General features: G+C 42.4%; 1 protein-coding gene across 1 annotated transcript; it reads right to left on the minus strand.

The window, feature by feature from the left end:
- Window positions 1-13081: 13081 nt before the first annotated feature.
- On the minus strand, window positions 13082-92176 carry SESN3 (sestrin 3). The gene is made up of 10 exons (XM_087721116.1): window positions 91937-92176; window positions 44631-44696; window positions 40268-40465; window positions 37957-38139; window positions 34553-34789; window positions 29509-29647; window positions 26589-26707; window positions 25544-25734; window positions 23736-23880; window positions 13082-22742 (listed from the first exon to the last, which is right to left on the minus strand). The coding sequence occupies exons 1-10, from the start codon at window positions 92057-92059 to the stop codon at window positions 22656-22658; spliced, it is 1488 nt and encodes a 495-aa protein (XP_087577242.1). The 5' UTR covers window positions 92060-92176; the 3' UTR covers window positions 13082-22655.
- Window positions 92177-144179: the final 52003 nt, after the last annotated feature.

Below are 144179 nucleotides of genomic sequence, written 5' to 3' on the forward strand. Positions count from 1 at the left end.
TTTTAGATGACGGTGGCTGGGCTCACATAAGATGCTTAGCCAAAGCCAGACAAATGACTTAGGACTTGATCATGGCCAAAGCCAATCATTGCTGTGGATCTCTGGCAGAAGCCACCATGATGCCATGCCACTTGCCATGATGTCATCATGCAAATGATACTACTTGCATAATTAATGCAATCGGCATGATGACATCATGGCATGAATAATAGCAATAGCAATAGCAGTTAGACTTATATACCGCTTCATAGGGCTTTCAGCCCTCTCTAAGCGGTTTACAGAGTCAGCATATATTGCCCCCAACAACAATCCGGGTCCTCATTTTACCCACCTCGGAAGGATGGAAGGCTGAGTCAACCCTGAGCCGGTGAGATTTGAACAGCCAAACTGCAGAACTGCAATTAGCTGAAGTAGCCTGCAGTGCTGCATTTAACCACTGCGCCACCTCGGCTCTGAATCATACCACTTGTCTCTTAGGAGGCCCACTACAGCTGTCTGCATCAAGTTCAGCTCTCTCCCCAAAAGTGTAGAGTAGATGAGGAAAGTATTGAGCAAATATGGAGAATGACTTACTATATTGAGCCAAATAATGTATGTAAAGTGCAAGATACTGTTCATGTATTGCTGCTATGTATATTTTGGTCTCCTATGCTGTATTCTTTCTGGCAGTTTGTAGTTTTCTGGTTTTTGGTTTCAAAGTCTGCCTCTGGGTGGGTTACAAATAAAAAGACAGTATATGTTTAAAAAAAACAATCGGAAGAACAAAATGTCAACAATAAACCAATCATAATGCATGGGTGCTTCCACAATCGCCCTCTCTCCAAGGTGTGGGAGAACAAGCAGCTCTTTTAAGCTATTTTCTAGATGACGAGAGAGAGAGAGAGAGAGAGAGAGAGAGAGAGAGAGGAGAGAGAGAGAGGAGAGAGAGAGAGAGAGAGAGAGAGAGAGAGAGAGCGAGCAGTTTGGTGCAGTGGTTACGATACCTGGGTAGAAAGCAGGAGGCCATCAGTTCTAAACTTGCATTAGGCAAAAAGCTAGCTGGGTGACCTTGGGCCAACCCCACGCTCTCAACCCAAGGAAGAAGGCAATGTCAACCTCAAGGACTCGTCCAGCCAATCTTCAGCAGTCAACACTGGCTTGAAAGCTATATCTCAGTCATGGCTAACCTTTTCCGGACCGAGGGCCCAAAGCGTGCACGCCCGAACCCCCCAAATCCAATGCACACGTGCCCCTTAACACGCATGCACCACCTGCATGCACGCAGCCCCCCACACATGCATGTGCACCCCCTGCAAATGTTCTGCCCATGCATGTGTGCCCCGCCCCCATCCATACACATGCGGGGACCCCTGCATGTGCCCCACACCCCTGCACATGCACACACGCCCCGCACATGCACCATGCCCCCTCTGCGCATATACAGCAGAGAACCAGCCGGATGGCGGGAGGCACACACGCATGTGTGGCACAGCTGAACTGGGGCAACAACCCCCGTGCCATCAGAGTGGCCGCTCTGTGTTACCTCTGGCACGCCCTCCCTAGGTTTGCCATCATGGCTATATTGTATCCAGTGGTGGGATCCTGCCGGTTTAAGAACCGGTTTGGTGATCCTGTGCTTTGCGCGCCTGATGTGCGCTCTGTGCATGGTGCACAGTTTTAACAAAACCTACCTTCCATGTTGCTTCTGCGGAGTAACAAAGCTGGGGCGTGGCAATCCACTCTGCCATGCAAATCAGCTGAGAGGATATAGGTCAGTAAAGCGCAGGGGCGGGCAGGCAGGCAGGCGGGCCCAGCTGATCGTCAGGGCAAACCGGTTCGCCCCCAGCTGATCGTCGGAACTAGCGGTTCACTCAAACCAGTCCAAACCGGCTGAATCCCACCCCTGATTACATCTGAAACCTTCCAGAGGTTCAAAGAATCAAGAATGTCTTGAAATGTATTCACACATGGTAGCTTTAAAGATGCCCCTCTTCTCCTGCAGAGACCTTAACAAAACCTTTCTTAGACCCTTTTGTCCGCTGAGATGATTCAGGATCCAAAACAGGGCTATTTTTTTTTTCTTTCGAGATCTTGAATCTTCAGGATGCTCTTCCCAGGCAGCCGAAATTCAGTGTGTGTTCTGTGCAGAAAAGAATGGCCTTTTGCATGTGCCAAGCTTTTGGAGACATCGTATATAGCAGTGGTGGCAAACCAGTGGTGGGATTCAAATAATTTAACAACCGGTTCTCTGTCCTAATGACCAGGTGGGTAGGCGGGGCTTAGTGGTCATGTGACCATGTGGGTGTGGCCAACTCAGGTCGATGGGCGCTTCACCTTAGCTGTGACAATGTAATCAGGGTTAACCGGAGAGGCAGTTTCTGTAAGCAGGGCAATAAAGATTAAGCTAGAAGCAACACCAGAATGTTTCCTTCCTGCCTTCCTTATAGGATTAGCCCTATAAAGCGGAAAAAGAAGATTTCTTCCTACAACCAGTTCTCTGAATCTCTTAGAAAGTTAAGAACCGGTTCTCCCGGATGGGTGCGAACGGGCTGAATCCTACCACTGTGGCAAACCTTTTAGACACCGAGTGCCCAAACTCTGCGTGCCCACATGCCCAAGCTAAAAGGCGTGCACGCACACATGTGCGGACAAGTGGGTGCATGCGTGTGGACATGAGGAGGAGAGACGCAAAGACCAGCTGGCCGCAGGGAGGTGGGGCATCCCAACACCGGCAGCGCAGCAAGAGGTAAGATCTTTTTCTTTCGTGAGCTTCTGTTTCGTCGTTTGCAGGGAAACAGAAGGTCACAAAAGAAACGCCACGGAGATCTGACTGGGGCAGTGGCACGCATGCAGGGGTGGGTTTCAACCGGTTTGCGGCGGTCCCCGCGAACCGGTTGGTCAGCGAACCCGGAAGTAAGTAACTTCCGGGAACAGTGAAGGGCCCACCCGCGCGCCCGCGCTCCTTACCCGGTTTTGACGAGTTCTGCGCTTCCACGCATGCGCAGGACGCATACAGCGCCTGCGCGATCCTCCAGGAGCAGCTGGAGCATCGCACAGACGCTAGTACACATGCGTGCACTGCGCGCGTGCATGAGGACGCCGCCGGCCCCGTTCCAACCGAACCGGTTGGAACGGGGTGAGAAACCCACCCCTGCACGCATGCCAGCAGAGAGGGCTCTGTGTGCCACCTCCGGCACAATGTGCATATATAGGATCCCCATCCCGGATATATAGGAATATATTGCCTCTATTTTCAGAAAGGTGATTATTATGTAGGCAAAATTAGCACCAGCAATGCAAAAAGAGCGCTGTAAGCCACCCCGACTCACCTTGTGGTGAGATGGGTGGCAAATAAATGTAATAAATAAATGTATTAATTGATTGATCATCCAAACTAATAGCTTAGCAGGAGAGGGTTTACCAACAATGTGTGTGCAGGAAGAAATGTATGTATGGAAGCAGCCTTGGGAATTGAGAAGAATTAATTGAATGGAGCATCTTGGATAAAGTGTAGAACAAGGAGCAATGGGTGGAAACTAATCAAGGAGAGAAGCAACTTAGAACTGAGGAGAAATTTCCTTACAGTTAGAACAATTAATCAGTGGAACAACTTGCCTCCAGAAGTTGTGAATTCTCCAACACTGGGAGTTTCTAAGAAGAGGTTGGATAGCCATTTGTCTGAAATGGTATAGGATTTCCTGCCTAGGCAGGGGGTTGGACTAGAAGACCTCGAAGGTCCTTCCAACTCTGCTATTGTATAAAGTTTTGATTGAAGGAATAGGAGCCCAGGTCCTAAAACGGTGTTTCTCAGCCTTGGCAATTTGAAGATGTGTGGACTTCAGCTCCCAGAATTCCCCAGCTAACTGTGCTCGAGAGATGCCTATTCCTGACTGGGGAATTCTGGGAGTTGAAGTCCACAGCTTTTGAAGCTGCCAAGGTTGAGAAACATTGCCATAAACTGTTTTCTTGCAGATTTCTAGAGCTCCGCTATCTTTGGCAGCCCCAACACCCCTTGCTATTTTTATTCTGCATTATATTGGTTTCTTAAAAATATAAGTAAGTTTCGAAGTTGCTGCAGGAGATTTAAAACGAAGACACGCTGAAATACACCTGTTAAGAAAACAAACAGCATTTCCTCTGGGACATCAGCTGTCATATTTTATACCATTACGAAACACTGAAGAAAGATTGGAAAATGCAAGAACCATTCAATCAAATGCCATTCCTTGCTGCCTTTTTCCTCTTGTAAGAATATAAGTTTGATTTTCAGGGGCAGCTAAAGTAATGATTAAGGGATGCAGTGGCTCAATGGCTAAAATGCTGAGTTTGTCAATCAGAAAGTTTGGCGGTTCAAATCCCCAGTGCCATATAATGGAGTGAGCTCCCGTTACTTGTCTTCTGCCAAGCTAGCAGTTCGAAAGCATGTAAAAAGGCTAGAAAAATAGGAACCACCTTTGGTGGGAAGGTGACAATGTTCTGTGTGCCTTCGGCATTGAGTCATGCCGACCACATGACCACGGAGACGTCTTCAGACAGCGCTGGCTCTTCGGCTTTGAAACAGTCCCCTACAGTTGGGAATCGACTAGCGCATATGTGCGAGGGGAACCTTTGCCTTTATCTTAAAGTACTGATTACTGATTTCCCATCCTTTCCATTTTGGAAGGCTATTTTAAACTAAGCTTTGTTTACCAAATGAGCACAGTCCAAAATTAAATTTTCATTTATCACGGGAGTCATTTTACGTACTCTGTGCCTTAAACCTGGCAAGGAATGTTCTTCGGGGGAAAACTTGAGCTTCTTGAAATACCAGGAGCAAGTAGATCTCAGTGAGATCCTCTCTGGGGAATCTCCTCATTGTTCTCCTTTAATGGTACCTCAAAGTTCCCATTTGCATTCAGATGTTTGAGTTCGAGTTGATTATAGTTGCACCCTGCACAACACATGTAAAGCAGAGGTGGTAGTGGTGATGGCGCGAGGCTTCAACCACCCAGACATCATCACGGACCTTCTGGGCATGCCCAGACAGGCGCGTGCGCCAGAGGTAGGTTGCTGCCGGTTCAGCCTGGATTGGCTGAACCGGTAGTAGCGGCAGCAGGAGGCTGTACCCAGGCGCCCAGACACTTCTGCGCATGCAGGAGCGCGCCCAAACCAGTAATTTAAAAATTGGCAACCTACTTCTGGTGCGCGCTCCTGTTACTGAACCCTTAGTGAAGAAGAGATAATACTATTATTGATGTAAAGTCACAATTGGCAATTGCATTGAGACTTTTATTATTATTATTATGGTCTGCTTTCTGAATGTTCGTTTGGAGCATTGCTACTTGGCTTCATTTAAATGGTTTGGTGAACTAGTTTTCAACCGTCGGTCCATTTTGGAAACGTCTGTCAGCCAACCAGGTGGGACCTGAACAGGGGTGGGTTTCTTGCCCCGTTCCAACCGGTTCAATTGGAACGGGGCCGACAGTGTCCTTGTGCACACGCGCAGTGCACGCATGCATACTAGTGCCTGTGCGATGCTCCAGCTGCTCCTGAAGGATCGCGCAGGCGCTGTATGCGTTCTGCACGTGCGTGGAAGCACAGAACTCGTCAAAACCGGGTAAGAAACGCGGGTGGGTGGATCCTTTGGCGTTCCCGGAAGTTACTTACTTCCGGGTTCGCCGACCAACCGGTTCGTGGGGACCTCCGCGAACCGCCTGAAACCCACCCCTGGACCTGAAGTAACAACACTCTTTTTGGCATCGGCTTACATCGATGCTTTTTGATCTTGGCCTCTTGAAGACATATGGACTTCAAGCCCCAGAATTCCCCAACCAGTATGCTGGCTGGGGAATTCTGGGAGTTGAAGTCCGCACATCTTCCAAGCGGCCAAGATTGAGAAACACTGACTTAAGTGGTGAAAATCTACCTGAGGCAACATTTTCTAATCTAGAAATGCAGTGAGTGGGTAAGCTAACCTTTCCTGATGATCTGGTTTGGCAAGAATCTGTAATTTAATTAATGCACTTTGGGAGCAAGGGAAAGGACGTCCCATTTCCGAACTGTGGAACTGATATGTCCTCTCTTCTTTTTGTCACAACTCACTTCAGGGAGAGCCTGGGACACCGTTTCATACGATAGCAGTTCACAACAATGTGTGAATAAAACTGGCTAATTTGAAAAGCTGCCCAAAGGTCCTCAGGTTTGGCTACTGTACAGTGGTGGGATTCAGCCAGTTCGCACCTATTCAGGAGAACCGGTTCTTAACTTTCTAAGCAGTTCGGAGAACCGGTTGTTGGAAGAAATCTCATTTTGTCCCCTCCCCCCCACTTTACAGGGCTAATCTTGTAAGGAAGGCAGGAAGGAAACGTTCTGGTGTTGTTTCTAGCTTAATCTTTATTGCCCTGCTTACAGAAACTGCCTCTTCGGTTAACCCTTGTTACATTGTCACAGCTAAGGCGAAGCGCCCATCGACCTGAGTGACGTTGAGTTGGCCACGCCCACCCAGTCACATGACCACTGATCCCCGCCTACCCAGCTGGTCATCAGGGCAGAGAACCGGTTGTTAAATTATTTGAATCCCACCACTGCCACTGTAGCTAAAACATGTTTGGTCACCCTAAATATGCACACACCCACTTACTTCTAAAATAGTTAACTTCTCTTAGCAGCATACAAAATTAAGAGATTTATGCTGTTTTGACTCAAGTTTTTAGCATCTAAAATTGAGATGCTAGGCCCGAAAGATGTACACGAAAGGAATTTAAACCTCAAAAAGTGACATGAAGAAGTTTCTGCAAAACAATAACTTTTTAGTGCATCCCGTAATTAAAGCTAGGAAATGAACATGTATATTGAATGTAATTATACATATGTGTGCATTATTATTATTATTATTATTATTATTATTATTATTATTATTATTAATTAAATGAATACAGGTAGTTCTTGACTTGTGACCCTGATTAGGTCCAAAATCGTTGTTAATCAAGACAATTGCTGGGTTTTGCCCCATTTTAAAACTTCATGCCACATTTGGTAAGAGAAACATTGTAGTTCTCTGCATTCTAGTTTAGCCCAGATATTAGGCTATCTCTAGGGAGATTGCATATATAAATTGCATATTTCAAGATCTCTAGGGAGATTGCATATTTCAAGCCCCATGCATGTCAGTACAAAGGTTTCTGTTGTCACAGCACCAGGGGCGAGATTCAGCCGGTCCGGTCTGGTTGAAGCGAACTGGTAGCTCCAATGATCAGCTGAGGAGAAAATCGGTTCGCTCAGAAGATTAGGTGGGCCGCCCCGCCCCTGCGCTTTACTTACCTGTTGTGGCCCACCAGGAGCTGTTGGAGCTGCAAACAGACTCTGACAGTGAGGGGCCCTATGAGTCAGCTCTGGAAGATGTGGAGGACCCTGGACAAGGTTCAGACTCTGAGCAGGGACCAGAGAAGCTGGTTGGCCACCAGGAGGCACCTGAGGCATGGAGCAGCATGGAGTTGGTCCCTGACGTCAGGCCCTGGAGCAGTGGGGAGGAGCTAAGGGAGTTGGTCCCGGACGCCAGGCAAAGGCGGGCAGATAAGCGCCGACAGCAACTACGCAGATACAGAAGATAATTGGACCCAGGGGATTGTAATTAGGCTCCTCCCAAGAGAGTATATAAGAAGAGACTTTGGGAGGAGGCTGTTTGCAGGATTCAACTAATATACTAACGCTGGAGAAGCTCTCGTGTGTCTTTCTTATCTTGGAAGTCTGGATTGCTGCCAAAGTCTTGTCGGTGTGTTAATTTACTGTGAATAAATTGTCTAGCAGTAATCTTGTGTCAGCATGCCTTGGCGTACGGAGGGGGGGGTCAGAACACTTACCTATATCCTCTCAGCTGATTTGCGCGGCAGATTGTTGCGCCTCAGCTGTGTTACTCCCCAGAAGTAACATGCAAGGTAAGTTTTGTTAAAACTATGCACGCGGGCAGAGCGAGCATCAGGTGCGGGTGTGCGCAGAGCGCACGCCAGCACAGCACACGATCACCAAACCTGTTGTTAAATGCACCACTGCGCAGCACAGACATGTTTTGTTGCTGTTTTGATACGCAAACAAGGATAGGAATGAGAGTGACGTTGATGCTAAACGGATAGAAAAACAGCAGTGAATGTGATGAAGGGCTAATGCAACTGTGACCCGTCAAAACCGCGGTCCACTAAAGCGCGCCCGATCAAAGCGCGTACGTGACGTCATCAGCAGCGCGACAAATAAAATTAAAAATAAATTAAATTAAAATTAAAATAAAATTAAAGCAAGCCGATTCACATAAAGGTAAGGGTTAGGGTTAGGGTTAGGGTTAGGTTAAGGGTTAGGGTTAGGTTTAGGGTTACGTTAAGCGTTAGGGTTAGGTTTAGGGTTAGGTTAAGAGTTAGCGTTAGGTTTAGCGTTAGGTTAAGGGTTAGGCTTAGGGTTAGGTTTGGGGGGGTTAGGTTTAGATTTATGCGTTAATTTTAAGTTTACCGCTCACAGCGTGCTGTTTTCGTCGCGCTGTGATGACGTCACGTACGCGCTTTCGTCGAGCGCGCTTTAGTCTATCGCGGTTTTGTGGTGGAACCAATGCTACGTCCATATAATGGAAGGACAGTTTGGGATGAATTTATCACCTGGAGGGGAATCATAAGAGTTATGAGTTTGGTGTCATGGTGAAGAACCAGGATAGGAAATGAATTCTAGCCACACCTTAGGCACAAAGCCAGCTACCCTCTCTCAACCCTAGGTAGAAGGCAATGGCAAACTGTTTATGAAATCTTGCCAAGCAAACCACAAAGGACTTGTATAGGCAGCTGCTGGGTGTCAACACTGACTTAAAGATGTGCACACTTAAAGCAGCCCTAGAATAAATTGCACTAGAGCGACAACTGGTGCGGTGCCCCATTCTGTAGAAACATCAAGGTTAAGCCTAAAAAGTCTTAAACTTAATCTGCAGGGAATCCCATATTTTGTGGAAAGTTCCTCGCCCTCAACTCTTTTTGAGTGAAACAAATTCGTTCAAACAGAACAAATCTTAGGTTCCAGGAGAGGCGATCGGCTTCCTAAATCAGACACACAACATTAATATTTACCAGGGAGATTAAATTACTGAAGAAATTGCCCGTGAAAATTCCCTTGCATTTTTATATAGCCGTATTTTACACACACACACGCACACGCGCGCGCACACACACACACGTCTATTTCGGACTATTATATACTATATACATCTACATAGGATGCACAAGATGTGCTAGTTGTTCCTGATTCTAGGGGGCAGTGCTCATCTCCATTTCTAAGCCAAAGAGCCAGCGCTGTCCGAAGACGTCTCCATGGTCATGTGGCCGACATGACTAAAGGTTCCACCACAAAACCACGCTCGACTAAACCGCGTCCGACTAAACCGCGTAGCTGACGTCATCAACAGGGCGACAACAGCGCGGAGACAGAAGCACGCTGTACCTAAAATTAACCCCTAAACCTAAACCTAACCCACCCTAAACCTAATCCTAAACCTAACCCTAAACCTAACCCTTAACCTAACCCTAAACCTAACCCTTAAGCTAACCCTAAACCTAATCCTAACCCTTAACCTAACCCTAACCCTAACCCTAACCCTTAACCTAACCCTAAAGCTAACCCTAAAGCTAACCCTAAAGCTAACCCTAAACCTAACCCTTAACCTAACCCTAAAGCTAACCCTAAAGCTAACCCTAAACCTAACCCTTACCTTAAGTTGAATCGGCTTGCTTTCAAAGCGCTATTTAAAGTGCCCTTCTTTCTCCGCGCTGGCTGTTGTCGCCCTGTTGATGACGTCAGCGACGCGGTTTAATCGGGCGCGGCTTAGTCGAGCGCGGTTTTGACGGGTCTCGATGACTAAATGCCAAAGGTGCACGGAATGCTGTTACCTTTCCAACAAAGGTGGTTCCTATTTTTCTAGCATATTTTACATGCTTTCAAACTGCTAGGTTGGCAGAAGACAAGTAATGGGAGCTCACTCCATTATATGGCACTAGGGATATGAACCGCCGAACTTTCTGATCGACAAGCTCAGCGTCTTAGCCACTGAGCCACCGCATCCCCTATAATACATACTGGTTGCCAAATGCCTGGATTTTGATCACACAACCACAGGGATGCTACAATGGTTGCGAGTGTGAGGATCTTTTCAGAATAATAAATTTTATTGAAAAGACACAAGCTTTCATGAACTGCAGTTCTAGATAAAACTTGGTTCCATTTGTTAGTGTGAAGAGCGCTTCTAGGCTTGGAACAAACATTTTTAATTTAACATCGCCCCCTTGTGTTAAGGAATGGGGACAACATAAGCCTGTTCATTTCAAAAAAAAAAACCAAACCAATCTGAAAGGGTTTAGGGATTCTGCTATAATAAATCAGGGTAGGTTAATTAAAAGCTCACAGATATAACAGTTTAACAGAGTTCGAAGGGACATTATAGGTCGCCTAGTCCAATCCCCCGCTCAAGCAGGAGACTCTACACCATTTCTAATAAATGGCAATCCAATCTCTTCTTGAAAGTCTAAAGTGATGAAGCTCCCACAATTAACGAAGGCAACGTCTGTTCCATTGGTCGATTGTTCTCATTGTCAGAAAGTTCCTCCTTATTTCTAGGTTGAAGCTCTCCTTGGTCAGTTTCCACCCATTGCTTCTTGTTCTACTCTCAGGTCCTTTGGAGAATAGCTTGACTCCCTCTTCTTTGTGGCAACCCCTGAGATATTGGAAGACTGCTATCATGTCTCCCTTAGTCCTTCTTTCTATTAAACTAGACATACCCAGTTCCTGCAACTGTTCTTCATATGTTTTAGTCTCCAGTCCCCTAATCATCCTGGTTGCTCTCCTCTGCACTTTTTCTAGAGTCTCAACGTCTTTTTTATAGTGTGGTGACCAAAACTGGATGCAGTACTCTAGGTGTGGTCTTACTAGGGCTTTATAGAGTGGTATTAGTACCTCGTTTGATCTTGATTGTATCCCTCTGTTAATGCAATTTGGGATTGCATTGGCTTGTTAGGCTGCCGCTGCACACTGCTGGCTCATATTTAGCTGGTTGTCTACTAAGATTCCAAGATCCATCTCACAGTCACTGCTGTTAAGCCTGGTTTCACCCAGTTTATATGTATATTTTTGTTTTTTTATTACCTCAGTGTAGGACTTTACTTTTCTCTACATTGAATTTCATCTTGTTACATAGGGCCCAGTGTTCAGGTCTGCCAAGATCCTTCTTGAAATTTGATTAATATTAATATATGCAAAGGACTGGTGGCACGTGTCAAACAGATTTCATTGATTTTAAAAAGTAAAAAAAAAAAAATAACAGCAAAAGAGAACACCCCCCCCCCCAAATAGCTTCAGGTACCTTGTTGGAATTTGATGGTTGAATCTAATATTTGATTGGATGTGTGAACAGCTTTAAAAAAGCTACAGCAACATGTTGCAGGAAGTGATGAATTCTGGGCTACAATATGTGTGGCTGCTCAGTTTTGCAAACTCCAGGGTACGTCCATCTAGTTCTTTGGGCAATAATGTATACCCCAAAAAATATGGTTTACCACTGACATCATCTGGAATGTTTTTCCAATGTTTTAGGTCAATTTAAGAGACACACACCGTATCGCCATTGTGCGAGACCCCGTGCTTCTGATTCACAAAGTTGAGGACTGTTGGGATGCTACCAAAGGCATAGAATTCATTCTTGCTTGGAAAAGGAATCTTAAAGACTCTGTGAATCAGAAATTGGCATAAAACCCTGCTGGCTGAGGCCACAGGTCTCCCTAATAAACATTTATTTTATACTGATAACCTGGCGTAGCCTGGGTATTTATTTATCCTAATCCTGTATTAGACAGGAAAAGCCCTGATTTTGGCGACAATTAAATTAGTTTCAAATGTTTTCCCTGTGCCCCCAGAAGCGTCAAGGAAAGTGGGAGCCCCCGTGTGGAGTAGTGTGAAGCCGTTACTATGGCAACTCCACAGTGCTGTACAGTAGAAGCCATTTTACAGCGGTGAGGTAGAAGCCATTTGAAGGCACAACAGGCTGTATCTTAACAGAACAACCCCCCCCCCCCCGATGGGTGTTAGTGGTAACACTATCAATGCTGATGAGGTTACCTAGTTTGAGGTAATGAAAGGTCTGCTAGAAAACAACCAAGCTCTGAGACCACCAAGGACCCCCCCTGCTTTTATTATTTTTATAAATAACTCAAGGTGGCCTACATACCCCCTTCCGCTTTCTATTTTCCCCACACTAAACACTGTTGTTGGGCTGCGAGAATGACTGGCCCAAAGTCACCTAGCTGGCTTTCATGTCTAAGGTGGGACTAGAATTCACAGTCTCCTGGCTTTCTAGCCTAGTATCCCGTGACCCGTCAAAACCGCGGTCCACAAAAGCGCGATCGACGAAAGCGCGCATTTGACATCATCACAGCGCGACGAAAAAAATTAAAAATTGAAATAAAAATAAAATTAAAGCAAGCCGATTCACATAAAGGTAAGGGTTAGGTTTAGGGTTAGGGTTAGGTTAAGGGTTAGGGTTAGGTTTAGAGCGTTAGGGTTAGGTTTAGCGTTACGTTAAAGGTTAGTGTTAGGTTTAGCGTTAGGTTAAGGGTTAGGTTTAGGGTTAGATTTAGGCTTAGGTTAAGGGTTAGGTTTAGGGTTAGGTTTAGGGTTAGGTTTGGGGGGGTTAGGGTAAGGTTTTCGCTTTATTTTTACATTTTTCGATCACAGCGCGATGTTTTCGTCGCGCTGTGATGACGTCAAATGTGCGCTTTTGTCGAGCGCGATTTTGTCATCCGCGGTTTTGTGGTGGAACCTAGTATCCTAGCCACTAGACCACACATTCTGTTAAATTAAAAAGCAGGGTTCTTGTCAGAGTCTGGGGATATTCTGTAACCCTGCAGCCAGTGGGGATTTAATTCAATAAACAGTGGTTCAACCTGATACTAGCTGATAATGATATATTTCTTTTTGCCTATCTTGAACTCCTGTTTCACACTGTAGCTTTCACCATCACCAGATACCTTTGCCTGTCAGGTAAAATACACAATAAAAGAGGCGATAGCATTCGCTGAATTGAAAATAAGAAACAGGACAAGGAGTGGGGTGTGTTTTTTTGCCAGTTTTATTGAACCAGTAAAATTCCTGCTGAGAACAATGAAAGAGGTTTCAGCAAGTATAAATGCTATACAGTTTAAACAAACCCCACTCTTCCGTACCTATAAATAGATTTTTTTTTCTTGAAAATCTCATAAAAAGTGCAGATTTTATGAATTGCTTGTTAACAGGTTAATGTGCACACACATATTACTTTATTGAAAAATACGTTTCCATTTCAGCTCACTAATTTTTTTTTCTTCTTCTGGACCTGCTCAAATACAATTCAAAATGAGTAACTAAAAGCTTAAACCAAGAAAGACAGAAGAAAAAAAAGTAAGTCAGACAGATAGATCCAGTCGGATTGGCTTGTCCAATATGCATCTTGGTTAGAAAACTTAAGCTAAAGTCTTGGTTAGATCTTAAATCTGCACATTTTCCAAAAGAATGGGTCTATGTTGCTATTTTCATTTTGCTGGTGTTATTAAGGGTAATCTAAAGTCCGCAAATGCTTCAGTTATTCCTGCGCTATTTGTATTTTTGGAGTGTAGGAAAGAGACACCCCGGTCAACTTTTTGTGGCTCCGGAATAACTTCAAACACATCCTGAGGTAACAGAATCAAAGTTATCCAAGACCATATGAACACTATAAAAATCCATTCCTCCCAATCTCACCCTCTTTACTGGCATTAACCTATAGGTGGAAAAGCCCGTCGATCAGTTACAAGCAACTGTTGGGCCCGTTATGGGTCACTCAGATGATGCCATCTTGGAGCATCATTGTAGTCAATCAAAGGTGTACTTTGATTTTTGTCTACTCCCTTACTTCTGGCTTCAGGGAAATCTGAAAATACCCCCAAACTCCTGCTCTTCTCACACGTCTGACAAATAAAGATAAAACTTTGGACAGTGGGTGAAAAGGGAAGTGGACCATAGACTTCCCTCTGGTGCTCACCCTTCGAGATTTTCTGTCCTGTATTGTGGTTTCTCTTAAATGCTAGCAGAAGCTGAGATTTCAATTCTCATTTTCCCAACGAGCAAGCACGAAGAGGCATTCCTATGTGAAACCTCTACCTGGATTCTTATATTGCTAGCCAACCATCCCCACAGGATTAGAGCAGTATAAAGGATTTCGTTTCTCACACATACATAAGTTCACATTACCCATACTAAACACATGATCTCAAATTAATAGGAAAGGACAGTTTTAAATGGTTACGGGTTATTGAGTCACTTATAAAAAAAAACAACCCCAGAGACACCAAGCCCTAAAAAGCTTAAAACTCACAGACACATTTTCATTCTCTCCCCACGGACCAGAACACACACAAACACAACCCCAAATACACATATAATAATACAGCTGTGGAAATTCTAAATAATATAAGCTTAATCTACGTACAGCCATAACACAGTACACAACTTGAAGGTGGACATAATCCCACCTCACTTCCGGCTGCCGCTCTACGTTTCACAAAATTGTGAAGGGGAAAAAAAACAACACAACCCAAAAAGTTACAGTAACAAAGTCAAGGACCATCAAGGCCTATCACAGCTTCTAGAAATACACTACATTTAATGGGAGGAGAAGACAATGTTTCCCCCAAGAAGCCCATTGGAAAAAAAGTGATTTCTTTTTTTTTTCTTTTTCTTTTGAGCATTCATCAAGTGCAACTAGATGTTTATACATGCAACTTCAATCTCAAGAGTCAGTTGGCTGGGCGCTCGGCATACATTCAGGCAACCATTTTGTTTCCGATCCAGATAACATCAAGGAGGACTACGCCAGCCTTCCAACTTTCTAGACAGGCTTGGAGGTTGCAGTCCCACAACATCTGGAGAGCGGAAATCCGGGAAAGTCCAGATTGTGATGACCTGCTTATTTTGAGAATATTTTTTTTTGGGGGGGTGCATATTTTAATTGGGCCCACATCCATTGGGATTGTAATAAGGCCATGGGAGGGGGAGGATGCGGTGCCAAGGAGCGTAAGGATTTTCTGAAGGATCCTCCTTGATCGTTTCAATCCTTTTGTGAGTGAACAATTCAATGGAATTTATGTACACAGCTGAGCACTCAACGGTTTCTCTGCCTTTGGAGTAAATTTGGAAAGACCCATCTTTACACGGGTTTGAAAGGGTTTTGGCAGGGCTGCTGGAGGAGAAGTCGGGGGGGGGGGTGCGGGAGAAGTAAATTGTGCTTTGGTGAAATCTCGCTCCCCTTGTGCGGTTGACCACTTGCCCTAGGTCTTCATGCAACCACAACTTGATACAAGTCAGGTTTAGAAGAGAGCACCATTCCAAATGCTACGTGTAATTCAGGCAGCTTGTTCAGGAATCATGCATGGTGGGCTTGAAAGAAGAGGGAGAAATTGCTATGAAAAAAATCTTAGGGCTTCCTAACTGAATGATTCAGGAGATCAACCGTGTCCATCGGGGTGGGATTCAAAAATTTTAGCAACCAGTTGCTGGGTGGGCGTGGCCATGGTGGGCGTGGCCTGCTCAGCCTCCCGCAGCACTGCGGGGTGGTGGCGTTTCACTCTTCCCAGGCTCCAGAGACTTTCCTCTAGCCTCCGGGAGAGAGAAAATAACATCCCCCGGGCTCCGGATGCTGGAAATGGGCCCATTTTCCAACTTCCAAAACTTCTCGGAGGCCCTTTTTTTCTCCCTCCCCAGGCTCTGGAGGCTTTCCTCGAGCCTCAAGGAGCCTCAAGGAGGGTAAAAATGGCCTCCCCAGGCTCTGGAGACTTTCTGGAGCCTGGATACAGCTCTGTTTCTGGACTTCCGAAAGACCGGTATTTCACCCTCCCTCCCTTCTATATATATAGAATCACATGTTGCCAATCAGTGTACAAACAAATAAAAGAATATATTATTCTACTTTTGAAGTTCTGTTTCATAGGAATCTAAGCTTTGATTGTTCCCTGGTTAAAATTTTGGAGCAACCCTGAGGCTCAAATCTTGACCTCTTGTTTTCTCCCTGGGAGAGAAAGGGAGCTTTATTTGGAGGCCGCTGAAGCTAGACACCAAAGTGCATTAGATCAAAAGCAATTTAGATCTAACAACCATCTTTTTTCGGGCCTCTCCTGAATCATTTAATCAGGAAGCCTCAAGATCTTTCTTGGCAATTTCTCCTTCTTTCAAGTTCACGCCCTCTGAGGCAAGAGGTACTCTGCAAGAGATTGAGTCAACCTTTCTTTTCCTGGCTCCTTCTGGACTTCAACCACCATCACCACCAGCCAGCATTTCAAAGATCTCGAAGCTTGCATGTATACAAAAAAGAGCTTTTTTTTAAAAAAAAAAGCACAACCTCAGAGAGAAGAATTTTATTACCCAGACTTAAGAATTATGTAGCTTCTGCTCCAAAAAGAAACAATTCCCACGTATGGATTTCTCCATCTGATCAGAAAAATCTTTTGACCGTTCTCCCAAAGGTGCTTTTCCCAAAAGGCAACATTGGACTTTCTTGGGTTTTTCTTTGGAAACGTTTCACTTCTCATCCAAGAAACTTCTTCAGTTAAACGTTTGCAAAGAAGCATCCAAGAAAGTTGAGTTGCGTTTTGGGAAAAGCACCTTTGGGACAACCATGACCTGGATGATTGAGACTATAGACATACGCTCTTCTGACAGTTGCCATGCCTTCTCTTCAAGAGGGAAATTTACGCACCACTGATCTGGCAAGGTGGAAGGTCCGTTGTGCAGTTGTGTGCAAAATTCTTGCCGGGACAATCTGATCTTCTAAGTCATTCCTTGCCATAATCTGCGTCCTTTTAAAGCAAGCCGCAACTTTCATGATCAAAGCACACCTCAACCACAGCACTTCAGAGGAGCGCATGTGCACCGAAAGCTGGCTTTGAAAATTTTCACAGATAGCAGAACAAAGAATTCCTGGGATTCTCCTTTTCAGCTCAATGGATGGATGGATGCAAAAACTAAAAATAAAAAATCCCCCATCCTTGAAAAAAAAAAGGGAAAAGATCTTGAATCAAAAATCCTATCTAGCTAAACCTCTCCTGCAACTTATGCTTCTTAAAAGCAGTCCTACTGGCCTCTCTACATATGTATAGAAAGAAAAAGCACATATACGACATTACATTAAAACAACACCCTCCTTCCCCCCCCCATTCTATTAAAAAAAAGGTTGAAAAATCAAACGGAATTGCAAAGGGAATTTGTTCTTTTTTTTTCTTTTTCTTTTTACAAATTAAAGGGTTCCAACTGGAGGCTGTCTGGTTTAAAGAAATATTTATTATTTGATCGCATTTTATTACAAAGGGTCCCAGTCCAGGGGTGGTATTCAGCAGGTTCTGACCAATTCTAGAGAACCGGTAGTGGAAATTTTGAGTAGTGCGCTGAACCGGTAAATACCTCCTCTGACTGGCCCCGCCCCCATCTATTGTCTGCCTCCCGAGTCCCAGCTGATCGGGAGGAAATGGGGATTTTGCAGTATCTTTCCCCTGCCACACCCACCAAGCCACGCCCACCAAACCACACCCACAGAACAGGTAGTAAAATCTTTTGAATCCCAACACTGGTCCCAATCCAGAAGCTCTTAGACCAGTATTTTTCAACTTTGGGAAATTTAAGATGTATGGACTTCAACTCCCAGAATTCCCCAGCTGGCAGGAGGAACGAGTGGGCCTGATACCCAATGACAACCAGAATTGCACTCCAGCCCTTTCTAAGCGAAAGCTGAATCTAGTCGTGGAATAGAAATAGGTAAGGAATCTGGAAATCTACATGGCTACATTCAGGCCCTCTGAATCGTTCAGCTTGAAACTTGTCATTTCCTCTGATGTGTCAGCTACTCGAAGATTAGAGCATTCCCATGAAGCCAGTGGTGGGACCAGAAAACTGTCTATGCAACAAACAATTGTGTTAAGATTTTAATGCTTCAAAGTTGATTCTTTCTCATGTGTTTCTCCCCTCCCCTCCCTTTTTGCAGACTTATAGTTTGGCACATTTGTGAATTTAAGCAATACATCAAATAAAAAAAAAGAAAGAAGTAAAAATGGATGTCTATTCTGAACATTCACAATGTAAAAACAATGTCACAACGACAACTTATTTCGGTAGATAAATCTAACCGCTCTACTTGATCACACCAGATCATACTGGTCCAAACTTGGAAACGCTTTATAACATTTAGATTTGCCATTCTATTTCTAGGGAAAATCCCCAATTCTCAAAAGAATAGAGTCCCAGACTTAAATGCCAAAAGAAGACCAGGTACCAAGTGAAATTTTGCTTCTGCTGATGAATTTAGAACTGAGATATTTCCCTAAGGAAAGGGGGAGGGAACTAAACACCCTCTTAGAACTATAAAGTCTTATTTGTGTCTTGGTGAGTTTTTGTTATAATAAAAGTAAATTTTTAGAAGAAAAGACATTACTGCTTCTCAATGTGGAACACCGGTTTCCATTAAAAAGGTTTAAAAAAACTGCCATCTCCCTCTGAAAAATTAAAGCTCTTAAAATCTAAAACACGAACCAGATCACATATAGTAATCGTCCCTGTTCAGACAGACTAGATGATCTGCATAACAGTAGGAGAGTGGGCCCCTCTTGAAGGGATCTCAGGAGGAAGGTTGAACTTCCATCACTTGCCGTTCCTCCTGATGTCCCTTCTTATCTAGTGACAAGGAGGAGAGCAGAGGTGGGCTGTTACTGGGTTGCACCAGTTCACATGAACCTGTAGTTAAGATTCTGCGCTGTTCAGCGAACCAGCAAATCCCACCACTGGCTGGCCCCGCCCCTGCTTGTTTTTTGTCCCGTTTTGGCCTGTTTTTTGGGCCAAAAACAATGGCTTGAAAACAGTCCAAAAAACGGCTGAAAAACAGGCTGAAAAATGGGTGGGGTCGGGGCCAGCCAATGGTGGAATTAGCCTCAACCGACTGAATCCTACCTCTGCCTTTGAGGCGAGTGGCCAGAAGATGGCACTGGGTGTGATGAGTGACGTCACCCACCCCGTCTCATAACCAACCGGCCACACCTATCCAGCCAGAGACTGGTGGTTAAGTTATTCAAGTCCCACCACTGGAAGAGAGAATATGATTGAGGATACATAGCAAAGAGAGAGAGAGACAGAAGGAAAGACATCAGTCCTTGCTTCTATTTCTCTTTTCTCTCCACCAGTTGGTCTGCCGCTCTGTGTTGGGAGACCAGTTTTCAGTAATTTTTTCCTCCACTTTCATCATGACTCTCGTTCAAAGCCAGAGCCCCCTCAAAGCTAAAAATTGACCTTCCTAAGGGTGCTCAACTCTTCCACTGATTCAATGTGATTCTGGACACAACAATCCGATGCTGAGAGAAGAACATGGGCCCAACTTCTGCCATAGTAAAGCAACTGGCAGAACTCTTTCATTGCCTAGGAAATTCCTGTGCTATCTCCACCTACAGGGAAGGAGGACTGGACGTTTGTCCAGCAGCAACTAACTTAGCTTAGTTTGGTGGGTGGTTGGTGCCTGCACCAAGTCCCCATTCTTGTCCCAGTTTGATTTAACAGCCGTCTCCATTCAACTGAATGTCTACCCGAGAGGCAGAACTGCAGAAAATATAACAGCAGGAGGGAGAATAATGTTTTAAGGTGGCTGGGGAAAATATTTTTTTTCTTTTTTTAAAAAAAGTTGGTTTTTACAATTTCTAAGTTTCTTGAAGAGAAGTCACATCTGTGCAACGATGCAGCTGATAGAAATCCGTAGTGTACAGTAAACGTATCCCCCAGAGAATGTGGATATCAAAAATAGCTTACGGTTCCACATGCACAGGAGAATGAACACAATCATTTCAACATCTGAAAGGGGGGCGGGGCGGAAGAGGGGGAGGAGAACAACATCCTCTCACAAAGGATGGTAAGTAAAGTTTTGAAAAGTTCAACAAAATAACCTTGGTCTGGTCTATTTTTTTTTTTAAACACTGAAAGTACTATTATAAAACAAGTGATTATGAAAATCTTTCGCTTTTTTTTTTTTTTGGAACGATTCTATTTTGTTTTCTACAGCTCATTTAGAAAACCCATTTCGTTCATTTCCAAAGCACGGGGGGGGGGAGGGGAAACCTGGGGTCAGTCTTAAGCCAGAAAAGGGAAAGGTGAGTGAGTGGGTGGGTGAGGGAAGAATTTACATCAAAACCAGTCAAGCCGAAGTTAGTCACAACTGGCAATCTTGTTGCCAAAATGTTGGTCAGTGCTTAAGATTTATTGGTAGATTACGACCACTCGAAGGCAGTGGGCAAGTTGTCAACTCTGGCAAAAGAGTCACAGTTGGGCCAAAAGCAGCTTAGATTTCAATGGGACTTAGTTATGACTAACGTTCCCTGGATTAAGCCCATCACTGAAAAGTCACTGCTTCTGTGGGTCAGTATTCAGGCACTTCGCTGAAACGCAACGTAACACACTTAAAGCTATTAAAAACACGGGTAACTTGTGCTCTAAAACTGCAAAGAGTGTGTGCTCAAGCACCACAGAGACGGGATCTTTTTAATTTTTTTGGCAATTCACATCTTTTTCTCAAAAAGGACAGGGTCCAATGGTTGCTACCTCTGCGAAGCGAGCGTGGCGCTTTTGCCACAGTCGCTTCTCGGGAAAACTCAACCTGGCGTCTCCATTGGAAGGAACCGAGGCTCCACAGAAAGGAATGGGGATCTGGGCTCTACCCAGAGGTGGCATTCTACCAGTTCCGACAGGTTCCCCTGAACTGGGAGCAGAAATCGTGGGTGGCCCCACCCACCTGCTCCGGCTCTACGGCATCCCGTTAAAGCCCTTTTTTTTCGCTAAAGGGGCACGCGCAGAAGGCTCAGGCGCACTCATGGTAGGGAAGGTAAGCTAATACCACCTCTGGCTCCGCCCCAGTTTTGTTTTAACAGAGGCTTTGGCAATGTGGGAGTAGATGATTGTTCAAGGCAAGCAAGCCAAGGTTAGGAACAACGTTTGGGAAAGAACAAACTGCTGTTCCCCAGATGTTCTGAATAGGACTTTTCAGCAGGAAGCTTGTTGGGTGGGAGAACCTTGCCTTTCTGCTCAAATATTGCACTTCCTTTGTTCACTCATGACAACACACAGAAACATGATTCATAGCTTTAAAATATAGATTATATATATATATGCATATATAAAAACCTGCTCTAACACTATCACTCAGGGAAATACGAGAAGAATGAAACTTCTTAAAAGTTTGAATCAACACCACCATCATTACTCTTCTATATATTTTTTTTCTTTAAAAAAGAAAGAAAGAAACAAACAGCAATGGAAGAAAGATGTAACTTCACGAAAGCACTTTCTCTGCTTGTAGAAGGGGTGGGTGGGCATCTCGAGAGAAACGATCTCAAGTTGTGCAAGGGAATTTAAAGAGGCCCCGCCTGCGATTCTAGTCGAGCAACCGTCAACCAGAACTCACAATAATGGGCGAGACGGAACAGCGATCTCGCCCAACGGAAGGCAGCATAACATGGAACTTTCCGGGAAAAGGCTACAGATCAGCAAAAGAATCCATGCTTCGGGTGAACGAGTTTGGGGAAACTGAAGAGGAGAAGAAATAGGGTCTCGACTCTCCGGCGATACGAGTTAACACAAACTTTCCTATTTGGACCAACCCAACTTAACTTGCGTAGGTCTCCCCCCCCCCCCCTTTTGATCAGGCAGTGCGTGTTGAACTTGTACACGGACTCACTGCTGCCTAATCCGTGCACCAGTTAAAAGTTACAAAGTAACCTGGTTTAAAAATAAAAAAATCCACACACGCCAAGTTAAAACTGAGTTGCTGGCCTGGGTTGCCAAGAACCTCCGCAGAAATGGGAGAGGCAGAAAGCGACACAATCGTAGGGCCAAAGAGGATAGGCCGTCCCTGAAACTGTACAGTTGAAATGGATAGGGGAAGAACCACGGCATTCAGGAAAACAGTCTTCCAATGCCGTGTTGTCAGTAACATGCCGCGGGGGTGTGCCGCAGTTGCTTTCACATTTTTCTTTTTTTTTAAAAAAAAAAAAGGTAAACACAATAGTTGCATTCATTCCACACGACCTCCGACCTACCGCCGAAGAATTAACATTTCTTGGGAGTTTATGCAAGAACAAGCTTAACTGAGCAATTCAGCTTAAAACGTAGCGTACGCGGTATTAAGGGAAACGGCATGTTAATATTCCAGAAAGAAGCTAAAAAGAAAGAAGGGAGAAGAGATGGACAAATCCATCCGGGCAAGATACCGTCTACAGGACAGACCGAATGCGATAGTTGGAACCTCAAGAGAGACATTTTAAATTCTGAGTGCGAGGGGAAAAAAACACACACACACAGCAAAGGATCAGAGATAGCAAACCAGCTGACAGCAATACTTCAACGGGAATCCGCTTCAGGAGAAGCATTCCGCAGTGTTGTTGTTGGCGATTGCTAGTAAATGTAAGCATCGGGAAAGAGATAGACGGACAGAGAAAAGAGCAAGAGATTCATTGCACGGTAAACAGCTGCCAGACACACAGCTTCAGCTTTCAACACTACGGAATCCAATAGGCCTGATGCCACCCCCAAAAGAGGGCAGCCTTTTACTGCTCGTCTTATTTGGAAGTTTGGCTCCTAAGACCGCGTTGGGCCTGTCAGGTCAAGTGACAGGTGATGGCACGAAAGGCGTAGAGCAGCTCCGCCTGCATGCGAGCTTCCATCAGAAGAAGATTCACGTGGACCTAAGGAAATAGGGAAGCAAATTGGTAAATGACTCTGGAGATTCTCAGTCATCTGGGCCATTGTTGTCTCAAAGATGCTTTTTTTAAAAAAAGCAACTAGACTGGTTGGTTGGTTGTTGTTGTTTTGAGGAAAGAGGAGATGTTTCGCTTCTTCCAGAAGCTTCATCAGATGGGGGGATGTAAAGAAGGCTTCTATCCCGCCACCATCAGAACGGATGATGCTTCTTGGAAGAGAAGCGAAACGTCTTCTTTTTCTTCCTCAAAATAAAAATAGTCCAGTTGCCTTTTGGTTTAAAACCACATTTCCACCCAATCTCCTTTCTTTTAAACATAGAAAATTCTACCCACCAGTTTCGAAGAGGAAAGGGGTGGCCATCACTCTTGATCATTGGGAAGAATTTTAAACGCAATGAGAGGGTGTGTTTAGTGTATAGATAAGACAATTTGCTGCCCCTTTCCCAAGGTAGATTCAAAAAGGAGGTGTGTTAATGTGTTTGAGCAGGGGTATCAAACTCAAGTCCCATGGGGCTGGCCTGGAAATATCAAAGGACTGGCCCACAATGCTTCTGCTGGCTTCCATAGCCTCCTGCAGCACTCTGCCGGCTGAAAACGGGTCATGCAGAGGCCCCGCGAAGGCCACCCATGCCTAGTTTTTGGCTTCCATAGTCTCCTGCAGCACTCTGCTGGCCCAAAACGGATCATGTGGACGTCCAAAACAGATCATGCCTTGTTTGTGGCCTCCATGGCCACCTGCAGCGTTCTGTTGGCTGAAAATGGCCAGCAGAGTGCTGCAGGAGGCCAAAAACAACGCACGAATGATCCTCGTGGGGCTTCTGCGGGGCCTGTTTTTGGCCGACAAGGTGCTGCAGGAAGTGTACATCCCGTCTCCCCCCCCCCCACTCTCTGCCCCTCACTACCGGCATGTGGAGAACTATCATGCTGATTTGTCTGTTGAAGAAATACTGTTTGACACCCTGCGTTTGAGGGACCCACCTTTTCTGAGTGCTTGAACTGGCGCCAGTAGCTGTCGTACATGCGCTTGTTAGTTCTCTCTGGGTAGCAGGTCACGGTCTTAATGTAAATCTTCAGATTCCGTTCAAGTAGTTGATTAACTTCGCCGTAATCATAGTCATCATATCTAAATGAGATTAAGATTTTCTTGAGCATGTGATATTTTGAAAAAGCAAATCTTTTTCCTTTATTTTGGAGGTTGGAGGATTTGGAAAACCTCTTCAAACTGCGCATCAGGATAAAAATGCCTGATTGTGACTCTTACTGTTCCAATATCATATAGTTCAATTAGCTTTGTCAAACTTTTAACCTGAAATGCCTTTGAAAAGATCTATCTATCATCTATCTATCTAAACAGGTGTGTGTGTGTGTGTGTGTGTGTGTGTGTGTGTGAGAGAGAGAGAGAGAGAGAGAGAGAGGGAGGGAGAGAGGGAGGGAGGGAGGGAGAGAGAGAGAGAGAGAGAGATTGATTGATTTCACCCACAATTCAATCATGGTCATCCATCTGAAAAGTTCCGTAAAGAATGATGCAGGTGTGGGGGTGGGGTGGAAGAGATATTGCAAAGGAGGGGAGTTTACCGCCAAGGCCAACTGTCTGGTATACCAACCTAATAATGATATTTGAAGATGTCTCCCACCTGACAGCTGTGGAGATATACAATTGGACTATGGACTGGGGTACCAATGTGAGGGGAATGAATCATGTATTGATATCTAATGCTTTTGCGCACTTTTGCTCAGATCCAGCTTTGCTTAGCTTCTCATTACTTATAATCAGTAAAAGTACTCTTAATTCTGCAAAATGGAGTTGAGTGGTTTCTTTCTTGGTTATTAAGTGAAGGAGCCCTGACAGAAGCTAAGTTAAGTGGGCTACCTAACAGAAATAATGAAGTGAGATTTCTTCCAATTATCCCCCCACCCCCAAATAGCAGCATTGTAGAAATTTTCATCAGGACTACAGCAGGGAAAGAAAAATAGGGTTAAATATTAAAAGAACACAGGTAGTCCTCGACTTATAACAATTCATTTAGTGACCGTTCAAAGTTCACGACAACACTGGAAAAAAGTGACTTATGACCCTTTTTCACTTTTACGGCCACTGCAGCATCAAAATTCCGGCGCTTGACAAGTGACATACATTTATGACAGTTGCAGAATCTCGGAGTCATGTGATCAGCTTGTGCGACCTTCTGACAACTTAACAACCGTGTTACTTATTTAACAGATGCAGGGATTCACTTAACAACTGTGGCAATTAAGGATGTAAAATGGGGATGTAGAACTCACTTAACAATGGCCTCAGAGCAATTAGCCACAGAAATCTGGGGTTTAATGGTGGTCATAAATCGTGGACTACCAGTATTAAATAACAAGGCATAGTTAACATCATATTTACTCTGCCCCCAAATGGAAAAAGAAAGCTTCCTGATCCTACAGCCTTTCTTCAGTTCTTGGGAAAACAAACAAATAGTGGCTGGATATTACTATACCTAGAGCAAATGCCATCATATTACTTTTGACTGTGTTTATTTCTGTTCTCTAATTATACATGCATATTCATTTATGCCTTTCTATCTCGCTGTGTTCAGGGAAATGCAAGTTAACATATACTGAGGTTCTCTCACTCAAAAGAGTAATGTTTATGATTATGGTTATAACCGCCTCTATTGCATCATATTTAATTTTTCAAACATAAAGTACTGTTTAACTACAATACATAACACCCGCTGATTATAGAGAGTCCGGAAACTACGGAATGCATCCATTATCCCAACCAGCGTATAACCTACCTGATTCCAAACATACAGTGAACGTAATTAAATAAAGCTCTTCTTAACATGGTGGTGTCAACATCTTCATGGCTGGCCATGGTATTGTAGGTAAGGTTGTAGACCATCCGAAATTTCTCGTCCAGGAGATGGCCAATATCAGAATACAGTCTGTTCACAAGGGAGAAGCCATGATTTTCCCAAGTGTAGTCCTATAAAAAGAAATTAATAATGCCACCAATTTGTTTATGGTTCAGCAGTTCTTTTTCTACACCTAAACAGTTCTGGTACAGCAGGGGTGGGATTCAGCAGGTTTGGACCGGCTTGGGCAAACCGGTAGCTCCGACCATCAGCTGGGAGCAGAACAGTTTGTATCAGTGGTGGGATTCACATAATTGAACAACCTGTTCTCTGCCCTAATGACCAGCTGGGTAGGTGTGGCTCAGTGGTCATGTGACTGGGTGGGTGTGGCCAACCCAACGTCACTCACATTGATGGGCACTTAGCTGTTACAATGTAAGTAAGGGTTAACTGGAGAAGCAGTTTCTGTAAGCAAGGCAATAAAGATTAGGTTAGAAACAACACCAGCCTTCCTGCCTTCCTTACAGGATTAGCCCTGAAAAAGTGGGAAAACCAAAAGAGTTGTTTTGAAGAAAAGCCAAGGATGCTCACTCCAAAAAACTTAGGGCTGACAAGAAGCTATAGCAATAGCAATAGCAGTAGACTTATATACCGCTTCATAGGCCTTTCAGGCCTCTCTAAGCGGTTTACAGAGAGTTAGCATATTGCCCCCAACAATCTGGGTCCTCATTTTACTCACCTCGGAAGGATGGAAGGCTGAGTCAACCCTGAGCCGGTGAGATTTGAACCGCTGACCTGCTGATCTAGCAGTAGCCTGCAGTGCTGCATTTAACCACTGCGCCACCTTGGCTCAGTGGTTAAATGCAGCTGCCTTCTTTACTTCTTATTTTGGTTCTCCATCAGTAAGTTTACACATGTCATGTAAGAGTCGGGAGTGGGCGGCATACAAATCAATAAAACTATAACTATAACTATAACTAGTTACCTGGGCTCGAAATGTTGGAAGATGATCTTCCCCCCGTCTTGCAAAATCTTTGTAACCAAACCCAGGGTCTTCAACGTAGCAGGAAACATCGCCGATGGAAATTAATTCGTCATCAAACTCTGTTAAAGAAAAGGACCGCAGACAGTAAAATATACCTTTCCCCCCGCTGATCAGATTCATCTCAAAACAATTGTATGTTATCAAATGGGTCATGAGCCTGGGGTTGGTTTCCCATTAGCTTCCCCCAACCTAATCTTACTTCCTAATTTAGAAAGGAAATTGAGCCGCGGTGGCACGTTGGTTAGAGTGCAGTACTGTAGGTTACTTCTGCTGAAGACGTCTCCGTGGTCATGTGGCCGGCATGACTAAATGCCAAAGGCGCACGGAACGCTGTTACCTCCTCATTAAAGGTGGTCCATATTTTTCTACTTGCATTTTTAAAAAGTTTTCGAACTGCTAGGTTGGCAAAAGCTGGAACAAGTAACGGGAGCTCACTCCATTACGCGGCACTAGGGATTCGAACTGCTGATATGCCGACTTTTCTGGTCAACAAGCTCAGCATCTTAGCCACTGAGCCATCGTGTCCCTATGGATTACCAGCGCCAACCATTAAAAGCAGGGCATCTCTCTTACCAAGAAACCCTCCATCCATTTTCTCCTCTCTGCCAACTAAATGTTCAAAGGATTTAAGTTTGCTAAATACCCTTTTTGAAGCTTGACTGCTGCAAAGGTGTTTGCAAATTATCTTGATTCCCCATCTGGGCTGACTCCCAGGCATCCCAATGAAATTGGGTGGGGAACCTGCTCTGTGTCTATTAGTAGCCCCATTAAAAAGAAACCCTTGAATTCACCCAACTGTTACAAGGCCACCTTTATTTATTTATTTTTAATTCTGGCTCATTAGCCAATTAAAACATAAGTATGTGGGAAGAAACCTTATTGGCAAGCATCCAAATAGTTTCTTAATGCGGTTTAAGAAATCAGAAGTTGTCAAGCCTTGAATTACTTTTTGTTTTGTGACTGATTCTTGCCATCTCTTTTGAAACAGGCTTTCTGGAAGTTATGTGACAGCACTTTAAAAAACAACAACCTCCAACATGTTATTAAAAACAGAAACTAAGCAGTAAAAGAGTCTCTATCTGCCTTGTCTTTGCAGCCTATATCCTTTTCCTTTTCCATTCTGAGTGGTATAAAAAAACATTTACTGCATGGGATAATTTGCTCCAAAACCTTATTTTTTTTAAAAAAGTCAAGGTTGATTAAAATACTTAAAAAGTTATTTAAAGGCAAAGGAAGTGCTTTCAGGCTGCTAACCAGCCCCATGGCTGCATGTTCCCCTGCGCTCTTCCCCCAAGGCCTCAAAGCAAGGGTGCCAAACCCCAGTGGCCGGATCTGGCCCATGAGGTGCTTAGATCTGGCCCATGGGGTCACCTTGGAAACAGCGAAGGTCTGGCCTGCAGTGCCTTTGTCAGCAAAATGGAGGTTGTGAGGGCTGTGTGCAGCCCGCCCGAGCTCCGTTTTCAGTGGCAGAGGATTGCAGGAGTCCATCACAGCTGAAAACGGAGCTTGGAAGCCTGTTTTCTCTGGCAGAGTGTTCAGGCCAGTGGTGGGATTCAAATTTTTTCACTACTGGTTCTGTGGGTGAAGCTCTGTGGGTGTGGCAGGAGAAGGATACTGCAAAATCCCCATTCCCTCCCCACTCTCAAAATTTCTGCTACCGGTTCTCCAGAACCTGTCAGAACTAGCTGAATACTACCTCTAGTTGAGGCCCATGGGTTGCTTAGATCTGGCCTGCGGGACTATCCTGGAAACAGTGAAGGTCTGGCCTGTAGTGCCTTTGAAAGTGAAAATGGAGCTTGTGAGGGCCGCTTGTGGCCCTCCCGAGCTCCATTTTCACTGGCAGAGGGTTGCAGGAGGCCGTCGCGGCTGAAAACGGAGCTTGGAAGCCCATTTTTTCTGGCAGAGCGCTCGGGCCACCACAGGCGCCCCTGACACAAGTGACATCAAGCTGGCCACGCCCCCTGCCCACGTTCCCCCTGCCCTCCCAAGGTCAAACACAACCCTGATACGCCCCTTAATGAAATCGAGTTTGACACCCCTGCCTTAGAGCCATGTTTCACTCCTTTTTGGAAGGCCAGTAGGGGCCGGCCTCACTTCCAGGAGAATAATAATCCACATGGCAGAGGTGATGGCAAAGGCAGCTTTTTTCTTGGAGCCCGCCAATCAAAATGCTTACACTCAGCAACATCCCTTCCCTGTCTGATCGGGTGGGACAGGCTGATGCAATGGGACGAAGATGGTTCCCTAGGCAGCCAGGCTCCATGACATATATAGGACTTTAAAAGTCATAACCAACACCTCGGATTGGACCTGGGAGCAAACTGGCACCCAAAATGCAGTTTGCAGAGCAAAGGTATTACATGGCTGGCTGAGGAATTCCAGGAATTGAAATTCACACTTCTCAAAATTGCTGAGGTTGGGAAATATATTGCTCTAAAGTCTCCAAGATTTCACCGAGCTACCTGGGGCAAAGCTTTTATTATTATTATTTTTGAATATGTCACTTCATATTCCCAGTGATGAATGAGCTATTTGAACATTCCAAGATTCTTTATACACCTTCTAATCTCATTTTCATTTTCTTTTTGCAAAGTTAGCATGTCAGAGAGCTAAAGCCTTCCAGACTTTTTTTTTTTTTTGATTAAAGATTTATTGCCGGTGTAGGGGAACATACAAAGAGTGTCCCACTTAGAATACTCCGAGTCTGAAGAAAGCAGATTTCTCTGCATGTATAAACTGGCTCAGAAAAACCTCCAGCAAGTGAGAACCGCATCTGTAAGTTTAGCTTGATTTTATTTCATTCAGCGGACGGATCTGAATTATGAAAGCAGCTCCAGTGGAGCACAGAGAGGGCAAATACCTTCAGTAACAACTAGTAGACTCTCTGATTTTTCTTTCTCAAAGCGTGTATCCATTTCTTCTGGGGAAGCATCGTCCTCCTCTTGCAGCCTCTTCATTCTGTCCATCAAGGCCTCCAACTCACTTAACGAATCGGAGAGCTAAGACAGATCACAAGTAGGAAGAATGTTAACAGATATTGATGCTCTTTTGAGATGAAACTAACTTTTGCTTACTATTCTACTCCTACCGTATTTTCCCCAAAATAAGACAGGGTCTTATTTTCTTTTGACCCCCCCGAAATAAGCGCTTGGCCTTATTTTCGGGGAGCCGAGGTGGCGCAGTGGTTAAATGCTGCAGGCTACTTCAGCTGACTGCAGTTCTGAAGTTCGGCTGTTCAAATCTCACCGGCTCAGGGTTGACTCAGCCTTCCATCCTTCCGAGGTGGGTGAAATGAGGACCCGGATTGTTGTTGGGGGCAATATGCTGACTCTGTAAACCGCTTAGAGAGGACTGAAAGCCCTATGAAGCGGTATATAAGTCTAACTGCTATTGCTATTGCTATTGCTATTTTGAGGTGCAGGAAGCAGTGAGCTTGGTCACCTGATGGCTACTGCTGTGTTGCAATATTTTGGGGAGGGCTTATTTTCAGGGGAGGGCTTATTTTAGTGCATGCACTCAAAAGCCCGATTGGGCTTATTATTCAGGGATATCTTATTTTGGGGAAAACAGGGTACTACTACTACTACATTTGTGTGGAGAGCACAGAAGCTCTTCCAGGTTGAAAGGTTTGAACAGTGACACCACTCTTGCCTGGGGGACACCCAGTTTGGGGGGGTCCTTTCATGTGCCCATTAACTTGAGCACTGAAGTGGTGCCCATCTACTTACTCATGGTTGCCCTCTTTCAAACTGCTGAGTCAGCAGGAGCTGGAGAGTATGATGGCAGCTCATCCCTATTTCATATTCTATTCTATACGGCTATTCTGCTTTTTATACTTTATACTCACCAAAGTTTTTTTGGGGGGTGGGGTGGGCAGAGGGATACTCGTGTTCTATTCCTGGCTAAATTAATTGGAGGGGAAGCATTTGTATTCTTTCCTAGCCATGGTAGACAAGTTATTAAGAAAAGAGTCAAAATACACCACAGATTGGTGACCAAATGGGGCTTTTCTGGCTAACCAAGCTTCTGATAAAGGAGAGATTATGGGATCACCCATTTGCACTCCAGACAGCAGCTCCTCATAAGTGGACTGCTCATGATCAGAATGACTGGGAGTCAGGGGATTTCCACCAAATTCACAGCCATCATGTAGCCTTATGGACAGAAAGTTCTGTGGAAACGTATTTCTTAATCACTTTTTGAAATTGCTCACCTGTTATTAGAATATTAAGAGCCTTCCGTACTACAAATTTGATGTTATGCACAAGGGGAATCTAACTTCTTGAAAGAAGTTTCAAAGATAAGTTGATTATAATATTGATTTTAAAAATGTATAATAAATAGATGAAGGGCCCAGATAGATTTATAATAAACATTTCAAATTATCATTACTTCTCATTAGAAAAAGCTGTCTTAAAGGAAATGATAGGATGGCAAGTTGAATCTTGGACACTAGAGGGAATCAGAAGAAACTAAAGATTACAATTATAAGAGAAGAACACTTAAATTTGACTTGTTACTATAGAATGGGGCAAAATATTTGAACACATGGATGTTTTGGAGAATATTTTTAAACAATGGACCCAGCAGTCAATTTTAAGAGTGTCTGTTTTAAGAGTGTAGATAGACCGTGTTTAAAAGATGTTATGGAAGAAAAACAAGTTTTACTGGATACTGAAAGTGGATTTAAAAATGATAAACTACAAGAATGGTATGGAAAAAGATGCTAGACTGGATTTACAAATGAAACCAGCGAACGTCTTAATTATAGGAGATGGTAAACCAAAAGAGCAACTTGGATAACTCTCTTATATTGGATTTACAAAAGAGACTTTTCAAAGTTCTGAAGGATTTTGTGAGAACGGCCAAAGGGGAAAAAAATTGAAAAGAAAACAAGTTCTAGGATTAGAGTTTGAAAGAACTAAAGATCAAGATGGTTACAAATAAAAAGAATGAATTTAAAATATTTTTTAAAAATCAAATTTAAAATGGATGTGTTGATATTTCTGGATAATCTCTTAATAGACTTTTGCTGATGAGGATTGAATGAGGAGTTTGAGAATTTGTTTATAGAGGAAGGAGGAGCCTAGGTCGCTACGAAATGGTCGCCCGATCTCAATGCTCCGAGATCGCCGCCAATACTTTTTTCGCTGGGTGGTCCAATCGGACCTAAACTGTCCCATAGAGACGGTGAACAGGAAGACTACATTCTGCTGATCACAGGGACATCGCAAAGTCCCTGACTGATGCAGGAGAAGGTCTCTCAGCTGGCGTTAAAAGCTCAGGCTGATGAAGTAGGGACGGCTCCAAAATGGAAGGAAACAGAAGAGAAAGTGTTTACAGCTGGTGAGGAATTTTTACCCGTTTTAAAAGAGCCTGCCTATAAAAAACTTAAAGCTAATTTAAATCTAAGAATAAAATAAGCGGCAGAATTAAGCTTTGAATTGTTTTGGTCAGTGTGTTATCTTAATTTTTAAATGTTATTTTCATGGGTTGAATTTATGCAAACAGTTTGAAATGAATGGATCAAGTTTTCTTCTTCTAAAATTTTTACTATTACTTTCACAACCTACGGACTAAACTCCTTATTCATCACTACATGTGTTTTTTACTCTTTCTTCTTTATTTCATGTAAGAATTTGACTTTTTTTTAAACTTGGAAAGATACAAAAAGAACAAAGAGAATTGCAACAATTGTAACAACAAAGGGAGAGATAACTGCTACTCGAAGACTGAAACTTGAGTACTGAAAACAAAATACTTTTACTTTCACTACTAATTATTCTGGTCTGGAACTTTAAAGTCTCACAATTTGTTTATAGAAAGTGATAAGAAGTAAAGCACCATTTGTTTATACAAATGTTCCTTTGAAGTATATCCTTAACCAGAAATCTCATGGTGAACCTAGGTATAACCTTGTAAAAATCTTCCAAGTCAGAGCAGCAGTGTTTTTACAGCTAGAAACAATGGCTTATTTCCAACAACAGAGAGAAACTGTCAGCTTGCAAGAGATAATATTTGCAATACAAAAATTACCAAATATATTTGAGAAAATGTTTGAAAAATTAGAGCGCCTAACAGAAAAATATGATGAAAAGGATGGAGATGCCTATCAAATGGGGAAAATAGAGGGTAGAGTTCCAAGCAATAAAGAGAAAAATGATTACAAAGAAATCAAATCTGCTGACATCTATGGTGAATGGTTTCTGTCTGGAAATGGAAAAAGTGGAATATGGAAAGGGGAACCAGATGGATGGGAACCCTACCCTAGATGGTTAGACACAGAAAAAGAAAAAATAAAAGAACTTATGGATTTAAAGGGAAAATTTTTATTAGTAACACCATCGATAACAACACTGACAATTAAAGACAAGCTGATTAAGGAAAAAGAAGGGCATCGAAATTGCATGAGAGAATCAATAAACAAGGAGTTGTAAAGAAGAGTCCATACAAACTTGATTAAGGAGATGATTAGAGGACTGATGCCACAAATGGCAGAAGACATGAGATTGTTTCACTACTGGAAAGATACAGGCTGATAGATGAAAGTGTTTAATCTAAAACTAGTTGGACTTAGTGAAATTTAGTGACAATAGATATGGTTAAATAAACAATTGAAAATGATAATAATGTATACATATGTATTGGTATAACAAGTAGTAATTGGATATGAATATTGAATGGTACCTATGAAAGGAAGATGAGAAATGGTTTGGTTACATATGAAGATTAATAAAAAAGAACTAAATTATGATAATGGATATAGTCAAATAAAGGAGAGATAATGATAACAATGTATATATAGGTATGGGCACAACATGGGCAAATTGGATGTAAATTGTAAACAGTGATTTGGAAAGGAAGATTAGAAACCTTTGTTACGAAATGTTATTGAAGTTTAGCTAGAATAGGCCATAAGGAATAGTGTTATTGGGATACTAGAAATAGCAAATGAGATGCCAGTATGTGGTTATGTCTTCAGTTTTTGGTATGTTTTATGATGAAGGATGTTTAAACAATTATAGTCAAATGAGAATGGGGTAGGATGATGGTAATATGTACAAATATATTTGATTTAAAATACTAGAATTAATATGAATCATGGGTGACTGTGAAAGAAATGCACGATTTTTTTTTGTAACTAACTGATACACTTTCTACAGTATGTAAAGAAAGAGGATTTTTGTGTTGTGTCTGTTTTGAAATCTAAAAATAAAAAAACTTTTAATAAAAAAAGAATTTATTTATAGATAAGAGATGGGCTACAAGATATTGTTTGTTGCATTTGAAGAGATGGTGATAAGTTACTAAAATTGTTTATACTTGTGAAAGGGAATTCATTTCTTTATATATTTGTTCTTTCTTTTCTTTATTATATTCTTGTTTTTCTTTTCTGTGTCCTTTTTCCCCTTTCTTCACTTTTATTTTTTTCTATTTTGTAGTTTATTAATGTGCGTATATGTATTAATAAATTTTTCTGAAGTTTAGGAAAACTTTTATTTTTCTTTCCAGCTTTGGGATTCAATGACATTTTCTGTGTAAGAAGGAAATCACGATTGCCAAGAAATTTAAAAGGGGAATTGTTGGGAAATGTGGTTCCCTCCCTTCCTATGGGTCAGTCTTCAGAATCTTTACCAACTGCTTGCATCTGAATCCCAGCAATATTTTCTCCTCCAAGAACAGACAGTGCCCTACAACTACCACTTCTGTTGACTTTTTAGCCCCTGCTCTCCATCCAACCCTTGGATCTTAATTCTGCTGGGATTTGCCTCCCACATGCCGAGCACTGATAGACTCCAGAGAAAACCCGCAAACCGAAATGATCTCCCTTTCTAAGCCGGCTTTTATAACATCAACAAAAGTCAGAGGAGAGACAAGAAAGGAACAACCTTCAAACAACTAACCCCAAAGCTGTTACTTTTGAGGGTTGCGTTTTCAATGTTGTTGTCATTGGCGAGATCACAGACGCAGAAGTGGTTAACTGATATGAGTCGGTAGCCGTTGGAGGTCCCAAAATCTCTCTCTGGATTGATGCCACTGCCAAAAACGAAACTTGCCAGGGAGTGATAATGTGCCAAAAGGACCACAGCATGTACCAGTTCAGGAAGAGACCAATTATTTTCCCCTGTCTTCACAAGTTTCTGAAACAAAAGAAGAGGGAAAAAAACACTACATATGTGAATTTATGTTTTTATTTATATATATAGGCAGAAGGAACAGGCAGGATGTGTTTTCCCCGGCTGAGTTTTAATTTCTGAGTTGGAAGCAGCAAAACCAGAGTATGCCAGGAAGCCTTCCAGTCTAATCTCCTTGAATCATTTCAGCACAATTTAGAGATACTGTGTGTTTCCCACCCTTTCAATTGCAAAATATAAATCAAAATGGAAAAAAACAAGACTCTTTAGGGTTTAACCAGGATTGTAATTAACTGGTTTGATATCTCAAGACAGATTGATTTCTTTAAATGGAAAAACTCAGGGGCTCTTAGCTCCAAAATCTTGATGGTTATAAATCTCAAACATTGCATGTTGGCTATTCCTCCTCTGGAATATTTATGGATAATAAGATTCCTCAGCTACATTTCATCCACAAAGCCAAAGTCCTTCCAAAAATGGTAGGGGTTTTTTTCCCCTGTTTTATATGAAAGGGAAGCATCGTGAAAATCATATTAATTTAACTCATTTAGAGAGATAACTTTTAAAAGTAAATTAACTTAAATCAAGATGGATTGTATTCTGGCCTTGCCAAATTACTGGGGTCTTGGCTCTGGGGCGCTATTGAAATGGCAAGGGTTGCCTTAGCCTTGTGCATGCCCACTTTAAGGTATTTTACAGTTTAATTGTACTAACTTAGATAAGAATAATCAAAAGTACACATATAAACTGGGTGAAACCAGGCTTAACAACAGTGACTGTGAGAGGGATCGTGGAGTCTTAGTGGGCAACCAGCTAAATATGAGCCTGCAGTGTGCAGTGGCAGCAAAAAAAGCCAATGCAATCCTAAGTTGCATTAACAGAGGGTTACAATCAAGTGAGGTACTAACACCACTCTATAAAGCCCTAGTAAGACCACACCTAGAGTACTGCATCCAGTTTTGGTCACCACCACATTATAAAAAAGTTGTTGAGACGCTAGAAAAAGTGCAGAGAAGAGCAACCAGGATGATTAGGGGACTGGAGACTAAAAGATATGAAGAACAGTTACAGGCACTGGGCATGGCTAGTCCAGTGAAGAGAAGGACCAGGGGAGACATAAGTATAGTCTTTATTGTCATTGTACTTAAATACAACGAAATTGGTAGCATGATAGCAGTGTTCCAATATTTGAGGGGTTGCCACAGAGAGGAGGGGGGGTCAAGCTATTTTCCAAAGCACCTGAAGGCCACACAAGGAATAATGGATGGAAACTGACTAAGGAGAGATTCAACCTAGAAATAAGGAGGAACTTTCTGACAGTGAGAACAATCAACCAAAGGAACAGAAGTTGCCTTCAGAAGTTATGCATGCTTCATCACTGGAGGCTTTCAAGAAGAGACTGGACTGCCATCTGTCAGAAATGATGTAGAGTCTCCTGCTTGAGAGGGGCTTGGACTAGATGGTCTATAAGGTCTCTTCCAACTCTGTTAATGTGTTTGAAATTTCAAGTGGAGTGGCAGGAAGGCAAGCCATACCTGCTTTTATAACAAACTGTGAAATAAGCCAGTTCTTTTCTGAAAAAAAAAAAAGTCAAAAGCACAAACACTTTTCTCTTTTGGCTCTGTCTCATTACCTCTAGAAGGGGCAAGTTATCACTTCCCAGGTGCTAAACATGACTTAGATATGCAAGGAAGAGTTTCAGTAGGTGCAGTTTTGGATGATAAAACATGCCTGCAAACTTCTTCCTCCTTTGAAACAAATAAACAGACTTCCCCATGGCCTGACAGATCTTTTAATAACAAAGCCCCCAAACCCCTCAACCAAACAGGAAAAACGGCTTTAGGAGGTATCGACAGAGAAGCTACATCTATAAAACGTTCCTTCTGGCTGCTCTTCTACTCCTTGACTCTGTGACGTCCGATTTACAGAAAGTTGACACAGAGCTCAAAGAAAGCTGTAAGGAGAGCTCATTCCCATCAAATCCTAGCAAAAGCTGTAAAGCAGGGGTGTCAAATTCAAAGCCTGGGGGGCCAAATCTGGCTCACAGGTGTTGTGGTCTGCCAATGGCCAGCAGAGCTGGCAACAGAGTCGGACAGTGAGGAGGTTGGTGAGGAGCATGGGCCAGTCCTGGAGGCTGGGGAAGGCTCGGATAAGCCTCTGCGTCGGAGGCAGAGATGGGGCCAAGGCCATCTGGTAGTGATCAGGTGCCTTTTGGTGCTAGAGAGCAGTGAGGCAGAGGAGCAGCTGAAGCCTGTTCCCAGTGTGTGCATGCACAGAGCTGCCAGAAGAAAAGAACAGCTAAGAAATCAGGGTCGACTTGGGAGTAAAGCCACAGGTGGACGATGAATGGCATCTCCCATAGGAAATAAAAGAGGAGTGGAAGGGGAGTGGGGTTTGCAGGAAACAATTTGTTTGTTTGTTTGTTCGTTTCAGGAGTGTGAAGATCTGTCCATGAATCTCAGAGACTCTGTGCCAAGTCTTTCCTTGCACAGCACCTCATTTGGAAAATATTTACATGGCAGCTTTCCAAGATAGATAAGGTTTATGGTCATAACTTCACCTTTGAAAAACTGTTTACCAGGCCTTTGCTGAATTTGAATAAGAGGAATTAACATTCGTTTAATAAAAGGGGCTTTGTCAGGACCAGGAATCTGCTTCGTGCTTTTTGGGGAAGCCTAAGTCAGAACAGCAGAGTGCTTAGATCTGGCCCACAAATTCCTGGAACAATGAAGGACCAGCCCACAGTGCCTCTGCCAGTGAAAACAGAGCTTGGGAGGGATGCGAGCGCTCAGGCCACCCCAAAGGCACCTGACACAAGTGACATTGAGCTGGCCACACCCACCCTGGCCATGACCCCCACCCGGCAGAGGTGGGTTGCTGCTGGTTCAGCCCGGATCAGCCAAACTGGTAGTATTGGTGGTGGGAGGCTCCGCCCATCAACCCGAACTTTGCGCATGTGCAGGAGTGCATGCAGGAGCACCCCTCGAACCAGTAGTAAAAAAATTAGCAACCCACCTCTGCCCCCCAGCCCCCTGAGATCAAACACAACCCTGATGCGGCTCTCAATGCAATTGAGTTTGACACCCCTGCTGTAAAGTTTTGGCACAGGCAAATGTTGAACATCTGGCTTTGCCTTCTCTAGCCGATTCTTTAAAAAAACAAAGTAAATGTACCTGAATGTGCTCTTTGGAAACCAGCCAAGGTCGGTGTGCAAGCAGCTTGTTGATTTCGTTCAGATTTTTCAGCCTTTGAGGAATGTATTCTAAGCCGTTCAGCCATTCTGGTATCCCTCCAGTCTTCAGGAACTCTTCCACATGTATATTTATTAGATAGGAACACTGGTGTCTGGCAGCAGCCTAAAGACGAAACCCAAAGACGCAGATTGGAAAACAGGTAGGCAGATGTAAGAGGGAAAATAAAATCGCTTTACAACAAGGAAGAGAGAACCCGGCATTTAAGTCTTTTAGCAAGAAAAGTTTACAAGAAATTTCGCTGCGATTGTTTTTAACAGAAAACAAGTGGTGTGAAACATATTCAGGTAGACCTCGACTTATAACCAGTGGTGGGATTCAGTCAGTTCGGACCGGTTCGGGCGAACCAGATGTTAATTTTAATCTGGTTCATCGAAGCTGAGGTTACAAGGACTGGTTGACCCCACCTACTCCTCTCTGCCTCTCCCAGGAGTGTCACACAGCCCATTTTGGATGCCAGGTAAGTGCAGGGCCCGCGTGGAGGCTCTGGGAGGGCAAAAAACTGGCCTACTGGAAGTATTGGAAGTCCGGAAATGGGCCCATTTCTGGCCTCCAGAGCCAGAGGAGGCTGTTTTCGCCCTCTCGGAGGTTCGAGCAAAGCATCCAGAGCCTGGGGAGGGGGAAAACGCCTCACTGTCGCCATGGTGCAGGACGCCAACTAGGCCACACCCACCATGGCCATTCCCACCCAGCAACCGGGCAGAGAACCGGTTGCTAAAACTTTTCAATCCTACCCCTGCTTACAACAGTTGGTTTAGTGACTGTTTGAAGTTGCAATGGTATCGGAGGAAAAAAGATTTATGACCATTTTTCACACTCATGACCACTGCAGCACACACACACACACACACACACACCCATGGTCATGTGATCAAAATTCAGATGCTTGGCAACCGGTTCACATTTATGATGTATTGTCCCGGGGTCCTTTTGCAACCTTCTTACAAGCAAAGTCAATGGGGAAACCAGATTCACTTACCAACCTTGTTACTGACTTAAAAACTGCAGTGATTCACTTAACAACTGTGACAAGAAAGGTTCTAAAATGGGGGAAAACTCACTTTTCAAATGTCTCACCTAGTATCGGAAATTATGGGCTCAATTCTGGTTGTTAAGTTGAGGTCTACTTGTATATTGCTGATACAGACTGCGAGTGTAGCCAAGCCTAAAATGGCCAAGGCTAGGTGTACCCATTACATCAACTTTCTGTACAAAAATAAGAACTCTGGTACAACACTTATGACTGTTAAGCTGTTAAGTGTAGAAGCCATTCGCTTAAATTTTGCCTTTCTCAGGAATTCATTGTGGCTTTAAGAAAATGGGTATTATTCAACCATAATTTTCCAATACCACCACGAGAATAACAATGTATTGTATTGCAGTAGAAAGTTTTGACTACTTGAAAAATTATTTACCAATGTTGAATGCTGTATTTTAGCTATTGCAAAATTTTGAAAACTATAGATTATAGTTTTAATTGATTCCAAGCGCAGAATTCAGAGTTCCTTGTTTAAGATGGGTGCTTGGATCTGGCCCTGGAAACAGGGATGGACCAGCACGCGGTGCCTCTGCCAGCAAAAACAGAGCTCGTGACGGCCACGTGCAGCCCTCCTAAGCTCCGATTTTACTGGCGGTTGGTTGCAGGAGGCTGTCGTAACTGAAAACGGAGCTCGGGAGCCCTAGGGCTACCACAGGCGGCCCCAACACAAGTTATATCCAGCTGGCCATGCCCACCCTGAAACTCCGAAGTCAAACACAACCCTGATGCAGCCCTCAATGAAATCAAGATTGACACCCCTGATTTAAAGGATTTTGGCAACATATTATGAATTATTGGCCACATATCTCACACAATGATCGTAGATAGCTCACAACCACCACATTTTGAGTGAACAAGGCATACCGTACCCGTAAAGTGTTAAAAATGAAGAGACTCCATGTATGACTATAGAATAGATAGATAGATAGATAGATAGATAGATAGATAGATAGATAGATAGATAGATAGATAGATAGATAGATAGATAGATAGATGATAGATAGAGTGCATGTGTCTTTGTGTCTTAGGTCCAGCTGCTGGGTATCTTACAGGAAAGATCAACTAGATGTGGGTGATAGGGTTATCTCTTTTCAGTTCAGAAGAAGATGACACTTGCTTTAACTTACAACACCAGTGGAAAACATACTAATGTAATTATGACAGGAGATGAATCAAGACTTTTTCAGGGCTTACCATGATTGCTATGTAGTGTCGGTAGGGCAAAGGAAGAGGACCATCCACACGCAACATATAAAACTGACTGCGGAGAAAAGACTCCAGGTACTGAATGTGTAAACTCATGACCTGAGTGACGTTGTCTAGGCGACCGGATGTAGAATATTCTTCCACCAGCAGATGCATACGTTCATTCAAACTATTGGCTTGCATAACCTTTGGAGAAGGTTCAGAAGAAAAAGGGGGGAAAAAGATATTATTGATCTGGTTCAGTTTTATATGTTCTAAATAATTATTCCAAGACATTATTTAAGAAGAAGCAGGTGTGGAAGTTTAAACGAGGTTAAGTGAAAGAACTAAAACAATAATAATAAAATAATAGCAGTAGCAATAGCACCTAGACTTATATAACGTTTCATAGTGCTTTTATAGCCCTCTCTAAGTTGTTTACAGAGTCAGCATATTGCCCACAACAATCTGGGTCCTCATTTTACCGATGTCAAACGGATGGAAGGCTGAACAATAGATAGATAGATAGATAGATAGATAGATAGATAGATAGATAGATAGATAGATAGATAGATAGATAGATAGATAGATAGATAGAGATAGAGAGAGAGAGAGAGAGAGAGAGAGAGAGAGAGAGATAGATAGAGAGAGAGAGAGAGAGAGAGAGAGAGAGAGAGAGAGAGAGAGAGAGAATGAATATCAGCCATAGTATAACAGAATTTCAGCTGCACTGAAGGCCATCTGAAGAAACCTACCGTATTTTTCGGAGTATAAGACATAACTTTTCCCCTCAAAAAAGAGGCTGAAAATATGGGTGCGTCTTATACACTGAATACAGCATTTTTTTGCCTCCCGAAACCCCACCCCTTTACAAAAATGGCTGTGCAGAGCCTCTAGGAAGCTTTTAGAGTGCTCCTGGGGGGGTGGGGAGGGCAGAAATAAGCAAAAAACAGTCCGTTTTTGCTCAATTTTGCCCCTTCCAGCCCCCAGGAGCACTGTATAAGCCTCCTAAAGGCTATCCATGCTCTTTTTTTAAATCGCTTTTGCCCCCCCCCCACCCCCAGGAGCACTCTACAAGCCTCCTAAAGGCTATTCATGCCCTTTAAAAAAACGGCCTCATTTTTGTGAAAAATGGGCCATTTTTGTGAAAAATGGGCCATTTTTGGGAGATTTACGTAGTGCAAAAACTTTTTTTAAATTTGCCTCTTCAAAACCTGGGTGAGGTTTATACTCCAGTGTGTTTTATACTCCAAAAAATGCGGTAGTAGTTTATCCTAATGCTGAACTAAAATCTGTTGAACAAAGCCTGTGTTAGTCTTCAAGATAGATTGACAGATCTGCCCCAACTTAGGCTTCTAAGTAAAAAATGATCTTTAACACTACTGGGCTGAGAAAGGCATAATTTGTACAATCCCTATGGTAGATTATTTCTCCGGATGGATTGGTAATGCAATCCTGGCTTGATGTCAGACCTGCCTCAGCTTGATCTTCTCACTAAAAACGATCCTTAACTCCATTTGGTGAGAAAGTTATAGTTCAGTTCAGTTTCAGTTTATTATATTTATATGCTGCCCTTTTCCCCCGAAGGGGACTCAGGGCGGCTCACAACTCGAACCGGGGAAGGGGGATACAGACAAAAAATTAAAAAACAGCAAGCATAACAATATATAATTTAAAACTCACAACAGTCATACCATTTGAGACGGGGGCAACAGCTCTTTAGCCCCAGGCCTGTCGGAACAGCCAGGTTTTGAGGGCTTTGCGGAAGGCCTGGAGTGTGGTGAGGGTTCGAATCTCCATGGGGAGTTCGTTCCAGAGGGTCGGAGCAGCCACAGAGAAGGCTCTCCTCCGAGTAGTCGCCAGTCAACACTGGCCGGCGGATGGAATTCGGAGGAGGCCTAATCTGTGGGATCTAATCGGTCTAGTGGAGGTAATTGGCAGCAGGCGGTCTCTCAAGTACCCAGGTCCAATACCATGAAGGGCTTTATAAGTGACGACTAGCGCCTTGAAGCGTATCCGGAGACCAATAGGCAGCCAGTGCAGCTCGCGGAGGATAGGTGTTACGTGGGTGAACCGAGGTACACCCACGATCGCTCGCGCGGCTGCATTCTGGACAAGCTGAAGTCTCTGAATACTCTTCAAGGGCTGCCCCATGTAGAGCACGTTGCAGTAGTCCAGTCTAGAGGTCACAAGGGCGCGAGTGACTGTTGTGAGGGCCTCCCGGTTCAGGTAGGGACGCAACTGGTGCACCAGGCGAACCTGGGCAAATGCCCCCCTGGTCACAGCCGACAAGTGGTGTTCAAAAGTCAGCTGTGGGTCCAGGAGGACTCCCAAATTGCGAACCCTGTCTGAGGGCCGTACTGTTTGACCCCCCAGCCTGAGAGATGGAACACTTGGCCAATTAGTAGGAGGGAAACACACCAGCCACTCGGTCTTATCTGGATTGAGTACAAGCTTGTTAAGCCCCATCCAGTCCCTAACAGCCTCGAGGCACTGGCACATCACGTCAACCACTTCACTGAGTTGGCACGGGGCGGACAGATACAGCTGCGTATCGTCCGCATACTGATGGTATTTTATTTTATCCCGTGCCGTCGAATGATCTCACCCAGCGGCTTCATGTAGATGTAGTGTACTAGAAGTCAAGTGAATGACAGTTACTGCAAAGTCAGAACTGAAATTTGTGCACCAAAACCTCAGGTGAAAACTGTCGAATAAATTTTAAAGAAGAGACTTTGGAAACGGCCACTCTGATTATAGGGTGGCTTGCAGCACCATTCTTCTCATCACGGAGCAACCTTAAGCGCCGTCTCGGGCAGGCAACTTTGCTTTCTTAACTTTCACTTTCCCGCCAAGTGCTCTCCCTCCCGCTCACCCTCCCGCCAAGGTTCCTGGCAGACTGGTACTGAAACAGTTGCAGAGTGCAGGCGTGAGGTGACATAAGCATGCTGTTCTTTTTGTTCTTTGGCCAATACCAGAAAAAGTAGGCAGAGCAATATCCTAAATCCAGATACAGCAAAATAAAATACGACAGGATTTGAAAAACAGAAGACAAAGTCCTTAGTGTCCCACGATTATGTGATTACCTTTTGCAACCTTCCGACGAGCAAAGTCAATGGGGAAACCAGATTCACTTAACTTATTACTAACTTATCAACTGCAGTGATTTATTTAACAACTGAGGCAAGAATGGTTATAAAATAGAGTAAAATCACTTAACAAATATCTCACTAAACAACAGAAATTTTGGGCTCAATTCTGATCATAAGTTGAGGACTACCTGTAGTTAAAGGTAAAGGTTCCCCTCGCACATATATGCTAGTCGTTCCCGACTCTAGGAGGTGGTGCTCATCTCCATTTCAAAGCCAAAGAGCCAGCGCTGTCCGAAGATGTCTCCATGATCATGTGATCAGCATGACTAAACGCTGAAGGCACACGGAACGCTGTTACCTTTCCACCAAAGGCGGTCCCTATTTTTTTACTTGCATTTTTTACGTGCTTTCAAACTGCTAGGTTGGCAGAAGCTGGGACAAGTAACAGGAGCTATATTCCGTTACCTGGCGCTAGGGATTTGAACCACCGAACTGCCAACATTTCTGATCGACAAGCTCAGCATCTTAGCCACTGAGCCACCTGTAGTTAGAGTTGCTCAAACGCAATAGTAAAATGGCCAAACAAGTTTTCCTCAGCCATTCTATCGATTGTTAAGCCATTACCAAGAAAGTACCACTCTGTGCATTATCTCCCCATATTCTGACAATTTAACTACAGTTTTATCCTAACTCTTCCTTAACAAATTCCCTCTCCCAAAACCCTTAATTTTCACAGTGCCATATCCTTGTATTGCACAATTTGGGTACATTACTGCACAATAGGCACAAATAAAGATCTATCACTACTCAGCACCAGATTCAAATTATTTTCAAATCTATCCTAATATTCCTCCTCCTTGACACAGTTTTTTTCTGTCAAAAAGCTAAAGAAGCTTAGACCATTATTAAAAAGCAAAGTTTAATGTGGCATAAATATTCATAACATGCAGCCCACTCTAGCTGATACATTTTTAACAACCAAAAGTATTCAAATCATTTCAAATCAAATACATAAATATCCAGGTTCAAAATAACTATTTTAATTTACAAGAGGGAAATTTTTTTTAGTAAGTTTTGCTACTAAAGATTAAGCTTTTGAATTTCCTGTACATCAAACTAAGCCTCAATAGCTTGATTCAAAGCTTGGGATTTAAAACTGTTGGGACATTCCAGAAATTAAAATGGCCATAGTGGAAATTATTCAATTGGTCCATAATCTTGCACTGCTTTTCTGCTTCATGTTCACTTCTTCAAAGGAAGGAAAAAGAAAAACAACTTACATCCTTCTCTGGTATAAAGGCACTTGGTCCTCTTGTTAAAGGCAGAGATACTCTGATTTTCTTTTCCTGTAAAAGAAAAGATGCAATTTTTAGCATAACTTTATTTGAGTTATCTTTAATATTAATATTCCAGATGGTAATGAATCAATTGATGTTGATTGCAAAGCTTTTATGAAATCAATGGTGATATTTTAATATCGTGTCTCACGACTAACCCAAATAAGAGGTCAGTGTCAGAAGTCAATGGCATGGCCCACAAACCCTCTACAAACTGAAAAAACTATCTATCTATCTATCTATCTATCTATCTATCTATCTATCTATCTATCTATCTATCTATCTATCTATCTATCTATCTATCTATCTATCTATCTATCTATCTATCTAAATAGTGTTTTGTGTGTGTGTGTGTTCCAGCATAACTCTGGAACACATCGAGCAATTTCAATCAAACATTGTACACAGATGACTTACACTATGGAAACAAATACTGTGGGGGTAAGACACCCCTAACACCCCTAGGGGGGTGTTCTGTGACTATACAGCCTGTTGTGCCTTAAAATGGCTTCTACTGTACAGCGCAGTGGAGTTGCCATGGAGACAGCTTCACAGTACTCCACAAGGGGGCTCCCTTGGGTATGGGGGGGGGGAATAGAACATTAGAAATTATGCTTCAGGGAACACAGGGAAAACATTTTTAACTAATTTGTTGCCGAAATCAGGGCTGAGGGAGAAGTTCAGAGGTGGGTTGCTACCGCACTGGTAGTAGAAATTGTGACAGGGTCCCCGAACCGATAGGAACAGCAGGCTTGCCACACCCCCAAACCAGTTCCCTGGTCACTGCGGCATGGTTTTTTTTGACATTTTTAATGTTCTGTGTATGCGTTGACCTGTTTACAGGCAACTGCACAAGTGCCGAACCAGCAGTAATGCCAGCAGAAACCCATTCCTTGCCATTGCCTCTTCAGGAATTGCGGCGACATTCATGGAAAGAGGGAGGACAGCCCATTCCGCACTTAAGTTGCCACTTGACATCACCATTCCTATCTAATACAGGACTGGGATAAGTAAATACCCAGGCAACACCAGGTTATCAGCTAGTATTCTATAAATGCTACTTTCAAACTCAACTTCCATTGTTCCAATCCAATTGCAGAGCTGGATAGAATGGGTGATACAGGTGGGAAAAAATAAAGATAATTTTAAAAAGCAACAAAAGTGGTCTCAAGAATTCATAAAAAGACACCCGATTTAGTCAGCTATCCCATTAAGAAAAAGCATACTACAGCACTGTCAAAACCACAGAAAAGATTTTCATATTTATATATCTCATTTTTACTAAATTCTGACTCCAAGACAGTATTAAAAGCAAAAATGCAATATTATCTTAAAAGCAACTGGAATCCCATCGCCATGAACATTAAGAGCCTGATGACCAATTATTGTGGCAAAACAGCTTTGGGAAGAGTTATTGCAAGAGAGGCATTAGCAAGCAGAATGAATCAACATTATTATCAAATTATTATCAAATTTATTTACCATCTCATACTACAAGGCGACTCTGAACATGCCATTCCTTTGTTACTCCACCCAGCCCAAGTTCCAGATCTGGATTCACTTTTGGTTTATTACACTCACAAATCTCATCTCTAGCCTAGAGTCTCAGATTCCTGGTTGTCAACAATTCTATCAACTCTCCTTTGGTGCTGTAGTACTTATGGTTAAAATTCATTTCCAGGACACATACTACCCGTTCAATCTTTTGCATTCCTTCTTAATATTCACCGCTTTGGCTTACTTCCTTAACCTCCAGCCTCAATTACAATATAATCCCTCAATGTCTCATCAATCATGCTTTCTATCCAATCTTTCATTCCCAATCTTCCCTATGACATTGAAGGGATATGTAGGGTAATGACAGGATACAACCTCCCTCATGGTCTGTATACAGAATTGATTTCTTAAGAACAGATCACTATTAGATACTTATTAGAGATGGGCCTGAGCTCAGTATTAGCCTCTCTAAGCAGAGTTAGAAAGCCCCCAATTCTGAAAAATTGGATGCCAGAAGCCAACCACAATGGCCTAAAATAGTTCAATCCAACAGTATATAATCTAATATAATCCTCCAGACTTGGATAAGATCTCTACACCAATTGTAATTGTTAATATGACAGAAAGGGGAAATCATTTAAAATACAAGGAATAATCACGTTAACGGTATTCAATTAAATTAAAATCCTACTTCTTTTTCCCTTTTTCTGATCAAATCAGAGTTTACAATGTGCTCCCCTCATTCATGCTTCTCAAGGCCAAAAGAGACCTTAAATCTGAAAGAGATTGGGCTACCTAGCCAGGGGTGGCATCCTACAGGTTTAACAACCGCTTTGCGAGCCTGTGCAGTTCGCAGGAAAACAGCTGAGGCGCGGCAATACACTCTGCCGCACTGATCAGCTGGGCTAAAAAACAAGGAAATAGAGGTGAGTATAACCTGGAGATAGGCGGGCGGGCCCATCTGAAGGCTGGAGTGAACTGGTTCACTCTCAACTGAACTTTGCAGATACTGGTTCACCCGAACTGGTATAATCCCACCCCTGTACCTAAGCCAGAGATGGGTTGCTCCTGGTTTGGCCTGGTTCAGCTGAACTGGTAGTGGTAATCTGGCCTGGGTCGCAGAACCGGCAGGGAGCCAGGCTGGCCACGTCCCCAAACCAGTTCCCCGGTCTCCCTTGCTGGCATCTTGCTTTTAATGGTCTTCACACATGGGCACAACCATTAACAGCGACCTGCACATGTGCAATGTGTGGCCGGCGCGCGCAAGGGAAGTGAGCAGTGTGCGCGCGAAACGCGCACGAGAGCAAACTTGTACCGTTTCACGTAGGAACCCATCGTCTAACCATTTCACTCCAAATTAGACATCTTTAAAAGTTCTATGTACATGGTCAGAAATGAGGCAACTGTGACCCTCCAGATATTGCTTAACTATCATTGTTATAACTCTAGTTTGCATGATCAACGACAAAAGTTGTTGGAAACTTAAGTTGAGCAACTCTGGTGGGTGACACCTCCTTTGCCAACAGAATGAACACAGGTCAGAACCTTGGTTTATCCTGCCCTCTTACCTAGCTTTTGTTTAAGAATAGAGAGTCTTATTATGTGCCTAATAAATGGTATCTCTGTTACTACACCCACCTCCCATAAACGCAGAGACAAATGCTGTTTAGTTCTGATGATTGGACAGTGTACTTAGTTATGAGGCTATTATTTTTTTTAAAGCATTCTTTGACAAGAATGCATTCTGGAAGCATCAGCAAGCAGCCTGAACATTCAAAGGGTTCTTAACCAAAGCTTTCTAAACCAGTCAGATTTATTTCACATTGAAATCTACCGCCCATAGATTGCTATGTCAGTAATATGACAAAACAAGATATTTGGAAAGCCTTCTGGTCTGACAGCAATTTCCACTAACCACAGGCAGCCATTTGTAAGACTGCTGTAAGATTAGAATGTTTTATTCCAGGTGGGCACAAAAACGAATCTGACATCTCAGCAATACATGCTCTAAGGCAGTCAAACAATATGTCAGTTCTTGGAAAGTATTAGGAAAATAAGCTGCAGCAAGTTCCAACAAGAAAAAAAATAAAATAAAATGAAGACCTGCCAAGTCAAAACGCATCTGTCAAGCTTGCTGAACAGAAAAGCAGACACATAAAGAATTAATGCAAATTGTTTCCAACTCTTGAAAATGTTGGACTAGAGTTGAAGATATGGCTGTTTATTAATTTTAAATTTCCCATGTTTTGGTACTTTAGACTGTTCTTTTTTTTGTCACTTTAGTCTCAAGTTCAAAAACAATATTTAAATATTCAGAAAAATGTAATATAGCACCTTCTCAATCTTGACTTTCCCTCCATGGAAAATTTTCCTAACATAATGCCTTTCAGATCTGTTGGAACCCCATATCCTTAATCTGCAAAATCATTGGCCATTTTGCCTGTAATTCCTGGACTACTGCATTTATATGAGATGGAGAAATTCATTTTAGTTCTGTTCTCTCTAAACCGGTATCTCTCAACAACTTGAAGATGTATAGATTTCAACTCCCAGAATTCCCTAGCAGCATGTCCACACATCTTGAAATTGTTGAGTATGAGAAACACTGCTCCAAATCAATGTTTAAGTGCCCCCCCCCAGTTTAAATTCATCCTAGCAGGAAGTTGTTTCTAACTTCCCCTAGTGATCTTCAAACCTATATCCCCAGTATAGAATCAAGAGCTTCTACCTGAGCTTTCAAAAACCTAGTATCCTAAAATGGATCTTTTTTTAAAATTTAAATTTAAATTTTTATATAAACAATCCATTTTCCATTAACCAGTGTGTCATCTAGGTATACATATTTTGTGCCAACATTCAAATATACACTCTTATTCATAATTTAATCTCATGTTAGCTTAATTTCCAATATCTTAAGTATCTAATACTATAACAATCCCATTATAATTTATTTCAATCTATTAGTTATATTGACTAATAATACATTTTCTATACTTTAGATAATTTATTTTACTATTAATTCTTATCTATTCTCTAACCACCGGTAAAAGGATCCCCAAATTGTGTAATAATCAGTTTGTTCTTTCTCTTTGATAGCCAATGTCAATCTGTTCATTTCTGCACATTCTAATATTTTCCTAATCACATTCTCCTCTGTAGGGATCTCTTCACTTTTCCAATTTTGTGCAAATACAATCCTAGCTGCTGTTATAACATGAATAATAAAATATGCATTTTCTTTATTATAATTTCCTAGTAAAATCTCCAGCAAAAAATATTTCAGGTTTTAAGTCAATGTGTTGTATCATTTTTTTCCAGCCACGTATGTATTTTAGTCCAATATTTTTTTTGCTTCTGCGCAAGTCCACCACATATACATAGTACACATAGTACGAGCCCAGTGTCTGGTGGCATTTCCAACATTTGGCTGATTTATCTTGGAACATCTTCACCAGTCTTGCTGGTGGCCAATGCCATCTACTAAAAATGATGGATCTGAACCTGCAATTCGTTGAAGTTCCTGACGAGCATCATCATTAAAAAAAGTGGGAGAGATATAAAAATCGTGTGTGTGTGCACGGGCGCGCATCTCACTAATATAAAATAATATATTGTTAATAAACTAATTGCAACATTAGAATGGTCAAGTGTTTACATAGCTATTCATCAGGAACTAGGAACATGGGAGTGAACATAAACGTCTTAAGATGCTGGGATTAATTTATTAAAATATCTTAATGAGGCAGACTTACTGCAACTAGTCGTTTATTAATTTGATTTATGTCTTGCTTCTCATGCAGATGCTTAAGGTTGCACTTAGTCCTCCTACTTTTCCCCACAGCAAAAACATCATTTTGCTGAGTGGTGGTTTTCCAAACACTTTTACTTCTCAAACAGCTGACGTTCAGTGGCACACTGCTTCAGACACTGGCAATACCCTACAGCAGGGGTGTCAAACTCGATTTCCCTGAGGAACGCATCAGGGTTGTGTTTGACCTCGGGTGGGAGGGGGATGTGGCCAAAGGGCGTGGCCAGTTTGATGTCATTCATATTGGGGGCGCCTGTGGTGGCCTGAGTGCTCTGCCAGCAAAAACGGGCTCCCAATCTCCATTTTTGGCCGCGACGGCTTCCTGCAACCCTCTGTCAGTGAAAATGGAGATCTGGCAGAGGGTTGCAGGAGGCCGTCCCAGCCAAAAATGGAGATTGGGAACCTGTTTTCACTGGCAAAGGCAGCGTGGGCTGGTCCTTCGCTGTTTTCAGGATGGCCCCACGGACCAGTTCTAAGCACACTGCGGGCCGGATCCGGCCCATGGATCTTGAGTTCGACACCCCTGCAAGACGTCTTCTTTACACGTGAACTTTTTTTTAAAAAAAAAGTCATCTAAAATACAGTAGTCAGTATTCCATCATTTAGGTTATGGTACTAGCCAGAAGAACTGTAGCTGGGGGTCAGCATCAAGTGGCTGCACATAGACCATAAATCAGTTACAGAAAGAGTATAAATTTATTTCTCCTCTCCTCCTAATACCAACTTGGCAGTAAGACAGCCTCTTTCATGAAGGTCATTTTGGAGATACTACCTTCTCAAAACCCTACTTAAACTTCCAGCAAAAACACCAGCCTGATCAAACAGCAAATATTTGAGTCTGAAGGATGTGTATCTGCATTTGTATGATTTTAAATTATTCCTCATATTACCCACTTTTCCATAAGATATTATTCCACCCAGGAACTAAGCAAGTCCAGACCTGCATACTTTCAGAGATGGAACTATCTGACAGAGCCAACTGTTCCCTGGGCCTGGGCCATTCTTTAATTGCTAATTTAGTTCCAGGAAAACATTAAACTGGTGTGGGTGAAGTGAAAGTTTTGAAGGGGGAAATGGTTTTTCTAATAAAATGCAGCTTTTGATTAAAAAAAGAAAGAAAGAATGCAATGAAGAGCTGTCAGATTTCCAACTTCCTTCAGTACAAAACATAAACACTGATTTACTTTCTAAAAAAAGATACTAGACAATAAATAACTGAAAAGGGGAAGAATCCGAAGTCTCGGATGCTTTACTTTATTCTTGGATAGTGTTCAGAGGTTAACTACTATTCTGAACTTAATTATATGTAAAGGTAAAGGTTTCCCCTGTCTAGTCAAGTCCTACTCTATGGGGTTGTGCTCATCTCCTTTTCTTAGCTGAGGGAGCCAACATTGCCCAAAGACGCTTCTGTGTCCATATGGCCATCATAACTACACGTTGAGGTGCACAGAATGTTGCTACCATTCTATCAAAGTGGTACCTATTTATCTACTTGCACTTGCATGCTTTCAAACTGCTAGGTAGGCAAGAATACTTATTATCTGTATGATTGGATTTGAAACATTTGGGCCTTTCTTCCCCATCGAGAATCGTTTTAGGAGACTTTCCTTGAGGAAATAGGAAGTAGTCCTTGAGGACTTTCCTTGGTGCACTGATATCTGCTTCTTGTCCCATGAACACCAGATAGGACGGGTCAAGAAATGTCTATAGAGAAAACCAATAAAAATATTACATTTCTTGGATAGGTCAGTCGAAAGAGGCTAAGTGTGGTCCCAGGGCTAGCAATTGTGAATCTCTCAACTTTTTTCTCCAAGTTGTTTCCGCCCGCCTATATAAAATATTAAATCCTTTGAGATCATTGTTTCTATTTTGGAGGGAAGAAACAAATAAAAGGGCAAGCATTATGGAACAGCGAATGCCTTCGAACTATTAATCCGGGAAGGGCCAGCTTCCCATATTTTATTGCAGGTTAAAGTCAAGACCAAACATATAACACCATGTCAAGAGCAAACCAGAACCATAAACTTGTTTGTTATATGGCATTTCAGAGTATTAGAACAACATTTATTCCATACAGTACTTCTGAGCAGCTGGGATTACGAGTTTCAATGTTCTACTGGCAAATCAGTCAAAGGGGAACTCATTAGATGGCAGCACGAAGCAAGTTATTGCTTACAACAAAGCAGTTCAGCTGCAGGGAAATTCACCTTAGCAGATGCTGCAAAGATGAGCATAAATACACACACTCATAACACCATGCAAGAATTGGTGCTTTCGGCTGCATTCACATAATTATTTTTAATGTTATTTATGCACGCAGGAGGGTGAACTGGTCTTTTGGGTACAGCCAGTTGCCGGAAATCAAATCGAAATTTTCCTGCCTTGGCCAGTTCGAATGGTAACATGTTTGCCCATCCAGGACATTTATTGGGAGGGGGGCGGTAAAAACCAGAGGAAAATGTATTTCTATTTTAAAAACATACTTCTACCAAATGTTTAGGAAAATAATAGAACAGGAAAAATACAGACCAGAATGAGCATATTTCACATGGCTGACTTTTAATTTTTTTTTACTGGTTGCTAAAGCCCAGAGGTTCTTAAATTGTGGGTAATTATCTCCAAGTGAATAATTTGGGCATATCCAGGAGGTAGTGGAGAATTTGTAATTGCTTGTTTGTGAGTGAAGGATCCAGTTTGGGATTGCTGCTATTGAGACCTGTGTATTAAAAAAAAAAGGTTTATTTTTTTGTGGGGCTAATGGCATTGTTTGATACAAGGAAAGGGGGTAATTGGGTCTCCCTGCTTTAACCTAATTAGATCACAAAGGAAATCTGAGCAAATGGAATATTCAACCATCCCCCCATAATGCTACTGCTTTGATTAAATCCATCTCTTGCAAAGAGATTAGATCCACATAGGAAGACACCTTTATTTCTCCACTCATTTTGCACAAAACACAGCTTTGCAGCTGGGGGTAGATTTTCATGACGTACTGAAGTGTTAAATTCCCTATCCTTATAGCCCAAATGTTGTTGTTGTTGTTATACTTTATTCATTAAACATGAAACTCAGCCAACTGAACATTCAAAAATGTGTCACAAATACCATTGACTGGTGCTAATAGTTGACACGGGTTGATGCCAGCGTCCTAGATATCAACCAAGTACCTTCTTAAAATATACGATGTTCCGAGTAGCACTGGTTTTTTTTATTTTTTTGCAGGTCCACTGGTGTTATTGCAGGAAGCTGCAATTTGTTGATGTATCTTATAAAATTCTTGGACATGGTACCAAGTGCCCCGATGATAATGGGCATCACTGTTACATGTTTCATCCATAATTGTGTAGTTTTGAGGGCCAGGTCGCGGTACTTTGCAATATTTTCCAGGTTTTTTTCTTCGGCTCTGGCATCTCCTGGTACTGCGATGTCAATAAATTGTACGTTTCGGTTTTCAACAACTGTGCTATCTGGCATGTTGTGTTCCAAATGACAATCCGTCTGTATTCAAAAGTCCCACAAGAGCTTTACCTTCTCATTTTCAATAACTTTTTTCTGCTTTATGTTCCCATGACTTTCTGGATACAGGTAAATTGTATTTTTTTACATAATGACCAGTGGATTAATTTAGCAACTCAATCAGGTCTAGCTTTGTAATCCGTGTGCGATTTTACAATACAATACAATAGTAGAGTTGGAAGGGACCTTGGAGGTCTTCTAGTCCAACCCCCTGCCTGGGCAGGAAACCCTATACCGTTTCAGACAAATGGCTATCCAACATCTTCTTAAAGACTTCCAGTGTTGGGGCATTCACAACTTCTGGAGGCAGGTTGTTCCACTGATTAATTGTTCTAACTATCAGGAAATTTCTCCTCAGTTCTAAGTTGCTTCTCTCCTTGATTAGTTTCCACCCATTGCTTCTTGTTCTACCCTCGGGTGCCTTGGAGAATAGTTTCACTCCCTCTTCTTTGTGGCAACCCTTGAGATTTTGCTGCATTCACATATTAAATGTGAAATAGTTTCGACTTTGTCGTTGCAAAGTCAGCAGTTTGGATTGTCGGTGGATTTTTGTATCTTTGCTTTCATGGCATTAGTTTGTAGTGCTTGTTCTTGAGCAGCAAGTATTAAACTTTCTTTCTTGATGGTTTCCATCTTAAGCCATGCCCATGTAAGGTTCTCATCACATTTTCCTTCAATGTTTTTCAAGTATTGTCCATTCAAAACTTTGGTTTTCCATCTATTTAATCTGTCATCCAGCTGTTTTTCCTTATATTCTGCCTTTGTTTCTGTTGTTTTTATAATGTTCTCTGTTTTCACAGCCTGCAGCAAATTTTCTGTACTTTGGTTCATATATTATTATTGTTATTATTGCTATTACTATTATTATTGTTATATTATGGTGTTTTTTTTAAAAGGCAGAGGTAGAAAATGCATTCATGTATTTTACATAGGATCTAATTTGATCTCATCAGGGGGTACAAACCATGTTTCTTTTGAGTGTTTTTAAACCAATCTGTTGCCAGTTGAGGCCATGTATTGGTTTGTCCATCTTGGAGATTATGGGACTTTATAATTGTGCACAGGCTAATAAAAATATGGAGCAAGTAGTGCCTCTACATAAAAAAAAATCCTAGTAAAATTTTATACTATACTACACGGCCAACAAGATAGCTGTGCTGTTGATTTACTCTGCCTTGTCCAAGCCCTGTGTTACGGGTATGGGTAGCAGATCAAATGTAAAGATCAAAGGATGATTACAACCCCAGGCATGTCGGTGGAAGCGCCCTCTTATTCACACTTTCCTCAAAATAGAACAAAAATTGCTGCTTTAGAAGGGCAGGTGGACAGTTACCATTCATAAATGTGAACAGATGAACAAAGAAGAGCTACTAAGGTAGAGCTGAGAAAAAGGTCTCCGTGAGACCTTTTCTTTCTTTCTTTTGTTAAGTGGGGAGAGAAACTGTCTCTCTCTCTCTCTCTCTCTCTCTCTCACACACACACACACACACACACACACACACACACACGATTTTGTTCACATCAACTTTTTATCATTAACCTGTGAAGTTTGCTCCCCCAGGATGAGCGCCTCTTGAGAACTTTCGGTTATGTAGCTTCTGAAAGGATTTATTAAGATTCAGCCTGTCAATAATTTGAAGTCACAACAGCTCAAAATGGAACCTTCAGTCTATCTAATGTTTGGGTGAATGTGGGAGAACTGTTGCCTCCATATCTAGGCTTGTGATAACCACTACCTCTGGAGCAGGGGTGGGTTCCTGCCAGTTCTAACCTCTTCTATAGAAGAGGCTCCACAAATCTACAGTGCCGTTTAGAACCGGTTCCAGCTCCCTCCCCCCACCCGTCCGCACATCATCAAGATGAAGAGCGAGAGGAGGAATTCTGGGAGTTGAAGTCCACAAGTCTTAAAGCTGTCAAGTTTGAACACCCCTGGGGTTTTTTTTCTAAAGGTTTAGGAGTGCAAGGGTCTTGTAACTTAACAGCTGTAAGACTTGTGTGCTTCAAATGCCAGAGTTTCTGAGCCAACATTTTGGTTGCTAAGCAAGAGCGTTGTTAAGTGAGTTTCACCACATTTTACAAGTTGGCCATGCCCACCCTGTCACATGGCTGACAAGCCACTCCCACCCAGTCACATGGCCAGCAAGCCACTCCCACAAAGCAGGCCACACCTACAGAAGAGGTTCTAAAAATTTTTGAAACCCACCACTTCCTTGGAGGCATGTGGTTACTATAGATCAGTGATGGCGAACCTATGCCATACGTGCCTGAAATGGCACTCGGAACCATGGCAAGTGCAGCGTCGCCTGTTCCTCTTCCGGTTACTGCCACACCCGTGCATGTGAAGATCAACTGGCTTTTGTGTGTGCGGCAGTGCCTGAAACTGGAAGTGCTTGTTGGTGTGTGCACATGCGTGCAGTAACCAGAAGACTAGCTGGCCGGCGCACATGCACGCACCGGAAACCGAAAGTTCATTTTCCAGTGCGCGCAAGCCCCCCTGGGCAGTTCCTCTGTTCGCGGCCCAGTTGAGCATGCACGTGTGTGAAGTGCTCCGTTTTTGGAACTCATTGCTATAGGTGGAATACCGTTACCAGTATGGCATATCTAATGCCCTCATTTATGAAATAATGCTGGGGAAGGGGTAGATCACAGGAGATTTTTTTAAATAGATCCGTGTGGCTTATGCCTTTAAGAACCCTATATTTATTTGTTCAAGTGGAATAATCTATAGAAGAGTTCCCCACACGTTTCCGGTTTTGCAGACTGGTGGGAGGGAGCAGGGAGAGGGGATGGTTCTGTGTGAGCGGCCAGCAAACTTATGTGTACGTACGTAGCTCCATTTGCACAAGCAGTGCGCACACACGCCCGCCGCTTACTGAAATGGAGTACATGTGCTCACCTGCTGCTCACACTTGGCCGTTTCTGTGGCTCAGTTACAACCCCCCCATAGCCCACTAGTGAGCCACACCCCACAGGTTGGGGACCGCTGATCTACAGTGTTACCACAAGACTGAGAGGAAGTCTGCATTTGGAGAGTTCTAGCCTTAGGATCCATGGTGGCGCAGTGGTTAGAATGCAGTATTGTGTTTTGCTGCTGACTGCCAACTGCTGACAGTTTGAGTCTCACCGGGTCAACGTTGATTCAGCCTTTCATCCTTCCCAGTCAGTAAAATGAGGACCCACATGGGTGGGGGAAATATACTGACTCTGTGAACTGCTCAGAAAGGGCTATAAAACACTGTGAAGTGGTATATGTCTAGGTTCTATTGCTATAAACCCGGGATGGCAAACCTATGGCACATGGAGCCATTTGTCAGGGCACACGAGGCATTGCCCTGTTCAGACTTTTTTAAAGCCATTTTACACCCTCCCCAGGCTCCAGAGGCTTTATAGGAGCTTAGGGAGGGTGAAAAGAGCTTCCCCCACCACCCCGGAGGCGTCAGGAGCTTCCCTGAAGTCCCCAGAGTGCAAAAAAACGGCCCTATGGGCAAACCAGAAGTTCGGGAACGGACTTCTGGTTTGCTTGTAGGATCGGTTTAAGCCCTCCAGAGGCTTCAGGGACCTCCAGGAGGCTTCCCTGAAGCCTCTGGATGACTAGAAATGACCCTACGAGCAAACCGGAAGTCACTTTGCTCCCCCCCCCCTTTATGGCACGTGAGCCAAAAAAAAGGTTCGCCAACAGTACAGTTTGCGTACAGTTTATAGTACAGTTTACTATAAACTGTACAGAATTGCTATAAATAATTCTAAATAATTTGGCTTCAACTGCCTTTTCTTTTCCTAAATAGCTCCCAGCTGTGCTAATACTCTATGAAGATGTCACGGTTCTCTTTACTTCTGTTCTCGGCTTATCTAGAAATATGTTTCTTATCCTTAAGGTTATTTAATTCTGAGAAAACTAAAAGTATCCTCTTCCTTTTTGATATAAGTGCAAGGTTTTTTTGGAAAAAAAATGCGCGGAAATATTTGGACAAATAAAAATATTGCGGTATCTTTTTATCTACCCTAATAGCAACCACCTGACAAACAAGGCCCAAATGGTTATTGTTGTGGCCCCTCCAGCAACCATTGGAGCTGGTAGCAGATTCAGACAGTGAGGAGGTTTGGGAGGAACATGGGCCAGTTCTGGAGTCTGGGGAAGGCTCTGATGAGGGCTCTGCATCGGAGGCAGAGAGGGGGCCCGGGCCATCTGACCGTTATCAGCTGCCTTCGGAGTCAGACATCAGTGGGGCAGACAAACATCTGGAGCCTGTTCCCAGTGTGCGCATGCGCAGAGTTGCCAGACGAAGGGAACAGCTAAGGAACAAGGGCCGACTTGGGAGTAAGGCCACAGGTGGACGTTGAATGGCCCCTCCCAGAGGAAATAAGAGGGGAGGGGTGTTTGCAGGAGACAATTAGTTTATTCCTGCATTCTTGCCAAGTATTGCAGTGTCTGAAACATATTGGCTTGGCCACTCTCCAATCCTGATAAAGGTTGGTAATTGTGAACTATCTTGAAAGACTGTGGGGCCAGGACTGGAGAAGAATTCACTGTAAATTAAATAAAAGAGGCTTATCGTTGGCTTGGCTTCGTACTGCTAGGGAAGCCTACGTCAGAACAGTTATGTACACGCATGGCCAACCGAAAATTGTCTACCCCCTATCTCTTTTTAACAATCAAGACATCTCCCTGTACCCAAACAAACTCACTAGCTCATAAAAGTGGTGTAATGCCAATTACATATGCTTGGTTTGTATAATAGCTGCATAAACAAAAAAACATTACACATACGCTTACAGCAATAACATGGAATACCTGACCACATGAATTCTGCTGATCTTTGTAGTCAATTTGAAAACCAGTTCTAGTTATATTTTTATACACATGCAGTCCTTGCCTTACAACAGTTCATTTACTGAGCTGGTTCAACGGTTCATTCAAAGTTACTGAAAAAAGTGAGCTATGAGCATTTTTTCACATTTATGACTATTGCCATATCCCCATGATCACGTGATCAAAATTCAGACACTTAGTAACTGGTTCATATTTAAGACAGTTGGGGTCATGTGATCACCTTTTGTGACCTTCTGACCAGGAAAATCAATGAGGAATCCAGATTCATTTAACAACCATCCTATTAACTGCAGCAATTCGTTTAACAACTGTGGCAAGAAAGGTCATAAAACGGGGCAAAACCCATTTAACAATTGTCTCACTGAGCAACTGAAAATTTGGGCTCAGCTGTGGTCTTAAGTTGAGGATTACTTGTGAACATTTTATTGGCAGCATCATGGAAAGAGGCTGTTAGCTATAATAATAGAATGAACAAATGCTGCTGAAAACATGAAACTTTGAAATCTAACTCAATTGTTAGACAAAAGGACTTTGTGTTATCTTAAGTAATGAACCAATTTAGTTACGCATACTTCGCTCCTACAAAACATATTTCCTATTATTTCTATAATAAATAAAACATATTTATTGTTTAGCTTTCAGTAGATATTCCAATGTCACATTTTGCTTCATATAAATAATGTGAAAAGATCTGCTTTAAAAGTAATATAGGGTCCCCCCCCCATGATTTACTTGTTTTTTTTTCTGTTTGGTAAGTAGATATGAATGTATTTAACTTCTCTCGGTTTAGAGATTTTTTGAGACTTTGGGACAATCACAGCAGTGATGTTTCACTTGGAAACATCATAGGTTTAATAGGTGGAGTATGTTGATCTCAAAAACAAGTAAACAACCTAGTAATCAACATAATTTACCATCCCAGCCTCAGCAGAGGTTCAAGGGGATAGACTAACTTAGGCAGGATTTACAACCCTGGGCTCCTCCCATGTGCCTTAGGATGTCTCATGTTTTTCAAGGGGTATCATGTGGAGATGAACTGCACATCCCAAAATGAAAGCAAAAACCCAAAACAGAGAAAACAGTCCTATTTATTGCATAGTTAGATGTCACAGTATTCTGGTCTGGATCAATTCAGAATTTGGATGAGAACACCAGTTTACGTTCTTCATCAACAAAGCTGTTGTTGCAATAATTATATTACTTAATATGTAACTAATTAAAAATAAACAAAAGCACATTCTTCCTATTTCGAGGATGGTGTAATACAGCTTGAATTTTGCCATCTACTATGCTGGATCTGGAGCATGGTGCCTATAGACATTAACATACCAGTATATCCTCCTTTGGTGGTCATTATGCACGAAACTATCTGATTTACATGCCCACGGTGGCAGCCATTTTGTGAGAACATGGGCAGTACGTTTGGAAACGTGCCAAGTCCTCCTAACTGGGGTCACCGATTTAAATATAGAAATGTTCTTAGTGTTGCAAAGTCAGCCAAAGGTGTAAGAACACAAATGAGTGTCTTCATCTACTTTGATCTGCTTAGGCTATGACTCACTTACAAGAAAAGTGAGAGGTGTGTGGTTTAGCTACATACTATTTAATTGTACATATGTACACCCTCCCCCCCTCCCTTTTTATTGTAAGCCGCCCTGAGTCTTCCGAGAGTGGGCGGCATACAAAACTAATAAATAATAATAATAAATAACAATAATAATACACACTTTTAGCGGTGGATGGATGGATGGATATATTCTCTAAAATAAATTTGTTCCTTCATCCCCACAAATGATAATGTTTGCTGCTTGATACCAAAAGCTAGCATACCATAGGCAACATTTTTATTTTTATTCTTAAATTATGCTGCCTTTATTATTTTTATAAATAACTCAAGGCAATGAACATACCTAATACTCCTTCCTCCTCTTCTTTTCCCTACAACAACCCTGTGAGGTAAGTTGGGGTGAAAGAATGACTGGCCAGTTTTCATGCCCAACTTGAACTCACTATTTTGGCTTTTTGTATCACTATAACTTTTTCCATAGCATATATAAGCGAGGTGTCCTTTAAATATGCAATCCCTACATATTGTTAGCATCCAGATAACTTAAAATGTAACAGCCACCTTCTAGGCAGGTGTGTTGCAACTTTAGCAATTTTAAGTTGTGTGGACTTCAGTTCTCAGAATTCCAAAAGTTGAAGTCCGTGTATCTTAAGAGTTGCTAAGGCTGAAAAAACACTGCTCTACACCAATGCGCTTAACATTTGTTAAACTGAAATGCCTATTTTTGAAAGCATGACTTATGTTTCATTTGAAAGTCTCCTGAGATTAATCTGTGATTTCTTTCTCTTTTTTTCAGTTTTAAAAGTGGTCAGTTAGGCAACCTGCAGGCTTTCTTCAAATCGTTTTAGAATTAAACATTCAACTAAATGATGGGCTATAGGATAACATTCTTCCATTAACCTTTGTGAATTGAAGCATTTTGGAAAGTTGTTCTGCCAGTTCAAGTATACATTTGGCACAGCTTAATGGGTGTGGGAGGCAATATTCTGTACAGGAAGGTAAATAAGGGGGAAGTGGGGAGAAATGAGTGCTTTGTTTAAACACTGAACCAGAAACCTATACTGTATAATAGACCAAATGTTTACTGACGTAAATTTTCAGAGGAATCAGGTTATTTTTTAAAGCAAAAGTAATCTATAAGGTATCTAACATTTCTATTAAATAGTGCATATGCATTTCTAAAAAAATATGCATTACTCTTTCTTAATTTCCAAATTTTGCTTATTTTGATTAATCTTAAAAGAAAAATCCCACATAATGGTTCAGATGGCTTTAAACCTAATCAGTCTATCACTCTACAGTCTTTTCAAGACAGATAAGGGACTATACTTTTTATCAGCATAAATCACAGTCATGTGACCATGGAACACTGCAAATGGCCATAAATGTGGGTCAATTGCTAAACGCCCAAAATACAGTCATGTGACCATGGAGGCCATTGGAATTTCGCAACTGAGTTGTAAGTATCTTTTGCTTTGTCCGTCATAACTTTGCATGGTCACTAAGCAATTGGTTGTAAGTATATGGTAAATGCACAGGCAAATAATTTCTTATCCGTGTGGAAGTCAGAATATGTACGTTAGAAAATCTCTGGAATCTCAGAGGAATATATGTAAACCAGTTACACCAGGGGTGTCAAACTCGATTTTATTGAGGGCCACATCAGGGGTTGTGTTTGGCCTCAGAGGGCTGGGGTGGGTATGGCCAGAGTGGGTGTTGCCCACTCGATGTCACTCATGTTGGGGGCACCTGTGGCAGCCCGAGTGCTCTGCTAGCGAAAACAGGCTCCTGAGCTCCGTTTCCAGCTGCGATGGCCTCCTGCAACCCTCTGCCAGCATGGCCCTCCCGAGCTCTGTTTTCACTGGCAGAGGGTTGCAGGAGGCTGTCACAGCCAGAAATGGAACTTGGGAGCCCATTTTCCATGTCAGAGGCACTGCGGGCCTGTCCCTCACTGTGGGCCCATGGGCCAGATCTAAGCACCCTGCGGGCTGGATCCTTGAGTTTGACACCCCAGACTTCATACTGGTAGCTTAGAAGGAAGAAAGAGGCCAACAGGAACAGTATATGTAGAGTTAATACTGACCAAGGAAGAAAATGTATTTAGTTAACCTTGCCTATGACAAAACTCCAATTCAGCAATAGAACCAAAGGCAACAGTGCAAAGCCATTTCCTGCCTCTGGCAGATAATAAAGCAATTCTAATAACGAAACTCCATGTAATCTTTTTCTTTTGTTTTGTTTTTACATTAACGAGAGCAGGAACTAGGACAGGCACTTCAAGACTACGTAGGAGTCAGGCCACTCCGTGATCAATCATTTCCACAGTGTGGGTCCTGACTGCCACAGACTGGTGCCATGCAAGGCTGCATGAAGCTGACCAGAGGGCAACCAACCTGGGAGGATTATTATTTTTAATAAGGATCAGAGTTCAGAAATGTTCTTGTAATATGTTCCAGGAAGCTGAACAGACATCCCAATATCATAGCACATCTAATCTCTCTGGAGGCTATTAAGAAATGTAAAAACAGTACTGAACAAGGAGACGATCCAATGGCTCTTTCAATAAGAGCTACTGCTATGAAATCATTAGATAATATATAAAGTTCTCCTGGTTAGGGTTCATTACAGTTCTCTCTAGGTAATTTTTTTAACTTGCATCTGCTGGGAACAAAGTAAATAAAAAAGGAAAATTGGTTCTGGAATTGGAAGTGTGCTCTTTTTTTTTTTTTTTTGAATGCTAGTCAGCTGGGCATGATCTACAGATGAAGCAAAATGAAAAAATTACCATGGGTTTCTGGGTTGAAGTACACAGAAATACTACATTTAATATATCCACATTAAAAAAAAATGAAATTCTTTGTATGTAGAGTCTGAGACTGGACAAGGATGATATATTTTTAAAATAATATTTCATTTTTCTAACTTGGGCTGTTGTGCAAATAGGTACAAGATATGCATACTACAAAATGAATAGGAGTTGAGGCAAATTAATTGGGCAGAGTACTGTACTTTACTTTTAAAAACCACTAATTGATTGCGATGACAGAGACCAGAATTTATGTTCTCTTTTGAACACTCTCTTCCCCACTTTCTTTTCTTTATAATGAACTAAAACCCCATATCTGACCTCTGGATGTGTATTTCTTAAATCTGTCTCGTGAAGCTTCCAGAATTTAAACTGAACAACAAAACAGAATATTAAATAAACAGAATATTAAATATTCTTTCACTACATCTCAGCCTATTTCCAGAAATATCAAACAGTGCTGGTGAAGTCTTATGCACTACCAGCACTACCCCTCACCTTATGCTATGCCCATGATGGCAAACCTATGGCATGCGTGGCAGAAGTAGCACGCAGCGCCCTCTCTGATGGCACGTGAGCCATCGCCCCACTTCAGCTCCACCGCACATGCACCTCCCACCGGCCAGCTGGTCTTTGGGTCTCTGCCGCGCATGCATGTGGGGCATGTGGGGGGCTCCATGTGTACATAGGGGGAATGCAGGGGGTACGCGTGCATGCGCATAGGGCGGGATGCATGCAGGGGTACACATGCATGGACGGGGGGGTGTTGCATTTTGTTGGTTCAAGCGTGCGTGGTTTGGACAGTTGGTCCGGAAAAGGTTTGCCATCACTGTGCTATACTATCACCAAGCCATCTTTGTAAGGTTCAATAAGTAATGTGGGAACAGTCATACATAGACAAAGGATGCATTTTTTGGCTATTTTGTGCCACTTCTAAGAATTTCTTCTATAGTGCTCATTGGGCACTGTATCTACCATCTACGTATCTCCAATTGAGAACCTTCAGTATACATTCACAAAAAGCTGAAATGGGTAGAAAACTAGGATTCTTTGAGAGAAGTCAAGTTTAGGAGACTAACTGAAGTTCATGGTTTTGACAAAACTTTGAGAACACTAGAGGCTGCTGTTCCCCTTCCACTCACCCACCCCAATCCCGCAGAATTGAAACGAATCCTTGGATACTTCACTCATTGAACAATTCTCCATTTCACAGATTAAGAAATCAGCTTTACATCTCGGCACAAAGGTTGCAACATAAACCTTGACATGAATCACATTTAAGAGTTTCTAAAGCAAATATCAATCCTTCACAGAATAGTTAAACAAACCTTGAGTGCCACAGGTCGTTTTCCTGGAAAGTAATTTTAGACCTTCCAGAAAGTGTATACAATATAAGCAATGAAGAGTGTTTTGCACAATATATAAAATCTATTTCATTCCGACAAGAGGAAGCTTGATTAAACTGCCATAGGAAGAGTATAACTTCATGTTTGTTATGCATTAATTTTGCAACCAGGGATGGGCTTCCCTTTGGTCAGTATAACTGCTGAGGCTGCAGTATGAAGAGCCAAATTGATTCATGGTTCTTTTGTCAGAAGAATAGGATAAGGCGAAGAGATACATCTTTCCTAACAAGTCTTCTTTCTCAAACTACTATAGTTTGTAGTTTCACTCTTCTACAAAGTTTAAAATGAACAAACAAATGAAAAAAGAACAGAGGTGCACGGAATTAAAAAAAAATCATTGCCAACAGTTGATCCTAAGACTTTTCTGACAAACACGTTTAATACAGAACAAAACTGTAATAAGCTTATTTATTAAAGCTTGTTAATTTTAAGAACTTAAATGCATTAAATTAATATGATTTATTTTCAAGAAAACACGGATTGTTTCCAGCTGAAACTTTTACCCTGAAATCACCTTGCTACATTAATTTTACTGAGAACTCTAATCATTATATTCCACTTACAATTCTTCTATATTTTTCAATCTTGCTTCTTTTCAGTCAGAGAGAGAGAAAGCAGTGGTGGGTTGCCAATTTTTTTTACTATCGGTTCGGGTGCGATCCCGTATGTGCTCGGACTCATGTGCAACGCTTCTGCGCATGCGCAGAAGCGCCCGAGTGGGTGGGCAGAGTTTTCTGCCACTGCTACTAACCGGTTCGCCCGATCTGGCCTGAACCGGCAGCAACCCACCTCTAAGGGGGAAGGGGAGAAGGAGAGAGGGGGGAGTGGGACAGAGAGAGAGAGGAGGAGAGGGACACAGAGAGGGAGGGAGGGAGGGAGGGAGGGAGGGAGGGAGGGAGGGAGAGAGAGAGAGAGAGAGAGAGAGAGAGAGAGAGAGAGAGAGAGAGAGAGAGAGAGACGTTTGTCTAGAAGCATTTCTGCTTAAGTTGGAAAAATAATTAACACATTGCTCCTTCTGATGAAGAAAACTGAGCCAACATGGACTCCATTTTAACCTTTCATTTTTCAGGTGTACAGGTAACAACGCAGAGCAAAAATGCTACGTAGAAGTGGGCACCACATTTTAAGAATGGCATTGATCAACTTGCCTTGGCTGAAGTAGGAGGAATCTGTAGAAGAAGGAGAAGGAGAGGAAGAGGAAGAGGAAGCGGAAGAGGAAGAAGAAAGCTTGTTCTTTTTTCTGATCCAGAGGCCAGGTAGATAGATAGTCACTGCAAGAAAGCAGCATTCAGTTAAACCTTGGGAGAAAAAGCCTAATAACAATCTCATGGAGATTGATGGCTTTTCTTTCAAGGAAGGTATTTTAATAGAGCTCCATTAGCCAAGCATTGCAACCTGAACTGCAAATCCTGCACCGAGTTAAGTAGACTGGAACAAGATCCCTTCCAAAACCACCTTCCATCAAGCATTTATGAAGAAAAACATACCAACGATACCATTATCAAAAACATTGCTTGGGAACTTGTTGGAAACTCAGGAGTCCCTCCATATGATGTGTGAAATGATCCTTACCCAGCTGAAAAACAGAAATTGATAGTGTATTCTGCAAAAAAAAAAAATGCCCTCTATGTTCTAATCATAATCCTTGTTTATCCCTTTCTTATCTTTTCATCAAAACGACACTTGATATCTAAGATGCTTTTTAAGGCAGCTTTTTGCTTCCCAGCCAATGTCAAAGTAAGAATATGTGTTTCAGCCACATCTGAAAACTGCCTGCTGACCACTATTTCTCTGCTTAAGAAAAGACAGCTTCCCATAGCTGCAGTTCAAAGCGAACTTCTAATGAGCGGGTAAATAAAGCAATATGATATTATTGTTCTGACCTAGGCTTCCCCAAACCACGAAGCAGGCTCCTTGTCCTGACAAAAAATCCATTTTATTAAGTTACTGTGAATTCCTCTCATTCACATTCAGGAAAGTCTTTCAAAGGCGAATATAGACCTTATCTGGCTTGGAGAGCTGCCAGGCCGATATCTTCAAAACGTGGCAAGGAGACTCAGAGAGTCATGAATCAATTAAGAGAACTAATTGTCTCCTGCAAACTCCACTCCCCTTTTGCTTCTCTTTTATTTCCTCTGGGTGGGGGGGCATTCATCATCCATCTGTGGCCTTATTCCCAGTCAACCCGTTCTTTAGCTGTTCCCTTCATCTGGCAACTCTGCGCATGCACACACTGGGAAGAGGCTCCAGCTATTCGTCTGCCTCACTGATGTCTGACTCTGAACGCAGCTAACAACTGTCAGACAGCCCCCTCTCTGCCTCTGACACAGAGCCCTCATCAGAGCCTTCCCCAGACTCCAGGACTGGCCCATGTTCCTCCCCCACCTCCTCACCGTCTGAATCTGCTGCCAGTTCTGCTGGCCGCTGGTGGGCCACAACAATTATACCACTGTCTACTGTAACTTAATGGCAATTGAATAGCAAGAGGTAGTGTTTGCTTTCATAAAACTTTCAATAGTTTTATAAAAGCAAAGTTTTCCATCATTCTTCTTCTTCAATGGATTCGTCCCCACACCATCCACATCAATGGAAACATCCTGCCATTGTGCCCTAAATAACATGCAAAAATGTATTTCTCATTCAAAAGAAGGAAGCTGGTTTTGGGTTACCACTCACAGTATTAGGAAAAAAGGAAACTGATTTATGCAAACAGATTGAATGCAGAAAGTACAAGGGAGATATGCAAAGTATTCAAATGCACTGAAAGTCTCAAGAATTTTGCTTTTGAACATATCTGAAATGACCTGTATTTAAAAATAAAAATTCAAAAGTTTTGGGATGAAAATACTTCAGCAACAGAGTGGCCAACACATGGAATGCTCTACATCAGTGTTTTTCAACCACTGTGCCGCGGCACACTAGTGTGCCGTGACATAGTGTAAGGTGTGCCGTGGGAAAAACACTTTATATATGGTCAATATAGGCACAGAGTTAAATTTTTTAAACATTTTCTAATGGTGGTGTGCCTCGTGATTTTTTTCATGAAAAAAGTGTGCCTTTGCACAAAAAAGGTTGAAAAACACTGCTCTACATGACTCTGTTGTTACATCCTCAAACCCCCACAGCTTCAACCTCAAACTGTCTACTGTGGACCTCACCCCATTCTTAAGAGGTCCGTAAAAGGGGGCGCACATAAGCAATCTGCATCAAAGAGAAGCCAAAGAAACAAAAGTTTCGCAGCGATAAAATAAACCTTTAAAAAGCTGCATTCTCATAATAAAGACCCATAGGAGGAACAGAATCCCACATTAATATCTGCAGATGGCTTTGATTTTACTTAGGAGAATTCCTGAGGTCTGTTTGGCATCTTCTGCAGAAACTGATAGGAATTAAGAAGTAATTATTCAAACAGTCCATTTTACAGACTTAGGATGTAGTTTAGCTACACAGTTTTAGACCTTGGCCTTTTGCCTTTCTCCTTTAGCTAGACAGCCCATATACAAATATATATTATTTCAACCTTTTTATCCCATGGCACAGGTGAAAAAAAGAAGACAAAATACTCTGAATGTATATATGACATGGTATAAATGCTCAAATCACAGCACTGGGATAATTTCTGACAGTTTGGCATGGAATATGTTTATTTTAAAAAGGCACCATTTTAAAGAAAGAAATATTTTAATAGTAGGTTTCTTTCTTCCAAAATGGATCGAAAATATATATTTTGCTGGTCTTGTATTCGGGTCTTTTCCCGTGTAAGATTGAGATTGTCTTGGCAACGTTTCGGTCGCCATCTTCAGGCTGGTGTTTTTGGCTTCATGTTTGTATGAGTAAAGCGTGGCCGGAGCTGCCGTCTTTCTATAAATCTTGGTGGGGGTGTGTGGAGTGCTGGCTTTGTTTCGGTAAGTGGATTGATTGGCTGTGTAGTTGTATCATGATTGGTAGATTGGTGCTGGCTGTGTGTCCGTTGTTGTTTTGTGTTGTAACGGCCTGGGTGGTGGGTGGGGCTCATTTGTTGACTAGGGCTGGTTTCCAGATGTCTGGTAGGTGGGAGGTATCGTCACGTTTATTCATGTTGTGGGGGTGTTTCTCTATTTCGATAGCTTCCATAATTATTCTCTTGTTGAAGTGTTCAGTTTTGGAGATTAATTTGGTTCCTTCCACCAATCTACCAATCATTATATATATATAAAACTCTGGTAAGCCAGGATGGTATAACAATTATGGTGTTAGAGTAGAAGCTGGGTGACCCAATATGAGCCATGGAAGCGCACTAGTATATTGGGCCAGTCACTCTCTCAAATCAACCAGCTTCACAGGGTGGTTATTATGGGCTGGGGGGTGAATGCTATTTAGATCACCCAGAATGCCTGAAGGAAAGTTTGGATCTGTTCTATTTCACTGGGTTTTTAGCTCATTCTATAGCACCGGTTGTCCATCTATGTATTTGCTTACATGGTCTTGTTCCAACAAGGAATTATATGCATCCCTAAATGGGCCAAAATTTGAAATGTGTCCCTCCATTTCATAGGCACTGATATAACATTAATTTCATAGCTAAATAAGGATATTTTAAACGTTTTTTTTCCTGAAAAACAAATCAGTATTCTTTAAGCGGAACACTGTTTAAAGTATTATTTAAATTAAGAGCATAACTCTTAATTTGCCATATTCATGCTCAATGCGCAGCTTGTAGGGATCTAGCTGGTTACCATTTTCTGTCTTTCTCTTGGAGGTCACATTTATAATTTGCAGCACTTCTCTCTCCCCATTAGTTTCCAACATTTTAATTAAGGTATGTCTATACTAAAGGACACAACATGAAAGTCATACAATACCAAGTAAAAATAACCCCTTTTCTCAGTGTTGTACTTCAATAAATAGTGATGCTACAAATTCATTATCAGTGATGACCGTCTTGCAATGCAAGGCATGCAAAAATAATACTGTACCTCATAAACCTGAAATTAGATTCTCCCCAATTCCTGAGATGAGAACTTGACTTCTATTTTTGTCAGAAAGGAAGAATGACTAAACAGTGACAATTTTACTAAAGGTCAAGTCAGTCAATCTCAGGAACATTTCATAATCAGTTGATTATTTTTGAAAAAATTTCTTTTGCAAGTGATCTGTTCATCATCATATCCCATAGATCTGCCTTTACTGCTACCCACACAATGTCCAACCAACCTATTACCCTGTTTTCCCCAAAATAAGACCTCCCTGGATAATAAGCCCAATCAGGCTTTTGAGCATATGCGCTAAAATAAGCCCACCCCTGAAAATAAACCCTCTCCTAAAATATTTAAATGAATGCACAGCCAGTCCCCACCATTTCCTAGAGGGGGAAAGGGGGACAGATACCCCACACGCCCCACATGCGCTTGCCATCCACGCAGAATGGTCTCACGGAGGCTGCTGCCGCAAACCCTAGCTACTGCACCCCTTCTCTTAGTGGCGGCCTCAAAAAGAGCGGCAGGCCCAGCAGCCCAGTTTCTGGCAAGAGTATGCCAGAAACAGAGACAGAACTTCCAGCCCTCTCTGGATTGGCTGATCCACAGGCCGAAGTTAAGGGGCCTCCTGCACCTCAAAAATAACAAGACCTCCCCGAAAATAAGGCCAAGGTCTTTATAGGGGAGAGCAGAAGCTGAAATCCATGCTAGAATCCGAAGAGAGTACAGTACTTCTAATCCTTTAAAAGACACAGAATAGGGTTGCTGGGCCTAGCTCTAGGTTCAACATCTTTGCCGACTTATCACGCAACATGGAGAATAAGGTTACTAGTGAAGACACCTGAAAATATCAATTAATCCAGAATGCAGAGCCCTGATTTTTGGCTGATAAAAATTGGACTGTGCCCATGACAGCAGTGCACTGGATCCTGTACTGTCTACCTTGTTTTTCCCGAGTAAAGAGAAAATGAAGAAGAGTAGGATTTATGGAAGTAAGGGCAGTCGATTTCCCTCTCTTCCTACCTCTGATATCCATCCATTTGGTGTTCCAAGGATTTGCAGGCCTTGTTGCCAATCCTTTGCTTGTCCAGCCTCAAGTGACCCTAGTTTTATTTCCTCCCTTTAGTCCTTTATAGATCCCGTAAGCACATAATTATGCCTCTCAACAGACTGAAAGCCAACATATCAGAAGGACTTCTTAAACACCAAGCTGTTTCTTTTTATAGCACAGCATTATTATTAATGACAGGCCTACAATGCCTTTCAAAGCAAGAGAAGGGCAAGTTGTAGGTAGGCCAACCCAGGCAGGATGAGACAGAAGGCGCAAGTAGATGATATTTCTGCTGGAGAACCCCCGTTAAATCCCAGTTCACAAGCGAATGATGTCTATATGATTAGCAATGCTGGTTTGTTGCTGAATTGCGCTTCCTTAACTCACTTCCTCACGACTAATGATGGACACCACTTTTGAGAAAGCAGAATAATTCAATAGACAGACAAGGAGGCAGGCATTTCATAGCATGCATCCAAAGCAACCACCCTGCCATGTGTTGCTCTGCCCATAATACATGCATTGCAATGTGCATTGTTGCATATTGTACTGCACCATTTGCTGAAAATCAAAAGTGAGTGACAGGAAAGCACCAGAAGGACTAAGGTATTGAGGGTTGGCTTGGCCAATACTTCTTGAACTACTTTATTTTTCTTAGGTATGAATGAAGATGCTTGCCTGTTATTGGGGCATCTGTCTGTATGATTTTTTTAAATATCCAGTGGGAATAAGACATCATCTTGCTTGTGTCCTCAAGCACCAGAATGTCTTACTTTGGTCCTGCTGATTGTGTGGAAAACTTCAGGCATTTAATTTATTTTTCATGTTCATATGCATGACTGTTCTTGTTTTGATTTAAACACACACACTCCTATTTCTCAATGTTTATACATTTGTGAGTGCTCAAAATACGTGTAAATAATGCATGCTTCTTCTAACTAAGGCATCCTCTCCAGGAAGATCACTGAATTCCCAATAGTTTTCCAGGGATATTAAAAACCGAGGATAAACATCTGACTCCAAAGATCTAGGATAGGTAAGACATAAAATAGCAAAGCAGCACTCATCTCCATGGAAACCCAAAACAATTATACAAACAACACAATTAAAGCAGACAGTTTTCAATCTTTTGGTAGAATGGGCTGAATTAAGACATTACATTTGTGATTTCAAGACAGCAATTTACAGAATAATTAGGAAACTAGCAAGGACACAAAAGTTATTCTACAAGATGTACCAAGAATGAAGAGTCTACTTTAGTCTAAAATTACTATTATTTGTCCTGAGCTTTTGGAAGAAGTTTAGAATAATAAACCTGAGGTTTGGGGACACCAAATCCTAAGTAAAACACTTTATTTCATCCAGCATTACACACATGGGTGAATATTCATATGTTAAATCTCACAGTTCAGTAAGAATTGCCTGTGCTTGTTTAAATCAATGCTGGAGAGCTGATTCATTATAATCACAAGGTCAGGACAATGAGCTAAGCTGGGTTCAGAGATGGCACTAAGTCATGGTTTGATTAACCGTAAAACACAAATATCTTGGTTTCCATTGTATACTAAGCTAAAGCCAGATAACCACATGATGTACAAATCTCTGAATGAATAGTCTGAATCCAGTACTTTTAAGTCCCTAAACATTTAGTTATGTTGGTAATGAAGAATTCTTCCTCCTCCGCTACCATCTCCTGTGTGGTCCTTGGGTATTTATAATTTATTTTTTATGAATACAATTACTGAACTCTTAAATTACACCTAGCAGAGGTTCAAGTATAAGCAGTTCTAGTTATCATATTTTAAAACACCAGACAATTGGAACACACAGTAGATCTACAAGAAGGCATGCATTATAGGTAGTACTCACCTTATGACCATAATTGAGCCCAACATTTATGTTACTAAGTGAAACATTTAAGTAAATTTTGCCCCATTTGATGACCTTTCTTGCCACAGGTAAGTGAATCACTGTAGTTGTTAAGTTTAGCCTGGGGCTAAAGAACCGTGCCCCTATCTCGAATGGTATGATTGTTGCGCTTTTAAATTATGTATTGTTTTGTGTTGTTGTCAAATTGTTTGTATCCCCCCTTCCCTTGTTTTGAGTTGTGAGCCACCCTGAGTCCCCCTCGGGGGAAAAGGGCGGCATACAAATGAAATAAACATAAACAACATAAACATAAACAAGTTAGTGTCATTGTTAAGTGAATATGGCTTCCGCATTGACTTTGCTAGTCAGGAGGTTACAAAAGGGGTAAACATAACTAGTGGTGGGATTCAGTTTTTTACTACCGGTTCTGTGGGCGTGGCTTGGTGGGCGTGGCCTGGCTTGATGGGCATGGCAGGGGAAGGATACTGTAAAATCTCCATTCTCACCCCACTCCAGGAGGAGGTTATTGCAAAATCCCCATTTCTTCCTGATCAGCTGGGACTCGGGAGGCAGAGAATAGATGGGGGCGGGGGCCAGTCAGAGGTGGTATTTACCAGTAGTCTGAACTACTCAAAATTTCCACTACCGATTCTCCAGAACAGGTCAGAGCCGAGGTGGCGCAGTGGTTAAATGCAGCATTGCAGGCTACTTCAGCTGACTGCAGTTCTGCAGTTCGGCTGTTCAAATCTCACCGGCTCAAGGTTGACTCAGCCTTCCATCCTTCCGAGGTGGGTAAAATGAGGACCCGGATTGTTGGGGGCAATATGCTGACTCTGTAAACTGCTTAGAGAGGGCTGAAAGCCCTATGAAGCGGTATATAAGTCTAACTGCTATTGCTAACTGCTATAGGTCAGAACCTGCTGAATACCACCTCTGAACATAACCCCAGGACATTGCAGCCGTTATAGGTATGAGTCAGTCACCAAGCATCTAAATTTTGATCATGTGACCATGGGGAGGCCGCAATAGTCGTTAAAGTGTGAAAAATGGCCATAAGACACTTTTCACAGTGCCATTGCTACTTTGAACGGTCACTAAATGAACTGTAGTAAGTCGAGGACTACCTAGTATTCAGCTTAGCCAGAGCCCAAGGTGGAGGATGTTGCACAGACAATATTTCAGCATTAGGAAGGTCAGAAAAGATTTTTTTTTTAAAAAAAACCACTGCTCGACTTCCCAGTTTTACAAGCAAGAGAAGGAAGATATGAGAACTGACTGTGAACCTGGCAGCCTGCCAGGCAAAGTATGTTGACCCACCCATTCAGAGCCAGATTTTCAGCTCAGCAAGTAGAATAACAGCGTCCCTTTACTTGTTTACTCTTATCCCCAGTGGGAATTGGAAGCAGAAGTTAGAGCCCAATCCCTCTCCCCACCCACCCCCAGCTTGTTTGGATAAAGGAAGGACTGTGTCTGCCTTGCAACTAGAAAGGCATATGCTTTGTATCAAAACAAAATGGCACATCTCAAAACGGACACCATCCTTTAGAAAAGAAGGGCCAGACGGTCTTAAATTGCACGATGTGGGTATATTCTACATTCATGCTGAAATGAACTGCCAAAGGGAGCTCCCCGCTACCGTGTTTCCCTGAAAATAAGGCAGGGTCTTTTTTTCTTTTGACCCCCAAAGTAAGCACTTGGCCTTATTTTTGGGGAGGTCTTATTATTTTTGAGGTGCAGGAGGCGGCGAGCGTAGTCACCTCATGACTGCTGCTGGGTTGCAATATTTTCAGGGAGGGCTTATTTTCGGGGGAGGGCTTATTTTAGCACATGCGCTCAAAAGCTCGAGTGGGCTTATTATCCAGAGAGGTCTTATTTTCAGGGAAATAGACTAACAACGAAGTGTTCCTCATGCTAATATGTAAAGCAGAGGTGTCAAACTCTCAAGGCCTGGGGGCCGGATCCAGCCCACGGGGTGTTTAGATCTGGCCCGCGAGGCCACCCTGGAAACAGCAAAGGAGCAGCCCATGGTGCCTTTGCCAATAAAAATGGAGCTCGGGAGGGCCGCGGGCTCTGTTTTCACTGGCAAGGTTTGCAGAAAGCTGTCTCAGCCAAAACCGGAGCTTAGAAGCCCAGGCGACCCTGACACAAGTGACGTTTAGCTGGCCATGCCCATCCTGACCACGCCCACCCTGCCTATGAGACAGTGGTGGGTTCCGGATCCCATTCCAACCGGTACAATTGGCACGGTCCGGTGACATCCACATGGATGTGTGCAGCGCGCGCATGTGTTTTAGCACCTCCACGACACTCCAGCTGCTCATTGTACCGGAACGGTATCCGGTGCTCTGGGCAGGCTCCGGTACACCCGTACCGGGGCGTACCTCCTGCAACCCACCACTGCCATGACAACACATACAACCCTGATGTGGTCCTCAAGGAAATTGAGTTTGACACCCCTGATGAAAAGCGACCCCTAGTTTCATCTTCCACATGATTTCTTAAGGATTCTAGACACACTTGTGCTCACTTATTTTCATATAATATTTGGAAGGAAAACTGTTGGTCCAGTAGGCGTATGGATGGTTTGTGATGATATTAGCTCTTTCGTAACAAACTTAAAATTGGAAAGCATCCAACAAACTCTTAGGCTAGAGTAGAAAAATAGTCAGTGTAAACAGTGAGGGAATCAAAAACATATCCACTAATCACTAATGTAAGGATGATTGAGCAATTGATAAAATGACTTAATTCTCTTTTGGAATTTTTAAAGGGGTCTTGAATTAATTCAAGTCTATCTTCATCAGACAAAACAGGCCATTCTGTGTACTGTATATAAAGAAGCTTCAACTGTAGAACAGCAGTCAACTGTCTTCAGAATCAGAGGGGATATTTCCAGGCCTACTTCAGCTAACAAAAGTGAAGCTATTAAGGAGTGTGACTAAATGTAGCATATTTATATGTCTATATGTTTCTTGGCTTTTCAACAAATCCTGATTTATGTTAACATTGCCTAACTGTGTCAACATGGATATTCTTCTTTTGAACGTAATGAAGTGGATAACATTAGTGACAGCAAAGGTTAATTCAATAACAGTGGATGTAGAATCATATAAAGGTTGCATAAAAGCTTGGCATTATGATATGCAAGTTTTAAAAAATTGCAAAGAAGAAAGGTAAGAAAAATGTATGAAGGGATTGTCCAAGACAGAGGTGCAGTGAAATTATTATTCTCTTAATATTTGTTGGGTTGCACATAGTTCATGACTTCAAATAATTAACACATAGACAACACCATAGTTTCAGCTAACAACAGCGAACTGCTATTTTTATATCACTAAACAGGATCCTTGGTGTTATGATATGCTGCCACTTGTCTATTTTTCATGAAACATTAAAAAAAAAATCTCTTTTTAATTTCTGGAAGAAGATTTGAACCCCATACAATAAGATCTGGTCACCTCACCTAGAGAGCTGCAATAAAGGATAAAATCTGTCACGCAGTGCCTCCTGGTGAGTAACTAGAAATTCCACATAGGATAGGTATACTTTGTGTAAAAACAGAAAAATTCTCCCCACCGCCAAGAGAGTCCGGAGCTAGAAGGTGGTTATAGCGTAAAGTCCGTATCTCTGAGAGCTTAAGGGAAGGTGGATTATGTACATCATTTTGAGAAGGAAGCACACTGCATTCTTCCTCCACATCGTAACGGAAGTTTGCTTGAACTGCTCAGAAATTTATGAAGTGAGGGATTATTGAAGAAAGAAGAGGATTGAATGAAGCATAAGAACATGCATATCTGTCACCTTTCTTTAGTATTTTAAAATATGGTTCGTTCTTCGGCAATTACTTAAGTAGCTCTCAGGCAGGGGAGGTAATTTACCTTCCCTACCGATTCGCAAATGTGAACCTCACCATCTCAGTGCATGTGCTAAGCGTTCCATGCATGCGCTTTTTGCTTTAAAAAAAAAAGGCCTAAATGGGATGTCGTAGAGCCGGGGGTGGGCGGGCAGGGCCACCCGCAATTTCCGCTATAGTTTGGGCAAACTGATCCAAACTGGTAAAATACCACCTCTGCTCTCAGGACTTGTCCTTCTTGGAAGGCTTGGTGCATGGTCAACAAAAGACAAATTATGGGCTCTCCACCTGGAGATGGGGGTTTCCCAACTAATCTGATTTCAACCCAGTTAGCCGTCTTTTAGAGCTGCTTAGTGGTTAAGAAATAAGAGCACTTCATCATGACTTGGTTAAATGTCATTGAGAAGCTTTCAACCAGGGTATGAATTGAATAAAAGGCAACTTTTCTCAACTATCCCCATCATCTGCCATTCAGCTATACATTACATTGGACCAAGAGTGATCAAAGTTAATGCTTGGCTACATAATATGCAACAAACTTTAAATGCTCATTTCTATTAATAAAAAAAAAGCAGAAATGATTTTTCAGCAGAGAAGCAACTTGAAATTTGTGCTGAACCTCCTCTCTTCTAAGGCTGATTGATTTGAAACAAGGTAATTTAAACCATGGTTTTTTTTAAAAACCACTCTAATATAACAAATTTACCATTCATCATCTCTTTTCTAAACAATGGAGCCATTGTCACCACTAAAAATGTTTATGAGGACATATTATTTGTATTGTACCTTTTTCATTTTTGGAAGCTAAGTCTAGCATCTTTGTGACACTGTATACTGTGTATATTATTGTTTAAAAAGTATAAAATGTCTGTTAAATAATTCGATATAGAGATTCTTTACAACTAGTTAACTTTAACTAGTTCATAAAATATAGACATTAAAAAAACACATATTGGGTGTTTTTAATGTTAGGCTGCACTGATTCATTTTAGAGACTCTACAATGAATGTGTTCATATTTATGTTTAGCATTAACTTCAGTTATTATTTAACAGAAAATTGGCAGACATTTGCACATGCGTTCATTGATTTTTACATACTATTTTTCCATGGCAACTCCCTTCTCTGTGTTTTATTTAATACTGAAATCTAGAAAAATCTGATGCTATGTGTGGCAACTTTATGGGGAATTCCATCTTCCCTTGCCAGAGGGTAGTGAAACCAGCATAGCCAAGCAAATAATGTAAGCACATTGGGAGGATAAATAGTATGGTTATAGCAAGTCATATTACTCAAATATATGTGGGATGAGAGGCACACTCCAAAGACAGATATGACAGCAAGTTCCGGATCCCGTTCCAACCAGTATGGTTGGAACAGGCCCCGCGTCACCCACATGGACGCATGCGGTGCACGCATGCGTCATACCTGCCTGTGATGCCTCCGCAAGCCTCCAAGATGCTCCAGCTGCTCAGCGGAGTGTCGTGCAGGTGCTATATGCGCCATACGGGTGCGCAGAAGCACCAAAGGCTTAAAAGACAGGTAAGGAGCTCGGGCGGGCAGGTGGGCCCTCCGGAGCACAGTACTGGAATGGTATCCGGTGCTACGGGCAGGCTCTGGTATGCCCATACTGGGGCGTACCACCTGCAACCCACCACTGGATGAGAGGCACACTCCAAAGACAGATGCTGTTAGTCCAGAGGAACAGGTAACCCTTAACGTAGAACAGTTTGTTTAGTGACTGTTTGAAGTTACAATGGTAATGAAAAAAAGTGTCTTACAACCACTTTTCATTTATGACCATTGCAACATCCCCATGGTCACCTGATCAAGATTCAGATGCTTGGCAACTGGCTCATATTTATGATGGTTGCAGTGTCCCAGGGTATCCCCTTTTGTGACTTTTTGATAATGGGGAAGCCAGATTCACTTAACAACCGGGTTAAAGGTAATCCTCAACTTATGGCCACAACTAAGTCCATAATTTATGTTGCTAAATGAGACATTCGCTAAGTGAGTTTTGCCCCATTTTATAGCTTTTCTTGTCACATTTGTTAAGTGTTAAGTGAATCATTGTACTTGCTAAATTAGTAACATGGTTAAGTGAATCTGGGTTTTCCACTGACTTTGCTAGTTCAGTAGGTCGCAAAAGTGGATCACATGACCCAGCGAGACTGCAACTGTCATAAACATGTCAGCTGTCAAGCATCCAAATGTAAATCATGTGACCATGGGGATGTTGCAATGGTCCTAAGTGTGAAAAATGGTCATAAGCCACTTTTTCCAATGCCATTGTCACTTTGAACGGCCACTAAATGAACTGTCGAGGAATACATGTACTAGGTTAATAGCTGCAATTATTTACTTAACAACTGTGGATAGTAAGGTTGTAAAATGGAGCAAAATTCACTTAACAAATGCCTCACTCAGCAACAGAAATGTTGGGCTCAATTTTGGTCGTAAGTTGGGAGTTATAAATTACCAGAAGCTGAACACTGTTTGAGTTTGGCTGTCAAATGTAGAAACAGTTATCAGCTGAACATAAGTTTCTAAATGTTGGGAACAAAGAGTTCACACTTTATTTTGCATTGGTCAGATGACACTTTAAGGATTAAGCATGTGGAGCCATTTGTCAGGGTATGTGTGAGTTCAGCCTTTTTTTAAAGCCATTTTTACCCTCCCCAAGCTCCAGAGGCTTTATAGGACCCTGGGGAGGGTGAAAAGAGCCCCCCTGGGGGCCCTCCAGAACACAAAAAGCCACCCCTATGGGCAAACCAGAAGTTCGAGAACAGACTTCCGGTTTGTTCATATGGTTGTTTTTAGTCCTCCGGAGGCTTCCTGAAGGTCCCTGAAGCCTCTGGAGGGCTTAAACTGACAATAGGGTCTCCGGGGAGGCAGTGGAGGCTGTTTTTGCTCTCCCCAGGCTCCTATAAAGCCTTTGGAGCCTGGGGAGGGCGAAAAAAGCATGAAAAAAATGGGGGTTGTACCTCTCATGCGTGCATGCGCACTGGGGGGGGGGTCGTGCGTTGCATTATGGGTGCGGCACACCTGCGCACGACCCCCCTGCGCTCCCCCCTTATGGCACGCGAGCCAAAAAAGTTTCGACATCGCTGATGCTAGTGTATGTATAAATGGAAGCAGGAGAGTCATCTGACTTAGTGGGCCATATGGTCTTCCCATGATAGTAGAAACACTGAGGAGAATCCAACCTCTGTATATAAATTGCATCTGCATCACTGACTATGTTTTTATTTATTATTTTCTTAGAATTTCACTTTCATCTATATGCTGAATTAAACAAGTGTTAATCTAATTTAATAGTTCTTTTAAAAAATAATTCCAACGACTTTCACAAATAATTTTCTAGTTACAGCTGTCAAAATGTTTCAGCAGAACTGCAAAATGCAAACAAGCAGCAAATTAGTGGTGAATACTTCAAACATTTGAGCTTCTTTTAGAGATCTGTACTCAGAACACTCCTATAACAAAATACATCGTGACTCCTTCAAGTCAGATATGAAGTCTACAAAGTAAAATATTTGGCAGCATTCTTAAAATCCTCATCAAAACCACAGCCTTCTCTTAACCACCATTTAATCAGTTAAACATGATGGAATTTCTTATCTTCCTTGATCAACCACTCAAAAGGCCTCTTGAAAAATAAAAGAATGCCAACACATGTCTCTTCCATTATATCCACTTAATATTTTTTTTTTCAAATTGCTTGGTTCTTGGCAATAACAATTTAACTTTGTTAGACTGCATTCAGGCATTCACTTGCCACTGTTGGTCAATACTGTAAAAAGGTTAGCTATTTTCTACAGAAACTCAAGAGAACGTGTCTTCTTGCTTCTATAAAGCTTCTTATTGGAAAAAAAAAATACGATTCAGTGGCCTGCAAGGACTGAAAGACTCCGGATTGTTGGAAGAAAAAAACACACACAGGGAAAAGTGACACAATAAGAATCACTAGCTCAGACTGTCAGCAAACACTGGTTTACCCTTGGCCCAGAATGGCAAGATTACAGTAGAATTTCCCAGGGGTGACAAAGTTAGCCAAAGCATCTGTCTATTGCTTTTTCTCAATCTGCTTTGGAAGGTGAAAATTAAAATTGCTCATATCACATTTAAGATATATACCTAACACTTTCCAGCAATAAATACACACACACACACACACACACACACACACAGTATGGATGTGAGACATTAAGTCAGAAAACACATCTGTGCTCTAGTGAGTATACTGATTAGAGCAGTGATGACTAAACTTTTTGGCACTGAGTGCCCAAACCAGAACATGTGTGCATGCGTGTGCATGTGCGCGCACCGGAGCAATGAAAACCTGAAGACCATCTGACTGTCGCATGCCTGTTTTTGGGGCGTTTTTCAGGCCATTTTTCAGCGCCTGTGAAGACCAGTTGGCCAATGCACATGTCTGTGCTGGAACCCAGAAGAGCAACTGGCAACAGTGTGCGTGCCCACAGAGAGGGCTCTGCGTGCCACCTCTTGCACGCGTGCCATAGGTTCGCCACCAGAGGATTAGAGGCACAAGACTAGGTATAGCTTCCATACACCATGCAAAAATTAGGTGATGTATAAGCTAACCTGCTTCTGGAAGTTGGCAGAATTTTAGATAAACGGAATATGAGAACCATAGAAATCAAGCTGGCAATTCAGCATAGCTATGAATAATTTGTACCAGATTTATTTTATGCAACTGTTATCAATTGCAAACACACAGTGGTGCTACAAAACAGAAACTTTAGGGAAGAACCAAAGTCCTGTCCAAAAACAGTAAGTTTGGCTTACTGGAGTTGAACCCATATGAGATCATTAAATCCAGAATCTAATGTTACTACCCTACATACTTCACTCTTCTATCTAGCCTGCAATTGTAGTATTTCCAAGTTTTCATGGACAGCATTAATCTACAACAGGGGCAGTGGTGAGTTCCGGAATCCGTTCCAACCGGTACAGTTAGAAACGCCCCGGGGTCACCCACATGGACGCGTGCTTGCCTGTGACGCTTCCACAAGCTTCCTCGACGCTCCAGCTACTTGGTGGAGTGTCGCATCATGCACATGCGTGGAAGCGCCAAAGGCTTAAAGCACAAGTAAGGAGCTCAGGCAGGCAGGTGGGCCTTCCAGAGCACCGTACCAGAATGGTATCCGGTGCTCCGGGCAGGCTCCGATACGCCTGTACCAGGGCGTACCACCTGCAACCCACTACTGAACAGGGGTGTTACAAACTCACGTCGTCATGGTGGCATCATGTGACGTATCAGCGGGGGTGGCACCAGCATGCGACGTATCCAGCCCGTGGACCGCGAGTTTGACATCCCTGATCTACAAGTAGGGAAACCAATGACTACTAAAATTATACATGAGGTCATTCCAAATGTTGACATGACTAAATAGACATATGGTACTGATGATATACTAACTAGGTGATATACAAATTTTGGCCAAAAATATATTTAAAACAATTAAGTTAACGTTCGGCAGGAGCCAAACATTACCTTATTAGAATGAATGTTGCCTGATGTCTTTCCCAGTCTCCATAACCTACTTTGCGAAGCAAATAAACCCGTTCACTAATTAAGATTTAAGGGCCTGCTTTATCCTTAAAGCACTAGGTGAACACAGAGGTATCATTTTTTAAAATGCTCACAATAACCCTGTGAGGCAGGACACTATTACTACTACTTTACAAATGTCAACCAAAGAAATGAGCAACTTTTTTGAAGTCAACAAGCAAGACAACTGGAAATGCATGACAGGTAAACCTACCGTATTTTTCGGAGTATAAGACGCACTGGAGTATAAGATGCACCAAAGTTGTGAAGAGGCAAATTTAAAAAAAAGTTTTTGCACTCTGCAAACCTCTCAAAAATGGCCCGTTTTTTGTGAAAACGGGCCCGTTCCCGCCCCCAAAAGGCATGAATAGCCTTTAAGGGGCTTGCAGAATGCTCCGGGGGGGGGGGGGGCTCACAAATGAACAAAAGCTGCCCTTGAAGAGCATCCGGCGACTTCAGCTAGTCCAGAACGCGGCCGCGCGAGTGATCATGGGCGCACCTCGGTTCGCCCATATAACACCAATCCTCCGTGAGCTGCGCTGGCTACCTGTTGATCGTCGGGTGCACTTCAAGGTCTTACTTACCACCTATAAAGCGCTCCATGGTAGTGGATCTGACTATTTGAGAGACCGCCTCCTGCCAATCACCTCCCTGCGTCCCATCAGATCGCACAGAGTAGGCCTCCTCCGAATTCCATCCGCCAGTCAGTGCCGACTGGCGACTACGCGGAGGAGAGCCTTCTCAGTTGCCGCTCCGACATTATGGAACAACCTCCCCGTGGAGATCCGTACCCTCACCACAGTCCAGGCCTTCCGCACAGCACTTAAGAACTGGCTATCCCGTCAGGCCTGGGGATAGGATTACTCTCACCCCGCCCGAATGTTGAGTGAATGTTGTGTTTTATGACTAATTTCCTTTAAACCACGATTCTTTTCTTTTAAGTCTTGTCTTGCACTCCCTTCCCTTCATTGTTGTAAGCCGCCCTGAGTCCCCTCAGGGAAAAGGGCGGCATATAAATTTTCAATTAAAAAAAAAAAAAAAAAAAAAAAAAAACAGGCCCGCTTTTTGTCAAAAAAATTGCATGCATAGCCTTTAGGAGGCTTAAAGAGTACTCCTGGGGACTGGGGGGGGGGCAAAATTGAGCAAAACACGGCCCGTTTTTCACTCATTTCTGCCCTCCCCACCCCCAGGAGCTCTCTGAAAGCTTTCTACAGGCTCTGCAGGGCCATTTTGGTGAAGTGGTGGGGCTTCAGGAGGCAAAAAAAATACTGTATTCAGTGTATAAGACGCACCCAGATTTTCAGCCTCTTTTTTGAGGGAAAAAATACATCTTGTACTCCGAAAAATATGGTACATTGGTAACTCTCTAGTTACTGATAGTTCACTGATGGTTCACATGTAAAAGCTAATGATGTCTGGACAATAAGAGCTTTCATTAAGATAACAGTAGAAGCCACAGCTGTATCAGTGGTGGGTCCCTACCGGTTCGGCCGAACGGGTAGTGGTTTGGCAGCCTGGATCACTGGAACCAGCAGCAGCCTAGGCCTGCCAAGCCCCCGGAACAGGTTCTCCGCCATCTTGTTTTTTGCTTCTGCGCAGAGCAATTTTTATTGCACTGTGCATGCACATGCAGCGCACATCAAGCATGTGCATGCACGTGCAAAGCATGCACAGGGAAGTGGCCATGAGAAAACCGGCAGTAGTGACTGCCGGAACCCACCCCCGAGCTATACAGATAAATTTTCCTTTGAGGTGACCTCAATTTCTTGTAAGTTTGTGGATATTGTCCATATAACTTTTACGGCAACAATACTGAGGTGGTTTGCCTTTCTTTTCACCGAAGGTGATTTTATGACTTTCTAATCTACTCTACTGCCTTGTTACTTTTTGGTGGTCTTCTATTAAATGCTAAATATGTCCAACTCTAAACAATGTTTGAGATCATCCAGAGTCAACTATCTGTTCTGGCTTGCAATAATTTAGAAAAAAAACACCCTCTTCTTTACAGTATGTCCTGCTAGGTTCTACTGTTATTGCTAAAATTATTGGAAACTGTTGGCAAAGTCAGATACTGACAGCCTCATAAATGTTTCCAGAATGAGAGACATATCAGTATGTTAACCTAACATAACCACAACAATGGTGGGTTATGGCCGGTATGCCCTGGTATGGGCGAATCGGTGCCTGCTGGGTATGGTGGGTCAGAGGGCCCACCCGCCCACGTTCCTTGCCTGTATTTGACCCTACTGGGCCATTTGCGCACATCCATGCAGCGTACGGCACCTGCACGATGCTTCGCTGAGCAGCTGAAGTGTCGCAGGGCGGTGGTGTGCATGCGTGCGCACTTACGTGCATGTGGTGGACACCTGGCCCCGTTGCAGCATACCAGTTGCGATGGGATCCGGAACCCACCACTGAACCACAAGTATATGTCTACTAATATCTTCGTATTTCACTTAGAACTATGCTGAAACAAATGAGGTAATTCCAAAGAAAGAGCCTCAAAAGATTTCATCTTTGCCTTATTGATTAGGTCTTGGACTTATTGCAGTGGTGGGATCCTACCAATTTAACAACCGGTTCGGTGACTGCGCACTTCACACTCGCTCACTTTGCTCGTGCACGCAGTTTGGAGAAAATGTACCTTCCGCATTACTGCTAGGAAGGAAAACAGCTGAGGCGCGGCAATCCGCTCTGCCGCGTGACTCAGCTGAGAAGATATAGGTAAGTAAAGGGCAGGGACGGGTAGGCCCACTTGATCGAACCGGTTTGCTCCGAGCTGATAGCCAGAGCTACTGGTTTGCCCAAACCGGTAGAATCCCATTCCTGAGTTATTGACTCTGAACTGGTAAAATGTCTACATATTACCGTATTTTTCAGTGTATAAGACGCAGTGAAGTATAAGACGCACCATAAGACCTCCCAAAAATGGCCCTTTTTTGCAAAAATGGGCCCAGTTTTTTTTTTTTTCAAAAAAGGGCAGGCATAGCCTTTAGGATACATAGAGTCTGGGGGCTGGGGTAAGTAAAGTGAAAAACAGCCCATTTTTCGCTCATTTCTGCCCTCCCCAGCACCCAGGAGCATTCTGCAAGGCTCCTAAAGGCAATGCATGGTCATTTTGGTGAAGGGGGCTGTGTTTCGGGAGGCAAAATATCCTATATTCAGTGTATAAGATGCATCCATCTTTTTTTGATGGAAAAAGGTGTGTCTTATACTCTGAAAAATACGGTATTTTTTAAAACCATGTGGGAATCCTGCTCCCTCAATAGAAGCAATCTAGCCCTAAAGAAATTTCATCCAGATGTGGTCCAAGTTAAGCAGTTATCTATTCTTTAAAAATTGGTACAGCCGGTCCATTCTTTCAAGTCTTGTAAAAAGCTTGCTCCTCAGCTTTTTACTAGGCCATATAAAGATAGTTGTTTGTGTCTACCATTTAATATCTTGCCTTCAATTTTTTTATTAGAAGATTGGATATAAGAAGGTTCAGCCTTGGCAAAATATTTATTTTTATTTTTCCTATAGCATTTTATTCAAAATCATTTTAGCCTTTTCCTTCTTATAATATTTACCATTATAATTCCCAAATCTGGGAATGATTCTTTACATTTTTTTTTGTTGCTATATCTTCCTTGATAATGGGAGGCAAGAAAAAATAATGTTAATAAACATGTCAAATTTTAAAATCTCCTATTTACTGTTTGCTTGTTTAAAAAATATCTATATTTTTTTTTAAAAAGAAGTAAAGGCAGACAAACATTAACATGGAATGTATACAAGGTACAGTTTCGTTAGAAAACAGGGCAGGCTACCAATGTCTATTGTTGTAAGGATTGATACTATTTCTAATTGATGTATACCTTTTTATATATACTATGTTTTTAAAAGATTACCAAGATTGAAGATTGGTAATTTTTGGCTCTGATAAAACTATGGATGCAATCCAGCTGCCCTTAAACACAAAATAATCTTGGCAAGGATAGTATGATTTCTGAAATTCCCTTTGTGATGAAGTGAAAGAGGGTAACATTTATCTCAAAGCTGCAAAGTTAGTGTAACTGTAAAACTTACTAATAACATAGTATTATTCAAGTATATTTAGCCCACAATGGAGAATCTGGTCCTCCCTATTATAACTCTCTTTATGTTTTATCAGTAACCATAGTGGCTGGCTGAATTTTTTTTTTAACTTTAGTATAGATAAATTTGTTAGTACTGTATATACTCGAGTATAAGCCTAGTTTTTCAGCCCACTTTTTGGGCTGAAAAAAGCCGCCTCAGCTTATACTCGAGTCAGTGAAAAATTTGCCCGAAATGGAGGAGAAAAAGGGGCAGGGCCATGCCGCTGGGTGACACTCGTGAATGGCCCAGTGCCCCTGTGAGTTTTCCCTCCCTCTGTGTCAGTTTGCCGCGCAGCGCGCACCGCACCATCACCCCTCCTCACGTTCTAATGTAATGCAGGGCTGTCTTACGATTCCCCTTCCTCCCCCTCCTGCTGCTCTGCAACGATGTCCCACCTCCTCCTTGTTATGAAAAGCAGCCACATAGCGATGTCCCACCTCCTCTGGTACAGTGATCCAATGATAGGAATCACTGTGCCGTGTGTCATAGGAGGCGGGACATCGCTCCCGCGGCTGCACGGGACATCATCATCACAGCGGGACATCAGCATCATGAGGTGAGTGAAGTATTTCATTGAATACACCGCTAGTTTACTGTTTTTCTTTGAAATAAATATTCAAAAACATTATTGGTATCTATTTTTATTTTTGAAATTTACCGGTAGCTGCTGCATTTCCCACCCTAGGCTTATACTCGAGTCAATAACTTTTCCAGTTTTTTGTGGTAAAATTAGGTGCCTCGGCTTATATTCGGGTCGGCCTATACTCGAGTATATACGGTATAACAAATTGCAGTCGACAGTCAGCGGAAGTAGCCTGCAGTACTGCACTCTAACCACTGCGCCACCGTGGCTTAACAACTCACTTAACAAATGTCTCGCTTATCAACTGAAATTTTGGACTCAATTGTGGTTGTAATTCGAGGACTACCTGTCTTTCCCACATCATACTGGTGTGGGGAAGTGTAGAAGAATATCTTTAGTGGAATAGGTAAATTGTGACATTAAGATATTTGTGAACTACAACCAGGTAAATGCAGGGGCCATGTGGTGGCTCGGGTTGGGGAGGAAATGGGCCTACCAGAGGTTCTGGAAGTCCAGAAATGGGCCTGTTTCTAGCCTCTGGAGCCTGGGAGAAGCAGTTTTCGCCCTCCCAGAGACTTGAGGAAAGCCTCCAGAGCCTGGGGAGGGCAAAAAACACACACCCCCCATCATGGTGCAGGAGGTCAACTAGGACACACCCACCAGGGCCACGCCCACGCAGCAACGGGGCAGCGAGCCCGTTGCTGCAATTTTTGAAGCCCACCCCGGCTACAACTCCCAGAAACCATTAGTCACTTTTGAAGACTGCGGGGATTTCTAGTTCAGCAATAGTACAAGTTTCCTACGCTGGTCTCTGCACCTGGATTTTTAAAATAAAATCTGAATCGGGGATGATCTAATTCACACGTCTATTCCATTGTCTGCACGGTGGAGCTTATCCAAGACAGAAGACCCTCTAGTGAAGGGAAAACTCAGTCAAGACTGGAATTCAGCTGTACATTTCTGTGCTTCTCAAGTTCATGAAATTTCTCACAAGTTGCAAAAGGGGTGAGGGGGGAAGATCAAGTAGGATGTGTAATATGATCCATTAATACGAGTGCCTGGAGAGCTAGAAGTAAATACACATAGCAAACATAGATATTGGTTAGCATAGGATACAGTTTTTTATAAATCTAAAGCACTTACTTACAGAAGAGCTTTTTAAAGAAAAAATGTTTTATCCCACTACCCCCCCCCATGCCTGTTTTCCAGAGCCAAACCCTTCGGGAGAACGGAAGACAGAATTCTACAATTTCATGGCTTGAAAAACAACTTTGATTGGCACTTGGCCTCACAGAGGAAGGGGGGGAGAGAGAAAGAAACAGCTTTGGGACAAAGAGCACAAATATTTGAGCTCCTTGCCTTACATGTTTCTTCATATTTACAAGAGAAATCATGGTGCAAAGATATAATTAGAAAGAGGTTGCCAAAGTGAGACTTGAGGTTTTCCCCACCCCTGTGTCTCTGAGAGAGAGAGAGAGAGAGAGAGAGAGAGAGAGAGAGAGAGAGAGAGAGAGAGAGATCAGAACAATGGCAAACAAAACTTTTGCTGTAAGTTGATGCTTTTGCACAGCTCAGCAGTTTTAATTCATTTGCACTAGACAAATAAAAAACATCTCAGCTAATGCATTCGGTTAGCCACATGTACTAAGAGATAAACTGATCAGAATATTGCTAACCAGTAGATTACCAGGATGTTAATATTGTTAAGAATGTGCTGTGAGAATTTTAAAGGGGTTTTTTTGGGGGGGGAGGGGGAAAGCAGACATTAACAGAGTTTGGTTTATTGTTTATAGGGCTTCGACTTTACTTACACAGAGTTGGGAACAAGCATTACTGTCAAGTACTCCTCCTTATCCCTCCCCCCTCCCCCTGTGTTCAACCATTACTTAGCTTAGAATCTTACTTGTGTTAATGTCCCTTGTAGGAGTTTAATTGGAGAGTTTCAACTTCGTGCCAGTTTACAAGCTAGCCAGGGTTCTTAACATTTTTTCTCCCAGCCTGCCTGTATTCCACAGAGAAGTGGAAGATAAGCTTAATTAGGAGACAGGTGGCACAAGAATCACCAGTGAATTTCATTGCTGTACAAAGATTAGAAACGAAGTTCCTCCAGTGTATACTATAACCCATATTCTAATTACTGTAACAAAGTAGCTGCTATTGCCAACTAATGGAATATAGTGTTGATACAGTTGCAGGGACTTTTGCCTGAGGGTCACCTGGCAAACAAATTAAATTGTGTTTGGTTTATTTATTTGATTTATATCCCACCTTGTCAGGAGCTCAAGGTGGGCACAGTGTTCTTTTCCTCAGTATTTCTATCACACAAAAAGGGTGCAATCCAAATACGTTGTTCCTTTGAATGAACTTGCACATGGGTGCGCATGATGATTCAAAGTCACCCTTCCTTGGCGCCCACCAACTTGCCTTCCCGGGAAATTGTTTTACCAAAAATAAAAAGCTGACATGCTGGAAACAAAATGTCAACCTCTGTCATGACTTTTTTTATTTATAAAATGTCTTTGTAATCCAAATGGGCCCCAGAAATCTCCTTGGAAATAAACATTGTGAAGGATACCTCCAGTGATTTGATGCAGGTACACTACTCACCCCTGCTTGAAAAGCATAAATGTTGCCTAAGCAAGGAGCCACATAGATGGTACTTGTGTGAGGAAGTAGCAAGATGTTTGCTAAATTGGGGATTTACAGAGCAGACATTTTATGAGCAGAAAACTTTACTCGCAAGCAGTTACTTTGGAAGAATGCCTGCCATGTTCCTGAAATTCCAGTTGTAATCTCCATCTACCAGAATTTGAAGCCTTCCCTGCTTAGACATGATTTTGTTTACCACGGTTTATTGAACGGCCCTAATTCACACAACACACTGACAATCATGATTTCCCCAAGGCATTAAGGACTTGGATGATACAACCATGCTAAGTGAAAACCAGTGACATTGTGGCGTAGCTCACTTTTAGAACCAGATTGAGTTTCAAAATGCAAATTAAATAAGTGGTTAGGTACCATCTACCTGAACAATAACAGCAAATTGACTCTTTGGAAAAAACAGTGGGAAATGTCTCTCGAGATATTAACAATTTGTACTTTTTAAAATCTTCCATACATTTAAAATAATAGATCCATTTAAATTCAGGGCAACTTTTATTAATTGGATAAGACAAATCTACGCATGTCTTAGATTTGTATTTTTATGATTACATTAAAACACCGATATGGACAGCATGCATGGATTTCTCTTGTCCAATCAATTACAATGTAGAAGTTTTTATTCAACTGATTATATGCCATCAAGATAGTGTTGACTTCACAATCACATAGATTTTCTTCAATAATTATAGTACATTTATTATTATTTGGACAGAGTAAAAACAAAGTTACCTCTACTGCTATTAATACAATAAACATATTTATACATCAACTGAGCTACAGTCTGCTAAACTATGGTTTACTGAACAAACAACTGGATCCATATACTATATGATGTAATGCCTGGTTCAGACAACAAGTTAGAGTATAATATGGTTTGCATCATTGTGGTCTAGTGCAATGCATGTACCCAGCCGATGATATGCAGGGAGTAAGGAATGTTCCTTTAATTGTACACTTCAACATAACAAACATCTCACAAAACATTGATGGAGCATAACCAATCAGCTGCACAAACATATCCATTTTCGCCAAGACTTGTGTTGAAAACAATATTTGGAAGACACACAAATCACTCAGTCTGATTGTAGCAACCCCACTCCACAGCCATTCCTCACTTTTTCAATTTTATTCTGCCATCAGAAGGAATTTATTATTGTGATGGATAACACAGGAACAATCAATTCTGAAGACTGTGTTGGTTCTTTAGTGTCCTTTGTTAAAGTTCATCAGATGCAAAATCTTAGTATTGTCTAAGAGCATTTTCATTAGCAATAACTATATAATGAAGGAAGAAGGCTAAGATGAAAAAAATACAGTGAAATTTCCACACACACAATTATGCTAGGGAGAAATTGATACAGGAGACAATATCTGTAGAGGTCAAAGCTTTGAAAGAGGAATACACAATCTAAACAAAAGAACTTGGTCACAGTATTTGTTCTGAATTTTTCCAAGATTGAATCTTCAGGGTCAACAGAGCAGAACTGAAATAATAGTGGGGAAAAGCAATAGTAAAAAAAAACCAATAGAAATGCAGCAATACAAACATTATAGTTATTAAAATATGACCCACGTCAGTTTAGTCGCCAACTGAAATCAGTGGGATTTATAAGTGCTTATAGTACTGGATGAAATATAGATATGTATGGATAATTTTTAATACAGCCTTCCCTGCCTTAGACCATATAAGGTGATTATAGAAACTGTGGTCCATCTGTAAGGCACCAGATTGGTGAAGGCTGATCTTAAGATATTAAATGAATCACAGTATGCTTTCAAAAAACCTGCAAATCATGAATCTGCTGTTTTTGGCACTTGGATCTATGACACAACAAATATCATTTATCTTTCTGTGATGGAAGTGCAGAAGGCACTGCAGTGTTCACAGTTATTTAGCCATTATCTATTTTTGTATTTTATTGCAGCATAAAGATTACTAGCATTGCTTGTATTTTATTACTAGCGCAAGGATTACTAGCATTCACAAAGACTCCATTCCTACATCCATATTTACTTACAGTAAGCCCTATATTCTAGTTGGATATCAAGTTATCACTTAGAGATGATCAAAAGAACATCTCCTCCACTCATTTTTTGATTTTAATGAACATGATTACCTACTATATGTGTTCCTAAGTATTATGCACTATTTTATTCAAAGCTGTTTTTCTTATGCATTATCCCCAACTCTTTTCCTCTAAAAAAAAGTGAGGTCTTAATTTTAAAAAAAACAAACCACATTTGTTTGGGAAAAGGCAAAACCAGAAGCACAACCACATACAGGAAAGGCACAATGGGAATGCAACATTACCAAACAACATGCAATACAGCACATAATTTGACACAAAAACACTAGGTGTTTTTTTATTGCCTGCACCTTAATTTATATCCCTGAACCAGGAGAAGAGATATAGGGAAATGTGAGTGCACATTTATTGCTATAAAAAAAACTTAGCGATCTAATACATATATGTATGTGTGTGTGTATATATATATATATATATATATATATATATATATATGTATGTATGTATGTATGTATGTATGTATGTATGTATGTATGTATGTATAATTTCTCCTATATTTGTGTAAACATATATCTGAATGAAGCAGCAGAGGAGCAGGAGTGTGTGTATGTATACACACACATATAAATAACATACACTCACACAAACATATATACATATATACAAACATATATACATATATACATACATATACATACACATACCTATACACACATGTACCTGCGTGTGTATGTTTATGTGTATCTATATCTAGATTTTTGAGGAAATCGTTACAAAACAACCCGAAAACAATAACAGATTATTATCTTTTTTCTTTTTTTTTAAAGAGGACGATTCTTGCCCAGCTTCCCTCTCAAAAGCCCTTCTGAAAGGAGGTGTGGCCGGAGCCAAGCAGCCCCAGCCGCCTTCCCTCAGCCTTTCCCTTGGCTGGATCCCCACATCCCCAGGGGGACCGAAGAACTACATAACCCGTCATCCTCGGCCAGCGCCGCGGGGGATGGGCGCTGTCGTCCTGCGCTTCAGGAAGGAGGGCACCGGGGAAGGCGAGCCAAGGCGGAGCAGCCCCACAGCGTGTCGGGGGGAGAGAGAGAGAGAGAGAGAGAGAGGGCAGACCCACCTGCCTCAGGACTTTCCGGCAGTTGCTACAGACCCGGCGGCACTCGCTGCGCCCGTGCCCGCTGCTGTGGCCGTCGCCGGGGACCGTTGGAGGGCACGACGTGGCGCCGCTGCTTCTGTTCATGGTGCAGCCGGCGAGCGGGGGGCAGAGGATGGAAGCGGTGGAGGGCTCAACGTCCGGCTGCCTTCGGAGCCCGGCGGCAGCGGCGACTGCAGCCCCAGCAGAAGCGCCTCCGGCCGCCGCCCCCTCCCCCCGCCCCTTCCAGCAGCGCCGCTCGGCTTCCCCAGCCCAGGAACAGCCGCGGCCATTCCCCCTCTCGCGCACACCCCTCCGCCGCGGCCAATCGCCGCGCTCCGGCCACGCCCCCCTCGCTCCCCGACCGGCCAGTAGAAACGCCGGGAGAGCGCGGACCAATCCGGACGCTTCTCTCGCGTCCTCATCTCCGGGCAGTCTCCGAGTGAGGGGGCGTGGAACACCCTCCTCCCCAGAAGGTAAAGGGGCGGGGCGGAGAGGAGGCGTGCCGTCCAGCTGGAGGTTTGGTGGGCTGGGCTTCGCCGCCAGCCAACCAGAGGCGCCTCTGTCAAGGGAAACCGGGGAGAGCGCGCGCGCACGAGGGCTGTCACGCCCCCCTTTTGCAGGCTCCCGGGGGGGAAGGAAGGAAGGAGGCAAAAATAAAGCGCAGTTTTTCCTTAGGAAACTGCAAAGCTGCGGGAATGCATCGTCCTTAGTTTAGCTGCTTCCAAAAACGGGAGCAGAAAATTATTAAAGTCTAGTCTCTTTTTGGGGGGGGGGGGGTTGTGTTGATTGCGCAATGCTTTGTTCCCTTCTTCCACCAATCCGCCAGATATTCACAGGCTCCAACTCCCATTATTCCCAGTCAATTCAGCCTTGCTGGATTTAGTCCATGGGCATTGTAGTCAGATGCAATTAGAAGACACAAGGTTGGGAAAAGCTTGCTCTCGCTTTGGGGCTTGTAGTACCTTGCAAAACTCAAGAAACAGCCCTATTGGTTTGGTTCACAGAGCGCTAATCCATAATATGCTGTAATTAAAGAGCAAAGGAAGCTACAAACCATGATTTGCAAACTAGGACATGATTTATATAATCTTGAACACGATTTATAAACTAGTGTTCTAAACTTAAAAAAAAAACCACCATGTTGTAGCTGAATGCAATTCGTGCATCCCTTGTATTTTGTCTCGCTGAGGCCAGTTAAATAAGAGATTGCTATCTTGGTGGTAAGGCCCATCGAATGAACACGATTCCACTTATAGATCAATGGTGTGGATTTGCATGAGTTTGTTTTTAAGTTTGTTCTTGCCTGTTGCGCTGAAAGGTTGGACAAAAATGATCCCAAGAAAGAAATACAGTACGATGATTGTTACCGAAGCACTTATCCAAGCCTTGCAAGGAGATTATTGAGAGAGCCTTTTTTAAAAACAAAACCTGGCTTTACTGAAGCCATTGAAATCCAGGAAGAATGCAAGCATTTAGGGTGATTCTACAGCCCATCTACCTTTAAAATGCACAAGCATGTTTGCTCAAATAAAAGGAGCAAACTCAAAGGTACTAATGGGGAAATTCCCGGGCATCTCTTGAGAAAAACAAAAACAGGAACCCTATAATGCTAGAGAGGAGGCAGACAATGACATGGCTCTTCTGATCACAAAGACTGGGCTCCACTGAGTATGTTTAACCCAATCACTGCCATTAGCAATGCTGGCTCACAAGAGGAAACCAGGGAGAGCAGTGCAGTAACAAGGAACAAAATCAAGAGACTGAGTATCCAGTTGCCGTTGAACAAAGCTGAGATTCGCAAAATGCTGTGCCCCGAAGGCCTAATTTAAGCCCAAAACATATTGGGGTACAGATGAATTTACATCTCCTTGGCAGCACAACCTGAGCATAAGCCCAGTGTGGGTGCTTTGGATGACACATCAAAGAGCACTGTTATACATGATGCAACTCTTGTATTAATATCACAGTGACATAAATCACATTTTTGTTGAAAGCTTTTTTTCCCCTAGCAATGAAACAGTATCAGTTGGCCTGGGTAATGTTTTGCAGTCTGCTCCATGCTTTCGGGATGGTACCACTTCGGAATACAGGTCGGATCTCACATGAGGATGCTCAACAATTCAAACGATCCATCTGTGGCATGGCCGTGTGGGACCATGCAGGAACTTGTAGATTCAGGCAATTTTTAGGTACTCTTGTTTCTCTTCAAGATCCTATCATCAGCTCTGCAGTTGCAACGACTAATTAAAATGTAAAGTCAGCTAAAATGAACCCACAGCTGGATACAAATCTATGCTAAATTTCTTTCTTTTTTTAAAATTTTATTTCCTGAGGTTCTTTCTGCACAGGTATTTTTCCCAAATGCTACGGGCGCTCAAAAGGCACAAATACTATTTATAACTTTTGATGTGACTTGGCATAGATAAGAAGTGGCGGGGGGGTAAATTTCCTACCAGTGGATTACAATAATAAGCTTGTTAACCGAGAGTTTTGAAACTTTAGTCTTGTTTTGTTTTACTGCTCTTCTTTCTGTTAACTACTTTGTTACTAATAGAAGACAAGTCAATAATTTGCAATTAGATTTAGTAGTTTAAAAATGTTGAGAGTGCCTTTTTCCCCAGGGGTGGGAACAGTGGTGGGTTGCAGGCGGTACGCCCCAGGACAGGCTTAACGGTGCCTGCCAGGAGCACTGGGTACCATTCCAGTACAGTGCTCCGGAGGGCCCGCTCGGCTGCCCGAGCTCCTTACCTGTATCTGAGCTGTTCGGCGCTTCCGCGCAAGGAGTGTACAACACCTGTGCAACGCTCTGCCAAGCACCTGGAGGCGCCGAGGAGGTAAGGACGCATATGCGCATGCATGTGGAGTACACCGGGCCCCATTGCACCGTACCGGTTGCAATGGGATCCGGAACCCACCACTAGGTGGGAACTATTGTTGTAGTAGTGCCGTGATGGTGAATTTATGGCATGCGTGTCAGAGGTGGCACGCAGAGCCCTCTCTGTGGCCACGTGCACCATCGACAGCTGTCGAGGTGGCACAGTGGTTAGGGTGCAGTACTGCAGGCCACTTCAGCTGACTGTTATCTGCAGTTCAGCGGTTCAAATCTCACCGGCTCAAGGTTAACTCAGCCTTCCATCCTTCCGAAGTGGGTGAAATGAGGACCCAGACTGTGGGGGCGATATGCTGACTCTGTAAACCGCTTAGAGAGGGCTGAAAGCCCTATGAAGCGGTGTATAAGTCTAACTGCTATTGCTATCTTCTGGTTTTCGGCCCAAAAAACAGGCCAAAAACAGCCCCCAAAACCCAACCTGAAAACAGCTCGATAAACAGCCTGAAAACAACCCAAAAAACCCAGCCTGAAAATGGCCCCCAAAATGCCCCCAAAACAGGATGCGTGCACCGGCCTGCTGGTCTTTGAGTTCCCAGCGCTCCGGCACGCACACATGCACGTTCTGGTTTGGGCACACGGTGCCGAAAAGGTTCATCATCACCATAGTAGCGTATGAATCAGTATTCAACCAGAGAGGATTATATGTGTTCGTGTGTTGTTCTTCTTGTTTTTTTATGCACCTTTTTTAAAGCTTTGATTGCTTTTTGTTTTTGTCTTTTTTCCCCCTTTTCTGTGGAATTTTTTGTTTAGACTTTTGTATTTTAACCCTGTCTTGAATAAAATAAAATAAAAATATAGATAAAAAGGCATAAACGCAGTGTCCTCTGTGATTATCCCTCAGTCAGGGACCACAATAATACCTCTGGTGGTAGTTGTATTGAGTTTAAAATCACGGGTGGGTTGATACTTTTATGTACTTTCCCCAAGCCCTATTAAAGCGCTATAAGCGAAGTGGTTCTCATTTTCGGTCTGACAACCAGTTACATATTTGTACACTGTGTGCAGGAATTACAGACTCAGAAAATAGCGTGTGGTTATTCACAGCTCTGCAGCTGCACAGGTGACCACGAATAGCTGCTTGAAAAGAAGAAGAAAATGACCCATTATTTCCTGCTTGCAAATCCTTTCTCCCCTGCCTTAAGATTAAATCAAAAGGGCAGGAAATACTGCACACACACACAAAAAAGTTATATAATGGAAGCTGGCAATTTGCATCGCTCTAAAACCACCTCTGTGTCCACTCCTATTGCTCTCTTCAAACGTCTCATTAAATATCTCTTTACGTTTCCTTTATTGCATTTGCTTCCGTTAAATTTCTTGTTCTGAGGGGCAGAAAATACGTAAAAAACTGTTTTATACAGGCTTGCTATACTGGTAGTCCTTGACTTACGACGGCATTTGAGCCCAACATTTATGCTGCTCAGTGAGACATTTGTTAAGTGAGTTTTGCCCCATTTTACGACCTTTTTTGCCACAGTTGTTAAGTGAATCGCTGCAGTTTTTAAATTTAAAAAAAAGTTAACTGAATCTGGCCTCCCCATTGACTTCGCTTGTCAGAAGGTCGCAAAAGGTGATCACACATCCCCACGACACTTCAACCGTCATAAATATGAATCAATTGCCAAGGATCTGAATATCGATCAGGTGCCCGTGGGGATCCTCTAATGGTTGTAAGTGTGAAAAATGGCCATAAGTAACTTTTCAGTGCTGTTGTAACTTTCAACAGTCACTGAATGAACTGTTTTAAGTTGAAGACTTCCCGTAGTTGAACACTGATAAAGAAATAAACAATTTCCTCAAAGAAATCCAGCTGAAAATAAAAATAAAAAAATCCACTTCCTTGCCCTTCTACAAAAGCATTGGAGGTAATTTTTAGCTATCCATATCTTTTTCAAAATCTCTCATGCTGGCAAAAGTTAACATCCCGCTAGGACGGAAAATATTTAATTTGTGGAATATGGAAAGTCCAGCCTTATCGTAGAGCGAATTTGTGAAAGGACTCACAAAAAAATAATAACAAAAATTAGGGAACAGGTTGGAGAAGATAACCATGCACTGCACAAGGGAGCCCGATGTTTCTTCTTCAGGAACATCCATTGCCTTTGGCAAAAGAATAAAAGAATTAATAACCACAGCTACAGCCTAGCTTGCTTGCACATGCAGAAACAAGATAACTCTGCTTGAAGGCAGCAGGAGATTAGATATTGGCTCTGGGGGAGAAGTTGAAAAAAGTTGGCGTGTGTATGTGAGGTCTATTTGCCTCAGGTTGTAGTGTTAGGGAAAACGCTGAGTCAGAGTACCTGGTCTCTGTGCTAATGCAGTGAGAAGATATAATTAGGACAGAGCTGATGGGGACTTGTTTTTTCAATGCTACAAAGCCACCTCAGAATACCTCCCGGACAGACTAATCACGCAGCAAAATATAAAGAGAAAGTTATGTGGGAAGAAATATCCATCTGATTCAGTTCCAAACCGGGAGAAAGGCACTGGAGGCAAAAAAATGGAGGCAGATTGGAAAGAAGGTCCATTTACTGATGAACAGAACTACATGTTTGTGGTTCTGGTACAGCTGACAAAGTGGAGTTGAGCGGGGGGGTTATACCTTCTCTTGGGCTTTGCACTTGAGCTTCCTGTTCCTTTGCAAGAACATGTATTCTGTTGGCTATTGTCAGACTCCCATGGGGCCGTGTACGGGTTATGTAGGGGTCAAAGCTGGCTCTATAGGCAAAGTAAAAACCCTAGGTATTTGTCTGAGCTAGGTTTGGTTGAAGTTTGGGCTGCTCTGAGGGTGTTGGGCAGTTTTATTGTGGCTTAATGGCTTTTTCCTGAAGGATAATCCCATCATCCTGGAGCTGAAAGTCTTTTGTTTTGTAGATAGGCTTGGCCAGTCTTTCTTTAATGGACACAAAATATCTGCAAAATATCTATTAAGACTGAGTCTGCTTCCTGCCTCTTAAAAGCATGTTTCTCCACTTCTCCCTCTGGGAAATATAATATTCTGCCTTTTTTAATATTCCTCAAAATATTTTCTTCTAGGAGAGATGTGTGTTGCTACCCACAATTGTGTTCTGTCTGAATTTTTGTTGCAATTCATCCCCAGATTTGGTAAGACCCTAAATTGTGTTTTGATTTGGGAAGAATCTGCAAACCCCAGTAAGCACTGTCTGGCCTTTAATAGAGATGAGCAGGCCCAACAAGACTAATTCACAATTGCCCACTTACTTATTGATTGCAGAATATGGAATAACAGAGTTGAGCTTGGAAGGGACCTTGGCAGTCTTCTAGTCCAACCCCCTGCTTAGGCAGGAAACACTATACCATTTCAGACAAATGGTTGTCCAATCTCTTATTAAAAACTTCCAGTGTTGGAGCTTTCACAACTTCTGGAGGCAAGTTGTTCCACTGATTAGATGGTCCCCCTGTCAGGAAATCTCTCCTCTGTTCTAAGTTGCTTCTCTCCTTGATTAGTTTCCATCCATTGCTTCTTATCCTGCCTTCAGGTGCTTTGGAGAATAGGTTGACCCCATCTTCTTTGCAGCAGCCCTTTAGATATTGGAATATTGCTATCATGTCAGCCTTTTCCATTCCCAAGGAACAGTGTTTCCCAACCTTTATAACTTGACTTCAACTCCCAGGATTCCCCAACCAGCCTGTGGGGAGTTGAAGTTCACACATCATAAATTTGCTAAGGTTGAAGAACATTGTCTTGGAGGTTGCTATTGAATGGGTGGATCAAAGTAGAAAAAAAAACACAGTCTCATTGAGTCAAATCTAGATTATAACTTGAGTGGAAAGAAGCAAAGGGGTCCATGCAGAAGATCTTACTTGTACAGGCTGGCGTGGATTTTGGTAAGATGATTTTGTTTCTAAGGTGTTGTTGTTGTTGTTGTTGTTGTTGTTATCTGCTGCATTCAACTTGCAATACTGGTAGATGAGCTCCCAAGAAGGAGGTAAGATGTTCAGTGTAGAAGCACAAGCCAAAAGTCCCAATGGTGTTATCAGTGTTCCAAGTAACACCCCAATGAAAGAAGATTCCGAGATTAGAGATTTCTCAAAGCTCCATTTTATTAGAGATGTCACATTGGCACATCTGGGAAAACCCAAATCTGAAAGCTTCCGGGTTATCCTCACCCAAATGAAAGTTCAAGTCCCTGCCCAGAACCCACATGTCCATCACATGGCCCAATCAAGCACCGTCCCAACTGGAGATGCCTCCCAGTCACGCCACTCCAGGTGCAGGGCAAGATGTCCTTGACTCGCTGAGAAAGGAATGTTATTTTGACTATATCTACCCCACTCCATATAATCCTCCCTCCCTGTTTCCCACAGCAATAAATGTGGCAGCCCTGAAGGCCCAATGCAAAAGATGCCTTCTAGGCCTGGCAGGTGTTTTCCCAAAGACAACTGGTCTTCCTTTGGTCTTCCTTGAAGCTTCTCATCCAAGAGGCTTCTTCAGTTCTTAGATGAGAAGCAAAACATTTTCAAGGAGGAAATAAAGAACATGAATGTCCAGTTGCCTTTTGAAAAGCACCGTTGGGACAACCTTGATTGGGATGATTGAGAATCTTTATAAACACAAGACAAAAGGCATTTTCTCACAACTTCCTACTTTCCTATTGATCCCAGCCTTCCCCGTTCCATTGGGGATGCAATGGAGTAGGTTATTTATAGAATAAGAAATAGAAAAGGCTTTCGTCTAAATCAAGACCTAGGCATTTGGAAGTGGGTAACAATCTGGATGTTAGGAGTTTTCAATAAGGTAAAGGTAAATATTCTCCTCAAATATACTGTATGTGCTAGCTGTTCCCGACTCTAGGGGGCAGTCCTCATCTCCGTTTCAAAGTCCAAGATAACCAGTGCAGTCCAAAGACATCTCCGTGATCATGTGGCCGGCATGACTAAACGCCGAAGGAGCACGGAATGCTGTTACCTTCCCACCAAAGTTGGTCCCTATTTTTCTACTTGCATTTTTACATGCTTTCAAACTGCTAGGTTGGCAGAAGCTGGGACAAGTAATGGGAAATGACTCCGTTATGCGGCGCTAGGGATTCAAACTGCTGAACTGCTGACCTTACTGATCGATAAGTTCAGTGTCTTAGCCATTGAGCCACCAAGTCCCTTTTCAATAAGGTAGAATCTGTCAAATTAAGGCAGAATGAGCTGATTTCCCTCTGCAAAAATGTTTTTCAATCTGTCCCGCACCTCTGTTTTACTCTTCTGTGTGAAGCCGGACAGAGAAGAAAAACAGAAAAGGGAAGTATGGACATTTATTTATTACATTGTATGCCTTTTTATGACATTCCCATGTGAGAAGTGAGAACCAACTTCTAACCATGTTCAAGATGAACACCCCTCTCTTCCGATTTTTATGCAAATGTCAAAGGGACACAATACGGTTTTGACTATCACAGGCCGACCCAATTTACAATTTAAATGGAGCTCTCCAAAATTCATTTTTCCCTCTTTGAGATTCCTGTTTGTCCTTAAAGCAGGCGGTAGGCAGTTTTTCAAATTCAGTTCTGCTCAAAGCTGCTATCAGGGCTGATTTAAACAAAGGCTGTACCTTGTTTTCCTGGACAGAATCAATCACTTCTGTGGGAGGCAGCTGCTCACTATATTATTGGTTTTGAGCACCTGTCGACATCTTCTCTGCCAAGTTAATTGGGGTCTGAAAAGCTAAAACATTTTTCAGATTGATGTCTTGATAGATCTTTCTGTGGCCATAGTCATAAACCCACCAACTTTCCTGTGTTTGTCCCTCTGTACTCTGCTAGTTTAGTTTAGCCATTTCTCATTCCAGTCTGCATTGAGTATATTTTTAAAAAAAAATTGGGTAGAAATTAAGAGTTTCCCTACCTGGTGCAGACAGGAATGGTTAAACCAAGCAGATCTGGACATCTGATAAAATTACCTGCCAAATGCAGCAGTTGTTATTGTATGCATGTGAATAAGTTTTATTCATGAGAAGGTTTACACACATTCATTTATTATATTAAGAGGTCACCGTGTTGAATTATTGCAGGGTTGCTGAAATTTCATCTGGGGAAGAGTTGGAAAATGGGAACTTTAATGCTAAGCTTTATTTTGATTGGATTCCAAACTCTTGCTAAGAAATTAAAAATTGGGCCAGTAAGGATAATCTTCCTGCTTTCCTTCCCTGAGTAATGTTGTTTTCAGCAAGAATGGAGAAGTTAAAACAGGTTAAAATGATGAAACTCTCCATGAGGCCCAGCTATGAGGAGACAGAGAAATGCTGATACAAGTATTTTAAAACGGCATCTGATTATTTAAATGAAATAGTGTAAGGACCAAAGATATTGCTTGGACAGACTTTATTTCAAACATAGGGAAATGGATACTAGTTTTTGCAATCGTTCTGCACCCCAGTCTCTATCCGCCAAATTTCCTTGAACTGGTAAGGCAGCGGTGTCAAACTCATGGCCCGCGGGCCACATCCGGCCCATGGGGCCATCCTAGTCTACCCAATGTGAAAAGGAAACATCGGGTCAGCATGGCTTTGGCCCGGTCTACCCAATGCGAAGAGGAAACATGCCAGCAGTTTGGGGAGTGGCTGGCCATGCCCACCAGGTTGGCCACACCAGTGGTGGGTTTCAAAAAATTTTGGAACCTACTCTGTGGGTGTGGCCTCCTTTGTGGGAGTGGCTTGCTGGCCATGTGACCTGGTGGGAGTGGCTTGCCGGCCATGTGTTCTCTCTCTCTCTCTCTTTCCTTCCTTTTGTCTCTCTGTCCCTTTTTTCTTTCATCTCTCTCTCTCACACTCTTTTTCTTTCTTTTTTCTTTTTTTCTTTATTTCTTCCTTTCTTTCTCTTTCTCCCTCTTTCTGTGTCAGTCTGTCTCTGTGTGTGTGTGTGTGTGTGTGTGTGTGTGGCAGTGGTGGGTTTCAAAATTTTTTGGAACCTCTTCTGTAGGTGTGGCCTGCTTTCCGGGTCCACTAGTGGAACCTTTTCTAACCGGTTCGGTAGATTTGATGAACCGGTTCTACCGAATAGGTGCGAACTGGTAAGAACCCACCTCTGGGCCACACCCATCCAGTTGGCCACACCAACCCTGGCCTTCCAAGGTCAACTACAGCTCTGATGTGGCCCTCAGTGAAATTGAGTTTGACACCTCTGCGGTAAGGTAATACGAAAGCCCACCTTTTAAAAAAACTGAAAAATTCTCCACCTCTTTCCTGCTTCTACAGATAGAACAAGAAGCAAAAACATATCTTATGCAGTTTATTTAAGAACAGAGGATGAAAAATGAGAATAAAGATAGACTTTGACATACCTATTTGTTTAGCTACTGCTTGAATTTACATCAGCACTGGAAAAAACATGACTTACAACCGGCCCTTACAATTGCCACCACATCCGCACAGTCACATGATCAAAATTTGGTCACTTGGCAAAGGGCATGTATTCATAATGGTTGCGATGTTCGGGGTGCGTGACATGTGATGGATATTTGTGATCTTCCCAGCCACCTTCCAACAGAGTCAGTGGAGGAAGTTGGATTTATACCCTGTTCCCCTGAAAATAAGATCTCCCCAATAAGCCCAATCACGCTTTTGAGCACATGTGCTAAAATAAACCCTTCCCCAAAAAGAAACCCTCCCTGAAAATATGGCAACACAGCAGCAGCCATGAGGTGACCACACTGCACCTCAAAAATAATAAGACCTCCCCAAAAATACAGCCAAGTGCTTATTTTGGGGGTCAAAAGAAAATAAGACCCTGTCTTATTTTTGGGAAAACACAGTGTTATTAATAACTTAATATGATTCACTATTAGCGAATACTATTAGCTGTGGTAAAATTGGGGGTGATTCCCTCAACTGCCTTGTTTAACAATGGCTATTCTGGTCCAGTGGTGGGTTCTGGATCCCGTTGCAACCGGTACGGTGCAACGGGGCCCTGTGTTCCCCATATGTATGTGCGCAGTATGCTCGTGCATGCATCCGTACCCCCACAATGCCTCCACGATGCTCCAGCTGCTCGGTGGAGCGTCACACAGGCGCTGTGTGCTCCGTGCACATGTGCGGAAGCGCCAAAAAGCTCAAATACAGGTAAGGGGGGCAGGCGGGCAGGCAGGTCCTCCCGAGCACCGTACCGGAACGGTACCGGTGCTCCCGGCAGGTACCGATACACCCGTACCGGGGCATACCGCCTGCAACCCACCCCTGTTCTGGTCTCAATCCTGGTTATAAATTGAGGATTACACGTAATGAAATATAATACAGATAGTCCTCGACTTACAACAGCTCATTTAGTGACTGTTCTAAATTACAGCAGCACTGAAAAATGTTAAGTTTTTCACACTTACAACCTTAGCAGCATCCCCATGATCATGTGATCAAAATCCAGATGCTTGGCAGCTGGTTCATATTTATGATGGTTACAGTGTTTCTGGGATCATGTGATCATTTTTTGCGATCTTCTGACAGGCAAAGTCAATGGGGAAGCCAGATTCACTTAACGACCAGGCTAGTAACTGAACAACATCAATGAATCATTTAACTACTGTGCCAAAAAATGTCATAAAATGGAGCAAAACTCACTTAACAAATTCCTCACTTAACAACAGAAACGCTGGGCTCAATTGTCGTAAACCAAGGACTATCTATATTCACAAATGAAGTCATATTGATAAATGTTTATCCTTGTAAGCTGCCTGGAATTACTGAGAGTGGGGAGGCCATATGAATTTTCTAAAATAAATGTGTGACTATTCCAGAAAATTGTAGATTTGTATCAGATAAATTTGAGGGACGTGGTGGCTCAGTGGCTAAGACGCTGAGCATGTCGATCAGAAAGGTCAACAGTTTGGCGGTTCAAATCCCCAGCGCCGTGCAATGGAGTGAGCTCTCGTGACTTGTCCCAGCTTCTGTCAACCTAGCAATTTGAAAGCATGTAAAAATGCAAGTAGAGAAATAGGAACCACCTTTGGTGAGAAGGTAACAGTGCTCAGTGCACCTTTGACATTTAGTCATGCCAGCCACATGACCACGGAGATGTCTTCAGACAGCGCTGGCTCTTCAGCTTTGAAATGGAGATGAGCACCGCCCCCTACAGTCAGGAACGCCTAGCATGTACGTGCAAGGGAAACCTTTACCTTTATCAGATAAATTTAATAGTACAGAATAACAAAATACTGTTCTCGTGCATTTTTTCCTGACATCTACTGTATATCAATCATGCTCCTTCCTTAAGCAACCCATCTTGGCAATGGGGCAATTGCTGTAACTATCTGGCACTGTTAGTGCAGCAGCTTTAGAAGTCTTTCAGATTACTCCAAGTTCAAGAATGGGCTGTGCGCTGAGTCACAATTCCTAATTTCAGCATGCCAAGCTGTTTTACAGCCAGAGAAACCTTCTAATTAATTTTGTGCAAATGAAATTTCCTGTAGCTGAAAGGCATTTTAGATTCTTTTCACAGGCTGGAAGTTATATGATACCATCCAACAGATAGCAGCCAGACATTTCCAAACAAATTTGCAATGGGAGCCTGGTAATTGGCTGTGGTTATTATCCTGTTCTAATGCATAAGTGGTCAACATGTAACCCCATTCATTCATCCACTGCCCACAGGTTTTAGGTGGTTCTCAATCTCAGTGATGTGCGACCTTCAGTTCCCAGAATCCCCCAGCCAGCATGCCTGTGGTGAGACTTGGTGAGAATTATAATCTAATCTAATTTGCTCAACTTGTCTGCCTTCCAAACAGTGACGAAATACAATATTTTTTTACTATGGGTTCTGTGGGCATGGCTTGGTGGGCGTGGCAGGGGAAGGATACTGCAAAATCCCCATTCCCTCCCCACTCTGGGGCCAGCCAGAGGTGGTGTTTGCCAGTTCTCCAAACTACTCAAAATTCCACTACGGTTCTCCAGAAACTGTCAGATGGCTGGTGTGCCATCACCAGCTGCTCTTCTGGTTTCCAGATTGCACATGTGTGTCGGCCGCTGGAGCATGGGAAAACAGCCTGAAAACAGCCAAAAATGCCCCCAAATCAGGCTGTTTTTAGGGTCATTTTCCAGGCCGTTTCCAGGCCGTTTTTGGCCATTTTTCAGGCTGTTTGTAGGCGTTCCGGCAGAAAAACCAAAAACGACCTGAAAATGGCCAATAAAACGGCCAAAACCAGCCAAAAACAGGCATGCGCACACGGGCCGACTGGTCTTCGGGATTCCAGCACTCTGGAGCATGCACACGTATTCTGGTTTGGGCATTTGGTGCCGAAAAGGTTTGCCATCACTGAACTAGGTTAAGAATTCTGAGACTTGAGTCTGGGACAGGTAGAACCCATTTTGACTGGAGGAAATTTCTCTTATGCTTGTAATTCTAAAATTTGTTTTTATTTCATTGAATTATCTCCTTTAGCTTATGGCCATCAAGTTCTTTATACTAAGAGAATTGGTTCTCCATTTGTTGATTCTTAGGTAGCTAAAAAGCATGTTCGTTGTAGTCCAAATTCCCTGAGGTTTGCAGTAAGATGTACACTTTCCGTAATATTTTGTAGAAAGATGTGGGTGTAATATATTTCCAGACAGAAACTCAAACTCTAGTTTGTGAATCTACTCACTTTCTCTTTTGCTTCTCTATTTCCAACACAGTAATTTTTTTCTCATTAGAAATTATACATCCTTAAATCCTTGTGGTTTATTTCTGATTGCAAGCAGGCAGCCCTATAGTATCTGAAGCATCTATTGCATCAAATAAAATAAAATAAAAATACTCAGCTGAGTATTATTCCAGCTGGTTTGATGTGGATTATGCCGCTTCTAAAAAGAAATTAAGAGCTTTATATTTAACATAGAGAATGTCTAATTTACAACAGCCTCCTTTGAGATATTATGAAGATACATTATAAGATGCTAATACTCCAGAAGAAACAGAAAGCAGAGGGAAAAAATCCTGGTTATTATTAATAAATGCTGCTCTTTGCAAAGAATTTGAAACCCTTTGAAATTTAATTTCCGGAGCTTTCACAACTTCTTCCGTCCCAGATTGCTGCATACCATCTAAGACCTGGGGGGGAAAAAAAATTCAAATCCATTTTTATGGAGCAGGGGCAGCCTTTTGTAAATATGACAAACAAGATGAGATCAAAGTTACTTACCGCCCGTAGTAGGAACCAGTGTCAGAAAAAGTGATCATTAACTTTATTTCAACAGCAAAATCTGATAAGGTTCCTGGGTAGGATAATATATCCATTGATCTTTTTTTTAAAAAAAAAAATCTAGATGGGCAGTACCCTTTATTAACAGCTTACCCAATAGATCAGGGGTGTCAAACTTAAGACCCGCGGGCCAGATCCGTCCCACAGGGTGCTTAAATCTGGCCTGCGGGCCCGCCCCCCAAACAGCGAAGACTTGCAGTGCCATTGCCAGCAAAAACGGAGCTTGGGAGGGCCATGTGTGGGCCTCTCCGGCTCCGTTTTTGGCTGTGACAGCCTCCTGCAGCCCTCTGCCAGTGGGGCTGCCCTCCTGAGCTTCATTTTCATTGGCAGAGGCTGCAGGAGGCTGTCGCGGCCAAAAACGCAGCCTCTATGAGTGATGTCGAGCTGGCCACACCCATCCTGGCCACACCTCCTCCCCCCCCCCCCCAAGGTCAAACACAATCCTGATGTGGCCGTCAATGAAATCGAGTTTGACACCCCTGCGATAGTTCTGATTTGATCTCTTTATGCTGGAATAAGGCTATAACAATTCCCCTATATAAGAAGGGGGAAATTGAAGACCCTGTCAGTGATAGGCCAATTAGTTTGTTATTAGTTCTGGGAAATCTTTCTGCAGGATATTTAAATGAAAAAAATGCCCCTTATCTTGAGAAACTTTGCTTTAACAAATACTCAGGCTGCTTTCAGGAAAAGCTGGTCAGCCATCGACCAATGTTTTCTATTAGCTACATAATTATTTAATTATTTGCTGCTTTTATAGATTTTCTTTTAAAGAGACCTAATGGATCAAGCAATATAATTTTCCAGATATGGTATAGCTTAGTTGGAATTTCTACCAATTCTTCTGCTGCTTGCCACATTTCTGAAGACATATCATCAAATTGCTGTCGCCTTCCAATGGGATAGTGACTAGATAGCTAATCAAACTTCGTTATCTAATGCTAGTTCTTTGGAATATTTTCTAAAGTATTGTTGATGTTAACATCTCTATTTGTGGAATTTGAGTATTCTTTTTCCACCTGTGTTCAAGTTTCTTTAAACCAGTTTATATATATGTATATAAGATACATACAGTGTGTGTGTTTGTGTGTGTGTATGTATGTATGTGTGTAGAGAGACAGAAAGACAGATAGATATGATAGATGGATGGATAGATATGATGGATGGATGGAGATAGATAGATAGATAGATAGATAGATAGATAGATAGATAGATAGATAGATAGATAAATAGATAGATAGATAGATAGATGAGATGGATGGATAGACAGGTAGACAGGTAGACAGGTAGACAGACAGGTAGACAGGTAGACAGATAGATAGATAGATAGATAGATAGATAGATAGATAGATAGATAGATAGATAGATAGATATGATAGATAGATAGATAGATAGATAGATAGATAGATAGATAGATAGATAGATAGATAGATAGATAGATAGATAGATAGATAGATAGATAGGATGGACGGACGGACAGACAGACAGACAGACAGACAGACAGAGAAATAGATATAATGGATGGATGGATGGATGGATGGATGGGTAGATGGATAGATAGATAGATAGATATGATTGTCTGTCTGTCTGTCTGTCTGTCTGTCTGTCTGTCTAGATAGATAGATAGATAGATAGATAGATAGATAGATAGATAGATAGGATAGATAGATAGATAGATAGATAGATAGATAGATAGATAGATAGATATGATAGATACGTAGATAGATAGATAGATAGATAGATAGATAGATAGATAGATAGATAGATAGATAGATAGATAGATAGATAGATAGATAGATTCTAAGTGTACAACTTGAGGTTAGAAGTTTTGGAAGATTTATCTTCTGTTTCTGTTTTAGTTACTATCATCATCTTTACAGATGTTGTAACATTGCTTTTTGTTTCTTCTAATGGCATTCTAATGGTATTGGACCTGGGTACTTGAGAGACCGCCTGCTGCCAATTATCTCCAATAGACCAATTAGATCCCACAGATTAGGCCTCCTCCGAATTCCATCCGCTGGCCAATGCCGACTGGCGACCACCCGGAGGAGGGCCTTCTCTGTGGCTGCTCCGGCCCTCTGGAACAAGCTCCCCGTGGAGATTCAAATCCTCACCATCCTCCAGGCCTTCCGCAAAGCCCTTAAAACCTGGCTGTTCCGACATGCCTGGGGCTAATGAGCTCTTGTCCCCCCTCGAATGGTATGGTTGTTGTGTGCTTTTAAATTGTGGTATTGTTTTGTTCGTCTTTTTTATTCCTTATTTGTAACCCCCCCCCCCTTGACTTGGGTTGTGAGCTGCTCTGAGTCCCCTTCGGGGAAAAAGGCAGCATAGAAATATAATAAATTTAATTCAATTCAATTCAATTCTGAAGTTCTCAGGAAGTGTTTTCTTCCTGTTTGTCTTTTTGGGGGCTTGGGTTCTATATCTGCTCCTTGGTTGGAATTGGCTCCAAAGGAAGGAACTAGGCATGGCTAGTCTACTGAAGAGAAGGAGTAGGGGAGACATGATAGTGTTCCAATATTTGAGGGGCTGCCACAGAGAGGAAGGGGTCAAGCTATTTTCCAAAACACCCCAAGGCCAGACAAGGATTAATGGATGGAAGCTAATCAAGGAGAGATTCAACCTGGAAATAAGGAGAAAGTGTCTGACAGAGAACAATCAACCAATGGAACAGAAGTTGCCTTCAGAATTGGTGGGAGCTTCATGGACTGAAGGCTTTTAAAAAGAGATTAGATTGCCATTTGTCAGAGATGGTGTAGGGTCTCCTGCTTGGGTGGGGGGTTGGACTAGATGATCTACAGTACAAGGTCCCTTCCAACTCTGTTAGTCTGTTAAACTATTTGGTTTTAGAGTTGACTTTTGACATCTACATCAGTGTTTCTCAACCTTGGCAACTTGAAGATGTCCAGACTTCAACTCCCAGAATTCCCCAGCCAGCATTCGCTGGCTGGGGAATTCTGGGAGTTGAAGTCCGGACATCTTCAAGTTGCCAAGGTTGAGAAACACTGATCTACATGACAATTTCAGTATTAGTTATTATTTTCATGGTCTTTAAAGTCAGTCCTGACTTCCTGTGATTAAGTACAATTTATTATTTTTATTTGTTTTCCAAAGCACTGGATACTCAGTCAGGAAAGCAAGTGAGCGCAACTAACTGATGCCCAATATGGAATGTGGAAAACTGAACACAGAAATTGAAACACTTTCAATTACTGTCACAGCAATAATTTCTTTTCTCAAAAGCTGCTTTAATTCCCCAGAGACATGCACTATTAAAAATATTTTTTTCCCCTCTAGGCTCACAATTTAAAAATGACTGGTACCATGGAAAGTGTAGATGAGGAAGTGATAGAGGAGAAAAGCAGAACTGAGAAAAAGTAGGAATTGAAATAGAAGAACCTCAATAGCCAGTATAGGTTTTTAAGATCTTGTGGGAGAAAAAGTAGGATGGAACTCAAGACTTTTTGGTCATCATGATGTAAAAAAGATTTGGAGACTCTGGAAAGAGTGCAGAGAAGAGCAACAAAGATGATTAGGGGACTGGAGGCTAAAACATATGAAGAACGGTTGCAGGAACTGGGTATGTCTAGTTTAATGAAAAGAAGGACTAGGGGAGACCTGATAGCAGTGTTCCGATATCTCAGGGGCTGCCACAAAGAAGAGGGAGTCAAACTATTATCCAAGGCACCCGAGGGTAGAACAAGAAGCAATGGGTGGAAACTAATCAAGGAGAGAAGCAACCTAGAACTAAGGAGAAATTTCCTGACAGTTAGAACAATTAATCAGTGGAACAACTTGCCTTCAGAAGTTGTGAATGCTCCAACACTGGAAGTTTTTAAGAAGAAGTTGGATAACCATTTGTCTGAAATGGTATAAGGTTTCCTGTCTAGGCAGGGGTTGGACTAGAAGACCTCCAAGGTCCCTTCCAACTCTGTTATTCTATTCTATTCTATTCTACTTTATAAAATTATTTTGTTCAGTGTCATCCAGCCACTTGTCTGCCAATATTTTAGGACCATAATGAGGACAGTAATAGTTGAATATGGATTATGCTAAACCATCTTTCCAATCAGTCTCCATGTTTCCAGTGTCTTTCTCCCTGCTTGGAACTGAACCAGATGGACATTTCTTCCAACAAATGACTGCCTGAAAAAAATACAGACACAGAGACAAACACACACATATATTCTCTCTCCCCCACTCCCTCCCTCCTTCCCTCCCTCCCTCCGTGTGTGTGTGTGTGTGTGTTTTAAAGTGACAGCCAACAGACATTGAAAACTGATGCTTCTTCAAAAGACAACGGGACTTTCTTTGTTTTTCCTGGAAGACGTTTTGCTTCTCATCCAAGAAGCTTCAGTTCTTTTTGCCACCTCTGAGTTGAAGTCCACGCATTTTAAAGTTGCCAAGGTTAAAAGACACTGACCTAGCTTAAGCAGTTCCCACCAATTCAGTGCACTCATCTCAAATTGGGATCTTGAGGGCTCTCCGTGTATAGAAGTCGGGATCTGGGAGTGATCCCATTCTTGGATCCCGTGAAGGGGTTTCCCACAATTATTTTGGTTTTTAGTGTAACCTTTTAGGCATCCATATACAACGTGGAATATCAGGGGTGAAATCCAACAGGTTCTGACAGGTTCTGGAGAACCAATAGCGGAAATTTTGAGTAGTTTGGAGAACTGGCAAATGCCGCCTCCGGCTGGGAATAAGGTGGGAATGGAGATTTTGCAGTATCTTCCCCTGCCATGCCCACAGATCCGGTAATAAAAAAAATTGAATTTCACCACTGTGGTATATGAATAAATATTTCGAGCACTTCTGCATATGCAGGGATTAATTTTGAAGTACATGAAGTCTACTTATGCCTTTCAAAGCCCATTTAGCAATTATGACACTCATAGTACTTTTTAGTTCACTTAAGTTTAATTCTTTGGCAACAAATGGAAAGATATACTACAATATTCATCATTCCAAACCTCTTGGCTACCTTAAAGGATTATGGTATTTAGAGTCCAACACATCTGAAATGTGTCTCTTTACTTCCCTAATGAACAAAATACAACAGAATGACACCCCAATTCCTGCTCTTGTAATAATGATCTGCTAGTATTAAACTATAGGTTTAAAAAGAGTTTTTTTTAAAAAAAAATGTGTCTAACCTTTAACTAGGCTGCTACATGACAACTATTTGTTTTGTTTTTTCAGTGCAAAAATAATTACTTTTCCTCAACCGGCTCATTGTGCAATATCATCAAAGCTTCAGCTTCAGATGTTTTTCGCCTGGTAACAAGATGATGTCAGTTGTACAGGAAAGTGACCAATCAGGAGGAGGAATGCATCAGATATCGCTGAGATTTTTGCTCAAGCTGTTTCCTAGCAAACTCTAGGCAGCAACTTTGGGCATTGCAAAGAGGGATCTCCACACTTCCACACTTGGCTGCAGAGACAGGAAGTCTCTGGCCACTACTTGGTAACTTTGCACGAAGACTTTACAAGATTGGCTTTGCACCAGGTGATAGGGAAATTCTGTTCAGAGCCATTTCTTCTCTATTTTATTCCTAGGCATTGGAAGGAAAATCCACCTTGTTCAGTTCTGTAGGAAGTTAGCACCCACCCCTCTCCTAGAAAAATGAAACATCCTAGGAAATATTGAAAAGGCAGAATATTATATTTCCCTGGATGTGAAAATGGAGAAACATGTTTTAAAGACAAAGTAGCTCCCTGCGGCTTCCTGCCCACCCCACTTTTGTCAATGAGCCATTAAAGCCTCATCTGGTCTACTTTACATAATAAAGGTAATATCAGCCTTTCACGGAAGCTCACCACATGGCATCTGGAAACTCAATCAAACTTGGGATTCAAAACACAGCCTGGAGAGTTGCCCCCTGCATGGCCTCATGGGAGTCTGACAACCAATCAGAATACATTTCTTACACAGGAAAAGGAAACAGAGAGGTGGGGCCGAACGGAGAGTATAAAAAGCCCAGCAAGACACTTCCTCTCTTCTCTTCTTCTCCACCAACATTGAAGCATGTGATCACCTTTTCTGTTCAGGACTCAAGCCATGTGGTCCTGTCCACCATTAAACCATCTTTCCAAGCAGCCTCCGTGTCTCCAGTGTCTTTTTCCCCACCTGGAGCTGAACCCAGAAGGACATTTCTTCCAACAGTTCCAAGCTGGCAGAAAGGCGCTGGAAATAAAATGGAGGCTGGAGGCTGATTTGGGGGGGGGGGGGAGATTCTGTTTATTGGCGAATAGAACCACCAGGGTTTGTGGTTCTGGGGCAGTTGACCAATTAGCTACCCTGTTTCCCTGAAAATAAGACCTCCCTGGATAATAAGTCCAATCGGGCTTTTGAGCACATGTGCTTAAAAAAGCCCTCCCTTGAAAATAAGCCCTCCCTGAAAATATTTAAACGCATGCGCAGCCGGTCCCTGCCATTTCCTCTGGTTGCTTTCCACACAAACAACACGAGGTGAGGAGGTGAGGCCAGAGGGGGGGAAAGGGAGAACGAACATGCCCCATGCACCCTACCCCCACCTCCTGTTTCTCCCTCTCATTCTCTTTTTGTGGAGAAGGAGGAGAAAGGACAAAACGGAGAAAGAGGGAGAAAGGAGGTGGGGGGGATAGTGGGATCCTTGTTGCACCAAGCTCAGAAAGCAGCAAGGATCCCACTATCCCCCCCACCTCCTCTTTCTCCTGCTCATTCTCTTTTTGGGGGGAAGGAGGAGAAAGGACAAAAAAAAGAAAGAGGGAGAAATGGCTGCAGGGAGAGCAGCGCCCGAGAGAAGCGGGCCAAAAAAAAAAACTTCCGATGGCTGAGCCGCTTGGCCCAGGACCGAGCCTCCTCCTCACCGCACTGCCGCTGCCAGAAAGCCATCGCTCTCCCTGCAAAAAAATGGCACGTGTCGGCGCGCGGACGCGCAGGAGGGGAGGGAGCCTCACTCCTCGTCGGGCGCTGCGAGCGAGCTGAGTGGGGAGAGGGAAACCACTGCCCTCTAAAGGCCACATCGGGAACGACACTTCAGAGAAATAAAAAAATTTAAAAAATTTTTTAAAATTGATTTTCTTTCTTTTGGAAAATCGGGACTTTTTGAACATGCCGCGGGACACAGGACAAATTATTAAAAATCGTGACTGTCCTGCCAAAAGCGGGACGTCTGGTCACCTTATGCTAATGCCTGCCGCAGAAAGAGCGGCTTGCCCAGCGATACACAACCCAGCAGCAGCCATGTGGCAACCATACCCACCACCTTGTGGACCTCAAAAATAATAAGACTTTCCCGAAAATAAAGCCAGGCGCTTATTTTGGGGGTCAGAGAAACATGGTAGAGGAGTGCCAGGATTTTTATACAGGTCCTGAAATGCTACTGGGAGCTGGGAAGTTTGTGCAATGAAGGGGCTGGTGTTCTGAAAGAGTGTCAGGCAATTCCTATTGTGGCTAATGGCTTCCATCCTCTGCTAGATCTTGGGTGAGGGGCTGCTTGTTCTAATCCTACCATTCTGCCTTTATTAGCTGTCAAACCTTGCTGCAAGGGGTTTCGACATATCTTTCTTGAATGGGCTTCTGTATTTGCTTTGTTTATGAATGGAGCCATCTAGATAGTTGGCTTCCTCTTTCAGTAAGCTCTTTATCTCCTTAAGTGCTGGCATCTGCTGTGGGCTATTAAGAAAGACTGGGGACTGCTTTCTGCCTCTAAAAACATTCATTTCTCCTTTAGGGAAGTACAATATTCTACTTTTTTAAATATTTCCCAATATATTTCATTCTTCAGGGGGTGGGGGACTTCCCACTGGAGGTGTCATTCAGCAGCTTCTGACCAGTTCTGGAGAACCAATAGTGGATATTTTGAGTAGTTTGGTAGTAAATACTACCTCTGACTGGCCCCGCCCCCATCTATTCTCTGCCTCCCTAACTGATCAGGGGATTTTGCACTATCCTTCCCCTGGAATGGGGAGGGAAATGGAGATTTTACAGGATCTTTCCCCTGCCACGTCCACCAAGCCATGCCCACAGAACTGGTAGTAAAAAAAATTGAATCCCATCACTGGTTTTAGTGGCATATAGAAGATTCCACAACCTGAAGCCTTCCAGATTTATTGGGACTATAAGTATCAGAATTTCAGGAATTTTCAGGGGGAGAAAGCCACATTTAATTTCCCATGCTCTGAGCAGGTTTTTGGACTAAATGGTCTACAAAAGGCATCATTGTTAGATGGTGCTAGAATAAGGGGAATGCACTGTTTTAATATTAGAATCATTAATGATGATGGAATTGATTAGTAATCAATAAATAGTAGTTTATTCCTAAGATAATGATGATATTAGTTAATAATGAATAAAGAGTAGTTAATAATAAAATTGTATGGATGAAAATTGCTGGTATCAAGAAAGCTTTGTTCTCTGAATCTGGATTTCTATTAACATAAAATCATCAATTGCTCAGATTGAAATTTGTGTAATTATTAACCTCATTTTATGATTTATATGCATTGATTATTGTTGCTGATATTTGCACATTAGTTGGATTTTACCAATGATCTGTGATTTTTGAAATTTATTTAAAACTGAGGAATAAAATACGGAAAATTTTAACCTAACTTTGTACATTTGTTGTTTATCCGCTTTTGTGCTTTCCTTTTCTCTTCGGGACTATCTTCTTGATGAAAGAAATGTCCTTCTGGGTTCAGCTCCAAGTGGGGAAAAAGACATGGAGGCTGCTTGGAAAGATGATTTATTGTTGGACAGGGCCACATGGCTTGAGCCCTGAACAGAAAAGGTGATCACATGCTTCAATGTTGGTGGAGAAGAAGAGAAGGGCTAAAGGAGGGGCTTGCTTGGCTTTTTATAACCTGTTTAGTCCCACCTCTCTGTTTCCTGTTCCTGTGTAAGAAATGTATTCTGATTGGTTGTCAGACTCCCATGGGGCCATGCAGGGACTACTCTCTAGGTTGTGTTCTGAATCCAGGCATGGATGAGTTCTCAGATGCCATGTGGCCAGTTGAGTAAAGTTCCAACATTATCATGCCTCTACTCCCATCCCCCCTGGGGCTGCAGTGGAGAAGTCTTTATCATGTAAAGTAGACTAGCCTGGCCCTCTCAATGGCCCATTGACAAAGTGGGGATGGGCAGGAAGCTATAGGCAACTATTCTGTCTTTTAAAACATGTTTTTTTTTCATATCCAGGGAAATATTCTGCCTTTTCAATATTTCCTAGGATATTTCATTTTTCTGGGAGAGGGCTGGATGATAACTTCCCACATTCTCTTCCTTTTAAAACTTTTTTCTTTTCCTTCTGTTGAAAATGCGTAATTATTTAAAGAAAGAAAACTTTGTTGTCTAGCTAAATAAAAAATGTAGAGATTATATTGGTATTGGCATGGCAACTTCTTTGATTTATAACTGATTTTGGATCAGTGGAGTGCATTTATTTGCAAATATAAAATTGTTTTTTCAAAACGTCACTTGGAAAAATATTTCAGGAAAATTACAGGCCTCTGTAGTTGATCCCAACCTCTGCAAATCACATCTGCGTAATCCCTATTCTGGATTCTGCTTCTTACCATAGTTCAGATGGATGCAATGATTCTCAAATTATAGCCTACAGATTGTTGGTGATCTACAGGACTTCAGCAAAGGATCCACTACAACTTTTCCCTTTTCACAGACCAGTTTCAGCCTTAACTCCCTGCATATGCCAACAGCTAACTCCCAGGTGAGAGATTGGCAGGAGACTGAAAAAGTAATACACAAAATGTTGGACAAAAGCAGCTAAAAGATAAGGAAGGAGTTTGTTAGTAGCTTACCTCCTAAATGATAGTTCAGTCCACACTGTTTGTATGTGTGTGGGGGGGGGGGGAGGATGCTGTAACAAACTCTCTGAGAAACAAAGGCTGGAAGTTCCATACTTTCCAAGATGTTGGACAGCACTTCATTAAAAACGTCTAATGGAAGTTAGAACAAGGTATGACTAACCTACTCATGACTAGTGGCTCAGTGGCTAAGACAATGACCTTGTCAATCAGAAAGGTCTGCAGTTCGGCGGTTCGAATCCCTAGTGCCGCATAATGGAGTGAGCTCCCATTACTTGTCGCAGCTTCTGGGAGGCAGGAACTCAGCCCGCCCACCTTTGACAATGGGCCATTAAGGCCTGAGCCAGGGGAAGAAGGCGGGGCTTAGCAGTGAGAAGATGGAGTTTCAGGCTACTCCTGAAATTCCTCTATACCGAAGGATTTTTGGACGGGTTCTTTGAACTCTAGCTGTCCCGTAGACGACAGTGAAGGTGAGGAGAGACCCAGGACCTCAGAGACACCCGCAAGTCTCTGGGGGGTGGGGTATTAACTCCTCGTGCCAATTCCTTTTTGGATTAGCTGCGTGCTAACTGAAACTGCAGGTTGCCCCTAAGAATGGTAGAAGTGATGTCATCTGGTAAGCTGATTTTATCATTCAAGAGAGACGGTTCGCGTTAAAAACTTAAGCTAACTGAAACCAAAGAACAGGAAAATTTAGCGGCGAATTGGCTTTTTTTAATGGATTTATGACTGGTGGTTACTTTACTTCTTAAATGCTTCAAGAAACTCCTCGACATCCTCCCCCCTCTGAATCTCCCTAAGTGGATCGTAAAATTTATTTTCTACTAATTAGCCCGTCACGATTCGACATTTTTATTACTTTATTACTTGGCTCTGTTTACGATCAGACAAGATTGCGCAGCCTGTTAGAAACTTAGAAAAGTGCTTAGAAGTCTGTGGAAAAAAAAAAAGAGCTTGCAATTTCTAACTGCGACACATCATGGCGTCCCAAAATACCTCTAAGATTTCATTTCAGATTCTTTTTTCCGCATGTAGAGGACTCTTTGACTCTTATCAAAGGCTGGAAAGAAAATTGGATCATCTGATTTTAAAATATGAAGTAAAAACTGAGATCGTTGAATGTTTAAATGTTCCTGAAATACAAATGGAAAATGTGAGAAATGGTGTCTGGTCTATCTCAGAGGAAGAAAGGAGGGGGGGAGCTATAAAGAAGACTCATTTAAAGAGACAGAGTGCAGGAGGAATGGAAAATCCACCCTTGAGAATTAAAGTTAATTTGGAAAATTTTACAAGCCCAGGACAACATTATTATTTCATCACTGACATTCAGAGTCCAAAGGTGCCAAAATATCTCTGTCTGGATTTGCTTATGAAAACATTTGGTAAATTTATCCAACGCGTGGCAATTGGCTTGAGAAGATCTTGCTATTGGAGAGACACTGGCTGACAGATGGAAGAACGTAATTTAAAATTAGCTAAATCTGATTACCTTAATGTGTAATAGATATAGCTGAATAATGACTGATATGGATAGTAATATATATAATTTGGAACTGGCTGATAGATTGAAGAATACAATTGAAAACTAGTTAAACCTAATTGCTTTTTCTTGTAACAGATATAGTTGAATAATAATTGATATTGATAGTAATGTATATAATGGGGAGTTGACATGATAACTAACAATTGGATATGAGAAAACATCTTTAGATTATACATAAAGAGTATTAACTACAATAATTATCACTATTAAAAAACTAAATAAAATACATACAATCAAATGTTAATCAATACTGGGAAAATGTTATGATATATGATATAATTAAATATTATGGATGTCCAGCTAAAATAGGATATGAGGATTTGATGATAATAGAGGATTTTACAAATAAGTAAATGAATTGTCAGCATGTGTTATGGATTAATTCTTTAGCATAGCTAAGGATGAAGGATGTTTAAATAACCATAGGTAATTAAAACTGGAGGTATAATGATGTTGATATGGTAAATATTCGAGTTAAGATATTTGAATTAATATGAGTTAATGGAAGAGAAGCACCAAAGCATGTTGTAACCAGTTGATATACTTCTTTTTTTTTTCATAATAGACACCTTTGTTTTGTTTTGTTTTCCTGCCTTGTCTCTTGTCGTTTTTGTCTTTTTTTTGTATTATTTTTATTTTTTATTTTTTATTCTAATTTTTATTTTTTATTTGTCCTTTTTTTTTCTTTTTCTTTTTTGATTTTTTCCTTTCCCACCGGTGTGGGCAGGTATTGTTCAAGATTATTACTTTTATTAATATTTCTAAATAATAATTACAGTTAAATGAAAATGGATATATAATAATGCTTGAGTTAATATGAGTTATGTTGGTTGACTGTGGAGGAGATGTACCAAAACTTATCTGTAATTGATTGATACATTTTCTACAGATGTAAAGAAAGATGCTGTACCTGTTTTAAATTAAAATTAAAAAACATTTATTAAAAAAAAAAGGCCTGAGCCAGTCTACTCTACATAACAAAGACCTACCCCTTCAGCTCCAGGGTGATGGGATTAAGGCATGGCTCTCAGGACATGATAGGATTAGCCCTCTACCCATCTCACCACATGGCACCTGGAAAGATTACCATCAGCCAGAAAGACACAGACAGCTAAGAAAGTTCGCTAAGACCTCCCCCAACCGCCACCTAGGAGTCTGACAGCCAATGGGATAAATTTCTTGGACAGGAACAGGAAACTCTAAGGTGGGGCCCAAGAGATGGTATAAAACTCAAGCTCTCTCAGCATCTCTTCCCTTTTTATTTCTTCAAGATCTTCAAGGCATGTGATCAGTGGTGGGATACGACTGGTACACCCTGGTACGGGGGTACCGGTGCCTGCTGGGAGCACCAGGTACTGTTCCGGTACGGTGTTCTGGAGGACCCACCCGCCTGTGCTCCTTACCTGTATTTGAGGTGGTCAGGGCTTCTGCATATGCGCACAGAGAGTACCGCTGAGCAGCTGGAACATCGCGGGCGGTAAGTACGGATGTGTGTGCTGCACATGTGTGGGTGCAGGCTGTGCACGTTCATGTGGTGGACGCCCAGCCCGGTTGCACCGGGATCCGGAACCCACCACTGCATGTGATCCCCCCTTTTCCCCAGGACCTTAAACCATGTGATCCTGTCCCCCATTAAAACCATCTTTCCAAACAGCCTCCATGTTTCCAGTATCTTTCTCCCCACTTGGAACTGAACCCAGAAGGACATTTCTTCCAACACTGGTATGATATAAAGTCTCCTTCTTTGAGCAGGGGATTGGACTAGAAGCTCTCCTGGACTAGAAGACCTTCAAGTTCCCTTCCATCCCTATGTTTCTGTCTTCCATGTTCTAAGTTGGTGTCATTCTGACTCTCTTGTTTGTGTCTTGGGCTTCACACAAGATCCTGCTTGTTGTCCCAGTTTCTGACTCAGTCTTGCAACAATGGATTAGTGGGTGAGAAACTGGTTCACTGAAACATAGAAATGAGAAGACAAGCAATATCATGAGTCTCAACATGCATACAACTGAAAACAGGGAATGTTCTCAAGTGTAAGTTACCCAGTCTGTATTGTGCAAAGTGCAGATAGGAAGGATGGCAATGAAAATATAAAAATAGTATTTCACTGAGTGGAGATCTACTCTTCTCCAGCCCCTTAATATTCAGAAGTTTCTACTGAGAAATATTCCTGACTAGCAAATGTGTGCTACTAGGATTGTTATTACGGCACCGGGAAACATAAAACGATTCAATTGGTAAAGAAATAATTCTGGATTAAATGGCTTGGTGCGAAATTTGTTTTAAAAATCCTTTTAAAATGGAGGGAATGGGAAGGAAATATGTAAATAAATGCAACCACAATTGTGATCTTACTCGCCACCTCCCGTGGTTTTAAAAAACAAAAGTGCCTGAGAGAGGATGTTTAAGTGGCGACTGTTCACACCTTTTCGAGGTGTTTATTTTTGTGGTCCATAACTGTAACAGTTTGAAAGATGCTTTGGTAGAGTGACATAATTTTATTTACCTATCGCATTTTGAAATTGCTATCTCCGTCACAGAATATTGGGAGTAAGGATAAAAGTTTAGGATTGCTCAGTTGTTGTTGCTGTTTTAATTATTATTATTATATATATATATTATATATGGAATATATATAGGATGTTGCAGTATGTAACTGTAGGATGTGGTATTTGTTCCCAAAATTTTATTTGTTTCAAGTGTTCTATATTGTTTGCCCCCTTCAGAATTAAGATTTCAAGGGGGCTCTAAATGGCATCATATACACAGCTGTTGTTAATCTCAACAGCTCAATTTTTATTTTCTAAAAACCCCTATAAAGCCATTTCTGGAGACAATTAAAACCAATTTATTTTAAAAGATGTATTAAAATGGAAAAAGAATTCCTGCAGCAAGAATAAGTTAACATTCCTGGATTAAAATAGTGATGTTATGAATCAGTGAGCTATACTTTCAAAAGATTCTGGAACTTGGAAGTTCTAAATTAATGTTGTTCATTACGTTCTCTTTCACTTTTTTTTTTTTAAAGGACTTCTTTTAGATGACGGCTGAGTCATGCTACTCAAAATTAGCTCAAATCATGCATCAGCTTTAAAGTAGGCCGCTGATCATTCCATCTATAAAAAATAATCTCAGACAGCATTTTATCTGAGGGCCTAGAAATCTGATTTATTATTCCAGCCCTGGTACAGAGTACTATTTTATTTTATTTTATTTTATTATTTTATTATTATTTTATTTTATTTTATTATTTTATTTTATTATTTTATTTTAGTATTATTTTATTTTAGTATTATTTTATTTTAGTATTATTTTATTTTAGTATTATTTTATTTTAGTATTGTTTTATTTTAGTATTATTTTATTTTATTTATTTTATTTATTTTATTTATTTTATTTATTTTATTTATTTTATTTATTTTATTATTTTTATTTATTTTATTTTATTTTAATTTATTTTATTTTATTTTATTTTATTTTATTTTTATTTATTTTATTTTATTTTTATTTATTTTATTTTATTTTTATTTATTTTATTTTATTTTTATTTATTTTATTTTATTTTTATTTATTTTATTTTATATTATATTATACTTTATTATTTATTTTATTTCATTATTTTGCTGCAGATTTCATTCTGCAAAGCAATTCTGGACAGCTTTTTTGAATATTCATGGCTGGCCTAAACATTGATATCTTTATTTAATCCGGCCCCGTTATGCTGAAAAACAAACCATCCATAAGGTGAAGCCGTCTGGTGGCTGAATCACTGTTGTGCCATCTGGGGCACAAATCATATCTCCCACAGGCTGAGGCATTAAAGGATGCACCATCAAGCAAATGCAGCATGGATTGTGCTTTTTAGGTTTAGGAAACAATGGCATTCACTTTCTCCACTATGACTTCTTCCATTGTTCTGGGGGAAGGAGTAAATACTGCTTCAGAACTGAATCAGCAAAGACAGAAAGGCCAGCTGTCTGTAGAGATTCTCAGTCATCCAGGTCATGGTTGTCCCAAAGGTGCTTTTTCAGGAGGCAACTGGACTTTCTTGTTTTTCCTTTTGAAGACATTTCAGTTTTCATCCAAGAAGCTTCTTCAGCTCTGAGAAGATAGTGGCGTGTGGAAGGATTTATATTCCTTGCAGACAGCTGTTCATTTGCAACCTTTTAGAGCAGGGGTGTTAAACACAACTTAATTGAGGGCCACATCAGGGCTGTAGTTGACGTTGGGGGATGGTGGGTGTGGCCAACTGGGTGGGTGTGGCCAGCTTGACACCAGTCCCCAGCATTGGGTAGACTGGACCGAAGTGACGCTGGCCTCTTACATTTTTCAGGGCGGTCCTGTGGACCAGATCCAACCTCATCGCGGGCTGCATCCTGCCCAGGGGCCTTGAGTTTGACCCCCTTGTTTTAGAGGGTTTTTGAAGCGGTTTGAAGAGGTTTATCTGTGCCCTCAGGGTCAGGAACCAGGAGGATTACTCAGGTGATCCTGAGGACACAGATAAACCTCTAAGTGCTTCAGACCCTCTAAATGGATGCAAATGAACAGCTGTCTGCAAGGAATATAAATCCTTCCATTCCCCACTCTCCTGTCAGAGCTTAATATCCTTGGATGATAAACTAAACATCTTCCCAAAAAAAAACCCAAGAAAGTCCAGTTGCCTCCTTAAAAATCACCTTTGGGACAAAAGCAGTGGTGGGATCCTCCCAGTTCTACAACTGGTTCAGTGATCGTGCAAGCTGCGTGCAAGCTGCGTGCAAGCTGCGTGCAAGCTGCATGCACATGTACAGTTTAACTTCACTTCTGGGTTTATTTGGAGGAGTAACACAGCTGATTTGTGCAGTAATCTGCTTTGCCACATGAATCAGCTGAGAAGATAAAGGTAGGAAAATAGCGTGGGCGGGCGATGGGCCCATCTGATTGTCGGGATGAACGGGTTCGCTCCCAGCTGGTCGACAGAGCTACCTGAACCAGTCCGAACCGATAGAATTTCACCCCTGGACACAAAACCAATTGATTGTAAGAGTCATATCTTCCTAGCCCCTTACTGATCCTGTGTGCTGCCCACATTTCATTCAACCTGCCAAACAGCTACTAAGATAAAGGATGTAATTCCCAAATTGCGAAAATGGGAGAATGGAGGAAATGTGCTTTCTTCTTTGTCTTGGTTGAGTTAGGCAGCAGCAGAAATTGAATAAATAAATAAAAACAGGTGGTCCTCAACTTATGAACATTCATTTAGTGACTTTTCGAGGTTGCAACGGCACTGAAAAAAGTGAGTTATGAATATTTTTCACACAACAGTTGTAGTACCCCACCCCCCAATGGTCACATGATCAAAATTAAGACGCTTGGCAGCTGATGGGTATTTATGACAGTTGCAATGTCCCGGGATCATGTGATCACCTTTTGCGACCTTCTGATGAGCAAAGTCGATTTACTTAAGAACGGTGTTACTAACTTAACAACAGTCGGTCCTTATAACTACCAGTTCAGCAAAACAGATTAAAGTCAACATTCGGTTCGTGCGAACTGGTCTGAACCGGCTGAATCCCACGCCTGGTCTTAGCGCTCTTTCTTCTAACTGAAATATTTAAGCTTGGTTCCCTCTTCGTTCTCTGGAATGCGGTCCCTACCTCTTGGGAATCCAAACTACCTTCCACCACACTGGTGCAATTTATGGAAAGGAAGAGAAAGACTTTCATAGGTGCTTTCTTGATTTTTTGAGGCCCTGTGGGTGTACCAAAGCTGCCCCCCCTCTTTTAAAAAAGTAACAGAAGAGACAAGGGCCCAGGCTGCATTTTGTATATTTTGTGTCTGCGACAAGGGATTTATTCTTTCTTCTGAACAAACATAGAACTGTAGTTATCACATTTTTCTAATCTTATTTGGTTCCACCACAGAGACCCACGTGGCCATATAGCCACAGGATACAAAAACAAGTTATGTAATAACTGAATAAATGCATGCTAAATAGCAAGTGGCAAATAGCAAAACAGCAAATTCATCTGCACTCTCCTAGGTATTTAAACATAAAAAGAAAGAAGTGATAGACCCGCTATTGAAAATTCACCACAAAAATATATCAAGCACTTTGAGCTGGTGTTACATCTTGTAGAACACACTTGAAACACTCTGTAATTAGCTGGTCAATAATGTCATCCTTAATTGAGCTATACAGCCCCCCACATAATGAAAAATTCCTAACAAACCTCAATTTTTTGTTTATAGTTGGAAGCTGAGGTGGTATTCAGCAGGTTCTGACCAGTTCTGGAGAACCGGTAGTGGAAATTTTGAGTAGCAGTAAATACCATCTCTGACTGGCCACGCCCCCATCTATTTTCTGCCTCCTGAGTCCCAGCTGATCTGGAGGAAATGGGGACTTTACAGTATCCTTCTCCTGCCATGGACACCAAGCCACACCATACCCACCAAGCCACACCCACAGAACCAGTAGTAAAAAGTTTTGAATCCCACCACTGATATAGTCCTCCAAATTTAGACATAGCAATAGCAATAGCAGTAGACTTATATACCGCTTCATAGGCCTTTCAGGCCTCTCTAAGCGGTTTACAGAGAGTCAGCATATTGCCCCCAACAATCTGGGTCCTCATTTTACCCACCTCGGAAGGATGGAAGGCTGAGTCAACCCTGAGCCGGTGAGATTTGAACCGCTGACCTGCTGATCTAGCAGTAGCCTGCAGTGCTGCATTTAACCACTGCGCCACCTAGACATGGTAATTGAGTAGGTTGTTTAGAGCCTGGGAAAGGGATAAGAGTTTGCAGACTACTACAAGTGCAGACAAACTGCATATTCTGCATCATGACAATAGATATATTCACACACACACACACCCGCCCCATGCATTATGACAATAGATATATTCTGTAATCTAATTCCGATTATCTTTCAATAAATCTGATTAAAGAAGACTTGGTGAATCTTGCTTTTTTAGTTGTAATCGCTGCCAGGGGAGTGACAGGTATCGTTCGTATGCACAACTAAAATAACTAACTCCTTATCAGTGTCAAAACAGGCTCTCTACCATATGCGAAAATACCACCTTAACTCCAGTTTGCTCATGATGTCAGGCTAGCATAGAGGTTGGAAAGCCAAGTTGCTCCAAACAAAATGTTGCAGAGACACTTTGCAGCACTTCCTCAAAAGCTGACAGATTCCCCACTAATAGAAAGTCTTAACATCTTTTTGGTTTGGTTTCCTAGATTTTCCCTCTTCAATCAGGTGGATGGATAGATAATAGATAGATAGATAGATAGATAGATAGATAGATAGATAGATAGATAGATAGATAGATAGATAGATGAAAGATACACAGATAGGTAGGTTGGTAGGTAGACAGACAGACAGACAGACAGAGACAGACAGACAGACAATAGATGGATGGAGGGGGGTTGGGGGGGTGGAGGGGGGTGGATAGATAGATAGATAGATAGATAGATAGATAGATAGATAGATAGATAGATAGATGAAAGATACACAGATAGGTAGGTAGGTAGACAGACAGACAGAGAGAGACAGACAGACAAACAATAGATAGATGGAGGGGGGTTGGGGGGGTGGAGGGGGGTGGGGGGTGGATAGATGATAGATAGATAGAGAGAGAGAGAGAGAGGAAAAGAGAGAGAAACGGAGAAAGACATAGATAGATGATAGATAGATAGATAGATAGATAGATAGATAGATAGATAGATAGATAGATAGATAGATAGATAGATAGATGAAAGATACACAGATAGGTAGGTAGGTAGACAGACAGACAGACAGACAGAGAGAGACAGACAGACAAACAATAGATGGATGGAGGGGGGTTGGGGGGGTGGAGGGGTGTGGGGTGTGGATAGATGATAGATAGATAGAGATAGAGAGAGAGAGAGAGGAAAAGAGAGAGAAACGGAGAAAGACATAGATAGATGATAGATAGATAGATAGATAGATAGATAGATAGATAGATAGATAGATAGAAAGATAGATAGATAGATGAAAGATACACAGATAGGTAGGTAGGTAGGTAGACAGACAGACAGACAGAGAGAGACAGACAGACAAACAATAGATGGATGGAGAGGGGTTGGAGGGGTGGAGGGGGGTGGGGGGTGGATAGATGATAGATAGATAGAGATAGAGAGAGAGAGAGAGAGAGAGAAAGAGAGAGAAACGGAGAAAGACATAGATAGATGATAGATAGATGATAGATAGATAGATAGATAGATAGATAGATAGATAGATAGATAGATAGATAGATAGATAGATGATGGATGGATGGATAGATAGATAAAGGATGGATGGATGGATGGATGGAGAGAGAGAGAGAGAGAGAGGAAAGGAGAGAGAAACGGAGAAAGACATAGATAGATAGATAGATAGATAGATAGATAGATAGATAGATAGATAGATAGATAGATAGATAGATAATGGATGGATGGATGGATAATTAGATAGATAGATAGATAGATAGATAGATAGATAGATAGATAGATAGATAGATAGATAATGGATGGATGGATGGATGGATGGATAATTAGATAGATAGATAGATAGATAGATAGATAGATAGATAGATAGATAGATAGATAGATAGATAATGGATGGATGGATGGATAATTAGATAGATAGATAGATAGATAGATAGATAGATAGATAGATAGATAGATAGATGAGAGATACACAAATAGGTAGGTAGGTAGGTAGGTAGGTAGGTAGGTAGCAGGCAGACAGACAGACAGACAGACAGACAATAGACAATAGACGGATGGAGGGCGGTTGGGGGGTTGGAGGGGTGTGGTGTGTGGATAGATGATAGATAGATAGATAGATAGATAGATAGATAGATAGATAGATAGATAGAAAAAAGAGACCGAAAAAGAGAGAGAGATGCGCACACATAGAATAGGAGATGACAGTCAGCTCTTCAAAGTAATCTAGACAGGAAACAAAAACTATTTATATGTATGTATGTATATATGTATGTATTATCCCGCCTTTATTATTTTTATAAACAACCCAAAGTGGCAAACATATCTAATCTCCTTCCTCCTCCTATTTTCCCCACAACAACTATCCTGTTAGGCAAGTTGGATTGAAGGACTGCCCAAATTCACACAGCTGGCTTTTATGCTTAAAATGGAACTAGTACTCACAGTGTCCGGGTTTCTAGCATGGTACCTTTACTAGTTACCTTTACTGTACAGTTACAGTTACAGAATCAGAGGTGAGTTGCTGCCAGTTTGCCCCGGATAGGGCGAACCGGTAGTGGCAGCGGTGGGAGGCTCCGCCCACCTGCGCAGAAGCAACGCGTAATCGTGCATGACTGCGAGTGCGCAAGAGCAAATCAGTAGTAAAATAAATTGCAACCTACTACTGAACAGAATATTGCAGATCTGAAACCATTTCCCTCCCTCGCCTTAACTTTCCAGGCAACTAGGGAAGGTCCCTTGAGGGTCTCTTTTTGAGACTGTTATGTAGGCTGTGAATCTTCCTTCTGTCTCCCAAGGTTATTCTCACATCCAATGACAGAGAAAGGATGTTCAAGGTAAAGCCAATGTTGATTTTCACTTCCCTACTGGCCTTTTAAATAGCCCTTCCCCTTTCCCCTTTCTTTATCTACCCAAGCTCCATCAAACAATAAAGGAGGACATTCACACAGCAATACAACAGGGAGTAGGTGCTAGTAGCTGTAATTGTTCAAGCTTCAATGCAACCCGAATTTTAAATGGGGGTTGGTCACCTCCCTGTTTGTCTTAGGAAGTAAAATGTCTTGGTTTGGCTTTGGCAATATGTATGCAAAAATGCAGATGTGCTGTTTATTCAACAACAAACTATCACCACACCTCCCCCCCTCCCAAGATCACAGTCTCTGGAATTAAATATCTTTTTCTACGGATGAGACATATATTCTCCTTAAGCACTTGAAACGAACTTCTGGTTTTTCTTGCTCTCTTTTTTTCTCTCCCTCTCACGTTCTCCCCTCACTCTCCCCTCTCTTTGTGTGTGTGTGTGTATGTATGTATATATATGTATGCATGTATGTGTATATATGTGTTAGCTCCAGTGCGTATGTGTGTGCTGGCCAGCTGATTTCAGCCTTGATTTTTGGCCGTTTTTCACCCTCCGAGAGAACTGGTTTAGGTTTAGGTTTCGTTTTATTTATATGCCGCCCTATTCCCAGCGGGACTCAGGGCGGCGCACAAACCCAAGGGGGGAAAGGGAAACACAAAAACTACAAATACAAGCATTTAAAAACAACCAACAGCCACACGATTCGAGAGGGGAAGGGAGCTCATCGACCCCAGGCCTGCCGACACAGCCAGGTTTTAACAGCTTTTCGGAAGGCCTGGAGAGAGGTGAGGGTCCGAATCTCTGCTGGGAGTTCGTTCCAAAGGGCCGGAGTTGCCACAGAGAAGGCCCTCCCCCAGGGTGGTAGCCAGATGGCATTGGCTGGTAGACGGAACCCGGAGGAGGCCAGCCCTGTGTGATCTAATGGGTCTTTGGGAGGTAATTGGCAGCAGGCGGTCTCTCAAGTACTGGTTTAGGGGTGTGGCAGGCTGATTTACTACCTACTCGTCTGAACTGGTCCGAACCAGTAGGAACCCACATCTGACACACACCAACACACACTCATGCACGCACATCCCAAATCTATTTTCTTTCAGTAGACAGGCAGTATTTTTCTCTTAGCTTTTTTTTTTTTTTAAAGCGGTGTGGATAAACAAAAATCAACCTTTACCAACCCTGGTGCCCACTGCATGTGTTGAGGCTCCGTTTTCCAGAACGTGACTCAAAGCCATCTTGATTAGCCAGTCTAGTCAAGATAGGCATTATTCTTGACTTCAAGATTAAATGAGTAATCTTCTAGACAATAGAATACTGCTCATTTAATTCAGACATTTAGATGGCCACCCAAGGTGACTCTGGGTGGCTTACAAAAACAAACAAACCCTCCCCAAAATACAAATACAATACCCCCGCCTGGCTAGGTGGCTCAGTGGCTAAGACACTGAGTTTGGTGATCAGAAAGGTCAGTCGTTCGGTGGTTCGAATCCCTAGTATAGGTCTCCTGCAAGAGCAGGGGGTTGGACTAGATGACCTCCATGGTTCCTCCTAACTCTGTTACTGTTAACAAACAAGAATGGAACAATAAAATAATAAAACGGTGACCACTATCATCCAATCAGGACTCTGGCATACAAAGGCTTAAGGAAAGAGCCAAATCTCTACAGCTTTTTAAAAAGCCAGCAGGATCAAGACTGAATTTCCAATACAACTGGTTGAGGGAAAAAACATGCTGTAGAACAGGGGTTATAGAACAGACTCACCTAAAGCTAGGAATGATAGAGGGCAAAAGAAGAAGGGGACGACAGACAACGAGGTGGCTGGATGGAGTCACTGAAGCAGTTGGTGTGAGCTTAAATGGACTCCAGAGGATGGTAGAGGACAGGAGGCCTGGTGGAACATTGTCCATGGGGTTGCGATGGGTCGGACACGACTTCGCAACTAACAACAAGAACAGGGATGTCAAACTTGATTTCATTGAGGGCCGCATCGGGGTCGTGATTGACCTCAGGGGGCTGGGGTTGGACGTGGCCATGGTGGGTGTGGCCAGCTCGATGTCACTTGTGTCGGGGGTACCTGTGGTGGGCCGAGCACTCTGCCAGCGAAAACAGGCTCCCAAGCTCAGTTTTTGGCTGCGACGGCCTCCTGCAACCCTCTGCCAATGAAAAACGGAGGTCAGAGGGCCATGTGCGGCTCTCGCAAGCTCTGTTTCTGACTGTGACGGCCTCCTGCAACCCTCAGAGCTTGGGCGGACAGGGGGGGACTACATGTGGCTCTGCCGAGCTCCATTTTCACTGGCAGAAGCACCACAGACCGGTTTTTTGCTGTTTCCAGGGTGACCCACAGGCCAGATCTAACCTCCATTCCTTGAGTTTGACACCCCTGGACCCCTCCATCATGGAAACATGATGACAGGCTTGGTTCTCTTAAAAAGTAGCCTACCTCTTAAAGACTGGATTTCTCTTTGTTCCATTTTGTTGACAGATTCTACCTTTGCATTTTACCAGGATTCTGCTAGTGGTAGGGAAATTGCAGTCTAAATTATGATGGCTATCTAGACTGGAAGACAGATAAAAAATAAACATGCAACTGTCTCCAGTGGAGAGGATGAGGAGAGGGAAAAAGAATACCAAGGCTTAATCAATCTGGAAAGAGATGAAAGGGACATAGGAGGTTTTCTAGTCCAACCCCCTGCTCAAGCAGGAGACCCTATATACCTGTGACGGTGAACATGTGGCACGCCTGTCGTAGGTGGCACGCAGAGCCTTCTCTGCGGACACCTGAGCTGTCGTCCATTGCTCTTCCGGTTTCCGGCACGCCAGCCAGATAGTCTTCACATGTGCATGCATGCCGGAAACCGGGAGAGCAACATCCTGGTGTGCATGTGTGCCAGAAAGATCTTCCAGTTTTTGGCACATGCATGTGCACTGGCCACCTGGTCTTCCGGTTTCTGGCATACATGCACACACAAAGACCAGCTAGTTGGTGTGCATACATCAGTAGTGGGATTCAGCCGGTTCGCACCTATTCAGGAGAACTGATTGTTAACTTTCTAAGCAGTTCGGAGAACCAGTTGTTGGAAGAAATCTCTTTCTGTTTTTCCCCACTTTACAGGGCTAATCCTGTAAGGGAGGCAGGAAGGAAACATTCTGGTGTTGTTTCTAGCCTAATCTTTATTGCCCTGCTTACAGAAACCGCCTCTCCGGTTAACCCTTATTACATTGTAACAGCTAAGACGAAGCGCCCATCGACCTGAGTGGTGTTTAATTGGCCCCACCCACACAGTCACATGACCACTGAGCCCCGCCTACCCAGCTGGTCATTAGGGCAGAGAACCGGTTGTTAAATTATTTGAATCCCACCAATGGCAATACATGTGCCGGAAACCGGAAGATCATCTTCCTGGTGTGCGCATGTTCACCGGGACGGCTGCTGTTCCAGTTTCTAACATGCACGCACATGCGTGCACATGCACGTTCCTTTTCTGGCACTCTGTGCTGAAAAGGTTCACCAACACTGCTAACTACCATTTCACACAGGTAGCTATCCAGTCTCTTAGAAGAGAATTTTAAAAAAAAACACATTATTGGCACTGCATTAAAATGAAATTTCATTGTATTCAAGTCTCCAAAGATAACCATTATGCATATACCCACATACAGGTTGTCCTTGAACTTACAACAGTTCATTTAGTGACTATTCAAAGTTACAACAGCACTGAAAAAAGTGACTTAAGATCGTTGTTCGCACTTATGACCATTGCAGCATCCCAGTGATCATGTGATCAAAATTCAGAGGCTTGGCAACTGACTCATACTGAGGACAGTTGTAGTGTCCTGGAGTCAAATAATCACCGTTTGTGACCTAACGAGCAAAGTCAATGAGGAAATAAGTTTCACTTAACAACTGTTACTTAAATTTAACAACGGCAGAGATTAACTTAACGGTGGCAAGGAAGGTTGTAAAATGGGGGGAAACTCACAACAAATTTCTCACTTAGCAACATACATTTTGGACTCAATTGTGGTTTGTAAGTCGAGGACTACCTGGACACACACATATATGACACAGAGAAACATCACAGTCTAGTTCAAATGTATACATGCACCATATTTTTGGAGTATAAGACGCACCAAGATTTTGAAGAGGCAAATTAAAAAAATTTTTTTTTGCACTCTGCAGATCTCCCCAAAACAGCTCATTTTTTTTCAAAAAAAGGGGGGCATGAATAGCCTTTAGGAGGCTTGTAGAGTGCGCCCCAGGTGGGGATGATAAAAAATGGCCCTTTTTGCAAAAACGGGCCCATATTTTGTCAAAAAAAGGGCATGCATAGCCTTTAGGAGGCTTTTAGAGTGCTCCTGGGAGCGGGGGGGAGGACAAAACTGAGCAAAAAGACTACCCATTTTTCGCTCATTTCTGCCCTCCCCAGCCCGCAGGAGCACCCTGGAAGCCTCCTAAAGGCTATGCACGGCCATTTTGGTGAAGGGGGTGGGGTTTCGGGAGGCAAAAAGTGCTATATTCAGTGTATAAGATGCATCCAGATTTTCAACCTCTTTTTTGAGGGAAAAAGGTGTGTCTTACACTCCGAAAAATACAGTACATGGCGGGGGGGGGGGGTAGAATCCTGCAAGTTTACAAGACAGATGGCATAGAAACAAAGCTGTTACAGAATCTAGTAGTCCTGCTGTACATACTTCGAAACCTCCTCCCAGAGGGGCACAACAGAAATAGACCCTGAAGTGGGTGTGTGGGATTTCTAACAATGCTTCAATATCTAAGCATAGTGCTTATAAACAGTTTCCTGAATAATGGGAAGCGAGCTTCCTATAATCTTCTCCATTGTCCTCACCATTCTCTGTATGGGCCTTCTATCTGAGGCACTGCTGCCACCAAACCAAACAGGGATGCAGTGTGTTAAAACACTCTCAATCGTGCCTTTGCAAAAAGTGGTCAGGACAGAAGAAAAAAGATGTGGTCTCCTCATCCAACGCAGGAAATGCAAATGCTGGTTTGCACACTTCATTAAAGTTTCTTCTTAAAGACCTCCAGTGACTAAGCACCCACCACTCCTGAAAGCAAGCTGTTCCTCTGGTTAATTGTTCTCCCTGTTAGAAAGTGTCTCCTTAATTCCAGGTTGCTTCTCTCCTTGACTAGTTTCCATTCATTATTCTTTGGGAGGCAGCAGTATGAACAGGTGCAAACGATTTTCAACCACGATCGGCACAGAGTCTGTAACATTTATTTCACCCATTCAGAGACGGTGGATTCTCTGGTAAAGGTGCTGTATTCTGTCTGTGGACAGTTTGAGGAATCCTTGCCAAAGATGATTTTAATACATGCTGGATTGCATGCTTGTATGCATGCCAAAAAAACTCATGGCAAGTACGTTCCTTAAAGTTGGGATTTTGCCAATCATGGCTTGCATAACCCAGGAACTGCCTGAACAATAATAGAATGGTTGAGGGGTGTGTGTGGTGCTCTCTGAGCTTGCTTGTTTTCTTGCAGATGTTTCATTACCCTAACCAGAGGTGGTATTCAGCCGGTTCGGATTGATTCACCCGAACTGTTAGCAGAAATCCCAGGTGGGCCTGCCCACCTGTGCTGTCCTATTTAGGCATGTTTTTGAGACCAGGCACATGGATGGATGGATGCAGTACGCAAGAGCAAAGCCCATGCACGGAAGGCCAGGTGCATGCGTGGAAGGGGTGCATGCATGCGATGAATCAGTGGTAACAAGATGTGAAATCTACCACTTACCCTAACCCTAACTAGGTAACATCATCAGTGCTAGTAAGGAGCCCTGTTTGCTGTCAGTTTACATTCTGGTGTCTTGCCTAGGAAACAGCACTCCTTGTTAGCACTGATGACATTACCTAGTTAGGGCAATGAAACATCTGCAAGGAAACAAGCAAGATCAGAGAACACCAAGGACGCCTCATTTCAACCCTGAGCCTCAAATATTCTCCTTTTTTTAATGCAATGTTTAACAAAATAATCATTACCTTTGGAAGGAGCCAGAAACACAGGGATCCTAAGTACTCCTACCATTAAAGCACTGAGTCTTCAGATTTGCAGAGTTTTAGCAAAGTTGCTGAAATACATATCTTTTGGTTCCTCGGGGCAGAGCCATTCTTTTCTCGTGAACACATAATAATGGACAGCATCTTCTAAAAGAGCGCCTTATCTTCTCCAACCTGGATGTCCTTCAGCTATACAATCCAACTTCCAGTGTTATCACCGTTGCATCATCGGCCGTGGAGGAGTGTCTCAATTGTAAGGAAATCTTCTGAAGAGCTACATTTGCAAGCAAGCTGAGCAACCAAGTGAACATTATAGGGTGTGTGCAGGCACATGCATGCCTGCACACACAGGCAGTAAACTTAACTTCCTCGTTGGCTTGCTGTGAACTAAAAATAAAACCATCCTGGAGGCTTCAGAAATAGATAGGACAAACACACACACACACACACACACACACAAGGTTAAAACCAGCCAGGTGGCAATCCTGCAGACTATTTATTATCACTGCGAGCAATTGAGCTGACCATTTTGCTCAGTCATATCAACACCATGGTTAACCAAGAGCTGTTGACATAAAGGCCTACCATGAGATGGGATGCGGTTGAGCATGGAAGGTGCTGCAAAAATTCCTTGTGTTTTTCCTGGAAAAGAAACCAGAATCAGATTAATTGAATAATTGTCTAAGGGTTGTGTTTTTTTGGGTGCGGGAGGAATGGTGGCTCAGCAGTTAAAGACACCGAGCCTGTCATCTGGAAAGCTGACAGCCTGGGTTCAGGACCCGAGTGCCATGTCCTTCATGGTATTGGACCTGGGTACTTGAGAGACCGCCTGCTGCCAATTACCTCCCAAAGACCCATTAGATCACACAGAGCAGGCCTCCTCCGGGTTCCGTCCACCAGCCAATGCCATCTGGCTACTACCCGGGGGAGGGCCTTCTCTGTTGCAGCTCCGGCCCTTTGGAATGAACTCCCCGCGGAGATCCGGACCCTCACCTCTCTCCAGGCCTTCCGGAAAGCCGTCAAAACCTGGCTGTGCCGGCAGGCCTGGGATTGATGAGTTCCCCTCCCCTCTCGACTGGTATGGCTGTGTGATTTTCGTGTATTTTAATTATGTGTACTGTTGTTTATGTTCCCTTTCCCCTTTGAGTTGTTCGCCGCCCTGAGTCCCTCCTGGAGAAGGGCGGCATACAAATAAACCAAAACTGAAACTGAAACTGAATGGGGTGAACTCCCATTAGCTCCTGCCCACCTAGCAGCTATAAAGCATGCAAATGAGAGTAGATAAATAGGTACCACTTCAGTGGGAAGGTAACAGTGTCCTTTTGCACCAAAGTGTATAGCCATGCTTGCCACATGATCACGGAAGTGCTTTTGGACAATGTTGGCTCCAGAGGTGGTATTCAGCCGGTTCGGACAGGTTCACTTGAACCTGTAGCGGAAATCACGGGCGGGACTGCACAACCGCCCCAGCTCTATGCTGTCCTATTTAGGCATGCTTTTGAGGCCGGGCACATGTGCAGAAGGCACGTATGCGAGCAAAGTACATGCATGGAAGGCGCATGTGTCTGAAAGGCATGTGTGCATGGAAGGGGTGTGTGCACGGAAGGCACATGTGCACCCAAAGGGCAAACCGGTGGTAACAAAATGTGAAACCCACCGCTGGTTGACTCCCCCAGCTAAGAAACAGAGATGGGCATCACTCCCAGGGTTTTATGCATATTAACTAGATTGAGGAAATATAGATTTGCCAAAAAACCTCCGGAGGACCCTTCTCTTCCACCTGACTTTCTATTCTCAACGCAATTTGAAAATAACTCTATGTTACCTTGACTTCTGTTGACCTTGAAATGCGGAGTCTGTACAGAGAGCACAAACTGGTTGCAGTAGGAAAAATGGTCTGTTCCACAAGTGTGTGGTTTAAAAGAAAATGCCAATGTTGTTGCAGTTTCCAGTAAATTGAAGCCAAGACAAAAATAAACGGCGGCTTCCGAAAACAAAGATACTCGTGAGATACATTGGGTCTAGAGTTGATCCCCAAGTGTTTCAAAATCTTGATGTGCAAATATCCTTTGACACAAATGTTCTCCAAGCTGTAGGAGCTCAGAATGCACCTTATGACCGCTGGGAAGAGAACATTAAGCAAGTAAGATATGATTGTACTGTTCAAATCAGTGAAGTTGTTACATGGTAGAAAGCCAGCTTTTGTCATCTATTGTTCCAGAATATGAGACATAATGAAATTACAGGATGACAGAACCTACTAGCAATAACATTTAGCATTTGGCACTGAAACTTTCATTTGAATCGGGAGTCTTATACACAGGTGTATATTACAATTTTCCCGAATTGGTTTTTAGTTTTGATTTTAATTTTAATGTTTACTTTTAGTTTTGATCTTCATTTTAAATGCCTGCCCTTAAATTGGGGTGTTGGCTTTTGGATACTTTCATTTCCATATCCCCCCCCCTTGTTATTAATATGTTCTACTAGGTAATGGATATTATTTTAAATATTTTAATAATCCCTTGTAATCCCTTCAGGTAATTTGAGTAATTAGCATGATATAATTTATCAACGTCTAGATCGCTTTTCTGAACAGTTTGATCTTTTGAAAAGGGTTCAACAAATAATATGAAGACACATATGCCCTCCCAAATGTGAGAAGGGAATTTTTATATGTGCGTTTGTGTGTATATATGTACCACATGCACACAAAGCAGTGGTGGGTTCCTACCAATTTGGGCTGGTTCGGCCGAACCGGTAGTGATTTGGCGGGCTCGGTCGCTGGAACTGGCAGCAGCCCAGGCCTGCCACGCCCCTGAACTGGTTTTACTACAGTGCCACCATCTTGTTTTTTTGCTTCTGCAAATGCGCAGAACAATTTTTATTGTATTGTGCATGTGTGCGTGTGTGATGCGCCCACAAGCGAACCAGCAGTAGCGGCTGCTGGAACCCACCACAGAAACACACACACACACAAACACACTGTATTTTTGGAGTATGAGACCCACCTTTTTCCCCTCAAAAAAGAGACTGAAAATCTAGGTGCGTCTTATACACCGAATACAGCATTTTTTGCCTCCTGAAATCCCCCCCCCTCACCAAAATGGCTGTGCATAGCCTTTAGGAGGCTTTCGGAGAGCTCCTGGGGGCTGGGGAGGGCAGGAAATGGGCTGTTTTTTGCTCAATTTTGCCCCGCCAACCCCCAGGCGCACTTTACAAGCCTCCTAAAAGCTATTCATGCCCTCTTGTTGAAAAAAAAATGGGCCCATTTTCGCAAAAAAATGGGCTGTTTTGGGGAGGTTTGTAGAGTGGAAAAGATTTTTTTAAAAAAATTTGCCTCTTCAAAACCTTGGTGCATCTTATACTCCGAAATACATACTCACACAAACACACACACACACACACACACACACACACACAATTATATCTGTTACAATGTAATAAGGGTTAATGGGAGAGGCAGTTTCTGTAAGCAGGGCAATAAAGATTAAGCTAGAAACAACACCAGAATGTTTCCTTCCTGCCTTCCTTACAGGATTAGCCCTGGAAAGTGGAAAAAAAACAAAATGAGATTTCTTCCAACAACCGGTTCTCTGAACTCCTTAGAAAGTTAACAACCAGTTCCCCCGAATGGGTGCGAATGGCTGAATCCCACCACTGAAACTCACTCACTCACACTCACACATACATATATCCAGAAAGCCAGAATTCTTATTCTTTCTAGAAGTCTAAGTCAAATCACATTTCAAAACTAGTCATCTATCATCTTTCTTTCCTTCATATTTTTTTAAACGGTTTCTCTTTCTGTTTTAAACATTTTTGGAAAGGAAGCAACACTTGCAAAGTCTTTATAGAACATGCACAAAAGAAGCAAATTATCTAGTCAGAAATTCAGTTCGGAGGAGTAAATTTTGCAAGTCAGATAAAATACATCTCACAGAATGAACTAATGTAGAATATTAATATGTAATTAATGTCACTTTATAATGCCTTGGTAAGGCCACACTTGGAATACTGCATCCAGTTTTGGTCGCCACAATGTAAAAAAGATGCAGAGACTCTAGAAAGAGTGCGGAGAAGAGCAACAAAGATGATTAGGGGACTGGAGGCTAAAACATATGAAGAACAATTGCAGGAACTGGGTATGTCTAGTTTAATGAAAAGAAGGACTAGGGGAGACATGATAGCAGTGTTCCAATATCTCAGGGGTTGCCACAAAGAAGAGGGAGTCAAACTATTCTCCAAAGCATCTCAAGATAGGACAAGAAGCGATGGGTGGAAACTAATCAAGGAGAGAAGCAACTTAGAACTGAGGAGAAATTTCCTGACAGTTAGAACAATTAATCAGTGGAATGGCTTGCCTCCAGAAGTTGTGAATGCTCCAACACTGGATGTTTTTAAGAAGATGTTGGATAACCATTTGTCTGAAGTGGTGTAGGGTTTCCTGCCTACGCAGGGTGGGACCTCCAAGATCCCTTTGAACTCTGTTATCCTATCCTATTCTATCCTAATGCCCAGTGATTAATAAAGAAGCTATTTGCTTCTTTACCTTCTTCACCTTTCTGCTTAGAGCATCTGTTCTGCTTTACTTCAATAAAGGTAAAGAAAAGAATTTCAAAACAGCATCCATCTATCTTGGAGTCATGTTAGCTTTAATTAAAAAAGAATTTTTCCAAGTTTTGTCTTAACAAACTGCGGCCATCTGTTCCTTGCATTGCAATATATATGCACTACACACACACACACACACACACACACACACACACACACACACACACATCAAATAGACACAGAGTGAAACACATAGTAATTCAAATAGAATCTTTGCATCTAAAATCCAGATAATTTTCTTACATAATGTGGAGTTGGTGTTTTGACACCCGTAAAAGAATGAGAGCTGAGTCACAGCAAGAGAGTGGAGAAATAAGGTGGGTTGGGTGGCTTTCAGTGCTGAAATGGACTGTAGGTCTAATCAAAAGCACCACGGGACTTCGAAGGCACCTGTAAAGCAAGTTTTATCATTGTTGACTTGTATTATGGTATGAATTATTGCAATAGGTACTGTTCTGACCCAGGCTTCACAAGAGCATGAAGCAAACTCCTTGTCTTCAAACAAACACCCCTTTTATTGATTTACTGTGAATTCTGCTCATTCAGATCCAGCAAAGTCTTTCAAGGGAGGATTTACAGTCACAGACCTTATCTGGCTTGGAGAGCTGACAGGCCGATACCTGCAAAACTTGGCAAGGAGTTTCGGAGAGTCACGAACCAATTAAGCGAACTAATTGTCTCCTGCAAACTCCACTCCCCTTTTGCTCCTTTTTTATTTCCTCTGGGAAGGGCCATTCATTACACCTAAGTTGACCCCTCTTCTTTAGCTGTTCCCTTCGTCTGGCAACTCTGCGCCAGACAAAGGGAACAGGCTCCAGCTGTTCATCTGCCTCACTAATGTTTGACTCTGAAGGCAGCTGATAACTGGCATATGCCCCTGGCCCCCTCTCTGCCTCCAACACAGAGTCCTCATCAGAGCCTTCCCCAGACTCCAGGACTGGCTCATGTCAATGAGCTTTGCCCCATTTTACAACCTTTCTTGCCACATTCGTTAAGTGAATCGCTGCGGTTGATGAATCCGGCTTCCCCATTGACTTTGCTCCTCAGAAGGTCACAAAAGAGGATCACAGGACCCCGGGATACAGCAACAGTCATAAATATGAACCGCTTGTCGAGGATCTGTATTTGGATCGCGTGATCAGCGGGATGCTGCAAAGGTCGTAACTATGGAAAACGGCCATAAGTCACATTTTTTTAGTGCTGGTGTAACTGAACGGTCACTAAAGGAACTGTTGTAAGTTGAGGACAACCTGTAGTCTGTGTCACAAAGGACATTTCAAAGGATGTAATCACATTGGCTGACATTGGTCACTTAAACATTTCTAACCAAGTAGAAAATTGTTCTCCCTCCCCAGTTTATTTTTGCAAAGACATATTGTATCGGTGGCAATGTAAGGCAGGGTTGGTCCTGTTTATCTACCAGAGATGTTTCGTGGTGTGGTGTGCAGTTCCACCACACCCAAATTGCACCATTGCATCCACATAAGCACAATGACATTTGTTTATTACTTCTATGCTGCTCCAGGTACATTTGTATCCTGATAGTAAAGTTGGTTTGACTGGAGCAGGGATGTCAAACTCAAGGCTCGCAGGCTGGAAACAGCCCAAGGGGTACAAAGAGGTTCCATAGTAGGAATCCCAAAGCCCTTTCATTACATCATCACCCAGCAGGAGTCAACCAAGCCTGGGACTCTGGACAGCCTACAGAGTTGCCCCTGCCTGGCCCTATGGGAGTCTGACAGTCAATCAGAATACAAGCTCAAATTCAAAAGCCCAGAGAGGGCATAAAACCAGGACACTCTCAGCATCTCTTCCCCTTTTTTCCTCCCAAGACCTCAAGCCACGTGGTCCTGTCCACCATTAAAAACCATCTTTCCAAGCAGCTTCCATGTTTCCGTGTCTTTCTACCCACTTGGAACTGAACCCAGATGGACATTTCTTCCAACAGCTAAGTGAGGCATTTGTTCAATGAGCTTTGCCCCATTTACAACCTTTCTTGCCACATTTGTTAAGTGAATCAGTGCGGTTGATAAGTTAGTAACCTGGTTGTTAAGTGAATCCGGCTTCCCCATTGACTTTGCTCCTCAGAAGGTCACAAAAGGGGATCACAGGACCCCGGGACACAGCAACAGTCATAAATATGAACCGGTTGTCGAGGATCTGTATTTGGATCGCGTGATCAGCGGGATGCTGCAAACTATGAAAAACCGCCGTAAGTCACATTTTTTAGTGCTGGTGTAACTGAACGGTCACTAAAGGAACTGTTGTAAGTTGAGGACAACCTGTAGTCTGTGTCACAAAGGACATTTCAAGGGGTGTAATCACATTGGCTGACATTGGTCACTTAAACATTTCTAATCAAGTAGAAAATCGTTCTCCCTCCCCAGTTTATTTTTGCAAAGACTTATTGTAATGGTGGCAATGTAAGGTAGGGTTGGTCCTGTTTATCTACAGGAGATGTTTCGTGGTGTGGTGTGCAATTTTTAGAAAGAAAATGCTCCACATGATCCTATGGCCATTTCTCCTGCAAAACATGTCTGTATTTTGACTGTGTGCACCAGAAGTGGGTTCCTGCCAGTTCTAATCAATTCTATAGAAGAGGTTCCACAAATCTACAGTGCAGTTTAGAACCGGTTCCATCTCTCTCTCCCCGCCCGTCCGCACATCATCAAGATGAAGAGCGAGAGGAGGAATTCTGGGAGTTGAAGTCCACAAGTCTTAAAGCTGTCAGGTTTGAACACCCCTGGGTTTTTTTCTAAAGGGTTAGGGGCACAAGGGTCTTGTAACTTGACAGCTTTAAGACTTGCACACTTCAATGCCAGAGTTCCTGAGCCAACATGACTGGAGGAGGAATTCTGGGAGTTGAAGTCCACAAGTCTTAAAACTGTCAAGTTTGAACACCACTGGGTTTTTTTTTTCTAAAGGGTTAGGGGTGCAAGGGTCTTCTTACTTGACAGTTGTAAGACTTGCGTGCTTGAAATGCCAGAGTTTCTGAGCCAACATTTTGGTTGCTAAGCAAGAGCTTTGTTAAGTGAGTTTCACCACATTTTACAAGTTGGCCACGTCCACCCAGTCACATGGCTGCCAAGCCACTCCCACAAAGCAGGCCACACCTAGAGAAGAGGTTCTAAAAAAAATTTGAAACCCACCACTGGTGTGCACATAAACATTCCAAGAAATATTGCAAAAAGCAGTGGCCACAACAGAACCCAACACTGGAACGAGAACGTAGGACATTTTTTGTTCTATAAGAAAAGACAAAATCTAGAAAAGACAAAATCACATTCCAGATCTGAACCAGATTCCCCCCTTCTTGCCCCGGAGAAAGATGAACACTACAGGAATTTTGTTTTGACTAGGTTTTTAAAAAAAATCCCACTGTGAATTGGGTTGGCAAAAATCCATTTTCACAAGATCTCAGAATTCCTTAAGTTGTAGGCACGTTGTAGCTTGCAACAGTTGAACTTTGATGCCAGTCTGTGTAAAAAGACACTCATGGTGTCAGATTTTCTGACAAAATGTAGGAATTAAACGTTAAAGTGTTGGAAGAAATGTCCTTCTGGGTTCAGCTCCAAGTGGGGAAAAAGACACTGGAAACATGGAGGCTGCTTGGAAAGATGGTTTAACGGTGGACAGGATCACATGGCTTGAGCTCCTGAGCAGAATTGCATGGCTTGAGTTCCTGAGCAGAAAAGGGAAGAGATCCTGAGAGTGCCCTGGTTTTATGCCCTCTCTGGGTCCCATCCCAGAGCTTCCTGTTCCTGTGCAAGAAATGCATTCTGATTGGTGGTCAGACTCCCAGGGGGCGGGGGTCTTAGCTAACTTTGTGGGTTGTCCTGAGACCCAAGCTTCTTTGAGCCGCTGGCTGATGTAATCTTCCCAGGTGCCATGTGGTGAGTTTCTGTTTGCTAGATGGGTCCTCCTGAAGGAGGTAGATCTTTGTTATGTAGAATAGACTGGCTCAGGCCTTAATGGCCCATTAGCAATAGCAATAGCAGTTAGACTTATATACCGCTTCATAGGGCTTTCAGCCTTCTCTAAGCGGTTTACAGAGTCAGCATATTGCCCCCAACAATCCAGGTCCTCATTTTACCCACCTCGGAAGGATGGAAGGCTGAGTCAACCCTGAGCCGGCGAGATTTGAACCGCTGAACTGCTGAACTAGCAGTCAGCTGAAGTGGCCTGCAGTACTGCACTCTACCAACTGCGCCACCTCGGCTCCATTGACAAAGGTGGGGTGGGGGAGCTGAGTTTCTGCCTCCCTTTTAGGGGAAAATATCCTGCCCTTTTAATATTTCCCAAAATATTTCATTTTTGTAGTAGAGGGGTGGGTTTTAACTTCTTACAAAAGGGAGAGATCTGCAGTGGCAAAGAATCTTTCTTACATCATTCTTCTTGTACTAGTTGAGAAATTATACCAAACTTGCAAACATGCGGGAAAGTTCTTTTGGACTCTGATCCCAAAGATTATAACAAGAGCTACTAGATCTGGGTTATAAATCTGTATAGGGATCAATTCTCTTTCTAAAACCGGTGCTTGACTTTCCAATTGTAGATTGGCTGCACACATCTGGAATTTCAATGTGCCCCTCGAGTAGTTACAGAAGACTCGCTTTTCATGGTTATCAAAAGAGGGACTTGTTATACAGATCAGGCATTTGATAAATAGGCTTTAGAGATAGCAGCACAGGGAGCTAAAATATAAATAGATGAAAGCAGAGGAGGAAGAGGGAAGATCTCAGCAACAGAGCAACCAATGAAATGGACTCTGCAGAGCCAGTCTTTGATTGGCTGGAGCATCTCCTTCTTAAATTTGGGCAAATGGATGTCAGTGGCAAGATAGCCTTTGTGTTTTTGCTAAACATCAAATTACATATTCTGAGGATCAGCTCATCAACAGAGCTTGCAAAGCGTCGATCAGTATTTCTCAAACTTACGAGAGCATAGGTTTGATCCGATCATAAATTTGGTTATCATCACGAGGGATCATAATATCTTATGAAAATTGTGGGAAAGGCAGACTCAGTTGCCCAAACTTTTCATCCGACTGGAAGGCAGGGAAAAACGGGGAAGGAAGTGATGAAAGAAATGTCCTTCTGGGTTCGGCTCCAAGTGGGGGAAAAGACACTGGAGACATGGAGGCTGCTTGGAAAGATGGTTTATTGGTGGACAGGACCACATGGCTTGAGCCCAGAACAGAAAATGGGGATCACATGCTTCAATGTTGGTGGAGAAAAGAGAAGGAAGGATTGAGATGCTGAGTCCCTGGTTTTATCCCCCTCTGGCCTTTGATCTTGAGCTTGTATTCTGATTGGTTGTCAGACTCCCATGGGCCCATGCAGGGGCAACTCTCTAGGCTGCGTTTCGAATCCAGGTTTGGTTGAGTTCTCAGATGCCATGTGGCGAGTTGGGTAAAGGGCCAATATTATCATGCTTTAATCCCATCCCCCCTGGAGCTGAAATGGAGAAGTCTTTGTTATGTAAAGGGACTAGCTTGGCCTTCTTAACGGCCCATTGACAAAGTGGGGATGGGCCGGAAGCTACAGGCAGCTATTCTGTCTTTTAAAACATGTTTCTTCCTTTTCACATCCAGAGAAATATTCTGCCTTTTCAATATTTCCTAGGATATTTCATTTTTCTGAGAGAGGGCTGGGTGATAACTTCCTACAGAAGAAAAAAAAATATTGGAGAGAATGTTGCCTTGTCTACACGATTTAAAGTCTTGACGGCCTCCAGGAAGAGTCCTGTCCATTTAACTGAAAGATAGTCCTCATGTCTTTCTAGATACAGGTTAAATGTGCCCCTAACAGCTATTTTCATACGACGTGTCCTCGTGTTGTGACTTTTGACGCAACCCAGACCAACACTTGCAACGACTATGCCACCCAGAGTGACCTTAGAAGCAAGGCGGGTGGCCAATAATAAACAATCTCAATTTTTCTTTGGCCATTGAAACAAAAGCTTTAAACCAGTCAGGAAATCTACTGAGCTCCTGTGGCTTATTTTCTGTTGCTATAGGCATACCCCATCCCTCCTGGGCTTCTATCCTTCATATGTTTTGACTCGGCCTGGAGAAAGATCAAATACAGAGGCTTTCCCAGAGCCATCTTATTAGCTGTTGAGCTCTTATGCATGTAGGAAGGTAGCACCCACCCCTCTTCTAGAAAAATGAAATATTTTAGGAAATGTTAAAAAGGCAGAATATTTTATCATCCATCTATCTATCTTATCTATCTATCTATCTATCTATCTATCTATCTATCTATCTATCTATCTATCTATCTATCTATCTATCTATCTATCTACCTACCTACCTACCTACCTACCTACCTACCTACCTACCTACCTACCTACCTACCTACCAGTGGTGGGTTTCAAATTTTTCTAGAACCTCTTCTGTAGGTGTGGCCTGCTTTGTGGGAGTGGCTTGCTGGCCATGTGATTGATGGGAGTGGCTTGGCAGTCATGTGACTGGGTGGGCGTGGTCAACTTCTAAAATGTGGTGAAACTCACTTAACAATGCTCTTGCTTAGCAACCAAAATGTTGGCTCAGAAACTCTGGTATTTGAAGCACACAAGTCTTAAAACTGTCAAGTTACAAG

The sequence above is a fragment of the Thamnophis sirtalis genome, unplaced genomic scaffold (assembly GCF_051295495.1).
Source record: "Thamnophis sirtalis isolate CommonGarterSnake01/CBP01778 unplaced genomic scaffold, rThaSir2_p1.2 scaffold_8, whole genome shotgun sequence".
In the NCBI taxonomy this organism is placed as follows: domain Eukaryota; kingdom Metazoa; phylum Chordata; class Lepidosauria; order Squamata; family Natricidae; genus Thamnophis; species Thamnophis sirtalis.

Bases quoted from the DNA above. Each gene is read 5' to 3' on its own strand.
- SESN3 (XM_087721116.1), bottom strand. From the start codon at position 92,059: ATGAACAGAAGCAGCGGCGCCACGTCGTGCCCTCCAACGGTCCCCGGC. The intron at 38,140-40,267 runs GTAAGCCCTGAA...TTTCGTCTTTAG, and splicing joins GACACTACATAGCAATCATG to GCTGCTGCCAGACACCAGTG. The intron at 26,708-29,508 runs GTATTTGCCCTC...TTTCTTTAACAG, and splicing joins TCTACTAGTTGTTACTGAAG to AGTTTGATGACGAATTAATT.